Source organism: Anguilla rostrata, chromosome 3 (assembly GCF_018555375.3).
Source record: "Anguilla rostrata isolate EN2019 chromosome 3, ASM1855537v3, whole genome shotgun sequence".
In the NCBI taxonomy this organism is placed as follows: Eukaryota; Metazoa; Chordata; class Actinopteri; order Anguilliformes; family Anguillidae; genus Anguilla; species Anguilla rostrata.
The window spans coordinates 37392028-37499263 of record NC_057935.1 but is presented as its reverse complement, the minus strand read 5'-3'; the positions used below and the strand labels follow the sequence as shown (position 1 = coordinate 37499263).

Here is a 107236-nt window from a genome sequence, read left to right as displayed (position 1 = left end):
TGCCACAAACAATTTGGCAAGTTCAGCAACCTCCAAGGTTAATTTTCCAATCTGTAGAAAATATCTAGCATTTGCCTTTAATCATAAAACAAAGCTAAGAAAAAGTGTTGATTGAATTCAGGCTTTGGACAAGCTCTTCTGTTGGGCTTGCATCATTATTGGTCAAGGTTCTTTGACTCACAGCAGCAGTTACAGTGCCTACAGTGACATCTTGAGGACAAGATCTGAAATGCAGGTCGAATGTTTCTGAGGTCATGTTCAGGAAAAGCGCTATGAAAACATCAGCCAAAGAAAATAAAGGATTTTTAATTGTTATTTTTCAGTTTAAAGTTTTATGAAACACAAATGTTGTACTAGGGTGGTCCTATATAGGATTTTTCATAAAAAGAAGACAGTGCCAGGGGAGCATTATGAACAAAATACTAGGCCGTTTATTTTTATATGGGCTATGGAATTAACAAAATCTTACCAGAAATTTTTAGGAATTTAGACATCCTGCCAGGAAGGATATTTTTGGTCCTCAAAAGAAATGAGAAAAAGACAGACATCTGGTCTGCCTACCCAACCCTGGTCTTTGAGAGCTACAGCATTTGCTGGTTTTTGCTGTTGCTTAATTCAATCGATCAATTAAATCAGTTGATCATGTAATTATCTCATCTAGTATCATTGGGTCAAAATGTGTTGCTTATTTTAAGGATAAAGTAAAAAACCAGCTTCCCCACTGGCTTTCCAGGAGCATATTTAGTCTTTCTTGGTATTTTCTTGATATTGAACACATGGAGAATAGAATATCAAAGAACAGAATGGGTTCTTTTTGTGATTCTTCAGATTGTGTTCTTCACAGCTGAGTGCAATTCTCCCAACATTCAGCCCAAGGCAGAATCCATGTACTCACAGACCCATTTCAGCAAATGTTGTTTGTACAGATTCTTTGCGTGAGTTTGATAGTGCGACAGGCTGTGATTTTTGGGTTTCCCTGCCTTTTGTTATGTACTTGTTTCTTGGAAATAGTTTTGATTTAGTCTTACTCTTGTTTCATAAATAAGTAAAAGTGGCCAGCATTAGGACTGTCTTCCTGGTTCCCAAGTACCAGGAGGAGGAAACTGTTGTAGGAGATTAAAAAAAAGGTCAAAATGAGGGGCATGAAGCCCACTCTCCCCAGTGTTATCTGGCCAGAATCATTCCCCAAATTGAAAACTCAACAGGCTAATATACTGTGTATATACAGTGTCCTCCATAATGTTTAGGAAAACCTTTGAACCTGTACTCCACAATTTTAGATTAATAAAAAAACAATTTATGTGGGATTAAAGTGCAGATTCTCAGCCTTTATTAAATGGTATTTTTAATATACATTTGGTTTCACCATGTAGAAATGACAGCATATTTTATAAATACCCCCCCCAAGGCAGGGTACCAGGTACCATAAAGTTTTGGACAAATGGCTTCACTGGTGTTTTGATTTGTCCGGTGTGTTCAGTTGCTTCCTTAGTGCAGGTATAAGAAAGCTGTCAGTATCTAATCCTGATTTTTCGTTTTTATTTCCTTAGTCTGTTATTGCCATTTGATGAAGACCAGAGTTGTGCCAGTGAAAGTTAAAGAAGCCATTGAGGCTGAGGAATAAGAAAGAAGGTTGGCATAATCCAAATCGTAGGCTTATCAAAATAAATTGATTGGAACATCATTTAGAAGAAAGAGAGTACTGGTGAGCTCAGCAATCTCAAAGAGCCTGGTAGGTTAAAGAAGTCCTGTACAGTAGATGACCAAAGAATTCTCACCATAATGAAAAAAAAACCACAAACAACTGTCTAACAGATCAGAAATACGCAAGCGTGAATGTGTCAGTGACTACTGTCGGCAGAGGACTTCACAAAGAGAACTACGGAGGCTACACTGCACAATGCAAACCGCTAGTTAGGTGCAAAAACAGGATGGCCAGGTTACAGTCGGCTAAGAAATACTTAAAATAGCCTGCAGAGTTCTGGAAAAAAAGTTTTATGGACTGATGAGACCAAGATTCACTTAGTATCAGACAGATGGCAAAAGCAAAATGTGGAGGCCAAAAGGAACTGCCTAAGATCCAAAGCACCCCCACCCTCCGTAATCTGTGAAACATGGCAGCAGGGGGTGTTATGGTTTGGGCATGTATGGCTGCCGCAGGTACTGGCTCACTTGTCTTCATTGATGATGTAACTACTGATAGTAGCAGCAGAATTAATTTTGAAGTGTACTGAAGCATCTTATCCGCCCAAGTTCAAGCAAATGCCTCCAAACTCATTGGATGGCGCTGTATCCTATAGGAAGACAATTTATCGCAAACATACTGCTAAAGCAACAAAGGTGTTTTTCAAAGCCAAAAGCTGGAAAATTCTGGACTGACCAAGTCATTCACTTGATCTGAATCCCACTGAACATGTATTTCCTATGCTGAAAAGAATACTTAAGGCAACTAGCCCCCAAAACAAGCAGGAGCTGAAGATGGCTGCAGTACAGGCCTGGCAGAGCATCGCCAGGGAAGATACCCAGCACCTGGTGATGTCTATGAGTAACAGAATTCAACATTAATATGTCCCAATATAACATTAATATGCCTTAAACATTATGGTGCCCTGGGGTGGGGTGGGGTGGGGGGCTATGTATAATAAGTGCTGTAATTTCTACATGGTGAAAACAAAGTTTACAAAACAGAAAAATCAAGAAACAATAGGTCTTGTGAGCTCCAATGTTTGGGACAAAGACATATTATTTCTTGATTTGGCTCTGTACTCCACAGTTTTAGATTTGCAATCAAACAATGCACGTGCAGTTAAAATGCAAATTCTCAGCTTTTAGTAAAGGGTCTTTTAATACACTTCGGTTTCACCATGTAGAAATAACAGCACTCCCCCTCTCCCCCCCCCCCACAACCCCGCATTTCAGGGCACTATAATGTTTGGGAAAAATGGCATCACAAGTGTTTTTTAATAGTCAGGTGTGTTCAAATGCTTCCTTTGTGCAAGTATAAGAGAACTTTAGGAATCTAATCTTGATTACAGGCTTTTGATTGCCTTTGGAGTCTGTTACTGGCATTTTTCAGCATGAGGACCAGAGCTGTGCTACTGAAAGTCAAGGAAGTGATTATGATGCTGAGAAATAAGTAAAATGCAGTCAGAGACATTGGCCAAACATTTGGCTTCCCAAAAGCAATCGTTTGGAACATCATTAAGAAGAAAGAAAGCTCTGGTGAGCACAGCAATTGCCAAGGCCTGGTAGACTAAGGAAGCCATCTATTATTTATGACTGAAAAATACTCACCATAGGAAAGGCACGTCTGTCTGACAGATCAGAAACACCCTACAGGAGACAGACGTGGATGTGTGAGTCACTACTGTCTGCAGAAGACTTAAATGACAGAACTACGGAGACTACAATGCATAAAGCAAACCAATAGTTAACTGCAAAAAACTGACTGGCCAGGTTACAGTTTTCTAAGAAGTAGTTAAAAGAGCTTTCAGTATTCTGGATAAAGATCTTGTGGACAAATGAGACAAAAATTCACTTGTATCAGAGTGATGGCAAGAGCAAAGTGTGGAGGCCAAATGGAACTGGCCAAGATCCAAAGCACCCCCCTCATACGTGAAGCATGGTGGCGGGGGTGTAACCGGCGTGTAAGGCTACTACATGTACTGGCTCACATCATTGATGATGTAACTGCTGATAGCAGCAGTAGAATGAATAGGACAGGTGTTCAGGGGTTTTTCTCATTACAGTGCAAATTATTTTGTCATTAACTGTAGAAATCCTTGTTTGCCTACTAGGCCATTTGTGATTATTGAGCTCACCAGAGCTCACCTTTCTTCATAATGATGTTCCAAACAGCTGGTTTTGGTAAGCCTAGTACTTGGTCTATGTCTCTGACTATTTATTTTATATTGGCTTCCTTGTCTTTGATTGGCACAACACCAATCCTTATGACAAACACCAATAATATATATATATATATATATATATATATATATATATATATACAATATATATATATATTATATATATATATGTATGCATACTGTATACACTCACCGGCCACTTCATTAGGTGACAGGAGTGGCACCCGGTGTGGTCTTCTGTTGCTGTAGCCCATCTGCTTCAAGGTTTGACGTGGTGTGCATTCAGAGATGCTCTTCTGCATACCTCACTTGTAACGAGTGGTTATTTGAGTTACTGTTGCCTTTCTATCAGCTCGAACCAGTCTGGCCATTCTCCTCTGACCTCTGCCATCAACAAGGCATTTTCGCCCAGAGAACTGATGCTCACTGGATATTTTTTCTTTTTTGGACCATTCTCTGTAAACCCTAGTGATGGTTGTGCATGAAAATCCCAATAGATCAGCAGTTTCTGAAATACTCAAACCAGCCCATCTGGCACTAACAACCATGCCATGTTCAAAGTCACTTAAATCACCTTTCTTCCCCATTCTGATGCTTGGTTTGAACTTCAGCAGATCGTCTTGACCATGTCTACATGCCTAAATGCATTGAGTTGCTGCCATGTGATTGGCTGATTAGATATTTGCGTTAATGGGTGTAGTTTTCAGTTGAACAGGTGTACCTAATGAAGTGGCCGGTGAGTGTATATAAAAATACACACACTGATCTACATACACACCGGCTGCTTTATTAGGTACACCTGTTACCTTGTTACGTGGTGGCTCCAGCATTTCATCAACAGCTGCCCTGCTGGAATTTTTTTTTACTACAGTTTCTCAAGTTTACAGAGAATGGTGCAATAAACAAACAAACAAACAAACAAAAGTAAATGGAAGTTCTGTGGTTGAAAACTGCTTTTTTATGAGAGAGGTCAGAGGAGAATGGGCAGACTTGTTGAAGCAAAGAGAAAGGGCACAAATAAAATACCGCAAATAATTCAGGCTGTTCTGGAGGCAAAACTGGGGTAATTCCAATAATTTGATGATGCTCAAGTCTGGTGATTGTGGAGGCCACAGAAGGCAGTTCACTTCATGCTGATGTTCTGCCGATGATCCACTCTTGAATTTGTGTAGCGGTGTGAATGGTTGCATTGTTATCTTGGAATATGCAGATGTCAGTGAGAGAACAGTGCTTGCACTATAGGCTACACCCAGTCTTGTAAAATGGCATTGGCCATGTAGAGCAAGAATCGGAAGCAGTAGCTTAGGGTGGTTTACAGAAGTGTATCCTTTATAAGAACACCCAAAGGAAAACACTGTTTACTGTACTGACAGGGAGTCAGCAGGTGTGATAAAGAGACGGTGCTCAGTTGCAAAACATCCTGCTGGATCAGCATTATGTAAACCTTAGGTTCCCCATAATACAGTGTAATCATGTTTTGTATCGTTGGAAAGCCGTTATGTCATGGGGAACAAATTGACGTCTTTGGTGGTGGGGTGCTGACTAAAGATCTTGATACCTATGGGTCAGCAACCAGCCACATACAAAAGTTAACCCCGTGTGGTATGCGAACAGACATAGCGCTAGCAGGATCGTTGATATACTGTTTTGTTATGATTGTGTGTTTATTTGATGATTTGGGGTTTTCCGTTAATGTTTTTATATATAGGGGGAAAAGTGGAATGGTTCAGGGAGACTCATCAACACATTCTCCTATGCATCATATGTGTATAACCATTCAATTACACGCACACTTTTGCACCATTATGTATTGCCATTATTAACATAATCTACAACAAATTGCATTCACTTTAACCTGGCATTCCTCTTTGACTCTTATCACTGCACACCTAGTAGTTTTATGGTCCTAACATATGCATAGAACTCTGGATATTTGCACTCACCTATACACTAGTGTTGTAGCAAGATACACAATTGTATTTATACAGGCTACACAAGCCAGAGATACGTCCGCATCTATCAAGATAGATATTGTAGAGCCACGCTACTGGTGGAAAGCAATCTCATCCGTCTATGCATAGCTGTTAGCACAGAGGAAAGTTTAAACACTATTTAGGAGGCAGATAACAGAGATAACATTAAATTATTCCATTTCCAGTAGCACTCAGTAAGACCACACATATTCCTTTTCCACTCATATCCTTCCGCTGTTTGGTTTCTCTGAGGGGTTTCTTACAGTTGGTGACCTCAACGTGAGAGTTCTGGTTTCTTAAAGTTGGTGACCTCAAAGTGGCCAGTTCTGGTTTCTCATAGTTGGCCACCTCAATGGTGTTTGGTGTATCTGAGGGGTTTCTTACACTCTCGTGAGATGGCTGCCCATACCATTACAGATGCATGACCATGTTTAACAGTTGGTAACAGATAGTGTGGGTACAAGGCATCGGCTTTTTCTAAACATAAACCTGTCCAGATGTACTAAAAAGAATAAACTTATCAGACCATATTACTTTTTTCCATTGCAAGTCCAGGTTCTGTGCTCTTTATGAGAGGTTATGCGTTTATGTGTTTGTGTATTAGTCTTTGATACAAGTGGTTTCTGAATGGTGGCCCTTCCATAAATAGCAGCTTTGTGAAGCTCACTATGTGCAGTTTTTGTTGAAACTGGGTCACAGGGCTGTTCTGTGGTCATTTTTGAGGCCGTAGTTGTGTGGTATTTAGTAATTATCTTAAGTGTCCATCTGTCCCTGTTAGTGAGCTTCTTCTTATGACCACTGATTTCTGTTGCAGTTCATTCATGTTTGGCATATTATGTTTCCAGAACATTTGACACCGTTCCCTTTACCTCATTAAATATTTTTGCGGTTTTTGTGACCGATGTGCCCGCGAAAGACACTACTTGGCCTTTTTGGTGTTGAGTGTAAGATATCTTTTATAGTTCACACATGCTTTTAATTGGCAATCAACTTAATATGGCTCACCTGTTTAGCTGCCTTTGTAATTGTTATTTAGTAACAACAAAGTTTAATTCCTTTGTCTTGAGCTGTTTCCATTATGTTGTATCATTTTGTACAACCCCAGTGTGTGTGTGTGTGCACATGTAGTATTATATATATGTAAAAGATATATTAATCCTATATTGTTGTTGCACTTTTTCCACCCAAAAGAGCACAGCATTTGTTTATATATATATATATATATATATATATAAACAAATGCTGGTCTTTTGGGTGGAAAAAGTGCAAAAACAATATAGGATTAATTTATCTTTTGGACAAAGTATTGAGAGAGTTGAGGGAGACTAGATTACAGGCTCGAATGTGTTCTTTCATACACAGTTACTTTTTCAGATGAATTACAGAAAGAAAGATAGGGCATGCTAGTCATGATTTATGCCATTTTTATTTAAGAATGTTTGAAGCCTGTTGGCTAGCTTTTTAGCCACCCATCCCGTTGAGAAACTGATCTTTAATATAATTACAAGGTAATTTTAAATTTACAGTATGTGCTTTATTATTCCAAATTATAGCAGATGTTTTGTTTCTTACTCACAGAAAAGCTTTTGACAACCTTTATATTGTGTATTTCCTTGTTTAATCAACAACATAACTTGAGAAATGGCTGAGGTAAGGTTTTTTTATTTGAAGTGACTTATGTTTGTATATCTACACCTTGTCACTCAGTTAATCTCACTGAAGTTGACGCTGTGCTCATTGTTTTCTTTCCTGACCAGCAGATGTCACTGTTGAATCTTGTTATGAGCCCTAAATTGAGATCAGTTATTGTCACATAAAGGGCCTGATTTACTAAAACTTTTGGCATGTGCAAAACCTTTTAGCACACAGAAAACTAATAACACACACAAAAATAATTACACAAAACTAATAACACAAATTGGTACAAAATAAATACCATGATCAATCATTGACCATGTTATTGGTTTTACATGTGTGCAAAGGTTTTACCATAGACATTCATATTTAACTAGATAGTCCGGCATGCCTTCAACTAAACTAAGCATATAGTAACAAATATTTATTTAGGACTCCTGGACCAAAACCATTGTTTCACAAACTGCTACACATAATGAAATTTATGATCACAAAAAATGGACTGATAAGGTTTTCTTTGGTTGTTAAATCACCTTGGTTTTCTACATTGAATTCAATGGGCCGCAAGCTCTTTTGCCCTGAACATGTGCAGTAGAGGCTGTTTCTCGTTACTTCCTAGGCTTCACCCTCTCCAGTTCCTTTGCACGCTTTATTGGGTTTAACACATGCTAAAGGTCTTGAAGTGTGTAAGTCAGCCCCTAAATACATAGGCTATTCAGACTTTCAGAAATTTGCTCATACAGATGGGATATTTATTTTCCTATGCATGGCCCCTAGAGTAAATATGGCTGTATGGAGAAATGTGAAATTATATCAATTGGTCAGTCACATCACTCTTCTGAGACTTGTGCTACCTGTCACTGATTGACTGAAATGTGCGGAAGCAGATCTGTTCAGTCAATCATCAGAGATATAGATTCATTTGCAGCTGGAGGTGACTGATTATACACGGTGCTGTGGGGTGTCTGTCATTGGCCAGTAGTGATAAAACTGGACTTATTTTTATTTGTCATAAATTATGCATTGCAGAATATATCGGGGCTTGATATAGCAGAAATGATACTGGTAATAAATAAATTATGTGAGCTACCCAAAACAATGTATCAAGACTGATCGTAATTGCTGATATAATTGCTTTCATTATTATTATCATTATTTTTTGCCATTTGGAAAGTGCAAGTCTTAACTTTCAATGACGCATGAGAGCATTAACATAGCTACAGTGGTTGTAGCTTTAGGGAGATATATTTGGCATCAGAGATTACAAATTCAAATAGAAAGAATATTTTCTACCGGAATATCTTGTGTCCAGGGGGGGAAAAACTTCAAAGCCTTTGGATTCCAATATAAGGCAATGTTACTGGGGCATACTCGGTGAGAGAGAAAAATTATCCAAACCCATGCAAAGCAAGCCATCAGATGTACAGTAGAACTAACATATATTTTGCAACATATGCAAGACAAGCTTCTAAAAGGATAGCATTAATAGAATGCACATTCTTTATTGCGTTCCTTTGCATAATTAGTTAATATCCTTCTAAATAAACACCTTTTTCATTTTCATAATAATTTTGTCATTTATGGCAGTCTTAGTAAATTTTCCCCTTCATATTTTAGGCAACATGTACATTTATATTAAATTCCATGAAAATCAAATGTGTTTCCAATCCTGTAACTAATTCAATGGTTAAGAAAAGTCTTGTACATGTCTTTCTTACCTCGACATTAGCACTTCCTTTTGACATATTAACTTTTTCTTCACAAATTAAATTTAGAAAACCAACAGGTAGTCAAATCCCACATGAATTTGTCTTATGGTTCTTGAAAAGTTGTCCTCTCAGCAACGTACACAAATAAAAATGGGAATGGGCATTCTGTCTGTAACACCCTCAGGAACATGAACAGTGATGGCTATAGCTGCAGGTCTGCACACCTGAATGTTGCTCGGTAAGCATCCCAGTTGTTGCTTGCTTCTCTCCAGCGTCTTTGGGAAGCGCTCAATGGACATTGCCACATGTTTTCAGCCCTCAGAGCTCTCCAATTTATATCTCCTGTGTTTTGTTTGCCACTCTTATCATGAATTGTTGCTGTTAATCATTTGTTTTTTTATTTTACAAAGTCAGTTTTGTTTTCTTGTTCCCAGTCACAGGAAGTACAATGCATTGCAATGAAAGCAGATGCATGAAGGAAAATGGGCAATTATCAAATTTTCCAGAGAAAATTAACATCTTGATTTAGTAGTGCAGTCTTGTTATATTTCATTTTTACATTGGCTTCATTTACAGTATTGTGAGCCTGAACAGTTTGACTCTCTGATATGAGGTCCAAACTTGTGCTTTGATAATTACACCATGATCTTGTTGGGCCTCTACCTGCTGGTCTGACTCAAGCCAAATTGGTGATTGACCTATAACACTGGACAGCCTAAAACTGGCTCAAACCATTAAGACTGCAGCACACTAATCTCACAAACTGTAATTTCCGGAGATACTGCACCCCTGGTCAAAACAAATGTTATAGCATCATTCACAGATACCCAGCCAGCTTGCACTCAAGTAAGCTCAACAGAAGATAGATGACAGATTTATTAAAACACAAAATCAAACAGAAATACTCTTATTTTTCTGTTTTAACCCAACATGCTACACAAATGATGGCTAGCTCGGAAGCAATGTGATGAAAAGGAAATAGCTATTTTATTTTAAATAACATAGACTGAGTGACTGTCACATGAATCCACCATAACCTACAGTAATGTTGCTACACAGCTGTGGGTATGCTACTGCACTAGCACATGACATTGTGTTATCAGCAATTGTATCAATCACAATCAATATATTTACTCAGGAGGACACATAACAGTAATATATCTGACGATGTACCAAACAGCTGCTTATCTGGACAAGTGGTTAGCTAGTCTAAGGTGAGCTTTCATCCTCCTTCTTTTAACTCAAACCTACAGGACCTGCGCACTTCCATTTGAACAATTTTAAGACAATATGCTACACATACACCATTAAAATTTTCTCAAATGCAAACTTTAGTGAAGGGAATGCACTTATTAATATAATGCTCCAAAATGGCGATTTTGCTGGTTTATTGTGATCATGTTTCTAACATTTAGCTGCTTTATTTTGATCCTGTTTTAACGTTTGGCAAATGTGGCTGATGTGTGTTATGTGACTGTTATAAATAATAAAAATTGCAGACAATCCAGGATAACATTTGTCAGGGAACAGGGAAAACACGTAATCTGTATATCATTAGGCCTGCAAGAAATAAAAGTTGAAACTCTAACAAAATTAAAGGTAATAAAGTAGCATACATGATACAACTGTTGGACAATGACTCCTGGATTACAATTGATCGTTTCTGCTCGTTGAAAGTGGATCAGCTCAAAAAAACCGAAAGGTGCTCGTCCCGTCATAATACTACATAGTCTTAAACGTGAATATATCGAGGTTCATGCGCATTCTTGCGCATTATACGCATTTACTGTAATTTAACCACGAAATATCTGGACCTGGACTATGCGTTGTGAACGCCGGAACTTTATGCAGCTGGACCGCTTGACAACAAGCTTGAATTTTTATAAGCTATTAAAAATTTCCTGATGAATTTAGACATACGCCCTAGTCTGTCAAGTCGTGAGAACGTCCATTGTATGCTCATAGCTTGAGCGCGTTAATGAAATGCGCTACTGTAGGCTCTAGCTGGGAGTGATCATATGTGGGCAGGATCCAGGGCTCTTAAGCACATGTGACAGGACCGAGTCGGTTTATTGAGACATTTATAACGACTCCACTGTTAGAGAACCTCATTATCACAAGAACATAGGCAGATAGAAAGAGACAACGAAAGATGGACATTAAGGACCAAGGAGCTCAAATGGAGCCTCTTCTGCCAACGGTAAGAACCTCGTTTAACCGCTCGAACATCTTTGACGCTGGGGTATATATCTGTATTTGATTTTGTGTCGAGAGAAATTCAAGCTGCAGTAGGCTCGTCAATTGCCGGTAGGATGGCATTGATGCAAAGGTACGTAATGTATCTTAGCGGCGTCTAAATAAATGAACGAACCATTTGCAACCTACGAACAAATAACGTGACTTGTACTGGTAATAATAAATGTGCGTATTATATCTTAATGTCCATATGTAGCTTTTATTTGCGTTACATACTGTCACCTATGGAAAATAAATGGGCTGCTTCACGTTCATTTAGCCAGTGAATAGCCTTCATGTGGAGTCCTAATTTCACTTTTGTTAAATGCATAGTCTCGTACCTGAAAAAAACCATGCCTCAAAACATAGGCATATGAGAAGCCCAGAATCATTCATTATGCGTGCTCTTTGTATTTGCATATTTAGTTGGTTTTAATCTCATAACACTCTACGAACTTTTCTGTATCTTTACATTAGGATCTTTTTTCTGGAGCATAACAACCGAAGTATGCGGATGATCAGTTGCTCCTGTTTAAGAAATAGTGTAATTGCTACGTGTAAACGTACTGAAAATACTGATTTGTTTTGGAAATGATTGTAAAAGTATGCACTTAGTCTACCATGCTTAAAAGAATTCAGAGCAAAAGCATGAGTCTATCCAAATTTCTGTGAAGCGTGAACCTCCCAATATAACCTGTGTCACCTAGTGGCATTTCCCCTTCCATGACGATCCTGTAACTTAGGACACTGTTCTTGTAACTTGTTGCGTGAACCCATTGCATTTCAATTTAAATATTTAAGAGAGTTGCATAGTAGCCTGTATATAAATGCCAGTGTTTTCCCTGCTCTTTTGGGGCTCACAGATCATCTGTTGTGGAGCCTGGATGTCTCTCTATCCCTCCATCTCCCTCTCTCATACAGAGAGAGCCACAGACCAGGCTGACAGTACCTGCTGTGCTACAGGCAGCTTGGCACTGGGTGTTGGGATGGATTGGAGGAGGATTGTGAGAGATCAGTTCTGCCAGGGTTAATGTTCTGCTTTCTGGTTCTGAGCATGTAACTGTTCAATTCAGGTAATTTTCAAACAGCTGCGAGTTACAGCACATTTTCAGCTTGGTCGCACATCTCTTCCCAGCACTTGGAGTCTGTGCAGTGTTGTGCTGTGCTATATTGTATGTGGGGCACTACATTTTAGGTGCCTGTAGTGGTTCGTGAGTGAAAAGAATGTCATGGAATTTTAGAATTTTTCAAAGACTGCTTAAAAAAGCATAAACTGCTTGGATAACAAAGGAATTAGCATTTAGTATGAAGGTGGGAATGTAGTATAAGGAAAGCTGGGCTAGGGCTTGTGACAGCTTTCATTTCAGTTTGGTCATTCATTCAGGGCCAGGTAATCTGTAGCTTCCTGGGACAATTTCCTACAGGAAATTGTGCAGTTGCCGCAAAACAATAAAAATAATGTGATTAATAAATGTTTTTGTTTTTTTTTACCATAAATATAAATATTAATTGAGATCAAGCTGGTCTTGATGTGGCTAATGCGAATGAGCGAATGAGAGGCATCAATTGTAAAGCGCTTTGGATAAAAGCTCTATATAAATGCAGTCCATTTACCATAATGCATGAGAACTGTTATAGCAGTAAGTCCTTCAAAATATTTTTAAAGGTGCAAATAAACACAGAAGACATACACTGCTTATTACACCACAAGAAAATGAGACACGGGTGACCTAAAAGCACCTTCAGCGGAAAGTGCAGCATCCCCACAGCAGTCTTGGCGTACATCTCAGCTTTAGCACGTTAGCTAGCGCTAAGGGTGCGTGGATAAGACCCCATTCTACCAACTAGTTCAAACCAGAGTCAGAATATCAGCTTGGTGTTTGACCACCGGTGACAGCGTGGCACTAATCACTTCTGCTCTGCAGAGATTCATTATCCATTTGCTTGATGGAAAAGAAGCTTTTTGTTAAAACCCTCAGATGTGTCCTTGCGCACTGATTGAGGGGCAGGAGAGACCGCTTCATTCTATGGCTTAATGCGGTCTTGTACTGATGTAATTCCCATTTAATTGGTGCCCCGTCTTGAATCCAAATGCTTTCCCTAGGTTCTGCAAGGCTAAGCAAAGCGATGAGTAATCGCGGCTTCTCCCACTCAGCTTGGCACTACTGCATGAAGAAAATGTAATGTTCTGTGCTGAATCACCAAATGCCAGTCTCCTCCCTCTACCTGTCATCAGCAGCGGTACTTGGCACTAATTGAAATGTTCTATTTGTTAATGGCATTTATTGAACCTTGTTTTAATCCCCTTGAGCCAAGAAAACAATTCTGTGAATTATAGGGATCGCTCATCTGTTTTATTCATTCTTTATTCCACCTTTTCACTGACTTTGAATGACCAGCACTGTAGTACATTTTATTTTCAGGTGTGAAACAGGCATGTAGTGTTGCTTCAGATTTGATAACTATCCCAGGAAGGTTGCCTCCTTCGTTTATGCCTAGAACGTCAAGGCATCGGCCAGGCTCTGTTGAACGAAGTGAAAAAAGAGACTGGCTCACGAGGCTAGTCTATGGCTCATAGAAATCGCCAGATGCTGAGTAGGGTCTCGGTACAGCAGCCATCTTCAGCTCCTGCTTGTTTTAGGGGCCTTGAGTTTTCTCTTCAGCATGAGAAAAACATGTTCCATTGGATTCAGTGTAGGTGAATGACTTAGCCTGTCAACAATTTTCCAGTTCTTACCTTTGAAAACTCAATTTTTGTTTTTGCATTATGTTTTGGATCATTGTCTTGCTGTAGGATGAAGCACCGTTCAGTGAGTTTTCAGGTATTTGGTATTTGCTTTGGATCTTGGGCAGTTCCTTTTGGCTTCCGCACTTTGCTCTTGTCATTACTCTGATCAAGTTAATCTTGGGCTCATCCTTCTCATCAGTGAGATTTTGTTATGTTTCCTAAAATTATTGCAGAACCAGATGCTTCTGTCTGGTTTTGGGACCTATATAAAAGGGCTCGACCATGAACTGTGTGACTTCTCAATGAGTAACTCTCCTAACACATTTTCTTTACCTCAGCTCGTATTACATTTGGCAGATGCTCTTATCCAGAGCGACGTACAACAAAGTGTATAACCATAACCATGAACAAGTGTGTTGAAAACCCTAGAGGGAAGTACAGTTCCAAGTGCAGGGAGTGACCGCGTAGTTTAACTTGGCCCCTGTAGGTTAATCTGATCAACACAAACAAAAGCAGCAACAAAGCAGTCTATGCAAATAATACAAGCAATAATTAAGTAGGCATGAGAGCAATAACTATAATAAACTAAGATAAACTGCTTACCTAGCTACAAACCTAAGCTTTACATAGTCAATTAGAGACTACAGGGAGGTAGGGAGGGATGGGGAGAGGCACTGGGATGGATGGGGAGAGACACTGTTGTCCCCTGTGAGGGTGTGGTGAGGTACGTACAGAGGTAGACTGTAAACTCTGAGGTTTCTGCTGTTGATATGGGCTCATCTTTTTCTCAGCAGTCTTGGGCTAGGTGGCCTTCTCCCCCACAGGAGAAGCAGCGTCGCTTCTCACATTCCACCAAGGGTTTGGGAGGGGCTGGCTTTTTTTGTGGTGGCCAGGTGTTTGGTTTCCTCTTTGCTCACTTCTCTGAGGTCCGTTTGGGGCTGGCCACTCCCTTTGTGGCCCCTTGTTCGGGCATTTGCAGCATCTCCTGCGTGACCTGGTGGTTTTCCAATAAAGCGATTAGTACATCCAAGTTTTGTGAGCCCTGCTGGGCAACATACCATTTGAGGTCTTGAGAGAGGGTATGTATGCACCAGTCCAGTATGATCTGCTCTAATATGGACGGTCCCTCTCCTTCCACCAGCCAGTTGCGTGTCAGATGTGACAGGGCTGTTACCCATCTCATGCTGGTAGAGCTGTGTTGTATGCCCACTGGTGGAAATGTTGGGTTTGTGCTGGTGAGCTGTAGCCATATTGAGCCAGTACAGCTGCTTTTAAGGGTGGTGTACTTGCCAGCCTCAGTGCTGGTCAGGTCCCGGCACACCCCTGTGAGGAAAGGTGCTACTGCACTCTTCCTGGGGAAACTGTTCCCTCTATGCTGTCCACTCCAACACTTCTAAGTATGCCTCCACTTCATCATCCGCTGTGAGGTCAGTGAGGACCTCCGCTTCTGTCCTGTACTTTTTGTCTTCTGGCACAGCTCTGCCACCGCCTTCTGGAGTGTGCTCTGGGCCTGCATGATGGCGACGAGGGTTTCTTCCATTTTGTGCTCCATCTTTTTAAATATGCACTGTGGTTCCCTCTATGTTGTTCACTCTTAGCAGCATGGGCTCAATTACTCGCATTCTCCACCATCTGTCAGCTGCCCCGCCTTGTGCGAACAAAGAATTGTGGAAACAGAGGGTCAGGAAACAGTTTAAAATTGATAAAAATGTACATTTTGGGAAACAGGAAGCCAAAAAAATGGAACAAAAAGACTCTTCTGGAATTTCCTTTTATTGTGGCGTAGTGTGCCCATAGAAACTTTGTGGTGACTACTTCAGTGTGATGGTAAGGTTTAATATGAGTGATATTTTGATTCAACAGGGCTGGCTGCAATCAAGCCCAGCTGTGCTCCATCAGCTGAATCTAATTATCAATTACATTTGATTTGCTAGCTGATTGAGTAAGGGGCGCAAATACTTGTTTTTGTGTTTGATAACTTTTTTCATTAAATAAATGAAATAATAATTCAAGAATCTTTGTGTTTACTCGTTTTCCCTTTGTCTAATATTACATTTTGTCTAAAGATCTCAAACCACTCAGTGCAGTGATAGAGGAAATGAGGAAGGGGGCAATTTCTCTTAAATGTTAGACCGTGACATCCTTTACTTTGCACTTTGTGCTTTCACTTACAATCTAAGCAGCTGACGATCACAAGATTTGGGCTAACTTCCACATGATTCATGATCAGAGACATGAGTACTGTTGGAGAAGGATCTGTTCAAATTTGAATAAGAAACAGTTGTTGACCATGGTTTGACTGTGTTGTTTCCTTTTCAGGTAATCACTCCTGGGGAGGGCAGAAATGTGGTGAGTTTGAGTGTTGTCTTTTTTTCCTTTTTTCTTTCAAACAAAAGCACAGCATAAAAAATATTATTGGTTCTTTTGACATATATTTTTAATTTACAGGCCTGGCTATTTAGTTAACCTGTTTCATATTAGATGGAATGTGGAATGGATTTGAACTCCTCCTGGATCACATGATCACATCCTGTCTTTCACTTAATTTTTTAATTTAACCATGATGACCCTCTCAGTAATGCACGCCATGAAGAATAAATGTCACATATTCCTGTTCCAGGACTTTTAACCAGTCATATCAACTAATATTTCACTTTCTGTATTGTGTTCTACGACTAATAGTTATTTGAGAAAGTGGTTATGTGTTTCAATTGATTAATGGATAGACTGAGAGGTAAAATCACTGGGGTCAAGCTGTAAGTGTGGACACCTGGCCATGGACCCTAAACCATTTCTAGAATTCAAAGGCACTTACTTAAAGAAACAGCTATAGACAAAAAAGTTTGAAAGATTGTTTCAAAAACTTCATTTGATGAGGAAGTATGAATAAAAATAAATGTCTCTATAATGTTTTGGGAAAAGGACTTATTTTTTCTTGATTTTTTTATTTGGCTCTGTACTCCACAATTTGCCTGTTCTCAGTGTTCATTTACGGGTATTTTTATACACTTTGGTTTCATCAGTTTTTTCAGTTAAAGCAGTCATGTTTGCTCTGAAATGGAGTGGCTGTGTATAAAAATGCTGTAATTTCTACACGGTGAAACCAAAATGTATAGAAAATACCTTAAAAATCTGAGAGTATTTGACTTTAACCACATGTGAATTGTTTGATTAAAATCAAAATCAAAAGTTGTGGGGCCAAATAAAAAATATTTTTGTTCCAAACATTATGGCGCTCATTGTATATGTTGCTTTGTGGCTGTAACACAATCCAGCATAAACAGGGGGCCCACAGGACTGATTTTAAAAACCCCTGCTGTAATCGCCAGCTGGTGATTACTGTGGAAGCAAGCAAGTTTGTTGTGATGGAAAGGTATTCCTAGTCTGTCAGTTCAATTTAGAATTAATTTCACTTCATTAGGAAATTTTGTCAGGATGGCGACAATGTGAAGATGTTTTAAATTATTATATTTTGTAAATTACTGTATTTTTAGTTTGTAATTCTACAGAAATCACTTCTGGGTCTGCTTTTGTGTAATTCTGATAGAATTTGCAGCTGAGAGATAGTAGAGCCACTTGGAATAAATGATAATATTTTTCCATTATACAGTACCCCAACTGAAAGAAAAGTAGAGCAATTTTATATAAATTTGTTTATAAAGATTAGGATCCATAGTCAGTGAACAAAAGATGAGATTTAAGTATATATTAAGAAAACTATTTTGAGAGAAATGAGGTAGAATATTGTTATCGGCGTATAAAAGCTAAAAACCCGCCAGCTAAAACATGGATTCAGGATAATGGTGAAGCTGTATTGATATTAGCCAAAAATAGCTTAAAACAAACTTTTCTCTATTAATCTGAACCCAATTATGGGGCAACATGATGCGGCATTAGATGTTCCACCGATGCTGCAAATTAAGTAATATGTCATGCTCGTCATAATCATAGCCATCTGAAACTCAGTAAAAACTCAGTTGCTTTCTGCTCAGTAATAAAGTAAATTGAAATGTTTTGTCACACAAACTGAATGTGTTACATTTTCCCTGAGGTTGTTGTCTGTGCTCATCTACTTCTCCCATTAATGTGGAAGCTCGCAGCTTCCATTTAGTGCCATACTGTAAAACAGGGTGGTTTCAGCGTCATTCAGTACAGCAAGTAAAATACTGGTTATGGATGTCTGCCCAGAATGACCAGATTGTGCATCCTGCCTAAAATGCTCTTTTGATTACAAATTGTCCACTTTGCAGAGAGCAATGCTATATTTTATTATATATTTGGAAATTTAAGAGGGGGATTTAGTGCATTAAAAATAAGGAAGAAGTTTTTCTTTGCTTTATAATGCAGATGTTGATGATACCCTTAAAGGTTACTTTGTTGAGAGCTATCAAAGATGGTAGTCTCTATTTGTAAATACCATAACACTTCAATTAATGGTCTCTGAGTTAAATTGTTTTAAGTAAGCCCCATTGTTTGTTGGAGACCAGTCTCTCTAGTGTTTCTCCGTCATATGCATACACCTCATTCTGAAAGTTGGCTACTGGTTTTGAAACCTGTTTATTGATTTTCGCAGTTGCGCAAGAAAATGCTTTAAATGAGATAATAAATATAAAATTCTAGGAGAACAGAAAATGTATTTATGACAGTACATTGGTAGCCAACAGGTATGTATCTACTAATGCCAGTGCCAGTGTGAAGCTGCAACGAACTCCCACATTTCGTATGTTTTAACCGTTGTTCAGCCTGTGGAATATTTGTGAGGCTGTATTCACGCACTTGCTTGGAGTCTGTTCCAATGTGCCATGCTGCAGCTACACTCAAACAAAATGTTACTGATATCATCTCATTGTCTCTGGTGCTTTAAACATTAGGGGAGATTATTTATAAACCAGAGACAGGTATTTTTGCATCTCTAAAAGCTGAAGAAATGCCACCAGACTGGTTGCAAGATAATATAATACAAGAATGGGTGCCATACTGATCCAGGAAACTATGGGGCTGTTCCTCAAAATGTTCCCAATGTTATTGGAATGTTTTGTCGGTGTTATAACTTTGCCACTGCATGGTGCCAACATTGTGAGAACATTCCGGGTTAGCTGGGTAGTTCAATTTGCATCTCATGGAAAATCCTGGAATCTATCATAAGGGACAGGTGTGGATTTTTGAAAAAATAATATTTTAAAAGACAACCAGCAGGTTTTTGCAGGGAGAGATCATGAGTAACAAACATCTTAGGTTTGCATTAATCATCTTTATAGGCATACAGGAAGATAGTTAGCTATACAGCAAGAAAGCAAAGTAGCTACATTTGGAGATGACACAAAACATGGGTGTTTAGTAAAAAGCAGACTGCAGAATTGACTAATCCTAGATTTTACCAGAAACCACAATTGCAAGTAAACCAGGAAAATGACATTCATTATATCGAAATGTAAAGGTCTGTATATGGGAAATTAAATAGATAATTATTAATTAATAATTATTAGGAAATAGAAAAATTGGAATGTGATGAAACAGGCTTGGAAGTAGGAAGTGATCTGTGTCTCATTTTCAATGCATTGTGGTATAGTGGTGTCAAAGGCAAACATTACTATGGGGTTTGTGCAAGAAGTATTGAGTGCAAATTAAAGGTTATATTGATGTTACACAGTAACTTTGTCAAACCACATTTAGAACATTGTGTGCAGTTTTGGGTACTGCATAGTAATAAGAACATATAATCTCTTGGAAAAAGTGCAAAGAAACAAAATTAAATTGGTTCCTGGTATCAAATGTGAAAGTTATGATTAATGAATGAGCTATTCAGGCTCTGTAAATGGAGACTAAGGAGGATTTGATTGGATTTTAAAATTCATAATAGTCATTAAAGTAGTGATTAACATAAGATTACCATAATATCTTTGTGGTTGAGTTGGGTTAGCAGAACAAGGGGCATAGGTGGAAATTATTTATTAAGGTAAATTCCACATATACCTGGAAGGGTTTTTATCGACAGAGAGGTATGAAGTGGGTGTAGAGTGTGCTCGCATCCGCACCCTGTTTGTACTGTTCTGTGTTGCTGAGATATCCCCTGGCACTATGGGCTGTATGAATACAGTTTTTTGAAACGTACGCTGTTATGCTCAATCAAAATTCAGTGAGTGAAAGCTGCATCCAGCTGCATTGCCATGGAAAGTGTCAATGCTGGGGAATGCTAAATCACGCTTGGCTATAATGCAGCTGCAGGAAGCTCTTTTCTGTCTCAAGAATGGTTTTTATCTGAGACTTTATATTCAATCAATTTAATCTGCTTCCAAGTAAGTTTGTTGAATGTAACACCTGCATACACCTGTATATGTTTGGCCACGGGCCAAGGAAAGTGCATCATTCAGGACAGCCCTCTGACAAAACCTCCAACAAGTCCAAGAGACGCTTTGACAGTTAGAGCCTGATTTAATTCTCCTGGGAGTTCTCATTTTATGTTGCGTCTGACCCCAGAAGTAGACCTTAGGTGTGATAACTATTTACCTTTGAATGATTTCTATGCACAACCTGCAACTGAAGTCAAATGTGATTGCGGCCAGTACCCCTATCATGTCTTATTCATGCCGCATGTATGTCATGACTTGTGAATGGCCTCAGGAAGAGAGGAGTTTAGGAGGATTGCTGCAGTGAGTCACTTTCAATTTATCATTTATTACAAATGCCTGAGACAATATCATGTTCCTCCTAAGACCTGGCAATTCATTTATGTCCCCTGTAGGGGACATGAGTGTCTGGTCTTAATCTCAAGAACTGTATATTCTACTATGCTACAAGGGACATTCAATAAAAATAATTTGACAAATTCACTGAAAGTTTTGTCATCAGACTTTATAGTCAAAGATTAATATTAATGGTAGAGGATATGTTGTGCATCATGTGTGATACATAGTTTTTTTGATGCACCAAGAACAAAAACATTTCATTTATCAACATAGGTCACATGGCCCGATTCAAAAGGGTTGAAGTGTGATGGTTGAACAACCTTTTCAAGAAACACCTTATATGTGGAAGTTGCATAAGCTGTCACAGAAGCCTTCGTCACGGCAGAGTCTGCATCGATATATTTAAGAATAATATTAAATCAAATTATCACACATCTATGAGCATGTTTCCTATTCATGAAATTGGTATGCTTTCAGTAATGAATGTGGTAATATGTTTGTCCTCTATTGATATCATACATTAACTTATATTAAAATTGAATTATATTCAAAAATCTTAATTTGTATTCTCAGGTAATCATAATCTAACTTTAATTATATTTATGGCGTTGGCAATAAAATAATTTGTGAAAAAATAACGGTGTAATACACTACCTGGCCAATAGTATGTGGATACATCACACCCATACGTACTTGTTGAACATCTCATTCTAATTCCATGGGCATTAATATGGAGTTGGACCCCCCTTTGCTGCTGTAACAGCCTCCACTCTTCTAGGAAGGCTTTCCACTGGATTTTGGAACATGGCTGTGGGGATTTGTACTGATGTTGGCCGATAAGGCTTGGCTCGCATTTGGCATTCCAGTTCATTCCAAGGGTGTTCAATGGGGTTGAGTTCTGGGTTCTGTGCAGGCATGTTTTTCCACACCAAATTCGACAAACCATTTCTTTATGGACCTTGCTTTGTGCATGGGGGCATTGTCATGCTGAAATAGGACTTCCCCCAAACTGTTGACAAGCAGACAATTCTCTATGTCATTGCATGCTGCAGCATTAAGACTTCCCTTCATTGGAACTAAGAGGTCTAGTCCAAGCATGAAAAACAGCCCTAGGCCAGTATTCCTTCTCCACCAAACTGTACAGTTGGCAGTATGCATTCAAGCAGGTATCCTTCTCCTGGCATTCACCAGATCCAAACTTGTCCATCAGACTGCCAGATAGTGAAGTGTGATTCATCCCTCCTGAGAATGCATGTCCACCGCTCCAGAGCCCAATGGCTTCGCAGCTGAGCTGTTGTTGCTCCTAGACATTTCCACTTCACAATAATAGCACTTACAGTTGACCGGGGCAGCTGTAGTAGGGAAGAAATTTGACAAACTGACTTGTTGGAAAGGTGGCATCCTATGGCAGTGCCACGTTTAAAGTCACTGAGCTCTTCAGTGTGACCCGTTCTACAGCCAATGTCTGTCTATGGAGATTCCATAGCTGTATGCTTGATTGTATGCACCTGTTAGCAATAGGTGTGGCTGAAGTAGCTGAACCCACTAATTTAGAAGGGGTGTTCACATACTTATCCATGTAGTGTATATCAATATCTTTGCTAGTCAGCTATAGCTACACTACACTAGCTCACTAGATGACAGCAATGTATGGTGGCTTAGAGCTAGGCTTCAGACAATAGTTTGGTAACATTTTCTTTGCCTCCTTTTTTTCAATTTGGAATGCCCGATCATATGTCAGCACTCATTATTGTATCCACTGTACTCGATTTTGGAGAACACAGGCAAGCAAGTGCTCTTCTCTGAAGCACACGATAGCACAAACGACTTCTTATCACACGGCAGCTTGAGTCCTAGAGTTGGACACTTCATGTACAGCTTAACAGGTGGACTTGCAGGTGCCCGATGAACCAGCTGGGGTCACTAGGGAATGATGAGACATGAATCCCTACTGACTGAACCCTCCCTTAATGCTGACTACCCGTCGCCCTATGGGGCATTGGTTCGGTGGGCTGCAGTGTCCATCTGTGAACTACAACAAGAACACTGAATTAACTGTTTGAGCCACCTAGCAGCCCCATCAGAATAGCTCTTAAGGTAACTGATATTTTCAAAGAGAGTTTGCTAATCTAATACATGAAACACTCTTAACATCTTAATGAAAATGTTACCCTTGGAATTCCACACAAATTTAGAAGTCAGAGGATTATTGTGAGAGCCTGCACTGTATTTCAATTGTATGGGGAATAAATGGATAAATAAATAAAATTTGAATATTGGTCATATTCTGCAGCACTGATCTCACCTGGAAAACTAGTCCAGAGCCTTTACAGTAAATATAATAGAGTATGATATGTTATTATTGTTATTACTATTATTATTGTTGTTTAGTTGTGCACAAAATTCACTGCTCACTGTATACAGTTTTCACATCATTCTCCCATCATAACATTGGGTATTGTGGAATGAATTTTCCATGGAAGAAAAAGGTTTTTTAGCATTTTGCTTGTCTGCACTGAGAATTTTGTCAAAACTGTATATGCAATAAAAGCATCTCAGGGTCTTGACTGGCTGCCTTTTCTGTCGGTAGGTTGAATGTCTTGGCAGTACCACTGCCAGCTCCAGTTAACACCGTGAAGGAACAATTTTGTCGCTGACCTACTTCCCTCCTTGTCCTATACTCCACTCACACCTGCCCACAGCTGTGGGAGCAAAGCCTCTTCCCATGCAGTTACCTCTGCAAGTCCTTTAGTTACTAGTCTCCTCTACAAACCTTCCTGTGTATGTACATATACTGTATATTTATATATATTTTTTCTTTTTCATTAAAACGGAACTGATAATGGCAAACTGGTCGACTGATTTGAATCAGCTTTCAGCAGCATGTCAGATGTCAAACACTTCACGCATTGTGAGTGAAATATGACGGTTTCGCAGAGCCGACTCAAATACACTTAATGTCTATTAGAGTACAGTTTTGACCATTTACTCAGTATATTTATTTTGTTTCTATCTGCCATTTCTCATTGCACCAGTACTCTGGAATACCCTCCCCCCTGACATCCGTACCTCAGACTCACTCACCTCCTTCAAATCACGCCTTAAAACCCACCTCTTTTCCCTAGTCTTCCCCCTCTGTCCATCACACCCCCTCCTACCACCACTGCACCACTGGTCCCACTGCATTTTTTGTATTGTATGTTTTTATTTTTTTATTGTATCTTTGTCTGTTTATTGATAATGATGCTTGTACCCTGGTTTCTTTTGTTGATTGTTTTCTTGATTTCCCTGTGTTGTAAAGTGTCTTTGAGACTGTGAAAAGCGCTATATAAAATACATTTTTTATTATTATTATTATTATTATTATTATTATTATTATTATTATAATAACTATTATTATTATTAGTATTATTACTTCCTCTTCCATTCTGCAGGCTACGTACCTGCTTTTAATAATATTAATAATATTTTGGGTTTGAAGTCTAGACACAGGAGCTGAACAATGACGGCAGTCACAAAATGGAAAGGCGTTGTTACGTTTTTTTTAATGTCATTTTTGTAAACAGCTTTCCTGCTTTTGTCTTCCCAGTTCAGCATAGCCAGTGGCCTCTCAAGTCTTTGCAGTTGCACTTGCACCCACACATGCGCTGCCGCTGAAGTGTATGCTCTCCCCTAATGCACTTACCTGCCAATGCCTATTTTCCATACTGCACGCTCTACCCTGGCGTATTGTTTGAAGGAGCTAATGACACTTTTATGTACATAGGCACTTTTTTCCAGGTTCTAATGTTGTGCGTTGTCATGCAGAAAGCTCACAGCTGGTGCCTGATATTTCATTCGATCGACTTCTGCGCTTCAAATCCAGTGTTGTGTCACGGAAGCTTTAGATGTGCTGTGGTTGTGTTGCTGGGAATGCTGATTTTACTGTTTAGACAGGCACAAAGTATGTAATGTAGCACAGAGCTCACGTTAGCCTGTTTGGAGACAACCTTGGCATTTTGCCTTTTCCTGTATGCCACTATTAGCCATTGGCAGAGGCCACAGAATTCTGAACAAGAAATGGCTGTGCTAGCAGCTTCTGCCTGCTCATTTTGTATTATTCTGTTAATTATACCTGTTTGCTGGTAATTTCAGGTGATTAAAACACAATTTAAGTGCACATTAATGCATAATTAACATGGTAATGTTAATGTAATTGTAAGTGACACAGTCAGTTCCTTTTACTGTGAAGTATAGCTTGATTACGAGGTGTGTTTTTGGCTATGCAATAGCAGTTGTTCTTGGATGAGTAATTAAGTCTTCAGGTATGTTTTCAGTGGTAGATCAGTTTTCCAGACTGTCACCTTCTGCTTTGTTTCAGTTCACAATTATATTATTAGCACTGCTGGTGTGGCGTCTGGCATGTAGCTGCGTTATTCTGACCTGAAATGGCTTCCTCTGGAACTACCATATATACATCCACCTCCCTTTCTCTCTCTCTCTCTCTCACCGTCTCACTCATTCTCTCTCTAGTTTTTTTAATTTGCCTTCATTTGTCAGAAATGTCCGTCTTCTTTTACTGGGGCAATTTTGTGCTCAGTTTTATGTTGATTCTACTGCTGGAGTGGATTTGGAGGGTTGGGGTTGAGGTCGATGGAGTTATTCGTATTTAAAATCTCCAAAGGTACCGTGCTCTCACATCACCATTAAACCATACACACCTTAGCAAGGTTCAACTGATCATGTGCACTCCTCAAGGACATACACCTATGAGCCAGTGACTATTTCTTCCACAGTAAAAGCCACACAGGAGTGTCTCGAGAGCTGGTGACCTGTAGGTGTCTGGCACATAGTGTATACAGTGTTGCATTCAGCCTGCGTTCAGTGAAATCACATTTAGCTCCTCTTTCGGCGAGCCTGTTTGATATATCTCTGCCTGGTAATAACAGGTCTCCTTGATAAGTCTGTATTTAGTTTGCATTTATCTGCCATGGCCCTGCACTGTTGGTTGTGCTTTCAGGCAAGCAATTCACCTCTGCCACATGGCCCAGTGGTGTGCTTTTCTTTCCAGTGGTCAGTTATTTAGTCTGTCTGCATAGAGCCCTGCCATGCTTGTGAGCGGGGCCATTTTCGGCGTGTTTTCTGCCAGTTCAATCATTGAAGACAGCGTGTTCTGGATTCAATCATCGCTCAACCTGGCCCTCAGCATTTCTCTCACGACGTCCCTGTAATTACAGTCCTGTGTGCCTGCTGTGCGTGCTGCTCGCAGGACTACAGCCTGCCTCTGTCTGTACCACTCTTATTAGACTTCCTGTTCTTTTACGTGATGTTTTACCTCCCCCTTTCATAAAATGGCTGTTGTTTTCTCTACACTTGATAGGTAATTAATCATGCTTTCCCTATCTGGTTTACGCACATTTTTGGATTCAGGCCACTGGTCTGCCTCATAATTATTGTACAATTCTTACAAGAAACTTTGTTTTGTTTTTTTGCTCCTTTTCCCCCTCTTTCCCATATGTTATGTTAAAAGCACAGGCGGACATTTGGGGTCACTGCTAATAGTAAAAAGGACTTAGTATTAAACTTTGTATTTATTATATTAGCTTTAAGATAAAGTAACACTTAAGCCATAAAATCCATTTAGTGGTAGGCCTAAATGATTTTCTAGGTGTAATTTGTCAAAACGACAAGCCTTCCATTAAGTTTCTTTGTAAAATGAGTTTGCTGCTAAGCTTTAAGGAAAAGTGTTCTTCATTCCTGCTTAGTGTGGGAGATTATCAGGAAACCTTACCAGCTGGTACAATAAAATATAAATGTATTTTAAGATATAGTATTTGATATATAAAAATAATATTCCTTAGTTCATTCAAACAGCAATGCGTGTTCTACAAAACGTATGATTACTGACAGGTTCAACATAAAACAACAGTTTTCTTAAAATGATAACATACACAGTACAGTTAAATTGTGTCCTGCCCATTGTCTCAAGAGACAATGGGTTGTCTCTGTTGTACAGCGTAGAGTATTGTGGAAATGGCCCATATGTGGGTTAACCCAGGCGGTGGCCTGATCTCCACAGAGCATGCCTCTTGTTGTTGTCTGAGTCACATATTGCGTGTTCCCTCCTCTTGAAAGGCATATTTTTGTCATTCTCTGCCCCTGCTGCCGTACTTCCTCGCTGGTTGTGTCTGATGTCATAAGCTGGCCATTTCCCCTCAGGCAAACTGCTTCTGTAAGTAATCGGTTGTTCCATGGCAAGCATGGTGCCTGTCCATCTCAGTTTCCTGTAAAAAACTTGCCAGGATTTTTGAGTCTGACGTTCTGACGTCATAGAATTTTTTTTCTCTATTATTTACATTTAAGCTGTGACCTGACAAAAACATAAAAAAGTACTTTATATATATAAAGTGAGTGAAAAAGAATGTAACACTTTTTTCCACTCACTTTAAAAGTAAAGCGGAAGCCACAAGGCCAAAAAAATAAACCACTATGGGTTGTTTAATTCCAGTGAACAGGAGCTCCTTGATCCGGTGAAATTAAGACATTCCCTTGAGCCTGAACTGTGATTTCTGGCGAGTGGGTGTTGGGTCTAATCCAGGCACGACAGACAGCGGGCAGCGTGTAGCTTTCGTGCCCTCGCTGTGTGCTCCTGGCTTCATCTCTCCTCAGCGCGACAGTCGGACACCTCGGCCTCTCGCCCAGAAGAGCGGTCGTAGTGCGCGGCGAGACGCGACCGCGGATGACGATGTTTACGGCGGAGCTCTTCTTAACGAGGGCGACGAGACGTCGATGTGACGGCTGCCGCGGCTGAAGGGATTCCAGTTTACGGCTCTCGCCGGCGTCCCTCGCCGCGCTGCGGTGTTTCGCGCACCGAGCTGAGGTCGTTCGTTTGCCGTGCGCTACGGCGCGGCTCGTTAAGTTGCACCGGCCGTAACATAGCGTAAACCTGGCTCGCAATTGGTCGCATTGTTCCCGCATGCTGACGTGCCACCTCAGCAACCTGCTCTTTCAGCTCTCTCACGATGAGTTTATGCCTTGTATCTATGTGTCATTTAGATTTACCTGCAAATTATGAATCTTTGAGGATTTGAGACTGCTGGCACTGGAAATTGCACTTTTATTTCTGCCAGTAAATTAAAAACAGAGGTGCATAATTCATGATAGTTTGCACTAATCAGTAAGATCAGAATTGGTTTTAGCCAAAAAAAGATCCTAATACTTATTTTATGTGCGGTTTACTCGTTAACAGCTTTTCTGAATATAGAAGCTCTGATTGGCAGTTCCCCTCTAGCCTGTGCACCTGTGATGACAGTTTAGTGTTAATGAGGTTGCCATCAACACCCAGTGCCTTTTCTTTGCTGAAGACAGTATGCCGAACCGTTTGAATTTTAAGCTTCGTCTTGTAGTTATTGACATTATTACACCCGGGCCATGCTGGTGCTGTTGACCTGTCAGGGTGTCAAAATGTGTGAGTAACAATATCCTATTTAAAATGAGGCCCCCGGTTATGCTCTCCCTCCTCACACTCACATTTTACACTTGGTGAGAACAGAAGCTGGAGTCTTGACAGCTTTTTACATTCTCAAGCCAGCCAGCCAGATGGAAAAGTGCAGCTCTTTTTAGCCTTTACCTCTGAGTCTTCAGATCTGCGTATCAAGGACAGTTAAAGGCAAGGGGCAGTGGCATTTGGGCATGGAGTGGAATTCAACTCAGTTTGGAGTATTTAAATGGTCTGGATAAAATTTGTAAAAAAACACAGCCATAATTTGAATTGTAACACTGACCTTTGTCTAGTCTATGACAAACCATTAATCCATTAAACCATCTAAACCTTTAAAACCATGGCCCCATCATTCTAGTCCTTGCCTTTGACCTGGTTCTCAAGGCCCTTGAAAATATTCTCATCCTTGAAAGAAATGGAGAGCTAATAGAATGTGGTAAAATATCGTACCATCATTGAAATGTCCTGGAAAAGTGCCCAAAAGTCTTTCGTGATATCTCATCCTCCTGGCAATCTGGAAGTTAGCAACTTAACTGCTTAGTCCCTTAAGCCGACTAGCAGAAGTCACTGATGATTGAAAATTGTATATCCTGCCAGAAACCAGATATTGTGTCTCAAAATGCTGTCACAGCATGCTGCTCTGTCTTCCAAGCTAACTAGTTTCACCAGAACTGATAAAGATTTCAGGTGCTAGTGTGCAAGTATTTCAGTGCTCCACCACCAGGGAGTCTATATAACCTTGTTTTCAAGTCACAAGTCAAACAATCAAGCAATTAATTATAGCAATCTGAGTTAATGTCATGCACCTCACTTAATAAGGTGCATGAGAAGATGGAACAATGGGGTGTTTATCATTGTTGACATTTATCACATGTCAATCTCAGTGTAATGTGTAAGACAGTGCAGCAACGATTTAACATAACCAAGAAGACATACATGTTTTTTCTATAATTAGTTGGAAATATTGGTTTTAAATGCCTGCTTAATGGTGTTGGTGTGGTGCTGTTTGTAATTTTGAAATTCTGAGTGACAGCTCTCCTTAGACCTGATACAAGGTCTAGTGAAAGGTTTTCTGCATTCAGACTGCGGAGTTGTTCAGTCAAAAATCCTGACAGTCTTCAGATACTGAACCATGTTTTGTTTTTCAAATGACTGGGCTTGAGGTATTCTGTGAGCTTTTATGTTGTTTTGTTTAATTTGTTAATACATTGATTGTTTATTATTCTGTCTGCGCTGTGTGTGAACCCTTTTGTGTCGGTGTTTGACACGCATTCATTAACTGCATTAGCTTATTGCAGGTTTCATGATTTTTGATTGAAACCACTGGGTGAGGTCAAGTAGGCCATGCCATGTTGGGAAGTGAGCCAAAGCTGTTTCTCCAAACTGCTATTGTCTTCCAACAATGTCCTCGGCTTCTTTAATGCACCTTTTGTGCTGGGTGTCATGTCCATCTCCACAAACTAAATAAACCGCCATTGTATTTGGAAAGGTACTCTGTGGCAGAATTCCAAGTTCCCAATCTGGATTTGCATGGCTGATGGTTATTGGCAAATAACAAATGTCCTGTGCCACTATGCCTCTATGATATTTGGTATAACTTTTCTTGTTTTGACAATGTTCCTTAAAAAATTGTGTAATTTTGGATGAATCCAATTTTTCAAAAATAATATTTTCACTGAGTATATTGCATCATCCTTTTGACAGCCATTTCACCTCTGTCTGTCTCCGACTGCCATCTTTTGTGTTAATAGGGTCTTTAGCAGTCTGTTGCCATATGAGACCTGGGGTCTAAAGATAAGTTGAAAGCACAATAAATCGAATATATTGGTCTATGAGTTGCAAGTAAGATTTAATTTTACTTGGTCATCAGTCTTGAGACTGTCAGTTTCACTTCATCCCTTTTATTCATAACATTCATTGTTTGATATTGAAGAACACCTCATAATTAGTCCATAATCAAACCCCTGGCTAAATATGTATATTGATCTGGGAACTAGGAGTGCAGCAGCTGCTTGAAGGTGCTGGAGAACAGAGAAAGTAATTGCTTCCCCAATAAAAAATGTGTCCAATCTAAACGTAACTGTTTATTGTGTTGGTGCCAGCATCTACTGTGCTGGTATTATGAATGTGGAGATTTGATGATAGCACTGATAGTGGCGATGTGTACAACTGCTATTTTGTTTAGACGCTTTTGAAGCGCCTGCCTTTGACGTTGCCATACTACTTCTTATGATGATTGTCTGTTCAAGAATTGGAATTTTAAAATATCATATTAGAAACTTTTTCTTGATACAATTTCCTATATTACTATAGTGTAATGTACATTATTTTTACATAAGGGAAAAATGTGGCTATTCTACATTCTATATTCTAGTTGGCGAAACTATCAAAGAAAATATTTATGTTAAGTAGCCAAAATAGATTAAATAGTTTAAATTGAACTGGCTCAGACAATTATTGTGAACTAGAATATATATTTGTATAGCCTGTAGCCCCCCTTCCCCTCCCCCCTCCCCCCTCTGCCAGGCACAATTCTGTAAGCTTCAAAGTTTCTCTTTGGAATTTTGAATGCCCGTCTCCCCCAACTCTGTGCTCCCAGACTCATTCCTGACCATGCCACTGCCCCCAGCAGCTCCATTGGAAAACCATACCATGTGTCTGTAAGTGTTGGGGCTGATTGGCAAACAGTTGCCGTACAGGGACACTTAGAGGATAACTGCTAAAATGCAGATTCACAGCCCAGATGGCCTCATGCTCAGTATCTTTTCCAGACCTTAAATATGTGCTCAGAATTATAACAAATATTGATTTTGATATGCTGTACCATAATAGATAAGTGCTCCTTATCTTGTTAAGGTGCAAGCTACATTGCTTATGGTATTTATACGGTTAATGTTTACAGAAGCAATTAATATTAAACAACAAGACTGGAAATCTCCTGAGCGCAGGCCAGGTTACATATTAACGGGACAACCCATAAATACCATATCTATCCCTTTTTTGCAAAAAGGTTTTATACTTCATAGCTACTAGTTTACCCTAGTTTTTTTTACCCCTGTCAGGTTCAAGTGTGTCATAATAGGTCTATGTTATTTTTCCTGTGAAACAATTGAGGAATAACCAACAGCATTTAATTATTTAGGTTTTGTTTACTGTAGGGTAATGTTATACTACTGAGGAGAAAATGAACGTGATTCTTTGTTGATTGATATGCAGAATCTCAGCTCTCTCTGATCTCCACAGCCTACCTTCACCAGGAGGTAATCCTGTGATTTCTGCCTTGGCTGAACTTGTTTGGTCTTCAGACCTCATTGTTTAGCATCAGGAAACAGGTTTAGTCACGTCGCATCTCCGCTCGATTTGCCCTGCCGTTACCTGGAGTACCCCCTTGAGTGATCCGTATTTTATCGACGTGTGGTAAAAATAGTCGAGGACGTGATACTTTGCTGCAGAAACGAGAGTGACGCTGTGCCTCACGTGATCTCTGCCGCTCCTGCGTCAAAGTATTATTTTACCCGTGTCTCGCTCGGGCTGAAAGCAAGGTCAGGCAGGAGCCGGTCTGCCAGGTCGAGGCTGCGGATGCGGACAGCTCTCCCAGCATGCCTCAGGGGAGACGCGGCGCAGCGTCGGAGCGGTGAGCTGCTACAGGGCTTTATTATCGAAGCCGACGCTGAAGGGGAACTCTGAGGGCTTAGCGCTAGCCTGCCTCGGATAAGAGAGCGTGGCATCGGTGATGTCACCGCTGTAATCTCGCATGGGATTGGTGGAGGAATGGATGCCCAGTTGTCAAAAGACATTAAGGTTGTGTGGGCTGGCAGACCCGGTGCAGTTGTGAGGCTTCTCCTGGCACGGTGAGAGGGCATCCTGTGCTCTGCAGTGCACCGGCCCCCTGTCCAGGCTGAGCTACTTCCCCCGCGCTCGCCCGAAAAAAAGGAGGACGCCTCAGACCCCACGGGACAGGCCATGCAGCCGGGGAGCTCCGACCCGTACGGCCGGTTTAACTGCCAGGTAGGGCTCTCCGCTCGCTCGGGCTGGTTTGAAGCGCTCTTTGGTACCGAGGTGGAGCTCGCTTTGATCAGGGCGCAGCAGATGTTCCATCCGCTGGTTGTTTTAGTGGGAGGTTGTTTGTTTTATTTCTCTCATTTCTGAAATTAGAGCGATATTAGGTTTTGTGGACGTGACCGAGCGAAGCTCAAAGGACAAAACGTATTTGCTGTCATAATAAGTTGCGCTTTGATAGACAGCTTGAATATGGTGTTCCTGCCAGACCCACCTCCTTTACAAAAACTGTTTCATTGTTACAGTTTCCCCACATAGTGGAATAAGATACAGTTCAAACAGACACATCTGTTTACCTTGGCATGAAGGCATTCTATCACTGGTAATTGTAGAATGGGAAATAGTCGTAATTGTGCTGAACTCCTTATATTGCTACAAGGACAGTGTGGATCCATGACACGGAGAGCTGGCTGACAGATGGGAGGCTGTGCTGTCTTGGTAGGGGACAGGGTGTCCTGTTGAGAATGCTCATTGATCTGTTTTTACAGAAAAGTTCATGTGGCTTAATGCATTATTCTGCAATAAAACAGTGTAGGTGGGGATGTATTTATGTCTGCGGAATTAATGTGGTTTCACCTGTTATTCTGCATCAAATCTGTGTGTGTGTGTGTGCGTGTGCGTGCATGTGAGGGTGTGTGTGTACATGTACGGTACAAGCACATGTGTATGTGTATTTATGTGTGTAAAATGGAACTGTGCTGTGTATGTGTGTATAGGTGTGTGTGTGTGTTTGAAAAAAGTCCTGGGTTTTAAGTGGATTTTGAGGGGTTAAACTTAACCCTTCCTAAAGCCATTCATCAAATGGTAATAAAAATCATAATTATCTCCAAAACTATATACAGTACAGACATGGTTCAAAGCTTGAAATAAAGGACGCCAAGGAGTACTGAATCTCACTCTGTAAAAATAGACATAAACACATATTTATTCTGAAAAACAACGAAGAAATGCAAAAATCGTTTTGTGTTTTCTTTATTCTTTAGTGATTGCTCATGCTTCTCATGCTGGACTGTCACACGCCAGCGTGACACCCCTGGGAGGGAGATGTGGCAGTTCCGATAGTGCACCATTGATTGGCGCTTGGAGAGAGAGAGAGAGAGAGCACACCCACACACACATGAAATTAAATTAACTAACATGTTAACCCTTCCCCCTCACGGGTTCTGGACAAAAACAATTAACTAAAACAACAAACTACAAAAACAATGACGAAAGAAAGCAAAACTGAGTGGAACCTTTTCAGTTCACCGCTCATAGCTGATCTGCTTTTTTAAATGACAGTTTACTTTCTTGACAAAACAAAAAAAGCTAAATTAAACTAAACTAAAAACTCGCTCTCTCGGTGTGCACTCGTGGTCTCTGCCCTGAACTGTGAAGAGGAACACACCTTTAAGCACCTGGGCTGATTAGTTAAAGCAACCCAGGTGTATGTTCTCTCTCCACCAGCTGAATGCCACATGAATCAAACCAGATTTATTTTTCCAATCACACCTCAGGATGTCTACAAAACCAGGAAAATGGTTTGGTGTCAAGTGAATAAAGTAGTAAAATTTCACGTGTTTAACCAAAGGTGGGCCCAAAAGTGCAGCTCTTTTTAGCCTTTACCTCTGAGTCTTCAGATCTGTGTATCAAGGACAGTTAAAGGCAAGGGGCAGTGGCATTTGGGCATGGAGTGGAATTCAACTCAGTTTGGAGTATTTAAATGGTCTGGATAAAATGTGTTGAAAACACAGCCATAATTTGAATTGTAACACTGACCTTTGTCTAGTCTATGACAAACCATTAATCCATTAAACCATCTAAACCTTTAAAACCATGACCCCATCATTCTAGTCCTTGCCTTTGACCTGGTTCTCAAAGCCCTTGAAAATATTCTCATCCTTGAAAGAAATGGAGAGCTAATAGAATGTGGTAAAATATCGTACCATCATTGAAATGTCCTGGAAAAGTGCCCAAAAGTCTTTCGTGATATCTCATCCTCCTGGCAATCTGGAAGTTAGCAACTTAACTGCTTAGTCCCTTAAGCCGACTAGCAGAAGTCACTGATGATTGAAAATTGTATATCCTGGCAGAAACCAGATATTGTGTCTCAAAATGCTGTCACAGCATGCTGCTCTGTCTTCCAAGCTAACTAGTTTCACCAGAACTGGTAAAGATTGCAGGTGCTAGTGTGCAAGTATTTCAGTGCTCCACCACCAGGGAGTCTATAGAACCTTGTTTTCAAGTCACAAGTCAAACAATCAAGCAATTAATTGTAGCAATCTGAGTTAATCATTACATTGCCACTTAATGAGGTGCATGAGAAGATGGAACAATGGGGTGTTTATCATTGTTGACATTTATCACATGTCAATATCAGTGTAATGTGTAAGACAGTGCAGCAATGATTTAACATCACCAAGAAGACATAAATTATTTTTCTATAATTGGTTGGAAATATTGGTTTTAAATGAGTAGCCTGCTTAATGGTGTTGGTGTGGTGCTGTTTGTAATTTTGAAATTCTGAGTGACAGTGGTTTGGTGTTAATTGAATAAAGTAATAAAATTTCACATGTTTAACCAAACGTGGGCCCAAGTGTCCCTAAAACCTCTCCACATTGGAACATTGTAAATATCTTTTTTTCTCAGCCATCTTCCACTAACTGAAACTAATTATATCAAGGGTGGTAGCCTCCAGTCGTTTTGGAGAGCTTCTGTGCATATTCATAATGTTTGCTTATCACACACACTAACAATCAATCCACTGAGGGAGGGAGGGAGGGGGAACTAGCTGAAAGTAGCCCTGTAATTTGCATATGCAAACAGTGGCTGTATGAAATGAGGCAGAGCCTCAGCCTTACCTACAGGTGCCCATTTGTGAAGCAATACTACTACTACTACTACTACTACTACTAATAATAATAATAATCATAATCATAATAAGCCAACCAGTTCACAGCACCCATAGATTTAAAAGCTTATAAAGATATTTCACAGGAAAGTGTGAAGTGAGGCAGCTCACGTCTTTCGCTGCAACTTGTCTTTTGCCATCACATGCAGGCACAGATGCACACACACACACGTTTTTGCAGTGATTTATGTCTATTGCTATATACACTACATTTACAAAAGTATGTGGATACTTGGATGGTCGCTATCACAGTCGCAACTGTCACTCACTAATTCCTTCAATGCCTCCTTCTTAGTCTTGCGTGCCATGCTTTTGTAGGCATACACCAATGAACAAAGCCCTTATAAACAATAGATGCACAAAGCTGTACCTCAAGTGCATTCTGCAAAATCCTGTTCCTGTAAGTTTCTGGGTACGCAATAGAATATGTTGGTGATTATTTCAGCTAAAAGGAAGTCATAAAGAAATTTTAATAGCTGCAGAAATGAGCTTAAAAAATGAGAGACTGTCAGGTTTCTGGAACATGTACAGGGTTTCAAGCGAGGACTAAATTAATGGTGGGTAGATCACAGAGAAGGTCAGTTTTTTTCAGGAAGAAGCTTGCTTTCAGGCTTATGGACTGAATATACCCACAAGGGGAGGCTTATAGGCTGCATATACTTTCAGATGATAGCTTATAGACTGCATATACTTTCAGAGGATAGCTTATAGACTGCATATACCCACAGAGGGAGGCTTATAGGCTGCATATACTTTCAGAGGATAGCTTATAGACTGCATATACTTTCAGAGGATAGCTTATAGACTGCATATACCCACAGGGGGATGCTTATAGACTGCAAATACCCACATAGGATAGCTTATAGACTGCACATACCCACAGAGGGAGGTTTATAGACTGCAAATACCCACAGTGGGAGGTTTATAGACTGCACATACTCACATAGGGCTTTAAAGGGAAGACATATAGACTGCATATACCCACAGGGAGAGGCTTAATAGGCTGCAAATACCCACAGAGGATAGCTTATAGACTGCATATACCCACAGAGGATAGCTTATAGACTGCACATACCCACAGAGGATAGCTTATAGACTGTACATACCCACAGAGGGAGGCTTATAGACTGCACATACCCACAGAGGGAGGTTTATAGACTGCATATACCCACAGAGGATAGCTTAAAGACTGCACATATCCACAGAGGGAGGCTTATAGACTGCATATACCCACAGAGGGAGGTTTATAGACTTCACATACCCACAGAGGGAGGCTTATAGACTGCACATACCTACAGAGAGAGGTTTATAGACTGCATATACCCACAGAGGATAGCTTAAAGACTGCACATATCCACAGAGGATAGCTTATAGACTGCACATACCCACAGAGGGAGGTTTATAGACTGCATATACCCACAGAGGGAGGTTTATAGACTTCACATACCCACAGAGGGAGGCTTATAGACTGCACATACCTACAGAGAGAGGTTTATAGACTGCATATACCCACAGAGGATAGCTTAAAGACTGCACATATCCACAGAGGATAGCTTATAGACTGCACATACCCACAGAGGGAGGTTTATAGACTTCACATACCCACAGAGGGAGGCTTATAGACTGCACATACCTACAGAGAGAGGTTTATAGACTGCATATACCCACAGAGGATAGCTTAAAGACTGCACATATCCACAGAGGGAGGCTTATAGACTGCACATACCCACAGAGGATAGCTTATAGACTGCACATACCCACAGAGGATAGCTTATAGACTGCATATACCCACAGAGAGAGGTTTATAGACTGCACATACTCACAGAGGATAGCTTATAGACTGCACATACCCACAGAGGATAGCTTATAGACTGCACATACCCACAGAGGATAGCTTATAGACTGCATATACCCACAGAGGATAGCTTATAGACTGCACATATCCACAGAGGGAGGCTTATAGACTGCACATACCCACAGAGGGAGGTTTATAGACTGCATATACCCACAGAGGGAGGTTTATAGACTGCATATACCCACAGAGGATAGCTTAAAGACTGCACATATCCACAGAGGATAGCTTATAGACTGCACATACCCACAGAGGGAGGTTTATAGACTGCATATACCCACAGAGGATAGCTTATAGACTGCACATACCCACAGAGGATAGCTTATAGACTGCACATACCCACAGAGGATAGCTTATAGACTGCATATACCCACAGAGGATAGCTTAAAGACTGCACATATCCACAGAGGGAGGCTTATAGACTGCACATACCCACAGAGGATAGCTTATAGACTGCATATACCCACAGAGAGAGGTTTATAGACTGCACATACTCACAGAGGATAGCTTATAGACTGCACATACCCACAGAGGATGCTTATAGACTGCACATACCCACAGAGGAAGCTTTATAGACTGCATATACCCACAGAGGATAGCTTATAGACTGCACATATCCACAGAGGGAGGCATACAGACTGCACATACCCACAGAGGATAGCTTATAGACTGCACATACCCACAGAGGATAGCTTATAGACTGCATATACCCACAGAGGATAGCTTATAGACCGCATATAATCACAGGGGGAGGGTTATGGACTGTATATACCCACAGGTCAAGGCTTATAGACTTCCCACAAGAAGGCACATAGACTGCATATACCCGCAGAGAGCTTTACAGATAGGCTTGTTTGGATAGTTATGTTTATTTGGAGTTGGCTTATGCCACTGCCCAATATTAAATATATGATCATTATTTTCTCCTGAAATCTGTAAGAGCCTGATAAGCATGCCCTTTGAGCTGTAACTCAGCCCATTTCCATTCCGACGTCATTATCCCTCACAATTATTCTTCCAGAAAAACATTAACAGGTTAGCTGCTGTTCAGAAGTGCACATGATCATGGCTATTATCTGGCACTTCAGCTCCTGTGACTGCAGGTGGTGGGCAGGAGGGCTGGAGGTGATACATTGTCAGATTGGTTCATCTTCTGGCAGAAACTGGCCTGTACGGGGGCCAGTCACATCGCTACCACTGTGCGAGGCCTAGCCTGACATGCACTCTGTGATTGGCATCTTCCTACATCTCATTGTTCCAGGGACGCCTGTATGTCTGTGGGCAAATTGGTTCCCAAATAGGAAGACACTGGCTCCCTGATTGTGGCTTCTGAGCCTGTTGTACTGCATCTGTATGGTGATCAAATGGTTGTAGCAACATGTTATATCTGGGTACCAAATTTGCACCAAATTCGGTATTTGATATATAATATCTTAAAAAGAATTTGCCTTGCCCAATTCCCACAGCAATCCCTGCGGCCAGTTTGAGTGAATATAGACATTCACAGTTCACCACTGAAATAGGGTGTCTCGAGCCAGTTTCTTCTCACACCAAGGACATAGGCCAAGCTTGCACAGAACTGAGTTGGAGGAAGACGCTTCATACACAGCTTTGGCAAGCAGACCCCAGACATCCAGATGACCAGCAAGGATCGCTAGAGACCCCTAACTGACTGCACCCTCTCACCCCTGGGTGATGCAGTGGACAGTTGCATGTTGCCCCACTGGCTATCGGTCACAGTTGGCAGTTTCACAGTCTTGCTCTGTGACCGTGGGGCTCATCCATGCACCATAACAGTGATTTAACTGCATGAGCCACCCGGCAGCCTGTTATATTTGATTATAATCACAGCCCGGCCTATTCCAACCTAACAGCATGAGCATGCCTGTATGAGTGTAACACAGTCATGGAAAGAGTGGCATCACACAAGTGCACCAGTCAGAGATGGTAATGGTTTGAACTTAAATAGAAATTTGATGGACATCACAGTTGGCATTTACTGATGACTGACCACATGAAGCAGGCATGGTGATGTTCCTTCCACACACACCTGCTGCTCCCCACTGCTGCCACTGAGCCCCGCCCATCATCTGAGCCGCAATTTGATCGATGTAAACATTGACTGACTGACCATGTCGGTCACTAATCAATACCCAGAGCCGACCAGAGGAGGATGGGTTTCCCCATTGAGCCTGGTTCCTTCCGAGGTTTCTTCCCAACTGCCACAGGGAGGTTTTCCTTGCCACTGTTGCTTTAGGCTTGATGCTGTAGGGGTTTAGGCCAGGGTTGTATGTAAAGCGTATTGTGACAATTGCTGTGAAAGATGCAATGTAAATTAAATTTTATTGCTTGATTGATTGAACCTTACTTTGTGCAAAATGTTCCCCAAATGTTTACATGGGACAACACACAGCAGCATGTGCCCAGCATTCGTCAGGCTATTCCAGAATGGAAGTATGGAACTTCCATCCAATGTTCATGCGTTGTATGTCTACCATGTATGTCTACCACACGCACCCCAGATGAACACAGCAGAGATCCTCTGCTATGGATTGGACTTCTGCCATCATAACCGTGTTATATACATATACGAGAGCTTCTGTGTGCAGAGTGTAGTGTGTCTTGCACCTTATGTCTTGTAAAACTTGTATACTGTTGATGCCATATTTTGCATGAGCATTGCCAGCAGCAAATGATAGATATTCATGAAAAACAGCAGTAGGTTTTGTGTGCAGAAGCATTTCGTTATTTTTCACTAAAGATTTGTGATAAAATAATTTTTGCGACTTTTTCATTGGCTGACAATATTTAAGAAAAACGTTGTTTTTGAAATGATTTAATTGTTTTGCATTCAAAAATGACCCCCTTAATTTCAGCAAAATTTTTATTTTGACCTTTCAGCTAGACAGTTCTCCTGAACACATTTCAATCTGAAAATTAATATAAACATAGATAAACTACATTTTAATGTCATTCAGTAAGCAGTAATGTCATTCTCACATTAAATAGGTGGATAATGTTTTAACAAATTTTTGTCTGATTGTTTAAAAATCCAAATTATTTCCATCACCCTAGTGCTTGAAGCAGGCATTGCAGCCACAGGCCTGTTTTAGGTATGATGAAACTGTAACAGGTAATCTACTGATGACATGAGAGCCGTCAGAAAGGCTGAGGGCAGCACGCACCATGCTGCTAATGAAATTAAACAAACTAATGTAGTGGATCGACAAAATGATTTTAAAAAATAGCTAAATGAAATTTAACTCTGAATCTAAATGAAGGCTATATCTTATAGTGTTCTGTGTAGCATATAAATATCAGAGGAGTCTCAGCATTATTTTGTAAGTATTCACAACATCAGGCATAGCTTTCAGTGAGTTAATAAAGTCACTGCATAATACATTCTAGAGATCAGCATTGGTGTTCACTGAAGATTTGCTCAGAATATGATTTTATGTGGTTGTTTTAAAACCAATCCATCTGTGATAATAGGTTTGATGTTGTTTGTTAACTGTCTCATAGCCACTTGGGGGTAGGGTTTGGAATCTGCCTAGTAAGCTACACTTCAGTAGTTTCCAGTGAACTGTTAGAAGCTTGTAGGTCAGCTTGCCATTGCTAAAGTGCTGGGTAACTCGGTCATGTGTGAGCTTTATATGAAATAAGGCAGAGGTTGCTTTTATTGTGTTCAGTATAACATTAATTCAGATAAACTTGTCATTTTGAAGTGAGTTGTTCTTTTGAACAGCAATGATTGTACTACCACTAATAGGAACAGGAAGCTGTACTCCCTATTTCCAGTCCACAATGCACAGCAATGAATGTTGCCACCTTGCTAACCTCCCTGGGCTGGAGGAGGAATCAGCTAGCAGTTGATGGATAGCTAGCTGACTGTAACATTTAGTTATATCACTGGGAAGCTTCTATTGTACATATTTGTTGGGCAAAAATCCTAACACATCTAGAAATTTGTGAACTGTGAACTGAACTGTGTTTTCTTTTTCAGCTGATTAGTGCTGCAGTATCCAGTGAGCTTTTCCGCCACTGCATTGAATGTTTTAATATACTGAAGGTCAGAACATGCAGAAGCTAGTATCTGTAAGGACTGTGACTACATACTCATGCTGGTTAAACCAAGAGAATCACAAACTCCCTGTATAGGCTCAGATATGTCCCGCCAACCCACATCTCTGTAGAAGGCATACCTGCTGTCCTGTTGGCATAGCCATGTTTGGCATAAACAGGAGTGTTCACCACACAAAATTACTGTGAGTCTTCTGCAGTCTTCTTCATTTAAAATGAACCGGCTTTCTCTTTTCTTGCATTTATGTTGCTCTGTGTTCTTCTAGACTTATACATTGCATTGTCTGTGCTATTTTTGCTTACATAGTCTGATTAACTGTGCTTCACCCCTTTCTGGTAATAGGTATGCCAGGCCACTGGTGCCAAAGCTTACTTGTGGCTGTGTCATGCTTTTTGGGTTATGAAGGAGCCACGGAGGAATTAACTGAAATGGACCATCTTGGTTTTTTTTTTCAATTAACTAGACTCGCTCAGATACTCTGAATGCACAATCACTTAATTTCACAATTACACTTAGCACAATCCCAGTATCTCATTTAAAGTAAATACCACGCTTCCCCATTAGCCATTAGCCTTAATCACCCTGTACAAGTTGGTCCCTTTGATACCATAAAAGCATAAATTGATAGCTGCAGGCTGTTTAGTGTGTGAAGCTCAGGCTTGTATAGACATACTCAATCACACCAAAGCTCCCTCAGTAATAGTTTCGCCTTGCCCCTTATTTAGTCTTTTACAAGCTTTTATTCTGTGAAAATATATTTTTGTTCAATAAGTGGATTTCATATTTCAATCTTTTTGCAAACACCTTGAAAGTTCAGCTGAAAGTTCACTTTCTATAGAATGAAATTTTTTTATTCTAATTATTTTACTCCCATTCTCATCTCAGTTAATTTACTGCTGTACGTTTGCTATGCAAGTTTATTTTCCAGAACGTTCTCAAGAAAGTTCCATATGTTTATATATTTATAGGGTATGTGTTTTGAATATTACTTTTATCTATATGAAATGTTTTGTGCCGTATGTTTATACATGTATTGGGTATGTTCTTGAATATTGTGCATATCTATATGAAATTTTTTAAAGACAGCTGCACAATAATGTTAACACTGGTTTGTCATTAATCCAATAAAATAGTCTGTTTTAAACCCAAGATATGAATGTTAGAGACAGAAACATTTATCATGATAGAAAAAGGAAACAAATCCACCTACTCTATTGTAGCACTACGGAGTAGTATGGTTGTGAATATGAAGTACAGCTTCTAGATACAGTAGCTATACTGCATGCTTTTACATGATGAACAGATTTGAACGCTGGCTAATTTACTGTGGAGGGGTCATTTCAAGCAGCAGTTAAGAGTCTTTTCGGAATGACACGGTGCTTCAGGATATAGATTGCTGTTAGGAATATTACCATTACAGTCGACACTGTTTAAATTTAGTTTTTTGAAGCATTGTGTTAAGCCTGAATGCTGTCGATAAAGCAGCGGGGTCTATTTAAAGGCAGGCTGTGCTTAACAATATGCGTTGGAACAGAAGAGCTGCAATGAATTGCCCATGTCTGACTTTGTGATCCAGGCAGAGGGGTGAGTTAAGAGGCACATTTCTAAACAGGGAGAATGTTTGTCTTCCTGGGGGTGTGTGCTTGAAATAAAGGCCATCTTTACTGCCTGACAGCAGTTGCCGTTATACTGGAGGAAGAGCTAAATCTGTGCACTGTGGAATGAAATTGTGTACAAAGAGACTTCATGGAGGCAGAAGGCTCCATTATTTAGTGGCGCGTGAAAAACACTTGAGTAACCGATGAATGAAAATGGAGATGTCTGTTGTAGGTGACACAGCCGCCATTTTAGACAATTTTTGTAATACAATTTTCTTTGTTAACATAAACACGCTGTTTCTCGTTCACTGTCTTGACAGTGTTTGTTGTCACAGGCATAAATGTCAGTAAAGATCACCATGATGTACACCCTCCTCCACGTGGGTATGCCCTTGTATGTGCCCACGCACACTCAGGCGCACGCACACGCACATGCACACACACACATACTCACAGGAGGACAGTCAGTATATCTATATGGGAGATGTACAGTCTGCCATTATTTGCTCCACTTTGGGTCCATTGTGGTGTGTGTATATGTGTGTGTGTGTGTGTGTGTAAATGTGTGTGTGTGCATGTGTGCGTGTGTGTGTGTGTGTATATGTGTGTGTGTACTCTTCTCCTTGCCCTCCACAGGACTCACCTCTCCGGAGTCCTTGGCGCTTTGCTGGGTGATATATGAGGTGGCCTCAGTCTGCATGCGTGATGCCTGCCTGCCTCTGCGCTGTACGCTCTGCGTGACGTGCCTCTGTGTCGAGTGACACGTCACGTCCCTACTTGTGGAGAGCGGGATGAAAATTTCTCTCTTTCACCTAGGTCATTTTAACTGAAGCGCAGAAAGTCATCCTTTTTTTCCCCTCGATCGTTCTATCGACAGGCACGTTCGTCTCGTCACCGGGGAGATGGGGGAGGTGAGTCACGGAGGCGGGCAGACATCCCTCGAGATGTCCTTGCGCGTCTCTGGCTATTTGAATAATCACGCTTTTTCCGTGCAAGAATACGGTGTGCAAGGCGCATGTAGGCCATGTGCAAGGTGCTGTAAAAGCCTTTTATAATGGTGATAGCAATATGCTTTTTATCTCAGTAGGGTGGCAGAATAGATTAACACTTACTCAAATGAAGTGTACCTGGAGATTAATGGACCGGTTTTGCGTAAGTGTTCACATTCAAGGTACACAATACGGTCTTTCCTGTCTTTTTCATAAAGGTGTTATGATGTGGAATATTTTTTAAAAGAATACACACTACATTTTGGAACTCTGAATCATAAATGGGTTCTGTAAAACACTACAGAAATAATGGGCAGCTTTAAAATCTGTTGCATGTGTGTTTAGAAGATTTATAATCTAACAAGAATGCTGAAATGTTAAAAGCTAATTAAGGGACCATGATTCAAAAGGACAAATTGTGAACCCTCGGTGCTGTGATTTTCCAACTGTTGGGCACACCTTTCCTGGTGTCCCTCGAGAGGATCTATTTTTCTGAGGCTCAAACAACGAAAGCCTGTGCCTGGATAGTTACCCCCAAACGTCTGACAAAAATTCCACTTTGAGTAGGCAGTGTGAGAGATTAATAATTTTGTGGGAACGCATTTGAGAACACGCAGATGTTTGTCGATCCCAGCTTGCTTGTCTTACCTCTCGTGGAGGCAGTGCCTCAGCGTCTGGTTGACTTGGTGGGCATCTTATTGCAACTACGTTGCAACCTCTGGTCTCAGCCCGAGTTCTTATTTATTTAAATATTAAAGGGGGAACTGCACTTTTTATCTGTGATCATTTATTACATGCTTTTATTTCCTTGGATATCTGCAAATAAATCTTTTCTGTCTTCGGTAACAGACATTGGGTCTGATTTTCATCACCATTGATATTATTTGGATTAACTATCAGGAGTAAAAGGTCCAAGGTCTCCTGTAATGCTTGTTTTACAAAACCTGGATACATTTTTAGGATACAGTGCTCAGATTTCAAGGTCCTTCAGGTATACGAATAAATATCTTTGTTGAAACCTGATAGGGGCAGATCATATTAAGCAGGTGAATGAGCCACTTTGCCATCCTTCTGCCAGAGTGTCCTTGTGCTGGATTGTCCTGATGTTGTGTGTCGTCTGGTCTGCATTACAATCCCACATCCCTGGAGCCTTGATCACATGACCTCCGTACCATACCTGGAAAAACATGTGATTCTGAAAATGCAGGTCCAGGCACTGATGGAGCTTTCTGCTCATGAGCCAGTGATATTTAACTTTGAAAGAGAAGGTCCTGATTGGTACTAAACATACTGTACTTATATGAATGGTGAATTACTACTTGTCTTCTTGTCCCAATAATCTAGTGTGGGGTGTATATGCATTCTTTTACCTTTGGCACTGCCTACAAACCTGGAATACTTGTACCCCAATGAAATATTTATATGGGGTTACATATGTTACTTGGATTTAAGCCATCTAATATTTCATTTGATCATTTTTTTAAAAGTTGATTCAGACTCACTGATCCTCCCAGTGGCTCAGCCTGTGAATGCATGCAGACATTGCTGGTCTGAGTCTGTCATCATCGCTATATGACTAGGGGCTCTATTTTAACGATCTTAAAGTGCATAAAGTGCAATGCGCAAGTGAATTTAGGGCGTGGTCAGATCCACTTTTGCGAGTTTAACAGCGGATAGTTTGAGTGTAAAGTATGGCGCAAGGTTCAAAATGGCTGAACTTAGTGGCTTAATTAATAGGCGTGTCTTGGGCATACTGTAACGTGTGATTGACCAATCAGAGTGTTATCTTCCATTCCCTTTAAAGTCGCCTGTATTTGCACCTTGGCAGATTGCTAACATAGCGCAGTTAGCAAGACTTGGAAAAGACAGGTTTACCTCTGCTAAGAGACCTAGTCATGCATAAGTCCGTTAAAATTATCTGAATTAATTGTGTAATGTAGTGCAAATTTGTTTTCCTTTCTGATTTTTAAAAGGTTTATTTTTCTTGATTAGATTTTTAGATCTCTTCAGTTACATCATTTAGTTCAGTTATGGAGTAAGAGGTGAAATCAGGGTTTTATTTGCTGAAAGTATAGAAACCTGGTCGCTGTCATTTAAGAAAAATGAAGAACGATAAAATTGTTAAAATGGTGATTTTTGAATTAATATTTGTTTTTTCGAATCACATCGAGATGTAAAAAAAAAACCCATCATACACTGTGAATCCCTGTGAAATGCATTTAATTTGTACAAATGCATAAAAATTATTTAAATTGTCCAGAATTATTAAAATTTCCAAATAAATTCAGTATTAGCTTGATGATGTTTTGGACATTTTGCAATCAAATCAACCATTTTCATTTGCTTACCAGGCTACAGATGAAGTAGCTTATCTGCCATCTGATTTTTCCTCGCCTGTGCGGCTGGTGTATTTTGATTCATTAATCGCCACCAGCAATTCCAGTTCACAATCACACCTCCTACAGTACTGTAATGTGTCCTTATTTGTGTCCAAGACATCCATCACTTTTGCAACACACAACATGCCACAATGTTATGCAACACATGACATGCCACACATTGTATTGTAATGTTCCACCTGTTTTGAAACATCCTCTTTATGATGCTACAGTGCATATATTTGTGAGGTTTTGACTGAATGACGATATAATGTAACAGTTTTTGGATTTTGCTCATTTACTCAGAATATGTTTAGCATAGCACTATTAAATTTAACTTCAAACAGCTCTGACATACCAGTTGACCATGAGCCATTTCAATTAAATTCATAACCTGATCGACTCTGATACAATTAAAACCAAAGTGCACACAGTTTGATTTTATGTTCATACCACCTTGTCGGTATGATTGTACTGTAACAGAGGTGTGGAATAATTGTAACAGTAACTGAAAACGCCCTATAATGTGCGTACGCAGGTTTTTTCTGCACATACTAATGTTAATAAAGGAAACACATTTCCAATGGTAACGTGAGACCAGCCACATCCTCAGATTACCAAGCATGGGGCTTTATTCATGAAAAAGACACGAACATGTGCGCAAACACTGATGCACCAGCAGCTTTGAGAAAGCTGAAGAGGAAAGCTGCTTTTGTTTGTTTCTTAACACCCAGGTAAGCTTATACAAAGCAAATGGCCTACCATACACACAAATTGTGTGTGCTTGTTATGAATGGCTCTGACCAGGTGAATTTCTTTTCCATTAACCACTTGGAGCATCCAGAAGATGAGGCTATGTCAACGCAGCAAGTTAATTAGCTGAAGACATTTAACATTAAACACTAAACTAACTTAAAAATCAAACACTTTGATGTAAAGTAAATTTTCTTTAATAAACATTAAACACCTTTTAAATTGCTGAAGGTCTCCACAGTGGACACCACATGTAGATGGTTTTCATCACTATCTATTGTTCGTAATCTCCAAGCCCTCCCTAATCTGAAGCCCTCTCCACGTCCTCCCTGGGTACCAACCGTATTTAGATGCCTTCTGTAAACATATAACAGCAAAAAAAAAAAAAAAGCAAGTTGTTTCTTATAGCAACTCGGAAGCGGCATAACTGTAACAGATGTTATATTATATATTATATTTTCACAAATGGGGACATCTTGCTTTTTTGGTCACCAAGCATCATATTCCTGCTAGAGTACACTCCAAAAACCATACTAACATTTCTGGTACTAACATACTAACATTACGATCATTATATTGTACATTAAGTTATTGACCGTGTTGGCATATGGCATTTTTAATTTATGCTAATCACAAGTTCTGTGAACACGCTTTTCACTTGCATTTATTTTTGCAAAAAATGGTTGATTTAATGAAAATATTAATAAATGAGGCCCGTTGGACCCAAAGGATTGAGTATCTTACTTGAATAAGCTTACCTTGAGTCATCGCAGCTGATTGTGAGACCCTTATTCACTGAATTAATGGGTGGATGAGACATCCAAATTAGCTAGCATCCAGTTCCCTGAGACCTACAACTACTTGATAAACAAAGCAAGTCTGTACACCAAAGATAAGTTGAGGACATATAAATCCCTAGAGGCATACCAATACGTTATGAGTTATGATAGAGTACCGGCAAAGCTATCTGCAATAACAAAGTATTACGCCAAGTATTTCATATATTTTATTTATATGAAGTGTGCACTACACAGCCGGGAATTATTAAAAAGTTGGTCATTCCAGTCTGCTTGGCGAATTGCTTGAATCCAGAGATGCCTCCGATGGGCTCGTTTGGGAGTCTTTGGTCACGTAGCTGAAGGTAAAGTTTTCTTCCTTCCTCTGCTTGCTTTGGTACCCAACAACACAGCAGGCTGATGCCATTTTAGAGTTTGTTTCATTTAGAAGCAGCTAGCTATCTGTAAGTGTGCCATCTCATTGGCTGTTTGGAGTAATGGCAATTTGTTTTAAAGGCTTTGTTTTGCCTCCAGTTAGAGTGCACGTTCATGTTGTTGTCATAATGTTTCAAAAAGGGCTTACAGAAATGTGGACAATACATCTCCTGAATGCAGGAGGGCAACATTAGATACAGTAAGTAGACTGATCTGAGATTGGCAAAATTCCTGTGAACAAACAGGACTACTTCCAGGAATCTTTACCTTAGCTTTTCTGCTGTTCAGAATGAAATATTTCACGCTGTACATTTTAGTACTGTATCACATGTACATTTTGTGATACAGTACTAAAATGTATGGGTGGAAAAACTCACATGCATAATCTTATGAAAGCAAAGCATCCTACCATTGCCAGTATGAACATAGAGGAGTTGTCATCTCAATGGTCATCTGACATCGTTACTCAGAGGGAGACCTGAGTATTCACCTGAGTATACCTGAGGTAATTACAGAGGGTGTCTGCAGTCTGAAAAGAAGCAGATGCTTGACATCCTGTGGTTCAGAGGAGAGAGCATGCTTGTCTGCACTCTCCTGAACTGATAGTAGAGCTTGCAGCAAAGAACTGGTGAATATGATTGGAAAAGGAAAAGAGGTGGAAATTTAAAAATAGAATCTGTTTCCCCACATCAAAAATGAACCATTAACTAGTTATTTTAGAAAATTAAAGACTAATGTCAGGTTAGGTTATTCAGTGGAAATTTCACGAATACCAGTTTGGCAGTTTTGAGATTTGGGTAAATGAATCATGCTTATGGATTCAAGTGGATGAAAATGTTGCATTTCCTTGCAGACCCCCTCTGTAATTACCTTAGTAATAACTCAGATCTCCCTCTGAATAAAGAGGCCAGAGATGACCGTTTATCACAATGTTTAAGAAAGTGAAAATTAGAAAATTGCAGTGCATCTTTTTATGCTTGGTAATGCTGAACGGCGTGAACAAGCAAACATGTAAAGTGATCCTATAAACACTGGCTAACAGACTGTGACTGAACGTGATCCCATAGTTTTCCTAATGCATTGTTATTAATAATGCCAAGTCAACAAGTAGTACAACCTTTAATGATCCATATTTTATAAATCTGAGTTTACCTACACCTGTAGTTTTGGCATTAACTGTGTAGTGTGGCATGGTAACTATGTGCTATGGGGTGCTATTTGTAAAATTTGTACGATTATGAAACAAAAGCTTAACACCGAAAGTATTCACTCACTAGCGAATATGCTAATGACCAACACTAGAAGCTAGGAAGCTAGTTAAAGAAACCACTGATAAAATATTTTTTATGACAATGCAGTATTTTAGCTAGGCTACTGGCATAACATAAAAATGTGTAACATGTGCTTGTGTAACATTTCTCAGGTGAAGATCTTATTGTAAAGTGATCAACCATCGACCTTGTACCTCCACTGCCTCTGGGCTCTCATTCCACTGTCATTAGACAATGTCATTAGGCTACAGGAAATTACCTTTCTGTGATTTAGCATCTATGATCAGAGTATAATTACAAACAAACCAGCAAATGACTAGCAAAACTGGGCACGATAAATGTGCTGTGTCAGGCCAATCAGCTAATATAGTAAGACCTTGGACATAATCTGTTATTGTGCTTTACAGCTCTCTAGCTAAATTACTAGGTATGTGATAAAAAAAAAACCTACAGTTTTTGATTAGATATAGAAGGCATACCATTTAGACAGTTCCTGCTGGACCCTTTCCACCGTGGCTTTAAATTTGTGATCCAACTCTGAACATATGTGGAAGGCATGTTTGGTTGAATTACGGATGCCGTGTTTGTTTGCTTTTCTGAAGTGGGAGTGTGGGTGGGAGATGGGGGGGGGGGGGGGATTTGTGTCATTCCCCGTCAATTAACCTGTCAACACAGAGCATGTGAAAAAAATCAGCTTGTAGGGTAAGAATCTCACTGGATTTATATTTTTAAAAAATGTATTGCAGTATTTTTTACTTAAAAAAATATTATCAACATATTTGGTAGATCTTGTAATGATATAAAATTGTCGAAAAATAGTGTAATAGGGGACCTTTAAGGCTAAACTGGTAAATTAAGAAAATTAAATGGAAATGTTTTTAATATTAGCAAATGCTGGGTGACCCCCATCAGTGATTACTGACACAGCGTGTTATTCACATGTTTTAAAATCATACTGTAACTTGTCCATGAAATGTGTAAATGAAAGAGAAAATGTTCTATACTATGCTTCAAACATCTTGACCCTGCCCCCAACCACCAGCATCTGCTTACATCACTCCCAGCCCCCTACTGAATCACATTTGCACACATGCGTGGTGCGTGCAATAGCAGCAGAACACGATTAATCTCCCCAAGTCACTCCTCTAATCAGCGCTACAGCTCCGCTTCTTACCCTAATTCTTTCCGGCGTGTTCCTTGTTTGTATTTGTCCACAGCTGGAACAGCAGTGCTATACATTACTGACTCCCAGACTAGTCCATGACCCACTTAACAAGGGAATACTATTCCATTCCTTATTTAAATGTAGTCCTATTGTATGTGTTTGTGTGTTTTAAATATGGGATTACAGTGCATTACAACATATACCAAAACGAGTGCATGCACACTCACTAGTGCAGTATGTAATTGGACTGGCTTGACTGCTAATGGAGTGTATTATACAGCAAGCTATTTTTTATCAACTCAAGCCAGCTCAACTCATGACCCAACTCAACCCTTTCCCATGACCCTCACTGGTTGGTCTCGACCCACACGTTGGGAACCGCCGCTTCATTTTGCCTTCAAAATGTACAAATGATTTAAAGACACAGAATCAAAATAGTAATTATTAAATACTTCTATATATAGATAGATTCCGCTGACATGTCCCCAGGTCCTAACAATGCCGAGACCAAAGTGTAATGCGGCAGGACTGAAAATCTAGGAGCCTTCAATAGTTCTGCGCTGCGGAGTAGATTGCTCTTTGTTACTGTAGAGAACACTGCCTCAGGTTCTCTTGTATGGCTCCTCTGGTAATTTAAACTGTAGAAAGTTGTGCAATCAGAGGGTGTTGCAGCATAAGGATTCGCCTGACAGTGTGATTTTGTCAGCATGTTAGCTTTTAATTAAACCCACTGTGTTGGACTAGTCGAGGATCATTGTGTTTACGACCGCCAGTACAACTCCCAAATTCTTGCAGGAGGATTTCTTTCTGGAATATCCTGTATCAGCTGGGGCTATATGCCCTGCTGGGTAGAGCACAGTGAACCACCGGGTCACCACAGTGGGGTTCATTGGTAGCTTATTTTTGAAGCTTCATTCTCCATAGCGAAGCAGTCTTAAGTTACGTACTTGCTGGAACTAAAAATTTTATGCTTGCTGACTGAAATTGAAGGTATTAAACAGTATGCACCACACACATACATGTTAGTATATGAGTCACAGGTCTATTGTTCACCAAGGTTTTTTCATACTGACCTGAATCTGGTTGATGTGTTAGTCAGAGACAAAAAAAAATCTTGATTTGACTGTGCTTTCATTTCCATGTTTTTCAGTTTCAAGTGGGGCATTACTGAATATTGACAAACAACTCACGCTGTCTGTCTCTATCTCCGGGCAGCAGGGTTTGATGAGACTGTTATAGCGGGACCCTGTTTACTTCAATTGCCGTTGTTTGGGATGAATAAAAATAAACCATTATGCATTGATTTGAATCAAGATTTCTGGTTTCTGCTGTCCATGATTAAATATCAGTATCCCTGAACGAAACAGAAATGCATGTAATAAGCAGAACTTCGTGTCTCATCAACTGCTTGCAGCTTGATGGCCGGCTGAGCCTAAAAATAATTTTCTTTCACGCTGAAGAGCGAAGCATCGGTAAGGACAAGGTACACGCCGTGTGAGCGTCGCTAATACAGCCGCTGAAACAATTTCATCCGCGTCCGCGGGAGAAAGGCTCCCCAGCTTCCTATCGACCACATTAGTTGCCATGGAAACTGTCTTTGGAAGTTAGGCTTAGAAAGTACATACTGTTTGTATTCCTGGATGCTCTTCCTGCCCACGGGCAGAGAATGCAAAGGTCACCTGGTATAAACTAAGTAGCCATGGTAGTTTTGACAGGCACTAGGTTTTACATCAGATCATTACACTTGGCTGAAGCGTCACATTTGGCCCAGCATGTTCAGACACTCAAAGACCTGGGAGAGTGAATATAAGGGTTACCAATGTCTCTTTGATGGTGGTAAATAGCATTTAAAAAGACAGGTGCATCATCATACGGTGTCATTACGCATGAGCAGCGTCCTACAGCAGCGTCCTGAACTGATTTGGCACCGGCTGTGTTTTACAGAGGAGCGATGAGGAGGCCGTGGTCGACAGAGGTGGCACCAGGTCCCTGCTGAAAACCAACTTTGAGAAGGAAGAACTGGAAGGTAAGCGTAAGCCCTCCAGTAAAAAGTTCTGTTGTGAGAGCAATCTCGGAGGGATGTTTTAAATGTTTTTATAATATTACACAGGAAAATAGGTACAAGAGTACAGATGCTATCATCACTGTTGAGCTAAATTTAAAAAACAGCATGGCTTATGGATGGTTTCCCTGACCCACAGGTACAGTTTGTGGGTTTAGATGAGAATGAATAAGAATAAGAAGTAGGGATTTCTAGGGCCTTAGAGGAAAGGTGCTTATATATTAGGAAATAAAAGTAATACAAGGACTAGATAGTTAAAGGAAAGGTGAAAAATGACTTGAGAGAGGGGTTTCAGTGGTTACGGATTGGAAACCAAGGCGATGGTTCACAGATGTGGTCTGGGGAGGAGCAGAACCGCATTGATGTGTCGGTCTCACCAAAGGACTCAGATAAAGAGAGAGAGAGAGGGAGAGAGAGAGCAGGCCTCTTTGATGAGAGAGAGAGCACGGTGCTCCTGGTCCCTGAGTGGTGACGTCAGCACCACACCGACCTCCAGAAACGTTCTATTTTAGAATCTTCCCGCCCACGCTCACGCAACGGGGGGAAACATGCCCCGTTTTTCTTTTCGTTTTCTTCAAAGTCATCATTCGGTTTGTTTGGTTCATAACGTTTTCTCATCCTGCCATACTGAGTTTTATATTATTATTGCTAATTGCAAATTGTACACTGAAAATGCTTGGAGAAACATTTTTTACTGTCAGTTAAGGAAAGAGAAAAATAATTGGAGCACATAATTCAGAAGAACAGTTAAGAAGACAAATTGAAGTCGTTCCAGTGAAATTTGTTGGCGTTCCTGATAATTGAAGTAAAATCCAAGATGTGTTTGCAAGAAACCTTTGTCATCCATTACATTAACATTGTTGGTTTGTTACAGGGGAGTCTAGGGTGTCTATGGGATAGGAATTTGAATCACCAGGTGAGGTGATTGTGTGAGTGAGTGCTAATTACAGTGCAGAAGCGAGATTTGAGGTTTCCCTTTTCTGCATGTTATGCAATGTCAGAGTCACCCCCCCTTCCCGTGCGCGGATTCTAGTGCCCGCGCGGTGGTTCTGTGGCTGCGCTGTGTGATGCGCGCTGACAGGTGACTCAGCCATGCGTGTGACAGCTCTGCTGCAGCTCACGCTTCATCTACGCGCAGGATAGCGCCACGCGGTGTCACTTACATGTTCCTTTGGGGAGCGACGGCTCATTCCAAAAGCGCTTAGATGTCACCAAAGCGTGACGAGGCCTGGCCGGTTCCTAACCTGAATTCAGACTTGTCAGAATATTGCTTAAAATTCATTGCATATCTTCATTATTTGGGCATTACATTTAATGAAGCGCACGTTCAAGGTGGAAGAAAGCTATGCTAGAACACTAGGTTCACTCCTGCACTAGATTTGGATCGCATTTTATCTTGGGTAATCAGAGTCATAATCATTGGGAGTATTGAAGATTTAGCAGATTACTGTAGCTGCCTACCAGCACTGAACAATAGCAGACCTGGGTCAAATACGTATTTGTTTTGGATTCAAATACTTTGAATCTGTGCTCTATTTATCTTGCCTGCTGTAACTGAGCCTGCCAATATGACCAGAATGCGGGGTTTGCACTTTTTAACAATTTTTCATTGGTTCCAGTGCACCAGACACGATCGGTAAAGCGTAGAATCCAGAACAAATACGTATTTGACCCAGGTCTGAACAATAGTAATGAAATTTTCAATGCTACAGCTGTGGAGTGAAATCTGTTAGACCTTCTAGTACAGTATCTCTGACAGAGGTTTTGAGTAGCTAGCTGATTGACACTGGTGGCTGTGCTGCTTACACTGGGGAGGCTAGTGGCTTGGAGAGCCCTTGGCTTGTCGCTGGAGTCTCAGAGGCATGGTGCCATCAGCAGTGTTCCTCCCACAGGTGAGAGGGGGCGAGAAAGGACATCAACACACCTGTTCTGTCACTGTGAGACACAGGCTACCAGGTGACATCCTTCACAAGGATGTGACATCTGTCACTTTTCCCTGCCACAGAACACAGCCGAGCCTATTATAGTGAAATCCTGATCGTACAGCACGTCCTGCTTCTGCACATGGCTTCTGCATGATGGGTTATTTTTGGTTGAACAAATGATGAGACAAAGTAAAATCTGTCACATATTAGTTGCCACGTGGGGTAAGATTTGTCTGCTGTTCGGACTTGGTGTGGACTAGATGAGGGTGAGCTGTGTCCTAATATGTAAAATCAAAGAACTGAAAGAGGGTGTACTTTTTTTCGCATCACCGTATGTGCTACATCTTTTGTTAATCTGTGGTACATTGAATCTGGTTATTTTACTTTTGTGAACAGAACAGAATTGAGCTCATTATTGCTTATATCATCAGGATTCAAAAATGGGTAAGTAGGTAAACTGTATAACAGTACAAAAGCAGTAAGATTTTTATACGGCTTCAGCACCAATGCCCTAGATTATTCAGATTCATTATACAAGCTCAACCGAAGGTTTCTCTGTTCCATGTTTAAAATACCCTTCCCATGCCAAGATAAAGGTCTGTCAGTGTTCTTCGGTGCTTTTAGGTGATTGTCCCATTTTTTTCTCGCTGCTGGTGAAAGACACCAGATGTTGAAGAGGATTAGTAACAGGAACCAGGTCCGTGTGATTTCAGCACCCAGCAGCGCTTTGATAAAGATAGGGCCAACTAATGAAAGTGGAACAACATCAGCTTAAGCATTCTAACAAATGTCTTTCTCGTTAATGTCAAAGACAATCCACTTTGTGGCCCGGGGTGTATCCGCTTTCAATTAAATGTCCCTGGAGTAACCTTGACGTTTTAAATCCGGATTATGCCGATTCTCGTTTATGTATGTGTTTGTTTTCAGCTTTAGCGTGGAGGAAGTGCTGGAGCCGCATTTGCTAATGGTGCGTCCGCTTACCCGCAGGTCACCGGACGCTCTACATCGGCGTGCACGTTCCCCTGGGCCGGAAGCCGCACCGGAGACACCGGCACCACGGGCACAGGCACCGGAAGAGGGACAGGGAACGTGATTCGGGCGTGGACGACGGCCGCGAGTCGCCCAGCTACAGTAAGGACGGGCCCCCATGTCGCACTGAGCCCTGTGTTTTTAAACCGAGCGTCAACGCGGGAGTTGGCACGGTTCGGCTAAGAAAAGAGGGGCATTTATTTATTTATTCAGTTCAGTGCTGTTGTGCTTTGCGCGTTCCAGAAGGCCGCGGAGCACCAGCAGTGATTCACGCTGCTCGTTTTCTTCCTGCTGCGCGGCCGACTCCTCGCCAGCTGAAGCTGAGACCTCAGCTGCGTGTCCTCGCGCTGATCGCACCGCAGTTCTGGAAGTTTCTGACTCACTTGTGTGAAAACATGCAAGCAACTGTGTTTGCGTCATATTAAATGGATTCTGCAAGTGTTCTACAATAACACAGAACGTGGGGAAATTGTTTGGGCGGATACTCAGTGTAGTGCCAAACATTCATACAATGGCACTTTAATCGCAGCTGACTTCATACTTCATACATTTAATTAAATATTTTTCTTCATTTTCAAATACATCCACAAAATATCAACATTAATCTCAAAGTGTAGTTTGATAAGCATGGTAACTGTTACAATTGTAAGGTGAACAAATAAAAAAAAAACAGCACTAGGTGTCCTTTAAAAATCATCTATAACTGAAAGAATATGGTGTGCCCCAGTGCCTTTTTGACTGTTTAAACAGTTCCTCGAAAGTATTTCTGAGCAATGACCTTTTTCTGCGTACCACAGACACCCCGTCACAAAGAGTGCAGTTCCTCTTGGGGACCGAAGACGATGACGAAGAGCACATCCCTCACGACCTCTTCACCGAGCTGGACGAGATCTGTCTGCGTGAAGGGGAGGACGCGGAGTGGAGGGAGACCGCCAGGTAGCGCAGCACACGCACCGCCCCCAAGGCCCCTGTGCTTATTGACGGCCAGCTACCCCTGCAGTTAGTTACACTTCATTCAGCTGCTTTAAAAGGACAGCATGCTTTGGCGAGACGTGTGGTCCAGTCCATAGGCAGCCGTGTGCGTCTCCCTATACCTGGACAGGGGTTCGATCCTTACCGTGAGCTCTCATACCTGTTCTGCCTGTCTGAATAAAACAAGAAATCCCAAAGGAGAGTGGGCCTGTCTGCTAAAAAAAAAGAGGCTGAATGTACTTGTCCACATGGATATTAGCATGCATATCATGCATACTGTGAGTTAGCTCACCTGTGATGCCTGGTCTGGTCAGAACAACACTACAGCTGTGTTAATAAACCAATGATTTTTGGCTGCTGTTGTGCCTTAACACTATTTTGGTTCGCTATTTGGATTACCCTGTCAATAAAATCCTGTCTTAGAATTCATAAGCTAATGGTGGCAAAGTCATGAAACACAGCAATCACATTCTGGTCTCAGTAAATCAAGCCTCTATGTGCTATGTGCTCCGATACTGTAGTCTGTTCAATGAACATCCTTTCTGCTTGTTTATATATTTACAGTACGTGAGACATTGTTTTTACTACTTATAGGCCGTGTTAACATGTGCTGCAGATTGAAAATTGCACTTAATGCTAATGATCTGATTTTCGTCCTTTTAGAGAGTGTGATGACTGTGATTTCTCCAAAGCAGCTGCTGCTGTTGTCGCCTGACAGAGTTAACACTGGATAAAGAGGGAGGGTTGTCTAACCACTGGGGTGAAGGTTAAATAGAGCCCCATTAAAGTGTGTTGCATGAGCAGTGCTTGGAAGCCAAAGTGTAAACGGGACTCCAAATGGTTTGTGATTTGCTTTTAAACAGGCACAGGTTCGGGGGCCTCCAGTGGCGTAGCCCATAGAGCGCTTTCATTGTGAGCCGTGATGTCGGCGGTTCAAGTCCGACCGCCAACCTTTGTCGCATCTCTCTCCTCCTAGTTCTTCCTCTCTACACTGTTCTAATAAAGCTGAAAAAGCCAAAAAAACATTTAAAAAAAAAACAGGCACAGGTTAAGAGTGATCACCCTCTCGCTTTAGACTTATTTGTACAGCATTCCCTTAGTGACTTCTGAGCAGGCCTTTCACAAACCTGAGACTCCAAACCTAATAACGCTAATATGAAACTAGTACAATGTTTATGTTTCATTTGTCAGAAGAATTTTGTGGCTTGTAAAAATTCAGCGTCTGGTGCATTTCCTCATCCACTAGCCACATCGGCTGTCACTCTGAAAAAGCCCATTTCAAAAGCTCCCGTAGGGGAACGCTGTATTTCTCGACAGGTGCCGGCGGTGTGTAATCTCTCTCACTCGCGGGTTTGCTATCTGAGCGGCTGGTCTCAGAGCTCGGGAGGGAACGCCTCAGGGCGGTGCTGTTCCGCGGCGGGCTCTGGGCGCTCCATCGGCGCTGACCGCTCGCTGTTATCCCACGCGCAGGTGGCTGAAGTTCGAGGAGGACGTGGAGGACGGCGGGGAGCGCTGGAGCAAGCCCTACGTGGCCACGCTGTCCCTGCACAGCCTGTTCGAGCTGCGCAGCTGCATCCTCAACGGCACCGTGCTGCTGGACATGAGAGCGAATTCGCTGGAGGAGATCGCAGGTACTGACCGCAGGGCCTCCGGCAACCACACCCACCGATACCTGCTGCACACTCGGCACAGGCCAGGAACTCACCTCACCCACCACCAACGTGTAGCACCCACCTGAGAGATGCACGGCAGCCATTTTGCGGCAGAACGCTCACCACACATTAGCTAAGGTGGAGAGGGATTACTGCAAAAGTTCTAATACAATGAAAGAGCAAGATTTGGTCTTACTGTTTCTGAGCTTTGTCACAACAGTACTTTTAACAGTGTCATCAAGCCTCTCCATTTTCCTGTTAACTTCATATTGCTTTTGTAATCATTAGATACCCATAAATATGCTACACAATAGCCCATTATTTATTACAGAATATCAGTTAAGAAGATATAGCGTCTCATATATCCATTTTGTGTGTTTTTGCAGAAAATGACAAGAGAATGTGTTTTTAAAATTACAATAAATTTACCAGTGTAAAGACTTCCGAAGTGGATACATGTATTCAGTCCTATCAGGCACACCCCCACTGAGAATACCACTGCAGAGAAGATGCCCCCAGAACATTATTTTTACACTAATGGCTCCTGGAAAGTTAAAACATGAAAAAAAACTGATGTATGAAAGTCCATTTTTGCTGAAGCACTGGAACATACAGCACAGGTTTGAAATGTGAAAGACTAAAAAAGAACAGAACATTTGAAAAACGAATTCTACTGTACTTGATCTCAAAATCTAAAACATGATTTTCTATCCATTACATGGATGAAAAAACTGTGCATTTTTATAATTAAGCTGATCTGCTGTTTCCAGCCTTGACTGTGGCTTTTGTGCAACTGGAATATACATTTAAGGATTTATTAATATGAAAAGCTCATATTAATGGCCACTGACTACATTATTTCCCCAGAAAACATATAGCTTACTCTGAAATTATAATTAATTTACCATCCATTTTATCATATATTCCGGTAGTGATAGAGTATGTGCTAGGATGCCTGAATGTCAGCCTCATTAAATCTGGTCCCCTTTGTCCTCAGAATGTTCCTGATACAATGAAATAATGAATCAGAAAAAAACTATGACTAAATGACTTTTTTTTTCATCATTCATAAAACAGCATGCTGAAGGAGCTCGGACCAGTCTTTTCATTAAATTAGCAATGACCCACTTAGATCCCACTGTCAGTGCATGTTTTGCTTGATTTATTTCCTAATTTCGATTACCAGTTATTAATAAAGACACATACAGTTAATGCCTCATGGGCCATCCTCTCTGTACTTTAATCTCTGTCGGTTGATAGTGCACAGCCATAATCCTTCCTTTTTAATGAACAGTGTAAGTTTATTAGTCGTTTATAAATGTTATTTATTTATTTATTGTTTCTAGTATTTCCCTTTTCTCCTTGTTTTCTATTATTTGTTCCATTATTTTCTTTTTTCTTCTCTTTCTTATTTTATTTGAAATGTGATTTCATTATCATGAAAGGTAAATCCTTTATGAATAATGATTATCATCATTATATTATAGCGAGGCATTCATTAATGTGGTGGCTGGCTCCCAAATTGTTCTTAGGCTTTTCAGGATGTTGTTACTGTGTACTGCACCATCTTGGTGACCTGTCCACAAATCTAACAATATGGATATTTTCATTTTAAAATTGGTTCTCTTGTCCTCAGACATGATTCTGGACCAGCAGGACTCCTCAGGCCCGTTGGAGGAGGACGTCCGGAAGAAGATCCGAGATGCGCTCCTCAAGCAGCACCACCACCAGAACCAGAAGAAGCTGGCCAATCGGATCCCCATTGTGCGCTCCTTCGCTGACATCGGCAAGAAACAGTCAGAGCCCCACTCCATGGACAAAAACGGTGAGCCAATCTGGCCCTCTTACAGTGCCCCTGGTTACAGAAGAATTTCAGTATTATAGTGCTCCTGGTTACAGAAGTATTTCAGTCTTACAGTGCTCCTGGTTACAGAAGTATTTCAGTCTTACAGTGCTCCTGGTTACAGAAGTATTTCAGTCTTACAGTGCTCCTGGTTACAGAAGTATTTCAGTCTTACAGTGCTCCTGGTTACAGAAGTATTTCAGTCTTACAGTGCTCCTGGTTACAGAAGTATTTCAGTCTTACAGTGCTCCTGGTTACAGAAGTATTTCAGTCTTACAGTGCTCCTGGTTACAGAAGTATTTCAGTCTTACAGTGCTCCTGGTTACAGAAGTATTTCAGTCTTACAGTGCTCCTGGTTACAGAAGTATTTCAGTCTTACAGTGCCCCTGGTTACATAAGTATTTCAGTCTTACAGTGCTCCTGGTTACAGAAGTATTTCAGTCTTACAGTGCTCCTGGTTACAGAAGTATTTCAGTCTTACAGTGCCCCTGGTTACAGAAGTATTTCAGTCTTACAGTGCCCCTGGTTACAGATATGTTTCAGTCTTAGTTACCCTGTTTACACCAGAGGCCCTTGCCCAGGGAAACATGAATAGCTGGTTTTGGGGCATCTTATCTACATCTTGTCCATTGACTGTACATTCCCATTAAAAGGCTAGCTCGCTAACCACTGGCTCCACTCTGGGTTTATTCTTATTAAAAAACACAAGAGCAGTGTAGGAAGAAAGCAGTTCCTGGAAGGAGTGCTTTTAGCCTGTGAGCAGTGATTGGCTGTGCAGCTGCCTGTATACTGTGTGTTGCCAAGGTGTTTGATGTTCTAGAGCCTAGGTTTCAGAGTAGAGTGGTGTTGATGTTCACTCAACAGATTAGCATTTTTTTTCCAAAAGAGATATTATAGTTACCCATTATATAGAGTGCTGTTTCTCATAGTAATGCTAATGAGTTATTCCTAGCTTATATCATAGCATTTATGTGTACCCAATGCATTTTGTGTGCATGCGTGTGGTTGTGTTTGTGTGCATATGTTTGTGGATATTACAAACCATATGACAATATCCTCCTCTGAAAGACTGAAAGATTCCTAATGGCTCTTTAGATTATAGCACTACTGTGTACTCTTTCATTATACTGTGCATTGTCCGCATTTGTCCTTCTTTTCAGTGTCTCGGTCTTTGTCTCTCCCCTTTCTTCTCTTGGTGTGTGTGTGGGTGTGTGTGTATGCATGCATGCCTGCATGTGTGTGTGTGTGTGTGTGTGTCTACGTGCGTGCGTGCATGTGTGTGTGCATGCATGTGTGCGTGTCTCTGTCAGGAGCCTCACCTCTGTGTTCTGCCCTCATGTCGTCCCTGTGGGGCTCATTTAAGGCAGCTGGGTCTGGGGGAGACGGGCAGGTCTTGTCCTGCGTTCCGTGGCCCCTCTGTTGCCCTCGCTGCGTCTCCACCTCCACTCCACTCTCGCCCTCATCCACCGCCCACATCCCCCCTGCCAAAGCGCACCACAGACCCCCGACAGGCAGTCCCAGCCCCCACTGTGCCGTGGATATCTCCGATATCCAGCCCCTGGACAAGGAAGACGATCCTGAAGCAGGCAACTGAAACCTTGACAGACTTTATCTCCTATGCCTTCCTAGAACATAACTTGTGAAAGCGGTATTCTCCCCGTTTGCCCTTGTGTCTGTCCGTGTTGTTGGGGTAAAGAGCAGGTCTCCAAAGGGCAGTGCCAGGTCTGTTTCCACAGACTCAGTCAGTTCATGTGTGTGTCTGCCTCTCAGAGAACACTGCAGGTCACAGGTATTGGCTCAGATTGCATCATTGTAGCTCCCGATTTGACTCCATTTTATATTTACAGAATGAGTACATTAAAATGACTCGAGGCATTTTTGTTTGCATTTATCCTCCAGGTGAAGTTTCCCAGGCAGCTTTAATGCGTATTTCACAATTATGGATATTTGCATTATGATGATGGCAATGACGACGATGATGATAATGATGATAATTATCGTGGTGCTTATTATTATTTGTTATTATTATAAAGAAATCTTTATACTGCCGTAATTGGTAAATATTGATGGACATGCCTTCAATTACTTATCTAGTGAAAAGCCTATACACCTTTCACAGGAATTATGTTTAGGAAGCAAGTTGTACAACTTTCTTTACAAAGTTTTTATGATTCAACTGCTTGTTCCGTCAAATGAAAAACCTCATAAACCCTTTTAGTAAATCATTTTTTATTTTATAAATGAATTTGTGTAAGTTTTAAGCCATGACCATATTAATTGCACTATAGTGCTTAGTCCAAAAACTATTTTTAACAAGCAGCAGTAGGTGTAGTCAGTGACTAATGACTAATACAGTAGTAAACCATGCATTTGAAGATGCTGCCAGAGTTTCACTCATATGCTTTATCTAAAGGGGTTGTGAAATTGGTGTTTATTCATGGGCAGTAGATGGGTATTTCAATTGTTGGAAACACCCAATCTCCCAGCTGGTGCACCGTAACTGACTTCAAGTTAACTAGCATATGAACCCAACCTCAGTTAGTGTGCTATTTATTTAGTGACTTTCGGTTGCTACATGTACTTACCTGTGCTCGGATCAAACAATGAAATTAGCATTTGCATACGGTCTTATTGCTACATTACATTACCACCATTTAACAGACTCTACTATCCAACAACTATTGCATTGTTAAATAGGATCCATTTATACTGCTGGATATTATGTAACAATGCAGTAGCCTTGCTCAGGGGTACAACTGCAGAGTCCTACCTACAGTTGCCAGATTTATAATTTGTCGAAACCAGACAACGTGCAGAGCTGGAAGCATAATCATGAACGACTTGGGGGGTTAACCTCAAACATTAGACAGGGGAATGTTCTGTTGAACCAGGGAGTCACTGGCAGACAAATTCATTTCAAACTACCGAAAAATTTATTCCATTAATTTCTCAGACCAGACATTACATTGTCCGGTCAGGACCACAAACTGGACCAGTACAAATTATTTGAAAACCGGACATTCTGGTCGAAAACCTGATGTCTGGCAACCCTAGAACTCCTACCTGGAAATCAGTCCTGCAACATTCAGGTTATAAGCCCAGCTCTCTAACCACTATACTACACATTGTTACTTTTTCATTGTGACCTGTGATCTCAGTCTGGCTGTTCATGTTTGTGTTGATCTGTCCTGGAGATCAGCGGCACTGAAGTCATAATGGATGCACATGTAAAGTTCCCTAATGTACTCACACACATTAGAGGTCTGCATCGGGCTAAAGCTCTTTATGCCTCAACACAAACCAGCCCGACAAGCTCGAGCCAAATTTTTAGCCTGAACACGAAAGGGCCCAATCAATAACAAGTCAACAATGCCTTGCAGCACAATAGAAAATAATGTAGTGTTTCCCACAGGAAAGCTGCTAGTGGGGGTGCTTGCGATCACAGAGTGGGGTGGAACAGGACTTCCACCAGCTGATAACTACGATTGACAATAATAGTGCAAAGCAAGGCTTCTGGTTTTTATAGTGTACTGTTATGCTCGACTAGTAAATTAAAACCATATTTGAGTTTTCATGCTGGTTTTTTAAACATGCTTTTTCTTTTGTTAAATGTGCCGTTAAGTTTGTCACTTGCCCCTTTACAACAAACAGCATAGGAGTGACTTCCTCTTCCTTTCAGTATGTGTTTGCATAGTGTATCACGGTGAGCCATAAACTCAGGTCTCCTGGTTAAGAGGTGGCCACACTTACCACTGTGCTAAAGTTGAATTGACCTCTGGCTTTTCAGTTAGGGAGTCCCACTAGCGGTTTGCTTCAGTTTGTAAAATAGTGGATTAATTTGTATTGTAACATTCATAATGATCAGAACAGGCTAGCCAGCTAGCTTAATTGCGGTTTTTCCTTCTGTCGAACATTATGTGAAGTTTATCTCTTCTGTGTGGTCAAATGCAACTGCTTTTATTTGCTAGTTGAGCATAACAGTACAACAACAAAAAAAAATGGAAACTTTGCGCCATTGTTGTCAATCATTGTAAACAGCTGGTAAAAGTGTTGCTATGCTACTGTTTGTAAACTTTCGCATTGTCAGCACTTGCCCATGCCTGTTGTGATCTGGCATCACAGAGCCACAGCATAGACTGTACCTTTGGGCTCCTTCGAGTTTCAGGTCAGGATGCAGGCCTCTACCTCCCATTACCTCTACCTGTCAATCACATGCTCTGTCTACTCTTCATGATCCTCATGATCATGATCATGTTGCCAGTCTTAGATACAGTATGCCATGCTTCAAGCTTGCTGAGCAGATGATTCCATTTGTGAGACCGGATGCATTAACCCTGATCACAAGAATCTCTCAAATGATGAACGCAAAAAGCAGTGCAATTTATTAAAAACTGAAAACATTTCTGTGATGCTTTCTAGAACCTATATTGCTGGGTGTCGAAGCAGAACTAGTGAGTAACTGTGTCCACTCTTCTGTTTGACCCAGGTCAGATGATCCCCCCTCAACCTCAGCCTTGCTCCACTGAGGGGAAGGGTGATGTCAGCCGGGAGAACAGTGCAGTGGACTTCAGCAAGGTGATACACGGGAGCGCACGGCCCTGCCATCATCGCTAGGTTGCGATCAGTGGCGGACAACTTATTTCTTATTTCCAAGGTCCAGGGTCTGGAGGGGGGCGGGGTGGTTCGGTAACTGGGGAGGGGCTGGCATCCGATGGCTTTGTGTGGGGGGATTAATGGTTTTCCTCTGAGGGTGTACCGGACAATCCCCCCATACACTACGGCTACTGTTGCCGTCCCTACACAGGAAATAATTTTGCCCAGATCCACAATGCTCCTGAAATGCAATTTAGCATGCTTATAAATCTTATGACACTTATGGCCTTGTGAAAGAGTGTGAAAGACTTTGCATGACCTGCAGTTTACAGGAAAATAAACTTTGCAAGGACAGATTTAGAGGTGTTGCTACTTAAAGAATGAATCGGCTTAGTGTAGCCTATAGGTTTATACTTACTGTAAGTACTGTAAGTAGCTGTGAGTAATCATTGTAAATCAGTCCTTAAATGGCCTCTTAGCTGAGAGGTAAACAAACCAAACTCCTTCAGCACGTGATTCTACATACCAACAAATATATTACATGTGCATGCAACCAACTGTGTTTCCATAGGTGAATTATAATGTCTTGTGGTCTTGAATGAAGGAATTATGGAACATTGCACCCCATTGCCATGAAGCCTCTAGATACAATGTTGCTGGCGTGTATGACTAGCATCTGTCACAGTTTAATGCTTACATATGGATTAATGGAAGCGGAGTGCATAGAAATGAACAGAACAAACAAATTTGTGTTAAGGATATGAATTAATAAATTAATTACAGACACATTCTATTAACATCCTATCAGCAAACAAACCATGGTTGTTTTTAAACACAACTTACAATTAAATACTTTTATTAGCACTGTAAAGTGAAACAATCTTACCCACGTCATTAAAAAAAAACATTTTTTTTGGAATGAGTATTTCTGGTACATGAAGCACAATATGATGCTGCCTGTGAACATAGGCTGTATGTATCAGTTACATGGCAGCTTGTTATTTTGCATGTGTAGCCAAAATATGTCATGGCTAGTTCTGATGAATAAAGAGCCATTTCACTCAATCATTATGTGATGTGGCTGCAACGTTATAGCAATGTTTCTGTTTGTTAAAGCCCATTCTTTCACCTTCATTGGTGTACTCAAACCAGTCTTGATTGTCCCCATTCATATTTAACATGACCATGTCCCTTCTTTGAGCAGTTTTGACCGTGTAGAGTAGGGGATCTTCAGAGCCTTGGCAGCTGTAACTTGACTCATTTTATTTTGGTTTGTTTCATATCATTCAAACAGGATGTTACATCAGCAGAAGGACCCTTTCTTTTATCTGCCAGGATGAAGAATAGGCACCTTTCTGGTGACATTATGTACCGAAATGTTTTATGTAAGATTGTGTTATTTTGTGTTGGCTCTGCAAGATGATTTCAAATTTGCTCATTCATTGTGCTCAAAGAAAAGAAATGTTACATAATGATATTGCATTAATGGACTGTGCACTACAGCAATTTAATATTAATCTAGGGGTGAGAAGATGGCTGCACATTTTTATGTCACATTGTGTGCTCTGGTACTAGAGTTCTGAATCTCATTTATACACAGTCATATTTGATTTGTTTCTATAGAATTCATAATTGTGTCGCACTTCCGTCTTGTAACACAGAGACCAAATCTGTGAAGTGCAGAAGAGATTGTTGATCTCTGGACCTTTTTCCCATTTTTGCCAATGAGCTCTGTAACTCACTCTGTCAATATTGTAGCTGGCCTCTTGGTAATTTCTCTGACAGTTGCCCTCTACATCTGTTTTCTCAGTTTGGGGGGATGGCCTGATCTTGGTATTGTCTTGGTTGTGCCATATTTTTTTTTTTTATTGTTACAGTGCTCCTAGGAAGGTTCCAAGCTTTGCCAATCTTTTGATAACCTTATAGAGCTTTTTGCCTACTAACAATTCCGTCTCAATTTTCCACAAACAATTGCTTGGTCTTTATGGCAGACTGATCTGATCTGCCGTTTCAGTTGTGAAACATGGAATTTAACAGAGGTGGATTCAATATCGACATGTTAATGTGTGCAATATGAGCTGTCAATAAAATGGAATACACAGGGCCAGTTTAGGTTGTCAAGGGGGTGAATTTCTATCAATTAAGTCATTTTCAAGTTTTTGTTTTTAATATAATTCTGAAGACATCTAAATACTTAATTTCATTTTGACACTATAGATATTGAGAGCTACTTATATAGAAGTAGAAAAAAAATCCCACTTAAATATATTTAAATATACACTTTACTGTGTACACAAAGGCCTTGTAAGTGGTTTTGGATAAGACTGCCTGCCAAATTAAATAGTCGAAATAAAATTTGTGCAGGATGTGGCCTGCCACCATGTGGTAGAGGGATTCAGTCTGGGTGCTGAATGTGAGAAAAACGTATTTAGCTCTGAGTTTTCAGAAATCTGTATTCAAAATATTGTTTTAAGAGATGGTTTTATTCATTTTACCTTGGATTCTAAATAGTCAAGGTATATAAAGGATAAAGTATATAAAAAATGACCTCATATAACCTGACCTAGAACACAGTGTACTCCAAGACCTAAAATAATCCGATAGGTAGAAACGCTTATCTGTAATTGTACCCTTTTCGTGTAATCTTGATTTGAAGCTGGAAGTGAACTTCCTGGTGGATTGTATTCTAACTAGTACACTCTTATAATATTACTTTAGAAATGGAGTTGATCTCAATCCAAACTTCACCTTACATAAATAAACTGATTTTATTTTAGGGAGGATGAATTTAGTGTAGTGAGGATTAATTAAAATTAGATTATTCATAATTATTCTGATATTTGTGTATATATTGATCAGTCTGCCTTACCATAACTCTATGAAGTATTTTAAAAAGCAAAATCTTTCCTTGTGAGCTAGAAATAACTCTGAAAATAATTATTACTCAGGCTTCTGTTTCAGTTAGGCGGTTAGCCACAGCAGTTTCTCTGCTATAATGACAATCAGACCTGTATGTTTGAAGCTAACATGTAATTGGGGTGAGTGATATGTCTGATTGCATAGCCTACATATTCATAAACAACTAGCTTGTTTAAGCACTGGAGGGGGCAGGAGCTCTACTGTTAGTGAAGAAGTAATCAGAACATCTAGATTCAGGTGCATGCTTTGTTGTCTGTATAAGTATTTATTTAACCATGGAAAAGGCATGAAATCAAAAGCAAATTGAACAGAATTGCATTTTTAAAAATGTGTAAATGAGACAAACAATCCGAAAATATGATTCAGACTCTGGTTAGAAAATTGAAAACCAATGAACAGGAAAATAGTGGATATGTAAAACAATAACCATAGAAAATAGTATTGAAATTGTCCCTCAAAGAGGGGCGGTGGCTGAAAGTGGGTATAAAATGTTTTTAAAAATTCAAATGTAGTTGATAATAAAAGTAATGGAGTCATAACCTCATTGACACCAGTGGAAGTTCCCAGTTTGTCATTTTTATGAGACAGAGAGGTGCAGAAGCGGGAGAGGAACAAGAGAGGAGGGGTAAGGTGGGGGTTTGAGAAGGAGCAAATAGGATGTCCTGAAATGCCTTAAAACACTTTGGAACAATACATAATATGCTGTCGCATTGAGCTCCATATGGAATTCTGTGACCTAGATCTGTAGTCCTGTAGGTTCACCCTTTGATTGGTCAAGATAGAGCAAATTAATAATGCTGTCTGCACTGGGGGAGAGTGTGGTGCCCACTGCTTCTGCTCATGTTTTGGGTTTCAATGATTTATGTCCACAACAATGAACTGGCTAGTCTCCTGCCTCCTGACAGTTTATTTTTAATATCACAACATTCCTTTTTTCAATGCCTTAACCCTCCTGTTCTGTTCATTTTTTAGGTACAGCAAAAATGTTCCCGGGTCAGTCCCCATACAGGGGGGGTTTGCAAATACATGAAATGAACCATTTTCATTTAAAATGTTGATTACACTAATTAAGGCCAGTAGAAGAAGTTTCATACTGAAAAAATAATTTTAAGTATTTTTCCTAGATTTTCAAACTTTAAAAAGGGTCAATTTGACCCGCAACATAACAGGAGGGTTAAAACGTTTCCTTTTAAAATGTCTAATATATATATATTTCCATCTGGTTTTATTTAGAGCTATTAAGTGGTGTAGTGGTAATTGTGTGTGGTTAGAAATACAGGGAGTGAAAGTACATTCACAGTCAATATTAAATTTATGTGGTTGTGCTGCTTGTGCGCAATGGTGTGTGGTCAGCTTTCGGTCGGCTTGTGGTCGGTGCATAAACCGAGAAGGAATTTAATCTGCCTGCTTAGAGTAAGGTCTGGTCACTGGCCGCATCCTGTCTGTGGAGTAGTTTGGTCATGGTTCGCCGGGCTGTGGTCGACATGTGGTAGTGATTCAACATGCATTGATGTGCAGGGCGGGCTTGTGTAAAGGTCACGGTCATGCCTGTTCTGTGGTGTACAGTGGTGCCAGTGAATTGTGCCGCTGTTTCTTTAAACTGTTTGACGCAGTGCAGACAGGGACAGAATACAAATAGGATCAGATAGCTGAGGTGTACATGACTTCCTGCTTTATGAGATTCAGTATTGCAACCACAGCCTGAACTCTTAGTTCTTCACATAACTGTTGGAGGGAGCTTGCAAGGATAATCATGAGTTAAATATTTCACAAATGTAATACAAATATTTCTCCTTTCACAAAAGTAGGTCCAAGCTAAATCAAAATGTGTCACACAATTTTAGTCATGTCTTGTACTTTAAAGTGATGCCACCTTGCTATGACAGTGCCTCATGAAATATTTATTTTCACAGAATTTTTGATGTGCTATATTTAGCAGCCATGCCTTATTCACATCTAAATGCCTTCTGTAATTAAAAACCCTCAGTATTAGAACGCTGCAATGTGTTTTTGGGATTGCTGATGTGGCAGCTGAAATTGGTAGCCGTTCAGCAACATGATTAGGGGTTTTTGGAGTTAAAAAATAGGACAGATATTATCAGCTTGTACCTGAATATCCATCCAACCGAATAAAGGAAATGACTTTGTTCTAGGCCTTTCGAAAGAGGAAGAGTAGGGCTTTTCTGAAAAACAACACTGGTAAGATGCAGAAGTCTGTTAAAAGATGCAATTACCAAATATGTGCCATTGAAACAAGTCATAATTTTGCTTTTGACTTAATAACAAAAAGACTCTGTTGAATGCGACTTCATGTACATTGATATGCTAACCTGAGAAGACGAAAGCAGCCATTATCCATCCATCTGTTATATATACCTGCTTATCCTGTAGGGTTGTGGGGGGTGCTGGAGCCTATTCCAGCGTGCATTGGGTGAGAGGCAGGATTGTACCCTGGGCAGGCCGCCAATCTATCACAGGGCACACACACCATTCACTCACACCTACAGGCAATTTAGAGGCTCCAATTAGCTTACCTGTCTTCAGACTGTGGGAGGAAACCGGAATACCCAGAGGAAACCCACGCAGACACAGGGAGAACAGGCAGACTCCACACAGAATGGCCTTCTTGCTGTGAGGCGACAGTGCTACCCACTGCACCACCGTGATGCCATAGCAGCCATTATGGGTCATTTATGTGCTGATGCATGTACATGTTTCTGGAGATTTAGATGTAAAAAGTTAATGCAAGACAACCAGTGCAGCTGACGTTAGTTAGCTATATGGATACATACCAATTAAATATACTAGAACAAAGCGCCCTTTGGGCATTGCAACCATTGTCCTTGAGCCTCCCCTGAGCCCTGAGACTTTTGCCCCTGTACCCCAGGCCTCTCCATTGCACTTTTTTTGGGCAACAGAGGGGGCTGCTCGCTATAGCAGCTTCATATCACTCTTCTTCTTCTACTAAGTACTTGCTCGCGCTAGTTTTAGAGAAAACTGCTGTGGAAAACTCGGTAGTGTTGCTTGTCTGTCTTGTACGTATAGATAATTAAATACACTGTATTGAAGCATTGCAGTTTGATCATTTTCTTTATTGTGTGTTTGACCATTTTCTTTATTGTGTGTTCCAAAGTTTACCATAGCTTCAGTCACCATGGTACTGTAAACTATGATTTTCTGACACGTTTACGAAGTGACTTAGTACCCAGTTTTAACAGTTGGCCTGTACCATAATTTATTACAGTACAGCAGTAATAAATTGGTCAAAATATTTGAAACCGGAAGTGTCCCCTTTTTTATTGCATAGATAATAACACTGGATATTTTAATGATATATTGACCGCCGAACTCGGTTCTTTGTTAGCATGCGAACAGTAGACGGTGAATCAGCACCATGTAGACCACGCCGACCACAAAAGGCATGAAAGCTAGCTAGGTAATTTATTAGCGCCGACTGCAAGAAGCATGAAAGTTAGCTAGGTAGTTTATTAGCATGCTAACGGCAAATGGTGAATCAGAATTCTTACCCGACTTCTCTGGAGATTCGCTAGCTCGCGCCAATCTCTTGCGTTTGGCATCACGACTTTGTGACAGTGATTTGCGCTTCTTTTTAGCCATGATGCAAACGTTCTTCATAAAAACTCACTCTGTCTTGAATGGATCCTCTCCAGCGTTTTGGAGCAAAAGTTCTCATAAAAACTCTCCTGCTTGAATGGATCCTCTGCCAGCATTGTGATGCAAACGTTCCCCTTTAATAAAACTCTCTTGCTGCTTGAATGGACCTTCATGTTTTGGATGCAAAAGTTCTTCATAAAAACTCTCTCTGTCTTGAATGGATCCTCTCCAGCGTTTTCAGTTCTGAGCCGTCTGTGGTGTAATGTACCACTCACGGGTCGGAGACGAAAGTTGAATTCACGAATCAACGTTTTATTCAACCACAAAAACAGTGCCGAAACAAACAACTTGGTAGCGAAGCACCACTCTCCATTCAGGCTCACAGTTTAAGAGACCAGAAAACACACAGAACAGTGAATAAGTACCAAAACAGTGAATAAGCAGAGAGACTGTATAAATATCTTTGGAATAAGTACCAAGCGGGGCCAGCCCTCCTACAGTGGTGTAACTGTTACCATTGGTACGGTAGTTCCGGGTGACAGTAGTTCCAGATTGCAAAATAAAAAAGTAAAACTGGCGAGTATTTCTTTAACATTAAAAATGAAATTATGAAAAACAGCATATGCAAACACCGGCCCCCTGAAACTTTTTTCGTGGCAAGTTTGTCCTGGCTTGTAAATTCTTAAGCGAGATTATTCAAATATTTAATTGCAAGTTTACGCTCCATCATAACCTATATAACTATTTAAATTATTTGCAAAAATGCATTTCATGTTCATTTCCATTTTATGTTATGTGTTATTAACGTACACATCAGGAGCTGCAATATCATCACGTGCCCAGAATCATTTGGATATGCTATAGGATAATTATAAAAAGCAATTAGATGTTCATTTCGACCATGCTTGATTAATGAAATATTTTGCGAAAGTGCATATTTTAAGGCCTTGTGCTACATGGGTTTGGCAGAACAATAGGGGCTGTGTAAATAAAAACATTTGTCTCTGTGCCAATTTGGCATCAAATTGTTTTTACCCACCTTGACCACCTTGTAGCTCAAAAGCAGACGCTCACTAATTTGGTAGCTTCACCAATATGCCCACATGATCACTGAATATATTGGGTAGACTATTGGTCACACAAGTCTGTTTGGTGAATGCAGAGAGAGTGAGCCGACATCTCTATACATGTCAGATTGTCTAAGATATGCATTCAGTGTTTGTTAAATAAATATGTGTATGTACAGTAGACCATCTAGTGTGTAAAAGCATAGGAAATTAAGGTTGTTTGGAACTGAAATGTTTCTACCATACCTCACACCTATTTTTTCATTAGAATTGTTTCTTAAATTACTGTTACCTAATTTTTAAAAGGGCTGCTCATTTTTATGACTACTAAAATAAAAATAAGTCAAAACTTATTATTGTCAATAGCAAATACAGTTTTTGGGATATAAATAAGCAAATCAGCAGTAATTGTTTAGTCTGTTCTTTCTTTTGATTAGAGATCATGGCAGAATTAATCATAAAATGCACAGTCTTATGATACCTAGCATGATTACACAGTGACTTGCTTAAATGTGCATAACAGAAAAAACGCTGCTCACTACTACAAAAAGTAACACTCAGTAATGTTTCAGTCCTCTTACATAAGTCAAACCGACCCACCCTGATTGCTGGACATTCCTTTTTCTGAAGGAGTACATTGGTCATAATGCATTTCCTCTAGTCTGTGTTTATAAGCATTTTTTATTTAATTTTTTTTTTTTTTTTGCATTTAATTAAGCATGTCCTCAGCAGCATCTAAAAGTGCTAAATGGGTGCTATTCATAAACTATGCACTTTTTCGCAAGTAATGATACTCATTATCATTGATAATAGTAATAGAGTGATCGTGTATTTTTCTTCCTTTGCTTACATGGCTTCATTGAGCACATCTTGTACTTCACTGCAACTCACACCAGACACTGTACTTTTTCCAACCTGTATTTAGCAGCAGTGCTGGTATGTAGCCCCTTGCTTACCTTTGATAGTAGATTTCTTATCATTAAAAATGATTTGTTTTGGTTTTGTGCTCACATTTTTGTTTGAGAACGTGATATTATTATTATTGTCATTATGTTGTTGTTATTACGAGGCATATTGAGTGTGCTACTACAGATTTCTTATGGGTTCAGTTGAATGTGGAGCCTTTCACAAGTGCATCTGTGAAGCATAATGGAGTGGAGAATATTTTTGTTTTGTTGCTTAAATAATCTGTTTAACTCAAAACTACAGACTATGTAGTTTTTGTAGTCACTAAGTTTTTGACTACAAATTTTTAATAAAAGCATTACAGATAATAAATCAATAATTTAGGCTTGTATCCAGCTAAGACAAAAATACACATCTTTTCACATTACTAAATCCACATACACATAAATAAAGAAAGAAATTGTCATCATCCTAAGGTTCACTGGCTATCTTGACAACATCATTTGCCTGAGCATGTTTATGCTACTGTTCTGGGGTTGTTTATTTTGAGATTGCAAAACATGGATTCAGTTTAAATGGTAGAAAGTAGGGGTGCACCGATCATGAATTTTTGTGGTGAATTCCAGTTGCCGATTTTTTGAAGCCAAATCAACCGATTCCAGTTTAAATAGCCGATTTTTATTTGTTTATATATTTTTTTTTTTTTTTTAAAGCAACAGGTAACAAAAATAAGATTTATTTTCTCTATAGGTCACCCATTCATTCAGAAACTTTTATTATTATTATTATTAGTAGTAGTAGTAGTAGTAGTAGTAGTAGTAGTAGTATTAACAGCATTATTGTTATATTGATCTGCACCAACGCTTTATTTAGGAGATGTTTCAGTGCAACGGTGGACAGAATGACATTTTGGGAAATGCAGCCTGCAGCTTGCGCATGGACTCTGCTCGCATTTCTGACATCATAAAACTGAAATACACGTGTTTCCCAATGTGCCCCTATAGATAGACCTGCACTTCATGAAGAAGATTCCCCCGGGTGCTGAAGCATCCAACATCCTGGTGGGAGAGCTGGAGTTTCTGGACCATCCCGTGGTGGCGTTTGTGCGCCTCTCACCTGCAGTCTTGCTGAACGGACTAGCGGAGGTTCCCATCACCACCAGGTGAGCTCACCTTTTAGACCCTGTACACTCCAGATAATCTCACCCCTCAGACCCAGTACACTCCAGATAATCTCACCCCTCAGACCCTGTACACTCCAGATAACTCACCCTCAGACCTGTCACCTGCCAGATAATCTACCCCTCAGACCCTGTACACTCCAGATAATCTCACCCCTCAGACCCTGTACACTCCAGATAATGCTCACCCTCAGACCCTGTCACTCCAGATGAGCTCACCCCTCAGACCCTGTACACTCCAGATAATCTCACCCCTCAGACCCTGTACACTCCAGATAATCTCACCCCTCAGACCCTGTACACTCCAGATGAGCTCACCCCTCAGACCCTGTACACTCCAGATAATCTCACCCCTCAGACCCTGTACACTCCAGATGAGCTCACCCCTCAGACCCTGTACACTCCAGATGAGCTCACCCCTCAGACCCTGTACGCTCCAGATAATCTCACCCCTCAGACCCTGTACACTCCAGATGAGCTCACCCCTCAGACCCAGTACACTCCAGATAATATCACCCCTCAGACCCTGTACACTCCAGATAATCTCACCCCTCAGACCCTGTACACTCCAGATAATCTCACCCCTCAGACCATGTACACTCCAGATAATCTCACCCCTCAGACCCTGTACACTCCAGATAATCTCACCCCTCAGACCCTGTACACTCCAGATAATGTCACCCCTCAGACCCTGTGCACTCCAGATGAGCTCACCCCTCAGACCCTGTACACTCCAGATAATCTCACCCCTCAGACCCTGTACACTCCAGATAATCTCACCCCTCAGTCCATGTACACTCCAGATGAGCTCACCCCTCAGACCCAGTACACTCCACATAATCTCACCCCTCAGGCCCTGTACACTCCAGATGAGCTCACCCCTCAGACCCAGTACACTCCAGATGAGCTCACCCCTCAGACCCTGTACACTCCAGATAATCTCACCCCTCAGACCCAGTACACTCCAGATGAGCTCACCCCTCAGACCCTGTACACTCCAGATAATCTCACCCCTCAGACCCTGTACACTCCAGATAATCTCACCCCTCAGACCCTGTACACTCCAGATAATCTCACCCCTCAGACCCTGTACACTCCAGATAATCTCACCCCTCAGACCCTGTACAGTCCAGATAATCTCACCCCTCAGACCCTGTACACTCCAGATAATCTCACCCCTCATACCCTGTACACTCAGGATGAGCTCACCCCTCAGACCCTGTACGCTCCAGATAATCTCACCCCTCAGACCCTGTACACTCCAGATAATCTCACCCCTCAGACCCTGTACAGTCCAGATAATATCACCCCTCAGACCCTGTACACTTCAGATAATCTCACCCCCCAGACCATGTACACTCCAGATGAGCTCACCCCTCAGACCCAGTACACTCAGGATGAGCTCACCCCTCAGACCCAGTACACTCCAGATGAGCTCACCCCTCAGACCCAGTACACTCCAGATGAGCTCACCCTTCAGGCCCTGTACAGTCCAGATGAGCTCACCCCTCAGACCCTGTACACTCCAGATAATCTCACCCCTCAGACCTTGTACAGTCCAGATAATCTCACCCCTCAGACCCTGTACACTCCGGATAATCTCACCCCTCAGACCCTATACACTCCAGATGAGCTCACCCCTCAGACCCTGTACGCTCCAGATAATCTCACCCCTCAGACCCTGTACACTCCAGATGAGCTCACCCCTCAGACCCAGTACACTCCAGATAATATCACCCCTCAGACCCTGTACACTCCAGATAATCTCACCCCTCAGACTCTGTACACTCCAGATAATCTCACCCCTCAGACCCTGTACACTCCAGATGAGCTCACCCCTCAGACCCTGTACACTCCAGATGAGCTCACCCCTCAGACCCTGTACGCTCCAGATAATCTCACCCCTCAGACCTGTACACTCAGTGAGCTACACCCTCAGACCCAGTACACTCCAGATAATATCACCCCTCAGACCCTGTACACTCCAGATAATCTCACCCCTCAGACTCTGTACACTCCAGATAATCTCACCCCCCAGACCATGTACACTCCAGATGAGCTCACCCCTCAGACCCAGTACACTCAGGATGAGCTCACCCCTCAGACCCTGTACACTCCAGATGAGCTCACCCCTCAGGCCCTGTACAGTCCAGATAAGATCACCCTTCAGACCCTGTACACTCCAGGGGAGAAGAACCTGTGCTCATTATACAGTTGCTACCAAGTGAACAAGTACAGTATAACTGCCTGATCAACCAAATGGGTGTGAGACTGAAAATAGCATCACTTTACTATCAATGCAAAAAGACAAGCTTTAAACTGAAATGAGTGTCCATTGGTAATGAAACTGGAAATACTATGACATATAAAAGGGCATACCTTGAAATAGTCGCTAAAGAATGCAGTATGAGAAAATAAGCAATGTTTTATATAAAGAGGCGGATGAACAAAATTAAAGGTTCACAAAAGTGTATCCCTGGAAAGGTTCACATCATATGAAAAGTTAAATGGTTCCCATCAAAAACTCATTCAAATTGGTGTGTTTTTATGTCAATTTCAAAAGGACTGATGACTGAATGACCTCTTTTTCCGATGCATTTGTGTCTCATCCCACACTCCTAGTATTTTCAGCAGATCATATCTACCATTAAACATTTCACGTCCATACATGTGCTGCTTATATGAGTCAGATACTGTAAGATGGAAGTGCTTCTGGAAATGCCCTTTCTGCATATGAGCTTTTTTAAAGGTTAATAGCTACTTAGCTCTTTGTCAATTTGGTCAGTGAGACTAGGACAGGTCTTGGTGAATTAATCCACTGCACTCACAGCACTTCCCTTTGTATCAGACATGTTCTGTGTTTGCGTTTGAGCTCCCCAAGCAATCTTATGCCCACATAGATTTCATTTTTTCATTTTTCAAAGGCAAATTCATCTTTTTTTTATGAAAATAAGAATGACTGAATTGACAGCAGGTACCTACTGAAGCAGACACGGAATGTGCTTTATCACAGCCATGGATTGTAATGGGTTGACTGTCGATTATGTCCCTGTAAGGTTCCTGTTCATTCTGCTGGGGCCACTGGGGAAAGGGCCACAGTACCACGAGATCGGTAGATCAATCGCAACTCTGATGACAGACGAGGTAAGCCGCGCCCGTCTCTTCACAGCAGCCGCCAGAGGCGCTTCCATGCTAAGCTGAGCGTTTTGCAGCGGCTGAAGTTTGTTTCTGAGGAGCTGCATCTCAAAGCAGCGAGGCGCATCGCGGAGTTAAATTCGAGCGGAGCGAACGCCGCGAGCAGACATGTGAGAACACATTTCGGTGCTCACCGAGCAGCAGACCCAAGCGTTTCACAGATCTCACCAAACACTTGAGGTGGTAAGAGGAGCACCAAGTGTTTGCTGGAATTATGACGCAAATCTGTCCTGTAATGACTAGCAGAGTCATCCACCTGCTAATGAGTTGTCGCCTCGAGCGATCAACACAGACATCCAAATCTGCTCACTTGATGCCTTGCCATGGCACCACATCAGGGACATTTTAGAGTGTAGGAGCCTTGCGCCTCCACTGACATTCTTTTTCAATTTAAAAAACCTCTAAATTCAAAATATTCTCATATAGTTGCATGTACTTCAGATCAGTTCTCTTAATTTGTGTTAAATTCTCGGAACTCAGATTGTGATTAGTGATTGTATGTAATGTCTCCATTGTTCTCTCTGGCCGGTTCTTAGTGAGTCAGGACTCATTGACTTCCATAAGAGGGAGAGTGAGTCTAAGTGTGTTGGTCTCAGGTTTTCCATGATGTCGCTTACAAAGCCAAGGACCGCAACGATCTGGTGGCCGGTATCGATGAGTTCCTGGACCAGGTGACAGTGCTGCCCCCAGGAGAATGGGACCCATCCATTCGGATTGAGCCACCAAAAAATGTCCCATCTCAGGTCAGTGTAAAACCTTCACCCCGCAGGCTGTATGATTTTAATTAACCACGCTGGAGTTAATTCACTGCATTCCATAAAAATGCTTTGATTCAGCTTATATCCATATTATGTCAGTGTTAATGTTTCACATTAACTGTTTCTCAGTTGTAGGCGTGAGAATGATTCACTGTACTGGCAGATTCTCTTTTGCATTTGAACTTTTGATAAATTGCAGCGGATGCAATTGACTGCTTCACCTTCAGACTTGACTTCTTCTGTAACAGTGGAGGTTTTTATATTGAGTTGATAGTCCCTGTTACAGACTTGGGTCTTGAAGGCTTGATATATATGGAAGAAATATGCCTTTTCTTGGTGTGGTACATTAATTTGATTAGACTTGCTGAAGACAGGCAAATTAATACTCTGCTAATGGGTGTTGCAACAACTAAATCTAGTCACTGCAGTAAAGTGAAAAGGAGACATTGGGCCTCATTCACAAAACCTTTCTTAAATTCTTCTTAATTTTGTTCTCAATAGAAGTTCCTACGAAAAACCAAAGCAGGACTCTAGTAACTGCAGTAAAGTGAAAAAGAGACATTGGGCCTCATTCACAAAACTTTTATTAAATTCTTTTTTGTTAAAGTTCTATGAACAGAGGACTTGTATCGTAAAGTGAAAAAAAATTGCTCATCAAACTTAAAATTATTCTTGTACTAGAAAAGCCAATTTGGGATTCATGAACATGTGAAGACCTTTGATTTTGTACATATCCCAGGTGTATCAGAGGATGAATGCCAATTGTTCGGAAATTGAAATCATGTACCTGATCATGTTTATTTGAATAAGGAAACATCCTAGCAATCCCATAAAAGGAATGCCACCTGCAAGGCCATGTACAAACATCAGCCATTCATCGCTCTCTCTGCAAACATATCTATGTTGCATATGCGTGGTCCTTAAAGACGTGCACTCTCCTCAAGGCACAATTAGCCAAGTAATCCAAAAGCAACAAATACACTATTGCTAAGTGTAGGGTTTGGCTGTGTGCTTATGGGTCTTTATATATCATCAATCATCATCAATCACTTTTATCAATTAGCAAAATGAATTACACACTTTCCCAACAAGGTTATTATCCTAAACTAAGATAAAAGTACATGTGAAAAAATACATCATTGTAAGATTAAATAAAAATAAAAACTAAAACTAAAAACTGACCTAAAACTGAAAAACTAAAACTACCTATCCTGACCTTAAAAACTAACCAGAGCTAAGCTGAAATTGAAATCAAATGCTAGTGAAAGTTTTGAGGTTATTCAGATTAGTTAATGTAATTAAAATAAAAAAGCATAATTAATATTAATATAAAACTAATATAATAATTGCATTGATAAAATTTTGTTGTTAACGTGAGTTTTGTAACTGCTTATAATGACTTTGCCTGAAGAATAATTTTACATGTACCCCCATTCCAGCACTTTTTGTCATTTGTATTTGTCCTAATATTGTAGCTTGTTCTTGGCTTGGCATAAGTTAGGTCAGAATAGTGTTCACTGCGTGAACTGAACTGTGTTCTTGGAAATAGCTGTACAAAATGAGTATTGTGCCTTATGGAAGCTGTGTTTTGTAGTTGTCCAATGACCATGATATGCACTTTTGTACTCTGGATAAAAGCGTCTGCTAAATAAATGTAATGTAATGTAATAAAGCATTCTGTATATGGTTTTACTGGTGTTTCTAAGAGTTTACATGCCTGCAAGGGGAGGCTGCCCTGCTTACACTGGTTGTTTTTCACGCAGGAGAAGCGTAAGATTCCGGCAGTGCCCAATGGCACAGCTGAGCTCAACGAGCACGGCGGCCATGGAGGCCCAGAGCTGCAGCGCACTGGCAGGTGAGTGTGTCTAAAGATGGGGTGAGTGGGGCGGGAGGGTGCTCTACACTGTGTGGGTGTACGCGTGGAGAGAAAGGGGGTCCCCTACTGTGTGGATGGGGGTGTGTTCAGAGAGAGGGCATTATTTATTACTGCCGCATGCACTGTCGCCCTCCTCATTAGCAGTTCAATACAGCGGTTCAGCCATGAGCTGCCCGCACTTTCTTTCTCTGCTCTCCTCTTTCTCCCGCTTTAGTTCTGTTTCCTCGGCAGATATGTTCAATTCACTTGATTCAATTTCATTTGTATAGCGCTTTTTTACAGAGAGAGATGCTGTCGCAAAGACACTTTACATAGAAAACAGAATGGAAAATCTGCCACAAACCTGGCCTGAATGCCCAAAAAGCGGGCAAATGTGAGGTAAAAATAAACTCCGCAGTGAGAAGAGGGACTCGATCGGCTATAGTGGGGGAGTTGATCCTCCGTTGGCCGGCCCAGTATAATAGTAACGATAGAATGAATGGTAACAAAAATGTGATTAGGGTTCTATCAGAGCAAATAATCAAATAGGCTAGGTAGGTTATAAGATAAGATATTAAACTCGCTGGTAAAATAGACATTACAAGTGAAGAAATGCATATTGATATACAGTTCAGAGGGGCAGAGGGGTGCATATAGGTGTCCAGGGACTATTTGTCAGGGACTTGTGCAATAAGGAAATCAAGCCACAGTAGTCATTTAATACCCATTGAAGAGGTGTGCTTCACTTGTATTGTGTCTGATTTATATTTTATCAACCGGTAAAACAGTACTCACTGCCTTAATTGTGTTAACCAGGTTGTATGTTTAGTATTGTATCTGGTCCAGATGGCTTTTTGACTGAAGTGCGATGTTCACCCAGGGCCGCTGGGAAAAGGCCCAGTTTGACTTTGATTTATTCCTCATGCTGCATTTCAGCTGAGATATGTGTCAAGCTTGCAGTTGCCACGACAACCTCTGCCGCACAGTTGACGAATCCCTTTGCTTTGCTGCGGGAATGTGATCATACCTTGGTGGTCCCATTTCCGTTGTAGCCAATGGGCTCAGAAAAGGTTGACAGTCAGTACGGTTTAGTACTGAGCATGAACCAAAAGTCATGAAGTATGTGGACTTCTATTCAGAGTGGAATGTTACATATGTTCCTTTTCAGCTTGTAGTACTATAGGTTTTTGGCTGGACCGCAACAGCGGAGCCAGCCCTACAAACGCGAATGTCTGTGACTGAGTGACTGAGTGATGAAGTTACACCATTGGTCGGCCGAGTTATGAAGTTACACCATTGGTCGGCCGGATCACGTGTGTTAGGGCCAGCCATATACTCGGTTTTAACCTGGTCTTGTTATTTGAAATGTTGGTTTCTGTTTTAAGTCAAATGTTGTAAATTTCCATTCGAGTGAAAGGTGACAGGTGTCCATCCTGAGTGGAAAATGGAGGGTTGTATCCTGAGTGCTTTGAGGCTTCTGAAATAAATGAAAACAAAGAAAGATGCTGAGCTGGGATGAGCCGGAACCTCTCCAGGCCTGCTTGAAAAGGCGTTTACGTTGCATCACATGGGCTGTAATTCAGTTCATTAATGTTAACACAAGGGTAGACATTAGGGGAAAATGCATGTGTTATATAGTGCAAATTTAAAAGTTTTTCTTTCTTAAACTTTCTATTGTTTGTCAAAAAAAGTCATCTCTATTTTGTATTAATCCAAAATAGATCATGTGATAAATAGCTATAGCTATCATACAGCCAAATTGGCAAGAATGCACAATTGATGGAAATATGTTGCAGAGATGTGTGGATCTGACTGAATTGTGAGTTGCAAAAGCAGAGAACATCCACTGGCACAATCCAAATAACCATCTCCTTTGAGACAGCTTTAGAGTGGACAGTGCAATTGGCTAACCCAATCCCAGTTTGAGAGCTGACTTAACCCCACCCCCATTTGAAGGCTGAGTTAACCCCACCCCCATTTGAGAACTGACTTATCCCCTCCCTTGTTTGGCAGCTCAGTTAACCCCACCCCTATTTGAGAGCTGACTTATCCCCTCCCCTGTTTGGCAGCTGAGTTAACCCCTCCCCTGTTTGAGAGCTGAGTTAACCCCTCCCCTGTTTGGCAGCTGAGTTAACCCCACCCCTATCTGAGAGCTGAGTTAACCCCACCCCTGTTTGGCAGCTCAGTTAACCCCACCCCTATTTGAGAGCTGACTTAACCCAGCCCCTGTTTGAGAGCTGAGTGATGCGGTGTCACAACATCAGAAAGGCCTAATAAATTTGCATTTAATTAATAATAATCAGCATTGTAACTTGTATAGTTTGATTTGTGTACCTCTTAACGTGCTGCGGTAGACTGAATCAGGCCCAGATTTACTGTACTGTGCACAAGCACATTGACATGGTCAGTATTTATGGTCAGTGTTTGGTAATGCATCAGCTCTGGGTTGTCTGGCTTTTAGGCTCTTTGGCGGGCTCGTCATGGACCTTAAGCGCAAATTGCCGCACTACCTGTCGGACTACACGGACGCACTCAGCCTGCAGTGCTTGGCCTCCTTCCTTTTCCTGTACTGCGCCTGCATGTCTCCTGTCATCACCTTTGGGGGCTTGCTCGGGGAGGCCACCGAGGGTCGCATTGTAAGTCCCCTTTCATCACTTACAGTCAATCACAGGGAGTGTGGAATGGCCTGGAGGTGACTGAGTTTATGAAATACAGTCATACTCGGCTGAGTGTCTCATTGAGCCAGATGTTGTAATTTCACTCTGTATGATGTATGATGTCAGTTGATTAGTCATCCATCCATCCATTATCTATACCCGATTATCTTGGTCAGGGTCATGGGGGGTGCTGGAGCCTATCCCAGCATGCATTGGGCGAGAGGCAGGATACACCCTGGGTAGGTCCAGTTGATTAGCCATTTATATTAATTGACCAAATTTATTAAAGGGGAACTTAACTCTTCTTCAGTGTTATTGTATTTTCCTGATCCCTCACTGTTCAAAGGTTTTAAAAAAACTTAGTTGTGGTTAAATGCACATATCTATGCCCTGATAACTTACTTGCTGTGTCCTTATGTGAGACACAAAATTTGACTCCGCCATGTTTCAGTACAACATTGTCTACAGTTCTTCAATGTTTATTTTTGTCTTGCTGTGTGTGGATTGGATTTCAGTGGGTGTTGTGTGTGAATGGGATGAGAGGGCATGTAAATAAAATATTTTTCATAATTACTGATACTACCTTGACCTTTCATTCTCATTGCATTTCTCTTATTTTATTTAATGAGTATTTTTGTAGTGGGCCAGAAGAACCCAAGACAAGAGGGCAGTCTGTGCTGTTAAAGATAATTCAGCAAATTTGGGAACCAAAAAGGATCACATTAAAAATGAAATATATATGTAGCTGTAGTTTTATTAGATAAAGTTAGATAGCTTGCTAGATTTGCTTTCTATAGTTATACTGATCCAGTTAGGCAACTGATTTTAGGGTGAAGTTTCAGGGTGAGATTGCCACAGATGGCCACATTATGGAAAAGCTAAATTATTATGTAAAATTATTACAAATATGCTAAATTAAGTGATAAAATCACTTAACTGTTGGGGCAGAGGGGCTCTCCTGAACTGTTGGTAATCACTTAACCCCCCGAACTGTTGGGGCAGAGGGGCTCTCCTGAACTGTTGGTAGATTACCCCGTAATCCATCAGTAATTTTGTAGGCTGAAAATTCAATTTAGGCATTACAAATTAGGATGTAAAATAAATGGTGATTGTTTTTTTTTTTTGCATGAACCAATGGGTGGTTTTTCATAGATGGAGTTAATTTCGGAATGCATTTCCTGTTTCTCTGATACTGTACACAGTGTAACGGTTGTCATTTTGTTCCAGAGTGCCATTGAATCCCTGTTTGGAGCCTCCATGACAGGGATAGCATATTCCCTGGTTGCAGGCCAGCCTCTCACCATACTGGGCAGTACAGGACCTGTGCTGGTGTTTGAGAAGATATTGTTCAAATTTTGCAAGTAAGTCTGTCTAGCTGCATGCTTTCTTGTGCTCCTGGGTTCTGTCTTGACACCGTAAAGAGACAGGAGCTGACATGATCAATGAAAAATGGTATGGCTTTCCCCATTCACCATAATGGACTGACACATTTGGTTAACAAGCTAATTTTGTGTGTGCACCTCAGAATTTAGTCATATAACCCTTTCTTTCGGAATGGCTTTCTTCCTGAATAACAATCCAATCAAAAACTATAATTACATTATGTGTGGGTGGGTGCAAGTCCTGCACCTGTGAACATAACATTTTTCTAACAGTTGAACATTTTTGTTACGAGAAAAAGGAGTAGTAAATGTAGTAAGCCTGCACCAGGTGAGTACAAAATGTCAAAATGGCAACAAAAACTCTTTCAGATACAAGTTAATAATCAGTCTGCTCTAGATGCTTGAAACTTTGCAATAAACAACTCAATGCATAACGAACATTATTCTGTCTCACACAAAATATGGGTTGCCAGCAATATCAATCAATCAATCAATTATATTTGTATAGCGCTTTTAACAAAGGAGCTTTGTCATAAAAGCAGCTTTACAGAGAATCAGCCCCCAAAGAGTAAGCCTAGGGCAACAGTGGCAAGGAAAAACTCGGACTCAGAGGGGGAACCCATCTGCCGTGGGCAGGCACTGGGTTGTTATGGAAAATCAATAGTGGCAGGAGGCGGGGGTGCCCAGCTGGTCTAGCTGGTCTAGCTGGTCTAGGGCTGGAGCTCCGGGCCAGGGGGGGGTGCTCAGCAAGCTTGGGCTAGAGCTCTGGGCAGGTGCCCAGAGCCGAGGAAAACCAAGAAAAAAAAACATTGTTTGGGGGTTCAAAAGGTATATTAGCAAGCAGAGCAGAAGAGACAGAGGTGCCTGCGTGCAATAAGGAAAACCCCGGCAGAATAAGGCTAGCATTGGGCTGATGTGTTCGAATCTCCTTGTTCTAGTGAGAATACGAGCTGCTGCATTTTGAATTAGCTGGAGCCCTTTCAGAGAGGAATTTGCACATCCAGACAAAAGAGCATTGCAGTAATCTAATCTTGAAGTAACAAAAGCATGAACTAGCTTTTCTGCATCATGTAAGGACAGTATTTTCGGAATTTTTGAGATATTTCTCAAGTGATAAAAAGCAACCCTAGAGATGTTTTTAATATGTATATCAAATGCAAGATCTGTATCAAAGGTAACACCAAGATCTTTGATTACAGCACCTGAAGTAATGGAGATTCCATCAATGTTAAGCATATAGTCAGATAGTTCGCATCTTGGGCCCCACTACCATTATCTCGGTCTTATCGGAGTTTAGCAAGAGAAAATTTTGGGTCATCCATTCCTTTATGTCTATAAGACAGGCTTTGATCTTTGACAGCTGGACAACTTCATCAGGTTTAACTGATAGATACAACTGAGTGTCATCTGCATACCAGTGGAAATTAATGCCATGTTTGCGAATAACTTGTCCCAGGGGGAGCATATAAAAAGAGAAGAGCAAAGGCCCAAGCACAGATCCTTGTGGTACTCCATATCTAATCCTGGATTTATAAGAGGAATCATTATTAAAATGCACAAATTGATATCGGTCTGATAGGTATGATCTGAACCAAGAGAGTACCTGTCCACGGAGGCCTACAAGATTTTCAAGCCTATCCAGAAGGATGAGGTGATCAACTGTGTCAAATGCTGCGCTTAAGTCTAAAAGCACAAGTACAGAGATGCAGCCATTGTCTGAAGTGAGGAGGAGGTCATTGAGTATTTTTTCCAGGGCTGTTTCAGTGCTGTGAGAGGGTCTAAAACCAGATTGAAAAACTTCCAATATATGATTGGAGTGCAAAAATGAACCAAGTTGTTTTGAAATGGCCTTTTCTAGTATTTTAGAAAGGAACGGGAGGTTCGAGATAGGCCTGTAGTTAGACAGGTCATTCACATCCAAGTTTGACTTCTTCAGAAGGTGTTTGATGACTGCAAGTTTAAGAGTCTGTGGTATGTGTCCAGATGCTAAAGACGCATTGACAATATGTAACATTGGTGTTCCAATCACTGGTAGTATCTCCTTGAAAAGCTTCGTAGGGATAGGGTCTAGAAGACAAGTAGAAGATTTTGAGGAATTAACTATGGCATTAAACTCCACAAGGTCTATTGGAGCAAAAGAGTTTAGATAGGCCGCCCGTCTTTCTGAAGATTCTTCTGAAGATTCTGCATCCATGCGTTGAGCGGATGGAAGGGCAGACCCTATATGAGGGTTGGCAGGAGAACTTTGAATCTTGTCCCTGATTTTTACAATTGTGTCATCAAAGAAATTCATAAAGTCATTGCTACTAAATGATATTGAAACACATGGATCAACTTCATTCTTGGTCAGTCTGGCAACAGTGTTAAACAGGTGCAATATGTTCTGTGGCTATAGGCACTTATGATAAAGTAGTTCAATTGCCAAAAATAAGGACATTTTTCACTGAAGATAAACCTGATACAAGGACTTGATCCATCAACACCCCCTCTTTTCAGAACTAAATTCTGGACGTCAGGGTATGTGCCGAAACCCTATCACAAGTTCCAAGTGGCATATCTATAATATTGTGATGCTAAACTTCATAAGGGATGGGTAACACACAAGCAGATTTCCTACATGCTGAACATAACCATGAGCAAGTGTTTAATGCCTGGCTCTGTCATTTCAAGTGGCTAGCCGTTACTGCCACATTCTGAATAGCTCAGCTGTGCCGTACGAAATGTGTAGAGCTAATCAAATAGACAGCCGGTCTACTACTGTATATCTGACTCACATCATCATGGATGTCTGATCTTCTGCATGGCGTAGATCTATTGCTCCGGAAATTGTGTTAACAGTAGATTGTTTAGTTGCCTGCGTACAGGAAGAATTTAACTGTAACTGTCACCACTTATCATATGTTAAACAGTAGTCTAAAACTCACATTTATAGTACTATAATGCTGCATACTCTGATATCTGTACCTTACTCGTAGGTGGTGCTTTTAGCTGTATTCACATGATCGCATACCGCACACACCAGGCACAGCTGTATTTACATGATCACACACTGCATGCAGGAGGCATAGCTACAACCAATCAAATTTTAGCTTGGTGTAAAAGATCAGAATGGCCAGTGTACATAGGTCGGGGGACGTTAGCCTCTCTCACTTGAGACTCTTTCACAGCTGGAGTAGCCGACCCCAGTCTGGAGAGCAGGGGGTGGATTTGCTGTAGAAACGGGGCCAAAGTGGAACAGAAGGGAAGGAAAGGGCAGCCCTATGTTACTCACTGCTGTCTGGCCTAGAGCCACAGTAATGCATGATAAACACGTTACGCTGATCAAGTGCATATGCCAGTCAGGCTGCAGGCAGATGGCCGCAGATTATGTACATGCGTTCAGAGATTGCATGCCTCCTCGTCCCCGCCAGGGAGTACGGGCTGTCCTACCTCTCGCTGAGAGCGTGCATCGGACTGTGGACCGCGTTCCTCTGCCTGGTCCTGGTGGCCACGGACGCCAGCTCCCTGGTCTGCTACATCACGCGCTTCACTGAGGAAGCCTTCGCCTCCCTCATCTGCATCATCTTCATTTACGAGGCCTTGGAGAAGCTGATCCACCTGGGAGAAACCTACCCCATCAACAAGCACAATGACCTCGACAGACTCACCCAGTATTGGTAAGCGCTCGGCTCGGTTCCTGGGAACTTCGCTCGCAAAGCGCAGATACGTGCTTTAATCGCTTACACACTTACGTAATTACATACAATTCAATGATTTTTTATGAGAATTAATTGCTACAATTACCGATGGTTAGCGATATCCCATGCTGCCTGATATCATTAGGTGCTGTTGGTTTTTTTTGTCTGTAATATCACAGTCTGTTTTTCTGCGCATTGTGACAAACTGCCAATTAAATGGCTCCTGTCACTGAATAATTCATACATTCTGGAATGCATAAGCACTCTTCGGTCTCTGTCTGATGATGAATTTAAAAAAACTGAGGAATCATTATCAGGGATTTTTATGGAACATAAGGTCCACACTGATAAGGCCCAAAAAACCTGGCAGTAATTCTAAAAAGGTTACAGTCCATAAATTGGCGATGTCTTTACATTCAGTGTTCAGGCCAACATTTGGCCGATTTTGCTTTTTTCTCCTGATTTGGCCTGGCTAATTGTATTCATGAAGCGGTCTCATTGCTCCAACCTCCTCTGTCAGCTTAGGAGAGCACAGACAAGCATAGACTTTCTTCCAAAACATGCTTCTGCTTCTATTCTCTGCGTAGTCCAGCCATTTTCACCGTCCACAAGCTCTCAGTCATTGTGTCAGTGGAGTGCACTGCATGTGTGGCTTGTGCTGGCGGACAGCAGGCACCCGATCAACTAGAGGGTTCTCACCAAGCAACCAAAAAATGGCATTTGTTTTTGGAGCTAACTTCCTGGTCTTGTTGAGAGACGTTGCTCGCTAGTGCCTGTGTGGTTGGCTCCAGTATAGGTCTTTCAGCCACCCATTTCAGTGCAAGTCAGTGGTAACAATACGGTCAAAATAAGTCAATAATTTTTTCCCACAAGAACATGTAGTCGCTATGGTGTTTTTTCTTTGCTTAATGTCTCCCCATCTGCTGTTTTGTTGCATTTGGACAATATCTTAATATATTGTGGATGAATCAGGCACAGTTTACATCACTGCCAAGCAACTGCACGTAACTGTATCTCACACGTTTATTGGAAGACCCAGACAACGGCCCAGACTTCAGGACCATATAAGTGTCCCTCCTTTTCCCTACTGCACAGTCTCTGGCTCCAATTTGTACAATATGGCAGGATGAAAACTGCACTTCTGCAGTTTTGAAACGCTTTTCACGAGCCCATGGAAACTCATTGCAATCACTGTCACTGTCATATTCTCGTCTATGGTCTCCCCTAGCCGAAGGACTAACTATGTGTCCCACTCCAGATTCCTGGTCACAGTGAGTTAATGATATTGCTGAGGCTCAAGTCTGTGATTTGTCAACTAAGGGGTGAAAGACCCATTTTACACATCTGAAATGAGAGCTATGTCACTGGTCATGTAGAAAGCTTATTGCAAACAGGTGCAGTGTTTTCTTGTTTTAAGGTGATGATGTCATTGGACAGGTGATCCAGGTATGCCTCCTCCCCTGTAGGTGTGCCTGTAAGCAGCTCGGACTCCAGCAATGCACCCACTTTTGGAGACACACATCACAATCCGAGATCTATGGTGCTCTGGATGCCCAGGTAAAGAAACTTTGTGAATGCAGATTGTGATCTGTCTGATTGGATTCAAGATCTGTGATCTGTCGTCTGTGAAGTGATCTGCAGTCTGCTCTTGTGAATGCGTCTGTATCTGTGCTGCGTCTGTGAATGCAGAATTGTGATCTGTCTCATCTGTGAATGCAGATCTGTGATCTGTCTCATCTGTGAATGTTGATCTGTAATCTGTCTCATCTGTGAATGCAGATCTGTGATCGTTCTCGTCTGTGAATGCAGATCTGTGATTTGTCTTGTCTGTGAATGCAGATCTGTGATCTCTCGTTTGTGAATGCAGGTCTGTGATCTTTCTCGTTTGTGAATGCAGAATTGTGATCTGTCTCATCGGTGAATGCAGATCTGTGATCTGTCTCATATGTGAATGCAGATCTGTGATCTTTCTCATCTGTGAATGCAGATCTTTGATCTTTCTCATATGTGACTGCAGAATAAAACCTTTGCAAAACACAGGTATGAGAGGCAGTGCTGTGCTTAAAGTGTGTCGCATACAGGGAGATACCATTTTCTATATTAGTGATTATTTAGCAAGGTCTGACAGCTGGAAAAGGGCTTTTCACACTGTCACCTGCTTTTATTTGGAGATTAAAAGCTGCTTGTTGGGAACGGTTTTGAATACACAGAGGGCTTTTTCTGAGCTTTGTCTCCGCATGGCATGTTCTCCCAGATGGAGCTGCACCAAGAGAAGAGATTAAGGGCATGTGGATGGGATTACCCAGGATTAGCCATGCAAAATCACTGTAAAAGCACATTTCATGTATTCCATTTGTTTTGTCTTGGGCTGCTGTGCCATTAATTGTAATGATGCACACTTCGTCAGCAGTACACAAACCAGCCTCACCAATTACACATTGCAGGGGTCCCTTCAGTACACTACAACCGTGACTGCCAAAACTCTGCCTGTGGAATATTATGGATGTTTATCGTGCTTGTTGAATGAATACTGTGCGCCATGTTATTTAAAGGTTTAAATTATTGTCTTTTATGTTATAAATGTGTATTTAGAACAGAACAAAATTAACTGATTTTGTCATGTCTGTGATTGTTGCATGTCTGTATTATTGCTAACAACAAACCAGTTCTTCTCCAGGGATTAATAAAATATACTGTACTTACTTTCTTCTCTGTAATCTACCCCTCTGCTATACCTACCCAACAGGTCACAGTCAGGCAGTATACAGAAATACATAAATTTATACATAAAACTTATTTATATTCATGCTAAAGCTAGCACCTATTTGAGTGTATTTCACATGGTAGCTGTGGATGTTTCAGTGGTTTGCCAGAAGCTTTTGATTTCAAACCTGGCTACGACCTAGTCAGCTATAAAACTTTTGTTTTTCAATCAAATGTAGCCATGTTTTCATCTGAATGCTTAGACACAGTTTTCACCCACTTTTCCCCGCAAAAATGTTCACTGGATATGATCTTGCGTCTATATGTGTTATTATACCCTGTAATCTTGCCTCAGCCAAAAAATTAAATAAATAAAATAAAATAAAAAATACATGAATATGCATGTATAAATTTATTTAAATAAAAGATGTGTAAGTTCTCTCTGTGAGTCCTGTGGATCCCTGTGGCACAGACCCAGGCTGTGAGGTTCCCTTTGCTGTTCCAGGACTGCATAGAGAAACGAGGGGAGTTTGTGGGCAGCGCCTGCGGTCCCCATGGCCCGTACGTCCCCGATGTCCTCTTCTGGTCCATTGTGCTCTTCTTCTCCACCGTCGCTATGTCTGCTTTCCTCAAGGAGTTCAAGACAACCCGCTACTTTCCCACCAAAGCAAGTCAGATCTCATGTTCTGTTCAATAGCATAGCCTGCTGGCGACCTCTAGTGATGAATTCTGGGAAGGCTCAGGAAAAGTCCTATAGTCTGTTTTCTAATACTGCATTGCTTATTTATGGATGTAGTATTCAAGTATGAATCTGTATTTAGGGAGCCTTGACTTTCCCTGGAGTTCATTTGATTTGAATACTTGCTAACTTGTTCCTGGAAGCTTGAAATTAATTTCAAGGTCCATCTCAGGTGTGCACATTCATTTTTGACTGTACTGTAAATTACTGCAGGGTTTGCATGTAGTTGTTTTCCAGGAGCACGCCCAGTTGGACTGGCAGGGAAGAGCCAAATGGTTAAAGATTGTGGTGTTTTGAGTTTTGCTATGGTTTTCTTCTCAGGTGAGAGCCATCATCAGCGACTTTGCCGTCTTCATCACCATCCTCACCATGGTTTTCGTTGACTATGCCTTAGGAGTCCCATCTCCAAAGCTCCAAGTCCCCAGTAAGTTTAAGGTGAGTTGTGTAATCAGTCAGCAAACAGGTTGTGTTTCACAGTCATAAGTACGCATTGCAGTTGAATAAAGAAGGACCAAAACTTTCATTGCTCGTGGCTAAACTGAAACTGACTCACAATGCACAAAAGGAATTTACTGTCCCAAGGATTCCCTCAGATTGTACTTTCCTGTAAATAAATACCATGCCCTCCTGTAGCCCACCAGAGATGACCGCAATTGGTTTGTCAACCCCTTGGGCCCCAATCCCTGGTGGACCACGGTTGTGACAGTCATCCCTGCCCTGCTGTGCACCATACTTATTTTTATGGACCAGCAGATCACAGCTGTGATCATCAACCGAAAGGAGCACAAACTCAAGGTATGGACAGCAAACAGACCCTCTTCTTCAGTGCTCATCTGAAATTTATTTTACAAATGTAAATATTATTCTATCCTGATTCCTACCATTTTAAAATGACTAGTATTAATATTGAACTATGGTAGTTATGTGTGTACCTGTTATATTGTTTTTAATGCTGTACCTTTTTATGAAGTAATATTTAGTCATTATGTTTAAGTATTCCGAGAGAAACACCTCCCCATTTATCAACTGTTAAATTATGGCTTCAGTGTTAAATTATTTGTCCTTTAATATACAGTAAAATGATATATTATGTGGAGAATAACACCCCAAAAAAGTGGTTTGTTGGATGTATGAAGAATGTGTACATCAGATTTACAGTGAGCTCCATAATGTTTGGGACAAAGACATATTGTTTTCTTGATTTAGCTCTGTACTACACAATTTCAGATTTGTAATCAAACAATGCACAAGTGTTTAAAGTACAGATTCTCAACTTTTATTAAAGGGTTTTATTGTACATTTTCGTTTCATCATATAGAAATTGCTTGTTATACATAGCCCTCCCATTTCAGGGCACCATACATATTTGGGAAAAATGGCTTCACCGGTGTTTCTGATTAGTCAGATGTGTGCAATTGCTTCCTTAGTGTACCGTAGGTATCAGAGAGCTGTCAGTACCTAGTCGTTGATTTTTGGCTTTTGATTTTCTTTGGAGTCTATTCTTGACATTTGTCAACATGAAGAGCAGAATTGTGCCAATGAAAGTCAAGGAAGCAATTATGAGGCTGAGAAATACAAAAAAAAGTATATGAGACTTTAGCCAAACCTTAGGCTTACCAAAATACACTGTTTGGAACATCATTGAAAAGACGGAGGGCGCTGCTGAGTTCATTAACCGCAAAGGGCCTGAGGAGGAGCTCTACAGTTGATGATTGAAGAATTCTCACCGTAATGAAGAAAAATGTGCAAACACCTGTCCAATAAATCAGAAACACTCTTCAAGAGGCAGGCATGGAGGTGTCAGTGACTATTGTCAGTTAAAGACTTCACAAACAAAACTACAGGGCCTCCTTTCGAGATGCAAACCACTAGTCAGATGCAAAAACAGGATGGCCAGGTTACACTTTGCTAACAAGTACCTTTCAGAGTTCTGGAAAAAGGTTTTGTGGACAGATGACCCAAGATTCACTTGTATCATAGTAATGACACGATGGAGGCCAAACGAAACTGCCCCTCATCTTTGAAACATGGTGGCAGGGGTGTTATGGTTTGGGCATGTATGGCTGCTACAGGGACTGGCTCACTTGTCTTCATTGATGATGTAACTGCCGATAGCAGCAGTAGAATTAATTTTGAAGTGTATAGAAGCATCTTATCTCTGGAAGTTCAACCAAATGCCTCAAGTCATTGCATGGCACTGAATCCTACAACAAGACTATAATCCCAAATATACTGCTAAACCAAAGTACATAAGAATACCCTTAAATAAAAGCTGAGAATGTGCACTTTAACCGCATGTGAATTGTTTGATTGTCAGTCTGAAATTGTACAGAGAGCCAATCTAAAATTGAGTACGGAGAAAACATTTCTCTTTGTCCCAAACATTACAGAGCTCACTGTATTAAGACCAGCCATGAAAACAGACAATTGACCCCATCTTGGCTCATCATTTCATTGTAATTTAAATTGAATGTATCACTAATTCAAGTTTTTCCAGGGTCCCTGGTTCTTTGAAATATTATCAGGTGTCAGAATTAACTCACTTCCATCTGTGCCCTGTACTTGAAATAACTAATAATGACCCAGTTCTGATATTTTAATAATTCTGTCTGATATTATGAATATGCACAGTTTACACTTCCTTTAACTGATGAGACTTTTCAGAAATAATCAATTAAGACCATCTTTTTTGCAATATGTTGTTTAATTTTTTTTCAGTTTCACTAGCAAAGGTGTTACATATGCATATAAACACACATAATCATTGCCAGTGTACCTTCTGATACGCAAATACAAGTACTGTATATCATATCCTTAAAGTTGCACTTAACCTGTGTGCATGAAATTATGGCAGAATTGACTGTAGTAACAGCATTGTAAACTATATGACACAATATTGTTGTCATACAAGGCATATTTATCCAATTAAACACATTCGTTGAGGTTAATTTCCAAATAATTTATTTCCAGAAATCTTCAAATCTCCTTATATGTTGATCTTAAATGGTGGTTGTGAGATAAACCAAGGACAGTTTTTTTTCAGAGAATAGTTAAAGGTGTATTTTGTTTGGTTGTTGTTGGTTCTCCCTGCAGAAAGGCTGTGGGTATCACCTGGACCTGTTCGTGGTGGGGCTGATGCTGGGCGTGTGCTCGATAATGGGCCTCCCCTGGTTTGTGGCAGCCACCGTGCTCTCCATCTCCCACGTCAACAGCCTGAAGCTGGAGTCGGAGTGCTCCGCCCCCGGGGAGCAGCCCAAGTTCCTGGGCATCCGGGAGCAGCGCTTCACCGGCCTCATGATCTTCCTGCTCATGGGCTGTTCCGTCTTCATGACCTCCGTCCTCAAGGTCAGAGAGCCGATCTATCATTTGTTTGGCAGCGATTATAAACAGGTTGTCACACAGCCCTTTACAATAGAAATTTAACACATGGAATATAAAATACCCATTTCAGGCAATGCGGGAAAAAGCATCCCACTCCTCTTGTTCATACCTGACCTAAAGTAGGTCTTTGCCTTGCTGTTTGCCAGTGCTGTGTTGATTGCTTTTAATTCTTCCAACGTGCAAATACAAATATTAAATGTTCTTGTCCACACATGGAAATTTGCATAAAAGACATAAGCATACGAAAGGAAAAAATACAGTAAGCATTTAAAAGACAATCAAAAAATACAGTTACCTTGACACTGAACTTCTCACTTGTCAACTGTAAAAGTAGAAAGTCAATTTTCAATGAGAATTATGAACTAATCTTCATGAGCCCCTAGTGTTTCAGATAGCTGTGTGAAAAGGCCGTTGCTGAACCTGTTCCTGTCCTGTATCTGTAGTTCATCCCCATGCCTGTGCTGTACGGAGTTTTCCTTTACATGGGAGCTTCCTCGCTCAGGGGGATTCAGGTAAGTGGTGCCTTACCAGGACTTAAAAATAAAGGCCTCGAAGGCCTTGACAAGTTTCCTGTTCCACTTTGAATTTTCACTCCCTCTGAAATTTGTGTCCATGATCAAATAGTGCTGTACGGTTGTCTCCCGGTGCAATTTCTCGTGGTTGTTGTTCTCCAGTTCTTTGACCGTCTAAGGCTTTTCGGCATGCCGGCAAAGCACCAGCCAGATTTCATCTACCTGCGTCACGTTCCCCTGAGGAAGGTCCACCTCTTCACCGTCATCCAGCTTAGCTGCCTGGTCCTCCTCTGGGTCATCAAGACTTCCAGGGCTGCCATTGTTTTCCCCATGATGGTGAGCCTCCCTGCCACTCACTCATGCTGTAAGAACAGGGATTTCACCCAGTGTGTGGGAATGGGGGTGGTTCAACAACCTCTTCCACATAAAACCAAGTTCCACAACACAAAAACAAGTTTCTGTAAAATGGTAAAACATACATGCATGTAAATACCATGCTCTGTACTTTGTCTCAAATTTATCTTTTGATCTCAAATGCATATTGCCAAAAGTTTATAGCAAAACGAACAAATTTCACCATACTTTTGGAGGGCGGTGTAGTAGGATGTACATCCACAAAAAACATTAGGCAAATGACACTAACTTCTGCTCACTTAAAAATCATGAAACTAGGATAGGTCATAGGAGCGCCGTGCGTGGGTGTGTAATGTTTCTGGCTGTCTTCTTCCTCAGGTTCTGGCCCTGGTGTTTATTCGGAAGCTCCTGGATTTCGTTTTCACAAAGAGAGAGCTGAGCTGGCTGGATGACCTCATGCCGGAGAGTAAAAAGAAGAAACTGGAGGACGCGGAACGAGAGGTAGCGACCCGCAGCACGCGGGCACCAGGGAGCCTGCTCCCAGCGCCACCTCGTCGCCAGCCGTTCTAAAAATAACTGACTGACAACATGCTGTCTAGACATTAGGGAATGCGCCAAAATGAAGAAAGCAAAGGAAAGGCAGAGCCTACGAAACAGAGCGAATATGTGTATGAACTCTTAAACGGGCATCGAGAGGGACTGGTTTAGTGATGGGGAGGGTATCCATAACAACAATCCTCCATCTCTTAGTGTAAACCTGCTTTAAGGCAGATGGGAGACAAATGTGCATCTGTTGCGGAGAGTGTGTATGTAGCAGCGTTTGTCTGTGCACCCTGGGTATGGCTATAACAGGAGCAGGCTGCTCAATGTCCAGCACATGTCAGCACAGACTAAGCACCTGTTCCCCAGCCCTATAGAACAGAGCGTTTGTGGTCTGCATTTCTCAGAGTGCTCTCAATGCACGATTTCTGTTTTAATGACCAGCGCCATTACAAATCATGAACCTCCCAACTGTCATTCCAATACACAAAATGACAGGCCGTCTATCATTTAATGCCTTAGGCCCATGGCTTGGCTATGTACACTGTATGGCTATGTATGTGGACATGTGACATCCAACATCTCATAGATAATTATTATTCAAGAAAAGATGTGGAAGATGTTTGAGAGCATGGGCCGAGGGCCACTGTACTGGCCAATTGTGGAAAGCAGCACTGAATAACTGAGATTGAGTGTCATGCCCAATAGTGCCGAACAGCAACTGTCTCTCCGCCTGGATTCAAATCCATAAATTCTGCTCTGCGCTGTTTAACAAGTGCACTACAACCTGTCCAAGTACACACATAGCTGTAGTTTACTGAATTTCCACTCCCATTGTACTGTTGCTAAAGGTTTTTGTAGTGACTTTACTCTCTTCTACAGGATGAACAAAGTATTTTGGCTGAGGAGGAGGGAATTGTCCAAGTGCCACTGGAAGGACATTACAAGTGAGCTGCACTGATGCTGCAACCCCTAGTGCCGTGTCAATGAGCACTGGAATATACATGATTGCACACGCATTCATGTTCTTAATAAATGACATCAAATGCCAATTCATATATGTATATTCATAAGGGATTTGGTTCTTGAAGAGGTATAAATTTGTGTTGTAATGGTGAAAAATAGGACCCAAAAACAGCTACTGAAAATGTTTCTGTTTTTTTCAGGGCTGACCCCTCTACAGTGAACATCTCTGATGAAATGTCCAAAACCTCTTTCGGGAACGTCTGGAAAGCCCTTGGCTCAGAAAGCTCCCAAAAAGATCCCAGCTCAAAAAGGTTTTGAAATTTTACATTTATAGATAAAATGAGTGTTAAATTAAATATGCCTGGATTACCATATGAATCCATTAGCTTCAATGAACCTATAATTAATAAAAATTAAATGGATGCTAAATAGATGATAAAATGCAAGGCTGATGGAGAGAAGAAAAAAGTCAATCTGATAAGCAGAACTCCACGTCACCATGTCAAGGTTTTTTTTTTTGTTTACCTTAGCTTTGCTATTGTGTATAAAACCAGTGTGACGCTACAGTAAGGCTCTGCTTGTCTCTAGAATAATCTTAAATATCTCTGAGCTAATGCAATGATTCACTAACAAAATATAAGCAGTGGTACTTTATGATACCTTCTGTGTACAGGTACTGAACTGAAGCCATCTTTTCTAAGCACTGTTATCCACGTGCCAATAAGATTTTCAAGAGGGCAACCTCCTGTAATTATGTTGTTGCTTAAAATTCTCAAAACTGTGCTATGACAATTAGTACAGTGTTCCCATTGATTTAATTACTTCTATCTTTGACTGGATTGGCTAAACTGTAATTGGTATCAGAGATACACCATATGGACATTTTATAATTTACTTGGTGGCTACACGTCTAATGCAGATTTTTCCCAAGCTGGGTGCCCTTTCTAATGGGATGATTTTCAATGAGGCTGCTTTGATGAGATATGCAATATATGTTAGATAAACAGTAAATGCAAAAACATTGGGACATTTACTCAATGGATTTGAAATAGAACGTTGAGTATGAGGTTAATCGTTTAGCAGATTGCTTTAATTCGGGTGTATTTACATCCATATCGGGTGATCCATGTAAGAATTACAGTTGTTTTATACACAGTCCCTCCATTTTATGGGAGCAAAAGTAATTGGACAGTTGGACAGCTGCTCAGCTGTTTCTTGGCCGGCTATGTGTCTTTGCATCATTAGTTCATGTGGAAGACGGCTAACAAAAGGGCTAGAGTTGATTCTAGGTGTGTAATTTGCATTTGGAGCCTGTTGTTGTCTGTGAACATGAGGACCAAATAAGTCTCAATGCCTGTGAAGCAGGCTGAAAAAAAACAGAAACAAACAGGAACTGAAGATGGCTACAGTACAGGCCTGGCAGAGCATGTCTATGGGTCGCAGACTTTAGACAGCCATCAAATGCAAAAAATTTGCAACCAAGAACTAATATGATGACTTTATTTTATATCATGTTAATCTGTCCAATTACTTTTGCTCACCTGACATGGGGGCGACTATGAACAAAAAGGGCTGTAATTTCTGTACAGATCACCCAATATGGATGTAAATACCATATCCAGTATATATTCCACACACACACACAGACACATATATACTCACCGGCCACTTTATTAGGTACACCTTGCTAGTACCAGGTTGGTCTTCTGCTGCTGTAGCCCGTCTGCTTCAAGGTTTGACATGTTGTGCATTCAGAGATGCTCTTCTGCATACCTCAGTTGTAACAAGTGGTTATTTGAGTTACTGTTGCCTTTCTATCAGCTTGAACCAGTCTGGCCATTCTCCTCTGACCTCTGCCATCAACAAGGCATTTTCGCCCAGAGAACTGCCGCTTACTGGATATTTTCTCTTTTTCGGACCATTCTCTGTAAACCCTAGAGATGGTTGTGCGTGAAAATCCCAGTAGATCAGTGGTTTCTGAAATACTCAAACCAGCCCATCTGGCACCAACAACCATGCCATGTTCAAAGTCACTTAAATCACCTTTCTTCCCCATTCCGATGCTTGGTTTGAACTTCAGCAGATCGTCTTGACCATGTCTACATGCCTAAATACATTGAGTTGCTGCCACATGATTGGCTGATTAGATATTTGCGTTAACAAGCAATTGAACAGGTGTACCTAATATAGTGGCCGGTGAATATATATACATACACCAAATTAAAGCTGACAGTCTGTACTTTAACCTTATATTCAATGTTTTATTTCAACTGTTGAAACATGCCCTCCCCAGACTGTTAAAAGCCCACAAATTAAAATCTACATGCAGTGATGAACCTAAAAAGTTCTACATGCTTTCACAGTGGCCAGCGTAAGTATATATTCCCCCTCACTGAATATGAAACAGCTTCCTATGTATGAATGAAGCAGCTGCTGGTCTTTGCACAAGCTACTTTGCAGTAACTTGAAGTGTATTTTCTTTCTTGAGACCACAAACCCAGATGCCTCATACCCACCATTGGCAGGTCATCAGAAGCATAACTAAATAGAACATTCCAGTATTTAGCTGACACTGTTTTTCAGAGCAGCACACACAAATTAGATGTATATATTGATATGCTTTGATATTCAACATGTGAAAACCTGAGCTTAAAACAAGACAGAATCGATCCAGGCACTTGAATTGTCAGATCAGCAGCAATGTAAATCAACCAATTACCAAGGGCACAAGATGATTAGCCTGGGGAATCGCAGTCCATTAATGGACATTTAATCAATGGCAATTTAGGATTTTTCTGTTCTAACAAATTTTAGTGAGCGTGCACATGACTCCCAAGCTAGATAACTAATTTCTAATGGTTTCTGTTATTTCATGCCATATATATTGTAGATTACAAACACTTCTCTACGTTAATTTGTGAGTGAACTATGTCATGCTTCCATTTCAAAATTGTGTTTACTCATATGTTGGTTGAATATTTTGAAACGTACTTCCCTTATATGATGTAGGTGAATTATTTAACATATTTGACTCCATGCAGGCTTTTATTGTCCCTACACACTTCACAGTTTCAGTGTAATTATATTTTTTTGTTTGAACTATATTAGTTCTCTTTTCTGGTTCGGAGTTTATTAAAAGCTTATAATGGCAGTGAGGAAATAGGCCCGGCTGTGGCTCTCCAGGATGCTCTGAATATTTATTTAAGAGGATTTTCCATTGTTTATCTGCAGCGGAAGTGTGAGTCACCAGTGAAAAAAGGTTTTAATGTTTAGCCGTTGCTGGAGTAACACCAGTATTAATCCTGCTTAGTCGTTTCAGCTGCACTGTCATATTAATAGATTGGGCAGCTCTTCCCTTTTAGGGCTGACAACATTAACACTTTTCTTGACTGAATTTTTCATTCCATTTCTACCATAAGCTCCCTTTCCTAACCTCTTAGAAGCCGATTGCCCAAAGGTAAGAGCCCGTTTCCTGTACGCCGGCTTGGCTGGCTTGTTGCTCACGTCAACCTGGTGTCGTGTCCTGCTCATACTCTGAAAATGCTGTTTGTCTTTGCGTGATGCAAGACAACATTTGAACAGGATTTTGAGTTTCCCTCAGGCTGGGGTTTGCATGGCAGTGTCCTGTGATGTGAGTTTTACACGGGCGCTTCTGCATTGTCCGCAGTTTTGCGTGTGTCACGTGTGCTCGCGCCGCTTCTGTTTCTGGCTTGGAAATGCGCGCTTTGAGCGAGCTGATCGAGGTGGCCGCATGTAGCGGCGCGCGGGCGCGAGCTTGCCGGCAGGCGGCCGGGCGGCATCTGTTCCCGCCACTCTTCCGCTCTGGTGACATGCGGCCTCCTCTCCGCCCTGCAGATGTCCGTGAAAGGCGGTTTCCGCGCAGCGCTCGCTCCACCGGGCAAATCAGAGAAGCCTGACATGGCTGGCTGCTAGGCCTCCGGGCTTAGCCTTTCGGTCCTCTATTCGGCATGTGTGACAGAACTTACCTTTCACAGACATTGCCTCAGATCCCTCTTTGTGCTTCTACATACCTCTTAACTGCCTGGCTCAGGGTGGACTGTAGTCCTGTAACTTCTAATTGAAACTTGGTGGTGCTTCCTGATAGATGAGGGCTCCTGGGGCTGGGCAGTTAAAAGGCTTACACCCTGTCTTCCTCAAAACATTTCATCAGCTGCAGAGAGTAACATAATTTCTTACCTTTGTTTTTGTTTTTGTTTTTTTTTTGTTTTTTTACAGTTTTCCCAATAGCATCTTGAAAAGACAGGAGAAGACGACGGACACAGAGAAGGGCTTTGACAGGGAGACATGTCTGTGATGTATTCTCCGTCACTGTGCTTTCAAATGAATGGATATAGTGCGCACTGCATTTGAGTAGACCAAGTGCGTACGTTTTTGTCATGAAAGTCCACGTACGTACATTGTGTAAAGCCCTTTTTCTCCCTCAGTGCATCTGAAGCTATGTCTGCGTTTTCAGGAAGCAAACAGGTGGCATTTCAGATAGGTTTATTGTGTATGTGCGTTTGTAATACCAGCAACTTTAAGGGGCTGATGTGGTAGAAAAAGATATCTGGAGATGTGAAGCTATCAGGACATTACCCAATGATTACCCAGTGATTGGGCCTGGTGGGTTAAGCTTTCCTTTAAAATAATGTTTTTAAAGCTGTTTTTATTTTAAACTAAGTAGTATGTATTTTGTATGTTTTGTATTTTTTTTCTTCAAAAATAAACAAAACTTGCCAATATCCTTTGGGAATACCTTACACAGTATTTTAAAAGATCATATATACAATAGTTGCAATGATGGATAGGGTCACCAGTTTTTCCAAAGCCATTTTCTAACCTGCATTTCAATCAGCCCTCAGCATGAGGTCAGTAGAGCCTTCTTTGATTGCATGTGTTTGATAATTGTCACATTACACCTCCCCAGTTAATTGGCACTTAATGATGATTGACAGCAATGTTCCCACACTGTCATGTGCTATACTCAGTGTGGTTATTAGAAATACAGACATGTGGTATCATGTAAAGTAGCATGTTTTCATAGTGTTGTGCTATGTTCTTGTTTTTTAAGCTGTGGGAAGTAGACTACACACATAACAAGTGCAGTAAATGTCACCTGTACAAAAATGATAAATAGATGGCTATTTATAATAATGGAATAATTTTCAGCTGGGGTTGTCTAAAAAGCCTATAGTTTTAAACAGATGTACTGAAATAAAAGGAAAATATTTAAACTTTGTCAGTTTTAATAGTATCCTTTGTTGTTGCTAGACGATGCTTGATATGAACTTACTAAGAGGTGCGCCTTTCTGCATTGATGGAGTTGGAATGGAAAAGTATTGTTTTGCTTTCTGTACAACACTTGGAAAGATTTTCTTGCCTTTGTCCCAGAACTCCCTGAGAGTCATTGCAGTTCAGCATTCTTGTGAAAATAATTTGCGACTTATGAGATTTACTTGAGGTCAAACACTCTAACAATCCATTTTTGTACTGGTTGAAAGAAACAGTTTCTTTTGGTAGGGCATCGGGGTTTGTAATATGTTTTTAGTTTCTCTGTGGCTTCTCTTTATGTATTGACGCATTGGCTGTTTGTTGTTTTGACTGTGCTGTGAATCTGCTGAACTAGTATTTGATATAAATTTTTATGTTGCTCATTCTTGTACGTTTCATGTATTCATATTTCTAGCTCCCAAGGCTTGCTTCACCCTTGCTCTAAACCCTTGCCACACAACATCAGTAGCCCATGGTGCACGCTTCTGCCTGTGTGGTTTAGTAGAGGGGAATTCCCTGCCATTGAATGCCTGCTTATTGAGAAATGCATGTCATTTGGAGTTATCCAGTTTGTCTAGTGGAATGTTTGAAAAACAAAAAATGCATTAAAAATGCTTTGATCAAATCATGGATGACATCTATCTCCCACTCAAAGCTGATGTTCCCCTGATGGCAGATGATTCCCTTGAACAAGACTTTGCTGTTTTTTATTGTACATTTTGATCTGTGTTATGTGCATATGTATTGCGTGCATGTATGGATAAACTGCGTATACTGGACACTGGTGCACTTGGTTGCTGAGATGCCTTTTTTATTTGAATTTCCTTGCTTGTTTACTTTTCTTATTCTCCATGAGTTAAGAAAACTAATAATAGATTGCTTTTATGAGTGTCAGAATTAACCACTAATTCTGTAAGTCAAGTCATTTTGCTAACCCAGTGTCTAAGGAGGCTATTGATTGTAATGCAAGTCTAAATGCCGTTCGGTCATGTGCTTTCGAAAAAAATGGTGACCCTAATAAATAAAAAATACCGATTTCTGGCTACACACTTTAGCATTAGGTCCTTAGCATATTAACTTTGCCATAATTAAAATTGCACAAATGTATAGAATACTCATACAAGTTATACATGTAATATGCATTAATTGGACACTAGTTTCATGTTATGTATAGATAAGAATAATAATTATATAAGTATAAATATGCTTTTTCATAATTCAATAATTTTTGCTATTCGCACTATAGAGACCATGCTTTGAACAAGCAGTTTGCTAATGAAGTACCAAGCAATCACGAATGAGTAGGCAATGATGAAAATGACGAAAAATCTAAATAAAGATCCATTCAGCCATTATCTATACCTGCTTATTCCTGGACATGCTTGCGGGAGGCGCTGGAGCCTATCCCAGCTTGCTAAAATGAAGATACATGTACTGTATGTTTCTTACTTCACTTCTGTTGAGTCAATGGGCTCATTAAAGCTTTAGGATAGTTACATTTTGAAAGTTTTAATTTGTGTCATCTTGGTATTCAATCAAATGTGTGAGCTTTCTTTGTTGAAATGAAGCCACCTAGAATGAATCATCAAGGCTAACTTGCCTTTGAAAATATACTGACCTACAAAAATAATTTTCAAGTTCAAAAGGAGTTTTAGAGCAATAGGGTTTAGAACAGCCCTGATCTAAGCATCTTCTTTACAACAGCTAAGGACCACACACACACACACATAGCACAGGGGACAGAATAAATTGTACTGACCGCTAGTCTTAACGCAAGCGAAGTTCAATTGATGAATACAGCACTAGGGCTGTACGTTTTGAAATATTCACCTGAGAAATGGGGACATACACACAAGATGCATGCCCCTCCTCATAGCTTGCTCTTTTTCCAGTTTATTATTTCCGGTGTAATTACTGTAACATTCTCTCACAATAAAATGAGAATCGTTGTATGTATGTATAATTAGCCAGACCAGTGACCATTCCATTCGCCATTGTTACATATACAAATTAAACTGTTGTTTTTGTTTTGTTGAATATGCTATAAGGCTTTATGTAGAACATTTTCCAGTGAAAAGCTTTGGATTAAAGCTCTGTCTAAGTATTAGGGCTTGAATTGACTGGAATGGAGACATTCCTGTCTTGGCCTTAGGAAACCTTGATACCGGTACTGTAATTATATTGTTTCCACAATGTGAAAGTATGACAAGCTTCAGCAACATAATTCAGCTTTCAGCACTGGCTTTCATGTATCAATGTTTACTGTTATGACACAAGTTTTCACATGTTAATAACTGGCCTGTTCAATTCAGTTCAACTACAGTGTGTGTTGTCATCAGCACTGAATAATGACTTCTACTTTTTTGTTTCTATGTAACATTAAAGGTATACTATGTAGGATTTTGCAGCCCTTGTAGACTCTGTGTTTATAAACCCCACTCACACCACCCACATCTCCGTTGAGGATACACCTTTGAGCGCTACATGCAAAATGTCAAGTGAAGAGGTGAGGTGGTATAGAAAATATCATTTTAGTAGCATGAATGATTCCATATAGATGGTAACAGTAATTATGCACTGTTATAACAATCTTTACACTGAGTGCACCCCTTACTGTGTGGGAACATGTTACGGTAGCTATTCCGTAGTGCTGGTGCAGCTATTTTGTGTTTTTCTTTGTTTGGTATTTAGCTATTCCAGGCCCTGTTTCAGGAAGCAGGATTACTGAGTTAGCTGGATAACTGCACTGAGTAAAACTCAGAACCATCCAAAATCTAGAACATCGAATGAAAAAGAGATTTTCTGGGTTTTACTCCATGCAATTATCCAGCTGTATCTAGGGTTCTTAGCATCTGTCATTGCAGCAAATTAGCAACAAAAACTTAATTGGAATCTGATCCCAAAACACAAGCTTTGTAGCCATGAAAAGAGCACAGAAAAAAAGCACAGAACAGAGCGCCAAAATGTTTAAAGACTGAGGGCCAGTGTATCATAGAAATGCCTTAGCATGGTTATTTTATAATATTTTCAAATTAAAAATCCTGCATAGTATGCCTTCAGATTTATGGTTACTGAAATGTTTGGAAAATGTTATGTAAGAAATAAGAAACATGTCAAAACTGCTTGAATTTGTTACTCAAGGACATGGAACATTGTGATTATTCTGAATAGAGGCCTTAGTTAAGAGATCATATTCTTTACCTGAAAAATTGTGTTTGAATAACAATAAACTTATATGGGGTGTTCTGCTCTGAACTAAATGTATTCAATAACTGTAAATGTGAGGAGAACACATCTTGAAAGAATTCATTAGAAACAATAGAAGCAATAGTATTTTTACTATTCAGGCAAATGTATGACATTTATTGTACTTTATTAAATAAATGCTAGAATTCCTTTGTAAAATAATATAATTTTGTTCAAACAAATACCTAAATAAAATGTCTTTATGTAATGTGTTGCTTTCTTTTAAATTTTAAAAGGCATAAAAAACTTTTGAATTCAAATGATTGCTTATGGTTTATTCCCATTGTCCTGTCTCATTAATTGGTTTCTGTTTTTATGTAGGAAACAATGTATGATGTACATGTAGTGAGAAAAAAACAAAGAAGCACATCTGGGGATCCAACAGTGCAGAGTTATGTTCTGTCTTGGAATCGGGCAAACTCCTCCGAGATATAAAACAGAATGTGCAAACACTATTTATAGGGTTTTCTGATAGAAGAATCATTTCTGTGTGCATCCATAAATGAAGTTCCTCCTTGTTGCTGTTTGTTCCATTTGTTGTTGTTTGTACCATGGTACTGTTCTGTGCCCTGTTCAGTACTACAGTTTTCTGCCTACTTTTGTTCTCTTTCTCTTTTCCGGACAAAATGTCAAAATGAATCCATTTTCACAATCCTGTATCTCACTCTATCTTGGTCTTCTTCAGATGTTAGACAACAGTTCACGCTGTGGTGCATGGATGGGTCTCATCCTTGAATCCGGACTGTGGCAGTGCTAATGGTGGCCGGTAGCTCCATAGGGCAGCGTGTGGGAGGATTTGGTCGGTTAGGGATCTGCTTTCATTGCTATTTAGCTACCCTTGCTGGTCAATTGAGCTCCCATGGACTGCATGCAACTTCTGACTCTGCTCTGTGTGAAGTTAGATGTAGTCCAGGGCGTGTAAAGAAGCGGCTGGGTACATTTGTTTGGGAGGAGAACCCTGGATGTCTACACTCACCCTGAATCAACAGTGAGGTTCAAAGAATGAATTTTTTTTCAATGTTAAGCAACAAATCCAGTAAGCTAATGCTAGCTAACTACTATTCTGTACTTAGCTAGTTTACTAGTTTGGTCAGTTAGCTAATTAATGATAGTTAGCTGACATTTGCACTACACCTTTTTAATCGAGTTCTCTTTTAAAACTCAGTTCAAGGGATAGCATTTGGAACTGGTAGAGCCCAGTTACAAACTATGGCAATTGTGCTCAATTTCTCCTTCCATACTACCTGTTAATCTCCTCTTACAGGGGTGATGGTGGACACAAGACAGAACACTTCCTCTGGCAAAGAAATCTTTATACTCATCAATGCTTCGTTAAAGCTTCCTTCTATATTGGTTCGTCCAGACCCAAGAAAACAATGCTAAATCTTTCGACAATAAACACAGGTGCTACTCAGAGTCCTAACTCTGGCTTGATGATGCCATCCAGTGTATCTTTTGAACCTGCCCCTTGATCAACTGTGATTAACTGCTAGAGCAACACCTCAGTAGAATCAGTAGAATATACAGCTAGGGGTGTGTGGCCTAGGTGTATTGTCAAAAGAACAACAAAATCCTCTAAGGACAACAGCAACACAATTTCCTGGAGTGCTGAAGTGTAGATCGTGGACCAATGCTCTTCCAGATCAGCCATCTCAAAGCAAGGGTAAGACTGGAGTGA

General features: G+C 40.8%; 1 protein-coding gene across 1 annotated transcript; it reads left to right on the top strand.

Moving 5' to 3' along the window:
- Window positions 1-11122: 11122 nt before the first annotated feature.
- LOC135251931 (sodium-driven chloride bicarbonate exchanger-like) lies at window positions 11123-105818 on the top strand. Its single transcript, XM_064329814.1, has 27 exons — window positions 11123-11383; window positions 16466-16495; window positions 52504-52585; window positions 55534-55677; window positions 56373-56511; window positions 58018-58178; window positions 59836-60024; window positions 64529-64617; window positions 74147-74304; window positions 77379-77466; window positions 78114-78260; window positions 80039-80130; window positions 82592-82766; window positions 84015-84148; window positions 87580-87825; window positions 89313-89403; window positions 89686-89713; window positions 90999-91216; window positions 91610-91723; window positions 91922-92083; window positions 94382-94633; window positions 95113-95181; window positions 95344-95517; window positions 95914-96036; window positions 96958-97022; window positions 97242-97352; window positions 101278-105818. Exons 1-27 carry the CDS (start codon window positions 11336-11338, stop codon window positions 101354-101356), a joined length of 3408 nt encoding a protein of 1135 aa, XP_064185884.1. The 5' UTR covers window positions 11123-11335; the 3' UTR covers window positions 101357-105818.
- Window positions 105819-107236: the final 1418 nt, after the last annotated feature.

Excerpts from the sequence above, each read along its gene's own strand:
- LOC135251931 (XM_064329814.1), top strand. The coding sequence starts at position 11,336 with ATGGACATTAAGGACCAAGGAGCTCAAATGGAGCCTCTTCTGCCAACG. Across the intron at positions 55,678-56,372 it reads CCGCGAGTCGCCCAGCTACA|ACACCCCGTCACAAAGAGTG; the intron begins GTAAGGACGGGC and ends TGCGTACCACAG. Across the intron at positions 94,634-95,112 it reads TCATGACCTCCGTCCTCAAG|TTCATCCCCATGCCTGTGCT; the intron begins GTCAGAGAGCCG and ends CTGTATCTGTAG.